Raw genomic sequence first — 116,703 nt, forward strand, 5'->3', positions numbered from 1 at the left:
AGGTACGCAGAGATTTTCTACCGAAAACCAGTTGAAATTCAATTCATTAGAAACATTCCTCTCGATCATTATCTACAGATCTGATATTTCAGTCTAACTCTTAAGAAAGTATTAGAATCAATTCTGTCGAATCAATTTCTCTGTGATTCCGTTCAAGTGAATCCGTTCAATTACTCATGCATTCCAATATTGCATCAAATGTAACTTTTAATGTAGGCCTATTGAAGGCTCGTAATGATGCCAAGTCTATTATTATCATCTCTGTATTATCAATATTGGTATTGATATGATATTCTATCGTGACAATTATTGTATATAACATACTTTATTGATATAGAATCAAACACAAGATCTTATAAATTACATGATGCAGAATAGGCCTAGAAATGATATTTGAGAAACATTTCGAGTAATTATTCTCGTGATCAATCATAGTTCTAAACAACAATAGAGATTTTTACAGTACTGAAGTTTCTTTTATGAATACATATCAGGTGGGAAATATTAATGCTGATTATTGACTGCGATTATGAGAATACTCAAGAATGCTCAATACAAGTTAGTGAATTTTTCGAAATCGCGTATAGTGGAAATCACCAGCATGTAAAAGTAATGATATTATAGTGGAAATCAGCACCAGCATGTAAGAACAGGGAAGAAGTTACATTATTTGAAGTTGCAGATGCTGATTCAGTAACATTGAGAACTTCATGGACAAGTCAAGGAAAGGCAGGATGCCAAGTAAACAAAAGTTTTGCTCAATCGGAGGTCTGTAAAACAAGATAAGGCCGAAATACTGTTTGCACGGTTGTTTTTTGTGAGGGACTCTGGAGAGTAGTACTGGTAAATATTATGGCGCTTCCACAGCCAAATCTACTCGACTCGTATAAAATATTCAGCCAGCTATCCCACCAGAGCCTACCTTCCATTTCTGTGTGGACTGTGGACTACAATATTTAGACCTATATACAGTAGTTCGATCAAAACATGAGAGTAGAGAAAATACCTACTTATTTGAGTGAATCAATTCCTTAAGCATATTCGCCAAGATCAATGTCAACTGTCAAATAGGTACCTATCAGTTAAATAACGTTCTTGTTAGTTCTTAAATACGGTATTAAAATGATATAACGGTGCAAAATGGACAATGAATAGCGTTCCTCGATAAACTTCAATTCATGAATGGATCATGTTATCATCAGACAAAGATGAATGAGTAATAAAAGCCATTGCAAGTACGGTACATCAGGCCGCACACATACATCGATTTTTGTTTGTACGATATTTTTATAAATTCTATTAGATTAAAACGGAACTTGGCAAACATAATCTGCTTGTAAATAGAAAGAGAAATAAAAATCTCAGTACCCTTTTACTTTCCTTGCCGTATTACCATAGGTAAGGAAAGTATTGCTATCCGAAAAAAATTAAGGTACCCCAATTTCTAAATTTCTATACGTTTCAAGGTCCCCTGAGTCAAAAAAGTGGTTTTTGGGTATTGGTCTGTGTGTGTGTGTGTGTGTGTGTGTGTGTGTGTGTGTGGGTGGGTGGGTGGGTGTATGAGTGTATGTGCGTCTGTGTACACGATATCTCATCTCCCAATTAACGGAATGACTTGAAATTTGGAACTTAAGGTCCTTACTATATAAGTATACGAATCGAACAATTTCGATTTGATGCAATTCAAAATGGCGGCTAAAATGGCGAAAATGTTGTCAAAAACAGGGTTTTTTGCGATTTTCTCGAAAACGGCTCCAACGATTTTGATCAAATTTATACCTAAAATAGTAATTGATAAGCTCTATTAACTGTCACAAGTCCCATATCTGTAAAAATTCCGAGGAATTTTAAGGCGGTTTTCGGTAAAAAAAATAAGGCGGAACTCCGCCCTATCTATGCAAAGTTTGATTTTAGATTCCCAATTATCAGGCTTCAGATACAATTTAAACAAAAAATTCCAAATGGAAAAGATTGAGCATGAAAATCTCTACAATTAATGTTAAGTAACATTCTCACCTAAAATTTAAAATAAGCTCGAAATTCGAGAAAATGTGATTATTTCAATATTGCATACTGTTGGCAACTGTTGATTCTATTAAATAATTCACTATGAAGAGATAGCAGACCTCGTCTCCTCGTCACTGTCTCCAGTGTTATAGTCTGTCACCAGCTGGCTTAGATCTTTGAATAGTAGACTTGAGATGCGCGGGAACACTAGCGTCAGGTGATAAATTTTCATAACGGCAAGGAAAGTTGTGTGAGTGCGCCACACCAGATTTTTTGAATTACAGAAAAGAGATAAATTTAAAATAATCTGCTCGAAATCATCTGTTTAATCTAATAGAATTTTTTAAGGACGGCAAAATACCGTACGAACAAAAATCTAGGTCTTTGTGCGGGGCTTTACGAATTTTGGATGAAATAAATTGAATGACATGAATTTATTATATGATTCTCTATTGTTCTTTCTCACATCCAATATTGAAGCTCCACTGTTTCTAATTTGATTGAAAGTGCTTGCTGTCTTGAGCTGGAAAAGTAAGTCAAGAAGAGAAAAATTATAATATTTTCAAATGATGAATTATAAGAAGAAGAGATCAACACGCCTACATTGAACGATCTTTCACTTTTTGAGAGAGTAGAGATAAATTCATATTTTTGAATCTTCATTGTTCATTCTTGTAGATTTTGCCGAATTTTCATGTCATTATTTGGTTGGATGAACAAATACAATCGCACACATCTGCTGGGGAACGTATCGGGTAAATTTGAGGGCCGTTTCCGTATGGGATGGCTTGTTTTCAATTCCGGAATAGACGCTCAACGCGTAGCGAGACTACATCGAAACTAATCGGATTCCGAGCAAAACTTTGGCTGCAATGTGTTTGCTGAAATCTCTATCTTCTCGTTTCGTAAACGCGTATTTCACTAACCTAATCACCAACTCTTATCCAACTTCGTTCCGGAAAAAGTAGCACTCTTTTGTGAGAGAATTTCAATGATGCTCACTTTTCAACTGCTGGAATTTGAGATATCCAAATGTAATCGCCTGTCAAGTCTACCATATCAAAGCTCTTTATAGCTTTCCCATGAGGGGCTCTTAAAAATGTAGATAAATTTGAAGAGTATTACCAAGTAACCTAGAATACATTGTTTTCTAGGTACATTGAGTATTACTATTCGTGGAAGATTTTGGAATTTCGATAAATATGTAAACTGAATCAAGCTCTGTAGTTATTTCTACACACTACTTGAAAATGGCATAAATGTCCGAAACATGTTGTGATAAAATATTTTTAAAAAGGGTACTGAGATTTTTATTTTTATTTATATTTATTTCTACAGTTATTTCCCTTGGCAGTCGTGACGAAATCAAGATGGATTCAGATAATGCTTCTTGAAATTGTCAAATATCACAATCTTCAACTTTAACCACACATGTTACCAGTCAACCCTTAGACCTTGCGTGTTATATAAATAGGTACCTCATCTATTGATTGTTACATTTCTCCTGGAATTGTGTAGGAGAATTCTAACAACTGCATTTTTACAAAAGAAAATATAATCATCAAATATCTTCCTCATCCAATAATGTCGGTTCATATTATTATCCACCATTCAAAGAAAACTTCAAAGCAGTACCGTATTGTCATAACAGTGTGCCACAGAAGATAAAACCAATACGGATTAGAGGTGAAAATAGAATTTAGTCTACCGTTTTTACGAGACGCTACCTTTTTGATGAAGGTTTCAATAATAAATTGTATTCGGGGGAAACATGTTTATTTTATCAAGCAATCAACCTAAGTTCAAATATTATTCTAGTAAAGAAACTCCAATATAATAAAAAATATTATTCTACAAGTTGTTATATTGTTGTTATTAATTTGAATAAAGTAGCCCATATAGGTGAAGTGCTTTTATGAAACTCCAATATATATATATTTGAATGATCATTTTATTGGTTCAGAATTTAATATTCATACTTGTATGAACTTCTTACGGTATGCAGAGAAAATGATTTCCCCGTCAGTCTGCCTAGCCAACATTGCATCACTCGAGTAAGTTACTTCAATTAATAGAAACCGATAAGGCTGAATATACTGACTATCACTTCCCCTCCACCTTGATCAAAATCGTGGAAACCTCAAAATCCTGCTAAAAGTTTGCTTACAAGAGAGCTTTGAGAGCCTGATCGCCTGATATAATCTGCATGAAAATGTAGCCCTAATCATCATTTTTATGTTGGAGATGATGATTTTTTTGCAGTTTTGATTACAGACAAAATTACTTTCTCCAATCGACTCAAATGTGGATTTTAGAAACCACAAAATCCTGCCATAAGCTTGCTCACAAGAGAGCTTTGAGAGCCTGATCGCCCGATTTCATCTTCATGAAAATGCATCCTTAATCATAACTTTTATCTTGGATATGATGAACAATTATTTCGTTTTTCTATGGAAAATTAATTACAGACAAAATTACTCTCTTCAAAACACTCAAATTACTCTGTTTTCAACAACCTATACACCAAATTTTTTTTCAACAAATATAGGAAAATCAGATCAGTTTTCGTGGTAAAGGAAACAATATTGAAGTTGCATAATACTCTCAAAACTGTATTTATTCATTGATAAATTTATAAGATTTGTTAAACAAAGTGAATACACGTACTTTTAGAATAGTTTACGACTGCATCACAATGTTGTAGGTTTACTAGTATCATGCTCAGAGCTCTTGTCTAGATCAATGACTAATCACTGTGTATCTAGGCTAACGACTACTCTACTACGCTACGTGAAGAAGAATCTTTATTGTTTTATTAAACTTTCACTAGTACTGACCTTTCGATGAGCAACGTTTTAAAGGTTAAGCTGATCTATTATTGAAGTGAAGGAATGTCAGCACTCGACAGCCGACAAATCACAACTTGCCAAGTGTTGTTCTATTTTGTTCACTGGTGGAAAATTCGGAGTAGACTCGGGAACGCGCACACGAAAGGAGCAAGTTTCGACTGGCGAACATGTGACTAAAGCACCCCGACACCCGACAACGGCCCGTTTCTTGCCAGTAAACTTCGGGATTTCCCACTGTTGATAAAAGTCGGCGCGCGGGAAAAGGGGGAAGCTTTCCCCCGCTGTTCATCCCCAATCGCCACCACCACCGGCTGATTTTCAACCCCCGCAGAAGCCAGCGAATCTGGCGGCCAAGACGGGAACATCAAAGATATCGCCGCGAAAAGCAGAGCCACTTATCACAGCACGCTTCAATAACAAACTTTCTCCAGCCACGGCCTTCCCATCACCACCCTTTGCCACTCTTATCTCTCACCTCACATCTCCGCTCCAACACTTTCTGTGCTCTTCTGCACTCTGCTCCATCGCATTCATTCAATCAATAAACACATTTAAATTCATCTTATCAATTTTATTTATGAGTTGTATGTTTTACTATGAATGATTTCTACTGCAGTATTACATCAGTGATTCAAAGTAAATTACGAAAGTCAAATAGTTTCAATCATGGTAACAATTATTATCTATAATATAATAAAGGAAAGAATTATTGACTTATACACCCACAAGATAGGAAATTCACAAATGACACATCAAAACGTCTGAACTACTGGACTGATTAGCTTGAAATTATGCATACCGGTATTGATTCTTAATTTAACGAGGATGGTTATAGGCCCATTTTAAATTCTTCAAGATCTCAGTAGGTAAAAATTCCAGTTTGTCAAGTTTTCAACTAGACCCTTGCGGAGCACGGGTTACCTGCTAGTTTGCAATAAAAGAGAATATTGGGGTATTGGATTTCTTATCAAAGTAGGTAATCCGAATTAGAATATTTTTATATCTACTAAAGCAATATTAAAGCACAATCAAGCCCCCTGTGGGTTGGGGGAGCTTTGAGTCGATCATCGTACTCAAGAATGTTTTGAAAACCAGAATTCACCCACAGTATCCATGCTTGTCGTAGGAGGCGACTAAAATGCACCTCAAGACAACTCCAGAAGTTGCCTTCCCTTCAATCCCACGGGATCTGCCCCATCAGGGCAGTTTCGGAGGGAAAAAAGAAAAACCTAAGAGACCAGAGATGGGCGAAACTCTAGGACAAGAGGCTGAGTCGAGGGTGGCCGGGCGCCCTAGAGGCAGTTTTGGCGTCCTCTCTCTCAGCGGAAGGACCTACAAAAAGGCCAGGAGTGGAACTCATGGAGGTCACGAGTTTGTGGGTGAAGAGGCCAAAACTCACCACTGCTTAAAGAAGGGTGGCCATTCAGGCAAAACTTCTTGGGAGAGGTGAGGCTTTTGACCCTGCGAAGTTTCGGAGGGAAAAAAGAAAAACCCAAGAGATCAGAGTTGGGTGAAAAACCAGGCACAAAAGTGGGTCAAGAGGCTGAGTCAAGGGTGGCCGGGCGCCCTAGAGGCAACTTGGTCGCCCCTTCCTCAGCGGAAGGACCTACAAAGAAGGCCAGGAGTGGAACTCACGTAGGTCACGAGGACCAATCAGTCTGAAGAGACTGCCAAGCATATCACACTGGATTGCGACAAAGATTGCAACTAGGTGATGAATGGAATGCTAGTATAGGGAAAAACTCCTGGTTCTTGTAGAGGACATAGACGTATTGGTTTGCCTAACTAACATTCTACTTGGGAACACAATAACCTTCGGTTGACGTGTGGGGTTCTTGGAACCTTTGGATCCTTGAATCCGTCTCTTCAAAAACAATAAACATTAAAAGCACAATCAATCTTCAAGCCATAATTTCTAAATTCCGGTTGAAACAATTAATTTGTAAGCTATTAAAAAAACAGACCTGTCCTGATAAAAGCTTTGTGATTGAAGTGCAATCATTAATAATTTATTTTTTCTGTCAAAACTTTTGTAAACTCCCCCACTTGGTCGAAATTATACAGGGGTGCTCACAGGGGAGGACAAGACGCAAACTGCATCATTGAAATTATTTTGGGATATTTAGGGGTGGTAGAGACGTCATTGGGCTTGAGGGAATTGGACGCTCCTGCTGTATTATCCAATCAAAAACTCTCATAGTAATAAGTATTACACATTTCAAAAAAGGTATTTCCATTAAGATACTAGATAGGGAGTTCCAGTAGGCCTAAGTGTGAAAGGTGGAAATTTTATCTGAGGTCAGATCTATACATTTTAAAAGTTTTTTAACTATTAATTTTTTTTTGATTTTCTGTATCCTCATTTTTCATATATTATCTTTTATTTAGATTGATTCAGAGAAAAGAGAAATACAAAAAGTAAATATTGATGGTTTGAATATTGCGGTATTACTTGAAAAGCTGCCTAAATTTTCGGTTTTTGAAAGAAGGCTTCTTTGATTATTTCTCGTCAAATTAATCACTATTAAAATAATCAGCTTTTGTGTAACAGGCAGTACGAAGTTATTTCAATTTTTATAGAAGGGAATTTCCAAAATTTCGATTTGGGAATGAATATATTTGTCGATTTTGCTACATATCGATATATCGAAGGAGCTATACATCGAGATTAAAACATCGATTTCAAAACAGTTGACGTTGGTTAAATTTGACAGATGACAGATGCTGGGAGATGTCAACTTGATGTTTTGATCATATTAATTTTTTCAGTCATTGTAGATTTAATTTGATAAGAATGAAATTTTGATTCCACCTTTCTTGTACTACTCAACCTTCCAAGATGATGCAACAATACATGAAAGAGCTTGAACAGGTAAGTATCTTTTGATTACACCAACATAACCTCACTTGTAAAAATAGGTTATGAAAGTATTAACAAAATAATAATATTATTTTTGCATAAATAATATAATAATAGTTTGATTTTCTATCACAAATTATCTGAGCAGGTAGTAGGTAATAATAAATAATAAGATAGTCAACTTGTGCTATTTTTCTTTCAAATTTATATGTGGTGACTTGGTCCAAGATAAGGTTAGAATTTCACGATTACTATTTCAATATATTTGTAGTCCAACACAAGCATAGAAAGTATAAATTTCGAATTTAGATGGCTCAAAATGATAAATGGATTACAAATATTCCATTCAATCACCACTTGTAACGATATAATGAGTTATTTAAGAAAATTTGGAACCATAAAAGAATTTATTATACAAAATTCAACCTCTGTCGCTTACATTCAGTAAGTTATTCAGTACCATTCTAGTTGCTAAATAACTTGGGCCCATCGCCTATGTGATTTGAGTGATAGGCCACAAGTTGAATTGAATGCTCATACAGGTAGGCCTACTGATAAATTAAAAATTTTCAGTACCAATATCCAGTCAGGGCCAGAGCATATTAAGCGTTTTTTAGACGGCGTTTTTAGAGTCGTAAGGGCAGGAAGCTTTCCGATTGGATGACTTGTTTGTCACCTGAAAAAAAACTTATTGTGCTCTGGCTCTTACCGTTACTCTATTGAACACGTTTCAACAAATGAATATATGATTAACAATAACATTTCAACGTATGTGGCATACATTCAGTTTTATTCGAACTTTTAAATACCTTGTAATACAATCTAGAGTACCTCCACTTGTTAGAATGAGGGGCCCATACGTCAATTTACTTATCAAAATAGGTACAGTATTAATTGAAACCACAAATCTCAATCACTCATTCAATATTACATTTCTTTATTAGGAACCTTTTGATCCTGAAGAGTTCGTGGAGCGACTCGCCTGGAGAATCATCGACAGTAGCAGGGAAGAAGGAAACTCTGCCTTTGATCCAGTACTCATGAATGACACTTTTCTACAAGCGATCAAGTAAGTATAACATAGGCTTATATTTTTGTGTTTTGATAAATCTTTTGCTTCAATTTGTAAGATGATATTTGATGTTGTGAGCCATTTTATAAGATACGGATTAAGGATTGAATAAGATATACATAGGAGGAATTCATTTATTCCTAGCTAAAACTTGATTGGAATGTTAAGTTATTCAAATGTAAATGTAAGTGAAAAGTACGCCAGCTCTGAATCACGATCAAGCGCTTCGAAAACACTAACAGGCGATAAAAATTAAGGATTTAATTCCAATTTCATTTAGTTTTTTTGGTTTCATCCTTTCAAATGTATAATAAAACTGACTGTAAATGAAGTAATGACCTTTCATTGAGCAATTAACAGCTACCTCTCATCACTAATCACGATTAATTACTGTGATAGTATTGTCTCTTAAAATTGATTCATCCTCCTGATATCAGCCAGATATCATTTTAAAAATACATACTGTATTTGGATTCATTAAAGGTTCTCCAGATTATGATTTCTTTAGTTGTGACCCACAGTTATACACATATTATTAGACATGAATTGATGCTTGCTCATTGTAGATAATCTCCGCCACACACTTGATATCAATGCGTTTTGATTCTTTCCTAGTATTTGTTGCAATAAGTTTGAACTGAATAGTGTACTCGACGAGTTTTCTCCAATGTTTGGATTGTATTTTTCAGAGATCTACAACTGCTTCAGGAAAGACAGCATAAAAAATGTGAGCGTTTGGAAGCTGTGGTTAGAGAGGAGGAGATAAATCACTGGCAAGATATATCCCTACTCCAGGAAAAAAATAAGGTTTGGTCTCAAAACTTAATCATGCTTGTACTGATTACTTCAAACTGCTACAACAACCTAATGGCAGCTATATCGTAGCAGCTACAATATTTCCATCTTTGCTGCAAAAATGATTACTTCTTTCTATCAAATCATAATTGAATTATTCAATGATGCACAAAACACAAGTCTTTAAAATGATTAAATGATTATATATTAATTTCTTTCCTCTACATGGAAGTTTTCGGTCATGTTTTGCTTTTAGTTCTATCTAATAACTTCTCCTTATTTCAGTCGGCCGTTCAAATGTTTCAAGAGTTGGATGAGAGAATTAACTATGTTGCCACGAAAGTCATTCATCTGGGCGACCAATTGGAAAGTGTCAACACACCTAGATCGAGGGCGGTTGAAGCTCAGAAACTGATGAATCATTTCACTGAATTTCTCAATCCGGGGCCCCTGCTCGATGATGCCTTTTCAGACAAAAGTCAGGTATGTATCTCAAACTTCTCTGTGTAGATTAGGACCAATAAAGTTTTAGGGTGTGATCACATTGTATGCATATATGTGCAAATGCACCTCTGATCATGCATGAACAACAATCTAGAAAGAGCCATACAATGACGTTTTGACGTGCATGCAAGCTGCTCACCCTAAACGCAATCAGTACGTGCAAGCGTTCAGTGTGAGTGTTCCTATTGCTCTTTGCATAGTATTTCTCTCATCTGCGCGCTTGGTCATGTATAACTATGCGTGCACTCGCACATATACGCATTCAATGTGATTACACCCTAAGATACCTTTACCTGCACGCTACCTTTGTTCAGTTAAAATACTGCAACTATTTAAAAATGAATCATGTGTATTTAATTCGTGAGTATAATATATACTTTTTAATAGCATGTATTGATTATGTAAGAGCTGTTCAAGCTATAGTTTGGACTTGAATGATAATTTGATGTTGATGTCGATAGTATAACAAAAATTGCAGTTTTGAATTGACGTGAAAAATTTGAAATTCTCGTGACAATGCTCAAATAAGTTCACTCATACTAGTAATGATGCAATTGATGGCAGACTATCAAACACATTTTGGTATAGAGATGGCAAACTGAAGTTGCGCCCAATGATGATAGATGGCCTTAACTGTGTATTCTAGCCCCTTTGTGTGCTCTAATAATATAATGTTTAAATATAAACAAATTTTTTTGTTGACAAAACATTCATTTGCAGACAAAACAGTACTTTTCAACTTCTATTGCCTGTTTCAGATTGATGAAGCTGCTGATGTCATTCAGAAGTTGTATCTGATTTCTCAGGAACTACCATCTGGAAAGTAAGGATTATTCCTTGATATTTTGTTCTAATGAATAGGATACATTGATATTTTCCATTGTGAATATAGTTTAACTTATAAATGGATATAACTTATAATAAATGTACTTCTGTACTGCTGGTGATCTAATGAATTCTCATAACTCATATAACTTGATGTAAGCTTAATGTGACTATTCAAGTAGAAGTGGTCGTAGCCACTGGGGATGTCAAAAGTGATGTCTCTTAATTTTTGGTAAAAGGGGCATTTCATAGTGTTCACGATTTTTTTGATAATGAAACCATCTTACAATAAAATAAAACAACTTACAAATTATACTCATATTATAAATGATTGATGTGGTGGCCTTCTGTATAGCATAAATGTTTTATGTTTTGTTTGATACAATCAACTATTTGTACAACAATATGTAAATGAAGAATTTGATTTCATTTGATTTAATAGCCGAGAGGATTTATCGCTGACTATTCATCTTACCTAGATGTCCTGAATTCGATCTCAGATCTTCTGTCCAGCTTATTTGTTATTTTACTCGATGTACAGTGTCGGCTGTCTAAAAACTGTTTTCAACCCCGAGCCTTGAGATTATGGAAGTGTGTCCTGAATATCTGTGACACCAGACGTGAGCCAGCCAAGTCATACGATATTAATTTATTGTATAACTTGAAGCCGGGTAATCGGGATACCCACTCCAGGACTCCAGAGTGAATTGTGGTCAATAAAGTACTTCGCCCTTTAATGAGCTTTTCTCATTTTGACCATATCATTTCATAAAAGCTCAAAGATTGTGGGTTTTTGTTTCCTTCTAAAACATGTTCTTCTTTTTACAAATGAATAAAATTTCAATTATCAAGTAGAATAGAATGACTTTTTTATTTGATGACGTGGTGAAGTTTTGACAGCAATGCCCACTTAACTACGGAAGAATATCATTATCAAATTAAACTTCTAAGTTGCATCCTACTACAAGTTGAACAGCATCCTCAAATTCAGAATTAGATTCTGGAGTTATTTATAACTGATCATTGGACAAAAATCATTAAGTGTGAACATAACCTATTTTTGGACAATTTCTATTTAAATTTGGGAAAGGAACAGTTTTGGGCTTTAAGCCTGTTGTTCCTTTCCCAATCATTCATAGTTGAGAATTATATTGTATGTATCAATGCATAAATAAATAATATTTTCATCACTTTTTTCAGATTTGATGAACCAAAGAAAAAGATAGCTGCCAAGTATGATGAAATAGAACGTGCTTTGATAGAAGAATTTGTGGAAGCTCACAAATTTCAAAATATTTCTAGAATGAAAGAAATAGCGAATATTCTATCAAATTTTAAAAATTACTCTCATTGTGTCAACGCATTCATCGAGGAGAGCCAGGTAGGCTGAAGTGACTTTCATCACAATTTGTTACTACTTTAAAGCCAAGGTTCCAAATCTTTGCAATAGTCCATTTTTTAAATTCAATGTTTGGTATCCGTTGAAATATTCAAATGAATTAATTTGAAAATAAGTGTTAGTATTTTATTCAGTAGCTATATTGTTATTGGCTATATCGTTGATTAATCCATATAACAAATTCTTTGCTTGTTGATATGTATTTATAGTTTGATTATTTTCTTTTAAATATTCTCTTTTGTGATGAATAAAGAACGAATCATTCAAGAAATTGACTATTCGTGCTTCAATTGAACAATGAGCAGTAAAATTAAATATTTGGTAACAGTGAAAAAGATTAATGGAGGGAATGACTGAGGGAAGGAATGCGCGAGGAAGGCCAAGACTGGAGTACATAGAACAAACTGAAGAAGGATCTGAGATGTGTCAACTACAGAGACCTCAAAAAGATGGCGGATGAAAGAGAGGCATGGAGAGTTGCCGCCAACCAGCCCAACGGCTGTTAACCAAAGAGAAACAATGATATCTTATTGAGTGTTGATTCATTTTCATAGCCATTTTGATCTTCTCAAAAGACCTACAGGTACTGTTCAAGAGCCTTGGCAATATAATTATTATTGATGATAAATATGTAATTCACAAAATGTTATTCGTCATTTTACTTGTCAAGTTCGTAAATTGTGTAGCTAGAAGCGGCCTTAGATATTGTGTATTATAAGCAATTATTGGTTTTGACAGGGAGCTTTTACTGGGAAAGATGTCTTCAATGAAGTGATTCCACTCTGCGAGAAGAATTTCCAATTGATCAAAGAAGTTTTCAGCTCTCCTGAACCTGTAATGGAAAAATACGTATTAAATATGTATCAGTTGAAATTGCAGGTAAGTCGAAAAATTGCATTATTCTCATTGTTTACTCATACTTATTATTCAGAGAGTAAATGCAGTAAGTTAATTGCAGAAAAGTTGATAATGGAGATAGTATTGCAAATACATGATTTAGAGTGAATGCGCCAGTTACCGATCAGTTGAGACTTTTTAAAAATTTCAATAGATTATTGGTTGACTAGATAATCTTCTAATCATTTTTTATTCGATCCTTGTAAGTTATATATGAATAGGATACATTGTTGTGCTTGGAATAATGTTTAAAGTTTATTAATTTTTTTTATTCACTAATTCACCAATTATCATACCGACCATCATTGCACAAATTACAGACCAACAGAAAAATTGCAGGAGACTGTCGTGGGTATGCAAAAATTGTTTTAGAAGCTTCAAAATGCATGGTAAAAATATAGCATGTACAAATTCAAATTCAAATCCAAATCTCTCTAAATCTCAGTTTATTTTTGTCGGTAACAAGTTCGTGGTTGGTAGTTGGTGCACCCTATAATGAATTATTTGGAAAATAATTTCAAATTAATTAATCATAACAAATCAATTTTCCAGAAATACATCGTGAGCCAGCTTGCGGATAAACCAGACACTGAAAAATATTTAAAGAATCTCATGGACTTATACACTAGGTAAGAAAAATATCACCATGACTTGAATTACAAAAAAGTTTATTTCTTGAGTCAATATCAACTATTATTTCTCTCCATTTTTTTTTCTCCGATTGATGTGTTATTTGATCTGATTGACCTTGTTTGAATACTTTGTATTTAATTTAACAATATAGTATTGTTGATGTTTGTGTTAACTCATAAGCTATTCCATCTCAGGAAACATACCTTCATTTTCAAATGATTTTTTTAGCTTCTTGAAAGACTTGTATTTTGTTTGAATATGACTGGATAGAACAGAATTGGGCACAAATATCTTGTCTTTCTCGTTAGGGCTACTCTTGAATAGAAATCCAAGTACTTCACAATTAGTAAACAATTTAAAAAAAGGTTAGTTAGATTTCTATTTTTATTTCCAGAAATATCTTGTTTAAAGGATGAAGAATGAAGAAAAAAAGACTGGTAGCCCATCACCAATGATCCCATGACTGTTCCTCAACCAATGATAAAAATAAAGTTTTATTGTAATAAGTTTTAAGGTGCGCAAAGACCTTCTAGAATCCACTTCAGGTTGGACTCACTATTTTGCATACGACTGTCCAGTGATCAGTTACATCAGATTTATTAAAATCCTACGTCAAGTGATCAGTTGCTTCAGATTGTAAGGCTCCCCCGTCGATAGCTTTGTAGATTGGATGCTTAATACAAATGTGGTCTATGCATAAATGAGAATAGTCGGTAAGGTAGGTACGTGCATTCTGTAAATCCGCTTACATACATAATGTCCACCTGCCCTCACAAATTGTATCCTCTATTATCATGGGATTCAACACATCTATTGAAATTACTGTAATACAAAAATTATTTGTGAACAATCAATCATGCAACAAATACTAAATTAGACTTCAATTTCAACATATTTATTATTTTGTGTATTACAAATATGAGAGTTCATATGTGAAATAATGACACTGATGAATAATTCTACGTTTTATTAATTCAATTTTTCAGGACTGTACAGTTATCAAAAGACTTGATGCGTTTCGATTTGGGAACTGATGAATCGTTCCTATCGAGGATGACACAGAATATTTTCCAAAAATACTTTGATGCATACATCAGGTAACCCAACCACAACTTTCCATGTTTCTCCTTCTTGTCCGTTTCTATTTTTCAATATTAAGTTTAAACTTAATTCCATTCACATAAAGCAAAGATTGTAAACAATTTGAACTTGACTACGATAGGCTACCACCTACTAGTATATTTGTGTTTCATAATTTGTACGCGTAATTAACATCTTGCTACTTCCAGGTACTTATGTATTGAAATTCCTTTACCCAATGTAAAACTGTGCAGTTTTCATAGAAAGTTACCCACTCACTACTCATGGATCATGGGGCATGCTATGTAATAAATTATAATTACTTTTATATGTGTGGTGTCTGTATAGATTTTTCCTGCATCACAGGATTTCCATGAAGTACATTTTATTCTATGAAAAGGAAATAAATCATCATTCAATTTTAATTAAACAATATAATAATTGTCGATAGATCCTAACGAATGGAAACATTTTAAATTTAGAAAATCTTCATTTTCAGTACCAATATGTGAACCGTTATCAGGATTACTTTATGATCTTAATTTCCTGATATGTAAATCAATAGATATGAATTGAATTGAAAAAATCTTTTGTCACAGAATACTAAGGAATATAGCCTAAATACTAATTACAAACAAATGTCATACACATAAAATATTATAAAAATTCCTGTAACGAGTACAGGGATAATCTTACCAAATATTCCTTCAACTCAATACCAAACCTTTTAACATCTTCTAAAATTTTCAAATCGTTTGGCAATTTTGAAAAAAATGACCTTCCCCTAAAAACGGTTTCTTCTCGAATAGGTCTAATCTATACCTTTCAACAATTCTGCCATAACGGGTAAAGTAGCTGTGAGTCTGGTTTCTTATTTCTGTATTAGTCTTCCTAAAAAACATGATGTCACTGCCCATACACTGTCATAATCCCAAGCTGCGAGAAAAACAATCGTACTGAATCACATCTTTCAAGCTTAAGGATTATTCTGATAGCTCTCTTTCGCTGCTTGTGTATCTTGCCCAAATTTTTTTTGGTTGTAATGCCATAGATACAAAGTCCATACTGTACGCCAAATGTGCATGAATTACAGCATGGTATACCGATTTCAATGTCTGGACACTACAAACATTGGACATCTGCCTTAGAGCATAAACACCTGTGGAAATATTTTTCATAACATGGCAAACATGACTATCCCATGTGAGATTACAGTCCACTAATAATCCCAAGAACTTTGTACTTTCTTTTGTTGCTATAATTTCATTATTCAATGCTACCCTAGGATATAGATTTTGGTTCCTACTCTGCTTTGTCATAAATGGGATAACTATTGATTTACTTGAGTTCAAAATAAGATTATAGCAATTCAGATAATTATTAATAGAGGCTATTCCAATAGCAGATGAGATTTCTACATCCTGAACCGATCTACCAGAGAATATTATATTTGCATCATCGGCATATAGACAGACAGACGCTCTATCTTGGACCACCCTAGGCATACCTGTAACAAATATAATATATGTTTAACTGAAAATAAATCATATGTTTCATGTATCAGGATAGTGTGAATGACTTGTATTGGAAAGATATTTCTTACATTATGTTCTCGTTTATTTTTCAGTGTAGAAACAAAATGCCTCAGAGAAAAATGCGCCAGTGCCTTGCAAAAGTTTTACGACTCCAAGAGTCATCAGAAGAAGATAATACAGACTGGAGGGTAGGTCATTTTATATTTGGTGATATTGATACTGTGATACGATGAAGTTTATTTAATCATGCACTTCTTAACAGACTATGACATATTGTTTTCTCGATGGGTTATTGATTCGGGAGAGGGACAGCTTTGGGCTTTGCCTGTTGTCCTCTCCCAATAATTGTATATTATTTGTGCTTGTACTTGAATGAAATTTAAAATAAAAAGTATTACGTACGCATACCACTCTACGTACAAACAGATTGTGTAACTTTGATCTTATTTTCTAACTTGATCATTTATTACAATGGTTCACCCACTTCAACTCATTAAAACCATCTCTATGGCTTACATGTTAATTTGACAAACTGTTTGCCCTCTCCATTTCAGATTCCAAGACTTGAGAAGAGATATACAAGCCGTGATTGGTACTAGAGCCAATATAAACATTGCTCAAATCGAAGATTATGGTGGAGAAACGTTTATTTCAGAAGAGGTGGCCATAAACCTGCTGCAGGACACCAAGTTGGCTCTCAGTCGCTGCCTTGTGGTCAGTCCAATATAAAAGACAATAAATTATCTATTTTTTAGCATTATTTTCACATGAGTTACACACTTTTGCGTGGGTGATGGATGGGAGGTATAATGATCAGAGATAAATTTGAGACGAATATAATAATGGTTCTTAGTTTGAGACTTTGAAAGTAGGTAATTCATACATTTCAAGACAATTATCTAGTGATAAAACTTCAACTCAATCTATAAACTTATTTTTTTCTGAAGATGATGCTAACATGAGCACTAGGCTTGTGTATGGGTAATGAGGCGGATGATAATGATAAATGAATGGACGTACAGTTTTAGGTGGGTTCCGAACCACCGGTAAGCGATTTTACAACTCATGAATCAGAGGAGTTGGCTCAAGCGGTCACCCTTCCAATGGGCGTAGCAGGCGTATGATTCTTAATTTAAGTGTATATAGGGAGTAGTGACATTGGGTAATACGGCCAGGCAAAACGTCCGAAAGGTTCACTCTGCCATTAAAATCCATTAGAATAATTTATAAATATAACAGTACTTTCGTGTTTTGTAAGATCTGAATACTTTTCAAGGCACCAGGAGTTTCATCTCCAGAGTATAGAAAAACTTGGTACTGAATTTGTAACTTTTTATAAGGTTGATAGGATAGATAGATAGAAAAGTGGGTTGAAAGTTGGGTAGAGAGGCGATAGGTCGGTCAGTTGAGAGGGGTTCTATAGTGTCAAATAACATACCACTATAGTATCTATAGTGTTGTGTAATGGTCTGATTTTGGAGAATATTACACTATTTCGTTGGTTTACGGTTTATGTCTGCAATTACTACTAATCCTATACTATTAAACGAACAATTTCTGTTTATATGTTCAGATGTTTGGATGTTTGTATGTTTGTATTTCACCGGATCTCGAAAACGGCTCTAACGATTCTCACGAAATTCAGAACATAGTAGGTTTATAATATAAAAACTCGATTGCACTAGGTCTCATCCCTGGGAAAACTCGCTGAAGGACATTAAAAGGATAATTATTATTCATCCTTGGAAAAACATCTGATAATAATTATTTCGTCGTCTGTTGATGATGTAAGTGAATGAGCGAGTTCATGTGTGTGGGACTGTGTCAAAATTATGACTCAGCTGTTGAACTTTTGTAATCATTCAATCAGGTACCGTTGTGCCGGTTGTGCCGATACTTAGTGCCGGTTGCAAAAAAGCCGGATTATTTTCAATCCTGATTAAATCCAGTAGATCCATCTTTTGAAATGGTCTTCCCTGATTTGGTTTACGTGAAATTAATCAGGATTAAAATTTAACCTGCTTTTGTGCAAACGGGTCTTTGCGAGGAAATTTTTGCATTCCTCTGGGAATTAATCTCAATCCACTGTGATTAGGTAGAACATTTCTGTATGAACTATGAATGTTATTATAATTTCTTCTTTCGTAATAAATTGTTTATACTTTTTTACTCCAGAGCGAAGCTCGGTCCCCGATATTGTATATCCTTATTATTACACCTTACCAAATCGCACCTCTAGAACAGAAGGTGCTCAACTGAAAAATGTCAAGTTCCAGTTGAAAATATTGTTCATTGATGACGATGATGATTAAAACTGTGATTGTGGGTTTGTTGATGAAGTAGTTATATTGAGATTCACGTTATAAATTTAGTGGAAATGATAGGAACGCATTGTTACTACTTTTCCGTTTCCACCGCCTTCTATAGTTTATAGCTGTGTTTAAAGAATAGAGCTATCTGCTTTGTCTAATGACAGACAAGGATAGCAAACCAATGTTAATCAGGTGCTGACTCTATAACATGAATCTTACAACAGATCTCTATTAAACTTCTGACAGTTACAAATTCAGTTCACTTGAAACTAGACTCTTCAGTGTGCTCTTTCTGTTCCAAAAGTGTGAAATATAAATCATTATTTACAGAAAATTAGTTGTTACAAAGTATCAGTTCTTTTAATTACAATACAGTCATATACTGGAAACATTACAGAACAAAAAATCTGGTGTGGCACACTCACACAACTTTCCTTGCTCATTGAACTATAAGCCTCATTCTTAAAGGAGAATGATTTAGGGGAATAACATAATGATGATTTGCGGCAACATATTTGAAACTACGATCAGACTTCTGTATATGTGCATAATTATTGTTTTCAGAGTACTTTTTCCTTTGTGTAAATTGTGAAATTCGATATTTTTTAAAAGTCGTCAAAGCAGCTGTTCTACAGATGAAATATCTCGACTATGTGTTCTTTTTATGAACTGCTCTACCTACCTACCTACCTCATGTACGAGAAGGAGGCTACAAAGTCCATTTCTCAAGGATGGGGTGGACCCCACATTAGTTTTCCAGAAATGAGACTCATTCCAGTTAATAGAGCAGATAAATGACTATACAGGGTATGAATTTGAAAATAATCGGTCGAGTCATTTTTTGAGAAAATCGTGAAGAACATGGTTTTTTAGTGAATATCCGCCATTTTTCTCAATAATATTACGGAGCTCCTGAAATTTTCCCAGAAATGAGACTCATGTCAGTTGATAGGGCTCATAAATAGCCATCCATGGTATAAATTTGAAGAAAATCGTTAGAGACGTTTTCGAGAAAACCGTGAAAAACATGGTTTTTTAGTGATTATCCGCCATTTTTTCCGCCACCTTGAATTGAATTTTATTGAATTTCTTATTGTCGGATCCTCATGGTATAAGGACCTTAAGTTTAAAATTTCAAGTCAATCGGTCAATTAGGAATGGAGTTATCGTGTTCACAGACATACACACATACACACACACATACACACACACAGATCAACACCCAGAAATCATGTTTTTGGACTCAGGGGTGCTTGAAACGTATGGAAAACTTGAAATTAGGGTACCTTAATTTTTTTTGGAAAGTAATACTTTCCTTACCTATGGTAATAGGGCAAGGAAAGTAATAAAGTACAGCATGATGGAAACATAATCATTCAATCATTGGGCCATATGAATAAAATCAGAGCATATGCTCATGTTCATGGAGCATAAGGTTTTGCTCATGACCATTAGGTGCATAAGAATTTACTCATTTTTATATGAATAAGCTTTACCTTATACTCCTGAACTCTGGAGCAAATGCTCACGTATTTTAAAGATTTTTCATCAGCTGATTCGCCTTTGTGGTCTTACTTTGTTTTTATAGCCTCACGTAAGCGCTAAATATGCAAGTAGGAGACACCGCTTGTGTTTGCGTCGTCTGCTTTGTTTTCTATTTATGAATTGAGTTTTAGGTTAGTTGAGTTTGGAATTTTGAAATAATAATATTTGAAAAATAATTTCATCTATAATAATTTTATAATATCAATAGCCTTCTTATAATCGTTTACACTCTCATCTTCATAAATGCTTATTTCTTATTTGTGATGGCTATCTTTATATCAGATAGCTAGCTATCTTTTGTAGGAATGATGGTGATATCATGGTTGAATCTAAAAAGTTTTATAGTTTTCAACTATTGGTTGTGATCGTATCTGGTATAGTTTTCTCTTCCTCATACGAATTAGTTGAGCCATTTTACTATGAGCAAAAGGTGAATAGCTGCTCCAGACTAAACTCACCATTTTGAAGCATTTGCTTCAAAAGTTGAGCAAATGCTCAAACTATTTTTTTGATGAGCATGAGCAAAAGGTTTTGCTCAAGTTTATTCATAGAAAATGAAGCATATGCTCCATATTTTATAAGTATAAGCAAATGCTCAACTTTATTCATATGGCCCATTGTTTCTTTTATTCAATCTATTTGGAAGTTTATGTTGCTATTAATGTTTCAGCTTTCTCAGCAAAGCGAGTTGGCCAATAACGCAGTGCTAATCATGGAGGTTCTTCAACAGCAATTGGTAGTGGAGCATCTCGACTATGCGATAGAGCTGGGTTTGCAAGCAGTGCCGATTCCGGAGTCCAAAGCTCAACAGCCGTTCATTTACTTTTTTGACGTAGTGAGACAAACAAATGCCATTGTGCATCTCATCGAAAAGCTCTACAATGACAGCCTTCTCCCTCTAGTTGTGTATGTATTTTTAATATCAGCTATATGTCTTTTTTAATGTCTTTGATTTTTTTTTAATATATGTGATAAACATAACACTTACTATAGTGAGGTCCACGTTATAATGACAGTATTTGATCAACTTTGGTTTTGCTATCCTTGTCTATCATTCGACAAAGCCGGTGGTACTATCCTTTTCTAGGTCCACAACGATGCCAATTATGTTTTTGACTGTGTAGAAATATAATTAATTAATACAGAGAATCGGCATCACTATTCGTCTATCTTTATCTTTATCCACTGCCATTATAACGTGGACCTCACTATACTCACTTACTCCCAGGGCCATCTATATCTAAGTTGATATTTGGCCGCACCAACAAACTGTCTCCACGTAGTTCGCTCCTCAGCATCTTTTCTGTCGCTCCAAGTCTCTCCATGTCAGTCATAAACATAACCCTACTTTGGACAATTTAATAAACTTATTTCAGGGGAAGAGAAGAGATTTCGGGCTTGTGCCTCTTTTTTCATTTTAATATTTTCATGTTCCAACCTAATAAATGAATGAATAAATATGAAAAGCTTTCATGACAATACATAAATCTCCAAAAAATGTATATACAATGATAGTGAATAGCCTACCTTTATCTCAAAATAATTTTACAGGTAAAACCATTACATCATACTTTCATTCAATGAAAACAATATAAAAACTTTTAGCCCCCTTATATTGTAAACTTTAAAATATTTCATCGACTATTTTCGACCATCGGTCATGAAATAGTTAAAATGAAATATGGTCGAAACTAGTCGTTAAAATATTTTAAAGTTTTTAATAGAAGGGTACTAAAAGTTTTTATATTGTTCTTATTTGACTCAAGTAGCCCATATAAGCGAATTGATTTCATTCAATGCTTCAAAGTTTAATTACAGTACAATTAAATGTGTTGACGAAACATCAAACTACAATACCAAGCTGTACGATATTTTGTTCTGTTCACGTTCATCGTCAATTTTAGTGTTTACATTTTTGAACCTATCTGTATATTTCTTCGTATTGTTATAAATATAATGTCTAGTGAGTAGGAAATACATTCCTAGGTAAACCAAATGCCATTAATTTTCACTTCACATGAAATTTAATACTAATTTGATTTTAACTAATCGATCGGCTTGTAAAAGTTGGGAAAAAATATCATATTCAAGTTTGAAGCCTGATATTAGAGGATAAGTGTAGCTAGATGATTTTCATTTAAAATATTCCTGTTCAAGGAATAATTCAATGTAGTCATATGTGAGCAGATCGATGTGAAAAGATAAGAGAACATAAATGTACGCATTGTTTTTAGTGGGGAGAAGTCAATTCTCCATTTGGCTTCAACGTGACAGCGAAATTGATCGCGGCTATAAATAATTTTCCAATACTGGATCATTAGCGTCACGGCAATATGCAATAAATATGTTGGAAATTATTTAGATAAACAAAATATTCAGTTGTTCACAAATATCTATTGTTCCCTAATGCATCTGCGTCGTATTTATTTATTGCTACTATGTTAATTTAGGAAGAAAGCTTAACGTTTGTATGGGAAGTGTCAAGTGTCAAATATGAAGTTTAACAATATTTATTGCTTTTGTTTAAGGTCCACGCCAAAGCATGATGAATGTCTGATGAGGAAACGACATCTTTTAGAACAAATTGAGATGAACTTAGATACTGGACTTGATAGGTAAGCAATATATACTATTGAGGCTACCTAATTAATTCATCATTATTTTAGATATTTCCTAGATAAGTGTTCTGCTTTGTCTGAAAACGTTGTTTCAAAAGGTGAAAGTAGAATAAATTTAACTGTCAAAATACATTGTATATTTGTGAAGTGCGTATTTACTACTGATGATTCAACTTTTCTGCCGTTCCTAGTCAATTGCATAGCATATTATATCACTCAGGCTCATCAGTGTGACATACCACGAAACACTAGATTGAGCACTCTCAAGACAAAATTTCAAGAACCTAGTTGAACTTCTGTACCAAGTCCATGGATTTTGGGGCATATATTTGAACATTTTTCAAATTTATTCTTAGTGCGCGTCTAGAGGGCCAAATGAAAGTGCCTGCCAAATTTGAACGTTATTGGTCCAGTAAGTTTTGATTTCTGTTGATTGGTGAGTGACGAATCAGTGTCATCTCGTTTTATATGTATAGATTGATTATTACTGATTGAACTCTATTGTGTTTTAAATGCTTAACTCAGTAATAATCTCTAACATTCTTCCTTTTCCGTTTCAGATCTATAAACGCCATAGTAGGTTGGGTAAAGATATTCTTACAAGCTGAGCAGAAGAAATCAGACTTCAAACCCGAAACTGACATGGACACTCTTGCCTCTTCTGTAAGTAATCCACAAGCGGATCGGATAATATCAACATAATTATTTCCACAGATGGAAATTACTGAGATATTGCAATTATTCAAATGCTAATGAATTAATAATTATTATTAAACGAAAATCCAAATTAAATGCTGTAATCTACCCCGAAGACTTCTGCTACTGCAAATATTAACAACAGGGTATAGATATAGCTGTTTACCCTGTTGTCAATATTTGCAGTAGCAGAAGTCTTCGGGGTGAATTACAGAATTTAATTTGGATTTTCGTTTAGTAATAATTAATAATTATTTCCATTTAAAAGCACATATATTACCCCCTCTCCTACCCTTTTACATTTTAAACTTTACCTTTTAGGTTATGTCACTATTGGTTACTGATCCATGTCAAGTAATCTAACCTGCAAATGCAGAAATCTTGAAAACAATTTGCGTGTTCAAACAATTTTCGTGATACAAATTATAACAATGCATTGTCATCATTACTACTGTTAATGAACGATGGTTTTAGTAATCAATTCTAATAGACGAGTACCGGTACTGTTGTATTGTGTTGACTGGCCTATATGTCAGATTGTAATGTACTGTCCACCGCTCGTAAATTAAATACAATATAAAATCGTAATTTAAATACAAACAGACGGACAAGGACAAAGACTTTGGCCCCCAGTTAGTCAAAAGTGAGAACTCGCTGACGCTCTGGAAGGAATGCAGTCGATCTAGTTTTAGGCGTGACATATGGCACTGGAGAGCCAGGTAGCGAGTACATAAACGCTGTGGTCTATTTGCCTTCGCCAAATGTAATCAAGCAATTTCCATCCCACCAAATTTATAATTTAACCAGCGATCTATAAGTAAAATTACATCCTAACGTTTTTAGTCATTACATAAAATAATAGAGTTTAAGATGAATAACTAACTTAATGAAAAAATAACACAACATTTCGACGTTTACTCCGGTCAGCTGCGGAAACAAAACTGAAAGCTGAATGGTGAATAGCTTTATTAGTGAGCACGGTTTGTAATCACACTGCCGAGTCGTCAACAACATGGTGCAACTCGTTCATTTCCCCCCTACGCCTCAGACCTCAGAAGCCAAGTTACGAGCGGTGGACAGTACTGTTGAGGCTAATAAAGATATTCTATTCTATATTTTAGCTAGTGTATCTGGCTGTTCATACAGTCTTTAAAAACCATATCCAACTAGCCTTATAAAAATCATATCCTCTATATAGTTATATTTATGGTTCTTGAAGAAGATATTTTTACATTATTCTCTAAAATGTAGATTTTTCAACAGTTGTGGGAAATGCGCATTCTTGCTCAACTTGGTTGGGAATGATGGTTTCGACCTTTAGGCAATACTAAGATCTGTTCATTTTCAAAGTGAGAAAGCCAAGAGTGGTACCAAAGGTCAAGCCCGACATATCTTTCCACTGTAAAAAATTTAGGAAAATATATATTACCCAACAACAAACACAGCAGGCAATTTGGAAGAGTATTGAATCATTCCATAAATTACCTATTCCTCCTAACTTTCCTTACTTGTCTACATCTACATTGTTTTATCTTCTGAATTCTCAACTAGATATTCTTGTGAAAAAATTCAGTTACCTAAAAGTCAACTACTTTGAAGTTGAGAATAAACTACATGGTTTTTTTTTGTGTAATTGAGAAGTTGATATTGTGGTAATTATTATTCATATTGAATGAAAAAAACTAAGAAATTGTCAAAAAACCACTGATTTATTGATAATTAGAAAGACCGGTTTCGGTTATTACACCATTGTCAATCTCTGATAAACTAAAACTGAAACTGTTTTAGTTTCTAAACTTGAACTGTTTCAGTTTCAACTAAAACTGAAACTGTTTTAGTTTATCAGAGATTGACAATGGTGTAATAACCGAAACCGGTCTTTCTAATTATCAATAAATCAGTGGTTTTTTGACAATTTCTTAGTATTTTTCATTCAATACATGGTTTCTATTTTTGTTCTATCAATAGCTCCTGATGTTACAGTTCTATTAGAGTATTCATTGTAATTGTTACTCAACTAGAATTTAAAAGAAAACTCCCCACTCAGGGGGAAAAGCTTTACATCTCCGTTCTTTTAAAACATATTTTTCTTAGTTTTTTATCATAGTACAATAAATAACTCATGTAAGTTTCTCCAACTAAGTAATGTACCGTAGAATTATTTTTAAATGTCAGTTTCAACAAAATGATTAAACGTTCTTAAAGACTGTAAATCTATATTTAAATCTGGCATTACTTTTTCAGGCTTGCTCATCAGTGGTTCAGTATATGAGCTCGGTCATAAAACGAATCAGAGAGTGCCTTGATGGTAAAAATGTGGAATTTGTAATGATGGATCTTGGAACACGATTCCATAGGGTTATATTTGATCATCTGCAACAATTCCAGTATAATTCTTCTGGTAAGTGATTCAACTACTGTAATGCAGCATCGTATGAATAAAATGTTAGATAAGCAATTTTTTTTTTATCGCATCTAGATGACGTCAAATCTAAAGTTGACTATATGAGTAATTTGTAAATTACAAAATTTGCATTTCAGATCTGACCAACATCTTGGTGAATCAAATTCAAGTGCAAGTTGTGAGACATTGTGTAATAGCCTTTAAATCATCCATCATTCTCATAATATTGTTTAAAAAGGAATCAAATCTAGTTGAAAATCTAACAACTGTAATGTAATATTTTGTTAATGAAGATTCCTATTTTAGTGAAAGATATATGATGAAATAAACTTAAGAATAGATGGTTCAGTACGCGTCCCATAGTTTTGCCTCCGTGACTTTGAAACTGCATATTGGCAAGATATGGTTCGCGGGGTATATTATATATAATATCCACGGCTTTGCAAAAACATCAGGCTTCAGAGACCCTAGATCCCTAGATGGAGAAAGCTCCCTACAGAGCTTCCTTGAACGAAGCTCCCTACACACAGAGATTCTTCATAAATGAGAGAGTTGCAACGTATCACCAACAATGGAAAGACCATTTTGAACGAATATCAGCTGATAGGCTAAAAGGATATAACGCCAAAAAGTTCCTTGTGCATCTTTTCGAATGCAACACGTCGCTTTTGAGAAGATACAAAAGAGCATCTGTTGCTTATGGAAAGATACATTTTCATAAATGTTCGATGTTTTCGAACGGGTAGTATTGTAGTCTATAGTGAGGTCCACGTTATAATGGCAGTGTACAATTAACAATACTGTTGCTGTCCTTTCCTATCATACAACAAAACAGATAGCGCTATCTCTCTCTAGCTTTGCAATGTTGTCAGTTTGCCAGAATATTTTATTTTTACTTTTGTCAGTGACTGTACAAAAGTAGACTAACAATTCTCAGCCGCCATTTTTTTTTCTTCATTCTATCAAAATACTTTGGTACAAAAGTCGTATAATTGATTTAAAATGTATTTTTGAAGCAATGAAATAATTTTTAGACATTAACTTACCGTATGAAAAACACAAATTAAAATACCTGAAATGACATTTTAAAAGTTGATAACTAATCATCCAAGATTTTATCCATGCTTCAGTTAGCCTACATGTATAGGTTAGACCTATTCGTACTGGTATACATAATATTAAAAGGTTATTTCAGAATTATTTCCATTAAAATTAGTTATTTTAAAAAGGATTTCTATAATTTTTTTAAGAAATTGGAATAGAATGCCTACCAAATAACTTAATTTCTGTTGTTTTGAAATTCAGATTGGTGTATCACAGCTTTTTAAATTAGCCGCCATTTCAGGTTTGTATAAAAATAAGAATCTGATCTCATTTATCAATTTTGAATCAAATTATGAAAAAATATATTTTCTTGATTAATTCGACATAAAATTGATCATTTTATCAAGGAAATGATCATTATTATTAGATCAAATTTAATGGGATGAATTGAGTAACAGCTGTGTACACTCAGAGGCAAAATGGAGAGACTTGGCAACGTTTCGTTTTTCTCCTATCTTTCTTCACTGCCATTATAACGTGGACCTCACTATAGTGGCCCTCCGCAGATAGGCAAAGCTACTACAGGACCCGGACTGTATCTACTATGGCTACGACAGATTTCAGATAGGCCTACTACTTATTGTACTTGAAACATTATATTACTTTATGTACTTGAAACGGATATTTTAAATCTAATTTGAAATTTGTTTGTTGTGTTTTAGGTGCTATGTGTGTGATTTGCGATGTGAACGAGTACCGCAAATGTGTGAAAGAGCTTCACTGTCCGTTGGTCAACACACTGTTCGACACACTCCATTCCCTCTGCAATCTTCTGCTTGTCAAACCTGAGAATTTGAAACAAGTCTGCAATGGGGAACAACTGGTGAGTGACTATTGGGTTTTCAGCAATAATTATAATGATAATTTTTTTGAAAACAAATTTAAATTGTCAACCACTTTTTATTATTATAAAATTTGTGTTTTCATTATGGAAAAGTACTACAACACAACTGTAAAGATAATTTTTCTACATTTTATATCCTAGAAAAGTTAGCTCACACTTTACTGTGCAGCTGAGTCGTGATTGATAATTGAAAGTGAACTCATTCTCTTCATTTTATTTTAGACAACTTTTCCGTGATACAGAATATATGTTTATACATATATATTTTTTTATCGGTTGCTCCTCTGCATGGAAGAATAATTCAAAATAGACGCAACTGGTGCAGTCTTTTGGATAGAATGCCACCTGGAAGAATGCCCCTTGAAGTTCAAAACTATAGACCTACAGGAAAAAGAGATGTAGGGAGGCCAAGAAAGAGATGGGTACCTACCGGAACAGGTTAATCAATAAACCTAATCCCTGAAGTGTAGATGATGATTTATATTTTTTATATATCCGTCATAATCAATAAGTATATGTTTTCTGGCATGAACTAGAAAACATAGCTCATACTATTGACTGTGTAGCTGAGTTGTGTTCGAGAATTTAACGTATTGACTGTGTAGCTGAGTTGTGTTCGAGAATTTAACGTGTGCTGATGCAAGAACTAATTCCTTTCATTTTATTCTGGGTAATTCACTCGTGTTACGACTCAATTTATTAAATATGCGTCTCTTATCCATTGTGATTCGTTCAATTTGTTTCACTTTGTGACATTTAATATAGTGTTATATTAGAACAGGCGTATTGGCGTTGAAATTTACTATAAGTTAAGCTACGTTTATACTATGTAGCTGGAGAGCTATATAGCTCTGCTATAAAGTAGAGCTATATACAATTTGAAGCTACATATAGCTCTGCTATAAGTAGATTTAACGCTAATTTTATGTAGCATAGCTATATGTAGCTCTGCTATAATTAACTTTGATGCCATTACTTGTAGCAGAGTTACATATAGTTAGGACTAAACCAGTATTCACTGCACAGTTCCCAGCCAGATGCCGAAGAAGAAGGTAGTTCTTGAAGCAGCCGCAGCTACTGTGATATTTTCAGCACAGAGAAGAGAATGAAGATATTGGATAAGACCCTCACTTTAGGCTAGGAAACTATACAGCGGTAGTGACCTTTTGAAAGACCTTGATAGAGACGAATTGACTCATGAAATTCGTTCGCGATGCGCAGTAGCCTACTAGCACTCTGACAACAAATAAGTACAGCATAATCTGGTGTAAACCCAGCAGGCACTGAACATCTGCAAACAACAGTAAACAGCTGCGGCAGCAGGCACGACCCTAGGGACTTTGCCGCCCTGGGCGAGATCGGCAACCGCCGCCCCCCCTCTCAAGTATCCCATCTAATATTGTTAATCCCCGGTTCCACCCCTTCCTTGAGCGATCGTCTACCTATTGTGTCTCCGCTATGATGCGATAGCGCCATTCGCACCACAGAGTCTCAGTAAACTCTAAATAATTATGATATTGTATCATAATATTGTATGATATTATCATGATATTGTAGTTATTTTAGAATAGTATCTTTCCAATTATTGTAATTCATGTGTGACATTTGCTGTACATTGTGACGGAGGTAATGCTTCTGAAGACCTCAGAAGCGGTTACATTAAAACTTATTCTATTCTATTCTATGTACAAGGAGTCCCAAGTGTAAATTGCACATTTTAAAATTATTTTTGTTCCATAAACTGTTTTATGTTTCACTGTTTTATGGAGATATATTTTTTTATAAGCCGACTTCAAAATTTACCCGAAGATTATCAGCTGTTTAAGTCATAATTTATTGACATTTGAACAAATATTTGACAAATATAATATTATATTGGGGAACAGTAACACAAAATATCTGATTAAACTATTTTTATGTCCGAAACATGTACACAATGAGAAAACAGGCTGTGCAAAAGCTAAAAATAAACTTCATACTGGTGATATTTTTCAAAGTTTTTCGATTTGTATATTATCAAGCTATCAAAAAGTTTTCTGAGGAAAACATTTTTATCCCAATCATTACTTTTTGAGACATGAGCGCCTAGAGTTTACATTTTTGGCACAGAACATTTCAAATTCGGTACGAGATAAATCCTTGAAATTCAAAGGATGAATTCTTCATGGTATTGTTGATTGAATAAAACAAAACGTTACTGAAAATATCAATTTTTGAGAAAGTTGTTCAATTTACTAAAAATGGACAAAAATACCGTTTTTTATTTATTTTTGGTAAATTGAATAACTTTCTCAGAAAATGATATTTTCAGAAAATTTTTCAAAATTTTCTTGTTTTATTCAATCAACAATACCATGAAGAGTTGATCCTTTAAATCTCATGGATTTTTCTCTTACCGAGTTTGAAATGTTCTGTCCCGAAAATTTAAACTTAAGGCGCTCATATCTCAAAAAGGAATGATCGGAAAAAATGTTTTCCTAAGAAAACTTTTTCATTTTGATAGCTTGATAATATACAAATCGAAAAACTTTGAAAAAATCACCAGTAGAAAGTTTATTTTTAGCATTTGCATAGCCTTAAGGATTAAGATTCGGCTTAAGGCTTCGATTTGTATATCATCAAGCTATCAAAATGAAAAAGTTTTCTCAGGAAAACATTTTTTTCCGATCATTACTTTTTGAGATTTATGAGCGCCCAAAGTTTAAATTTTTGGGACAGACCATTTCAAATTCGGTAAGAGGTAAATCCATGAGATTCAGAGGATAAATTCTTCAGCGTATTGTTGATTGAATAAAACAAAAAGTTTTTCAACAATTTTTATTTCAAGAATTTTTTTGTTTTATTCAATCAACAATTTATACCCTGAAGGATCTATCCTCTGAATCTCATGGATTTACCTCTTATCGAATTTGAAATGTTCTGTCCCAAAAATTTAAACTTTGGGCGCTCATATCTCAAAAAGATCGAAAAAAATTTTTTAATGATCGAAAAAAGTTTTCCTGAGAAAATTTTTTCATTTTGATAGCTTGATGATATAAAAATCGAAAACTTTGAAAAATTTCACCAATAGAATGTTTATTTTTAGCCTTTGCACAGACGTAGACTGCAAGAGAGTATAACTTGGCTTACTTAACTTTCCAAGTAATTAAAACTACAATTTCTACAACACTGTTTAATTGGGTAGAACTCGTCTGACCTTTGCATGGGAAAATTCCTTCACCAATTCTTCAAGATCTAGGAGCTGAGCTATTTTATGTTCGCTAAACCATTCAGACCGCTGAGGAACCCATGTTCCTGGGACATTGTTGATCTTAGAAAAGTCTTCATTAGCTCGAGTTCGGAAAAGCTTCTTCTTCTTATATAATTTTACTATTCACATTATTATGAATTTATCATTTATTTGTATTTTTAAATTTTCCGTTCATAATTCCACATTCACATTCCGTGCTACATGTAGCTCTGCTATATAGCTCTGCTACATAGTGTAAACCAGCTTTAGATATTATTAAAATTAGAAGTTTAGGTACTTATTTGTATACTATTCTCTCATAAAATACAAGCAATAATACAATAAACATAATACTGTATAAATAGAATAGAATTACATTTTTGACGAGGCGAAGTTTGGACAGTAATGTCCTCTCTACCACTTACCCACGATAGGGGTGGAAGATGGATTAAGTATAAGGCCAATCTGAAGTATTTCCAATGTAATATATCATTTTACAATTCACTATTAACTATTAATATGAATAGCATATTTTGATGAGGATTTTTGGGAGGGAATTAATTATTTCACCATGATTAAATGATGTGTGGATGAAACACGTCTATGAAGATAACACGAATTAACATTTTCTCGCACATGTCTTACAGCATTCAATATTTTTATAGCATCTTCTCAGATATTGTTGAAAAGTATTGGTAACAACAGAGTATCTCATTTCTAGGATAACGTAAACAACATCTTTCACCACTGATCGTCAGATGAGAGATATAATTAGAATTCCTCATACTATAGAATTGCTGCACCTGTAATTAATTTTACATAAATTTTTATTGTTGCTTTGATTTTCAGTTTGGCTTGGAGAGGTCCATTCTTCTGAACTTCATCCAGTTAAGAAGCGACTATAAAACGCAAAAGCTTGCCAATACCTTGAAAGGCCTTGCAGCTTGAGAGATTCCAAGCGTAATATATATTTGATCATTCATTGTATATATTTCATTTTAACTTATTTCTGTTGAATATTATATGTAATATATTATTAAATATTAACAAGAAGTACTTGTTAACTTCTTCTTTCGCTGTGCCTTATCTCACATTCAAATGGGGTCAGCATTCCTTTCTCTTAGTCTGCTTCTCCGCAAAGCCCTATCCAATGCTTCCTCTCTCCTCCAACCACTCTCCCGCAAGTCAGCCGCTATTCTATCTCCCCACCTCATCCTAGGTCTACTTCGTCCTCTCACACCATCCAAAACCAAATCCTGCACTCTTCGTCCAACATAATCCTCCTCCCGTCGCTGTACATGCCCAAACCACCTCATCCTTGTCTCCTGCATTTTCTTTCCCAGTGGTCCAACTTTTACAGTGCCTCTGATCAATTCATTTAACTAGTTATTCTATATTTAAATAAACGTGCGCGACTCGTTTCGAAATTTATGAAACTTGTTTGGATGTCATCAGATTGATTGTTTCAAACCTAATGGAACTTTGTATGTCATCATATTGAAACACAATAGTTTTGGAATGGAATTTATTCAATAATATTTAATCACAGACAATGATAAAATACCGTTATGAAATGACTTCATAAAATGAATCAAGCCTCTAAGGAAGGAAAGACGTTCGAATGACCAGAAGTTTCAGTGCAGTGGCTGGTCATTACTCTAGAACCTCGTTAGTTGAATGTAGAATCAGTAATTATTATCGGATACTTCATTTGGATGGAGGCACAGTGCCTTTGATTGTGGTTCTGTGTAGAACTCGAAGTCCAACTTCAGATCTTGGAATCTGCGTGTCTGGAGTTGCTTCGTGAGCGACAGCCAAGTTGTCAGATATGATGAAATCCCCTGGTTCCCACTAGAAAACAGAATAACCTTCTTGCAATACTATGTTATTGAACTTATCTTAGTTATAATTCATATCTTACTGATTGTTCATAACTGATCTCACTTCACACAATGACAGAAATTAATAAATCTATATAAATAAAAAATCCAGCCGCAAATTTTGACATTCAATAACTTTTTTATGTGTGCACCGAATTTGATGATTTTTTTTAGTTGTGTTTGTTATGTTCAGGAGCAGGTTTATGGCTATCAAATTCATGATCCGACTTCAGGATTCTTTCCTAAGGTCCTTAAAAGTTTACATGTAATCCTTATGGGAGAAGATTTGTGAGCTGGCCACACACAGAAATAAAAATCAGCTGTTATAATCATTGCGTCATCCAACACCCGTCGGTAGATCTGTTTTTCTATTTTCTTACTATCAGTATATAGAAGAATACCTATATTTTCATCTAAATACCGTGCTTACTACTGATTCACAAAATTTTAATTCTAATAATAATGCCGCTGTATGAACGACGTCCAAGCTTGCGGCGTAGAACTCGAAATGCTGTAAACTTAGAATAGCACGGGAAAATCAGCACAAGATATACCATTCAATTTTCCAGCAAGCTGCATTCAACTATATCTAAAAATACAAACTGCTACACAGCTAACCAACACATAGGGAGTCCATATTGAGATATAAATGTAAATACTGATTGTTGGATAATTTTCATAAGTCATTAAGCTACAGCTAATCACACCTGAGGAGACGCGGCTTGGTGATACAAAGTGTTGATCTTATGGAGATTGCCTCATCACACCGTTCCACTCCATGCCCGATTCAGTGTATGTGAGTTCTTCCATTCAAACCAATAAGCAAGAAGCACCTGGATGCAAAATTCCGTATTGCGCCTCCTCAGGTGTGCATCCAGCTAAAGTTTGTCATGAGATGCATATTTGGCAGTACGAAGTTCGCCGAGCCAGCTAGTAAGTTATAAATGTTATAGTTTTTAAAAAGTAAAATATAGTCAACATTAGTAAAGCTGAATTATAAATTAGGTTCAGGAACACTGACTTTAGTGAGGTAAGGCACTTTTTGACTTCTCCCTCCCTCTCAATAGACATTCAAGAGAGGCTTAATGCATTGAGCGAGCCACTACCTCCGTAAACAATGCCATAGTGCATTCGTGTGACGTCAGCACAGGTAGGGCTCCTACACCAATATAACACTAGCTGATATAGATCAGCTGAAATCAACGATTTTTATTGGTGTAGGAGCACTACCTGTGCTGACGTCACACGAATGCACTACGGCTTTGTTTACGGAGGTAGTTATTGAGCCACCTTCCACAACGCTCTAACCAAAGAAACTAAAATCAAAGAGGCCGAGTTCAGACATTTTCATTTTTTTTTATTAATTATTCTACTTTAATCAGCCACGGGCGACTACAGTGTTGATTCTTTACTGAGACTAAAGTCAGCCATAAATCAGCCCAAAAATTGAGTTAAAATTCAATTTTGGATAAGTTTTTGCAACTAAATTCTGCAAAACATTCTGCAAAAAACATTCTGCAAAACGATGGACCGTCCAAGTTAATTCAACATTCAGTTTAATTCAATTTTATATCATCATAGTCAACAGAGATACCCGATACTCTGTATTATGTTAATAAATTATCCAGTTCAGAAGAGAAAACTCAATTGTTGATTGATTAGAATTGCTCAATATTATCTTCCACATACCCCCCCCCCCCTCCTTATAATTCTATGAAGTCGGCGCTACTGATTATATTACAGTATTCAAATAATTGGATCCTGTTTCTAATACTGTAATTGGAAATGTGAATTTTGAAAACGTTCAATAGTATTCACTTGTATGATTGAACTATTAATTTCCAGTTACAGAACACATTTAAAAACTGATCAAAACGATGGATACATTAATTTTGAATGAACTCACTTGATGAATGTATTGGATCTTTCCATCATCCTTCACAAATTCATGATGAATTTCTTTGCTTATTTCTTTAAACTCTGAAGCCGTTGCTTCTCGTTCATTGGGTGAGCCGAAATCGAAAACGTAATTATGAGTCATTCCTAAATGAAAGCAAAGCACCTGAAAATCAATACAAAATTAGATTCACTATTATTCAAACTAGACAACGTTTGATTCACTAGCATCTTTTTAATTTACAAGTGGCTCTTTTCCTCAATAATATAAATTTTACTTGCAGTTCAAGTTCTTCTTAGAATTCCAGAATTGTGAGAATTTCACTTGATGAACCAATGTAGTCGGTCTGTCTAGGAATGAACTAAGTTTTTTTGTTGCTGATGAATGACAGCTTTCCGGGTTAATAAAGAATTTACATTTACCAGTGTCTGAATAGTACAAATTGACAGTGTCATGAAATGTGAAATGATTATTATTAACAAGAACGCATGCGCAACTCTGTAGGTGTTGGCTGGCGTATTACTGTACGAGTATTTTCAGTGTTGCCAATAAGGGTCATAACTTTTAGTTTCAAAACGTTTCATTCATGATTTTCGCCAGTTTTCCATCAATTAAAGTTCGTATAATTTGTCTCCCACTACAATATAGTACTATATTGAGTCATCATCTCTCTCTCTCTCTCTCTCTCTATATATATATATATATATATATATATATATATATATATATATATATATATATATAAAAGCGAAATGGCACTCACTCGCAGAACTAAACTAAAAATCTACCGGACCAAAAACGTTCAAATTTGGTAGGTATGTTCAGTTGACCCTTTAGAGGCGCACTAAGAAATCTTTTGGCAATATGGCAATATTTTAACTCTAAGAGTGGTTTTTAAGGGTTTAAAGTTCGTCTTTCAGCATGTATATTCTTCTTATTCTCTTAATTATAATTGAAAAAAGGCCATACCATATGTTAATATAGAACTATAATCTAGAGAGAGTACCTCTTCGAAACAGTTGTTAACAGGTAACTAAATTAATAATTTTGTCAGGTTGGCATTAAATTGAGTTGACTTTGATAGGTTGGCACCAAGTTGAAGATTGAAATGCACTTATCGCGGAAAAATTGATTGGGCACTGCTACTTCAATCGGAGCTATTCCTGGGAATATTATATTACCAGCCGTCAGGCTCGCTTCGCTCGCCATATCCGTTTAGTCTGCACCCCCGACTGGATCGTCCTAACATATGATAGAAATGATCAAATGAAAAATGCAGGCGAGCGAAGCGAGCCTGTTGATCTCATTCTTGGAGGATCCAGTCGGGGGTCCAGGGAGCGGAGCCCCCTGGCTAGACGGTTATGGCGAGCGAAGCGAGCCTGACGGCTAGTTAAGTATAATAGTAATCTATTATAGTCATATTTTTATCACCTACTCGAGCTGAGCTCACACAGCATGTGATACGTCTCCTCATTTATGTGTCCACAATTCGGCAATAACTATTTTAAAGATGCGACCATATTAAAATAATGGTGTAGCGCATGAAAGTGTATGTTCTTCGATGTGCTATTTATCTAGGGTATATTTTAGTACGGTATATACGAGGGTGAATCAAATGAAAACCTTAAAAGTGTTCTAAAGTTCTGAGAAGTTGTAGGATTGATCCGGTCACACAATGACCACCAGGTGCATCAGTGACCTTGCTACACACATCTAGCGGTGACTTCAGTTATAATATGGCCGCCCCAGTATCAATATGCACCAAATTAGATCAGCGATCAGTCATTTGTTTCTTGAGCAGTGAAGGTGTCAAACCAATGGAAATTCATCACAGGATGACAGTACAGTATGATGATTCATGTTAGTCCAGAAACAAACATTACTACCAACCAGAAACAAAAAAAGGAATGGCACCATAGCTCATCGCCAAAATCAAAAAAATTCCGAACTCAGCGATCAGAAGGAAAACTCTTGCTGACTCCCTTCTGCGATGTGAACGGAATAATTTTGGAGCATTAAATTGACAGGGGAATGACAGTAAACATTAACTCTTATTCAAATCTCTTAAAAAATCAACTTCAGGCCAGCAATCAGGAGTAAACGGCGAGGACTTCTCACTTCAGGTGTGCTGTTACAGCATGACAACGCCCGACCACAAACAGCTCGTCTCTCGGTTCAAACTATCCAGAATATAAAATTTGAATGCCTCATTCACACACCTTATTCTCCAAACCTCGCCCCCAACGACTTTCATGTGTTTGGAAAGCTTAAAGATGCAATGGAAGGCAAGCATTTCCAGAGTGATGAAGAAGTGAAAACCGAGTGGCTACAGGCACAACCAAAATAATTCTTCAAACGTAGTATTCATGCGCTTCCAAAGCGGTCGAACACTTGCATAACACTTCAAGGAGACTATGTAAAAAAATGATAAATGTAAGTTTCACTTAGTTACGAAAATAAATAATATATAACACTTTCAAGGTTTTCATTTGATTCACCTTCGTATAATATAATTTGTATCCTTATCACTAACCTTCTTTCCACTCCTCGGATGCGTGTAGATCAAAGGATGAACAGGACCTGAGCGTCTGTCACTCATCATCCAAAGTCTGTCCCATTTATTGAATGTTTCTTTTGGTAGACTCTCCACTATTTCGGTAAGTGGCGCAAATGCAGTGGCCCCTCTCTTTGGAACACTGACCATGTGATACAAGGAGTATGAGAAGGGCGCTGGTTGAAATGAACCATCGATATGCCAGCCGGTTCTCCCTACACCTTAAATAGATGAAACAATTCTTCATTATTTCGTACCTCAAATATATGTTGTACCAAGTGTTAATAAATTATTGGACCTATTAGTAGGTTGAAAGTTAATGAAAATCAACTATAGTGAGGTCCACATTATAAAGGCAGTGTTAGATTAGCAACGGTATTGCTATCCTTGTCTATCATTCAACAAAGCGGATAGCGCTAACTCTTTCTCTCTTTACTCTGTTGCCAGTTCGTCTTTTAACAATGTAGAATTGATAATTAATTAACAAAATATTTCATCTTAATTATGAAAAATTTACAATGAAATTATTGAAAAATATAATTTCTTGCTTAATAAAATACTAGTAGTTCTGTGAACAGTAGACCTCGCGCTAAGTAAGTTACATTGACCTGTTATGTTTTCTCAAAAATTAATAAATAATTCATCAATTTAAAATGTCTAGAAAATATCCTAAATAAACATAGAGCTTTCTGTCCTATCGTACCGTGACGTGTCGTCCCGGAATGTGAGTGTGAGCGCTGTTATCAGGTCTGGCTGCAACTGTCTACAACGTTGATGGAAAGATACATTTTCAAGATGTTCGATGTTTTTGAACGGGTAGTATTATAGTCCACTAAACAGCTTATTTATGATGAATAATATAGTCTGATTTTTACTCCGATATTGGCGTATGAAGGAGGCTCCTTTTACCTTTTATATTATCCTTGAAATGCAAAATTTCCGAAAGCCTTGTATATACGCGCAATTTAAAAAGGAACATACCTGTCAAATTTCATGAAAATCTATACCGCATTTCGCCGTAAATGCGGAACATATAAACATTCAAACTTTTAAACATTAATAGAAATGCCAAACCGTCGACTTGAATCTTAGACCTCACTTCGCTCGGTCAATAATTGTTTATTTTAAACGACAATGAACAGTTGATATTACATCAATAAGCCTGTATCAGCTACTGTCTCTAGATGGCATTGATAATATAGAGGATCGGCAACGTTTTTTTCCTACCTTTCTTTCTCCACTGCCATTATAACGTGGACCTCACTAAAGCAGCAGAAACGTACGTACCTATTTCAAACAATTCTAGTACGATCTAGAATTTGAGATAAACTTTATTGGACCCAGTGTTGAATCTAAGATGGGGGGATAAGTGTCAGTTAGGCAATCATTTACTCGATTAAGGCCATCCAGAACGTTTCATGAGAAACACGTTCTCTGTTCCTATAAATGGTTCATACAGTATAGACGTTTTATAGTTTTAAGAAGTAGGGTACCGTGAGCTTATTGAAACGTTTTAAAAATGTAATAACCATTTTGCTTTTGAATTCACAGAACACATATCGATTTTTCTTGGATGGTAGTTAGTCAAGTCATTTAGACACTGTCATTTGAACCTGCAGGGTTCAAGAAGAAAAGCCGTAAATTGTAGATTCTGATCTTACATTTATATTCAACATGAAAAAAGGTACTAGGAAATATTAATGCAGGGGTGATCACAACCCCCCCCCCTCAACACAAAAATTCATTTCTCCTATACAAAAAAATTTAACAATTTTAGTAATTTTGATCACTTGTGACCTTTAATTTTTTGGGACCACCCAAAATCTGATTTGAGCTCTCCCCCCCCAAAGAATTTCAAAGACGCAGTCTACGTCCGAACACCCCTTCTGTGGGCATCTGCTGGATGGTAGCTATTGCTCATTTCTACAATGGAACCTACAGAGTTCAACAAGAATAGCTGTATATAGTAGATTCTGATCTTACATTGATATTCAACATAAAGAATAGGTAAGCTGAAATACTAATGCAGGGGTGACCACAAACCTCACCCCCCACCACTCAAAAATCCATTTCCACCTATACAAAAAAATAACAATCTTAGTAATTTTGATCAGTTCTGACCTTTAATTTACTTGTTACTTGTTCAGTCTTCGCCACAATCGGTGACCGGGGGGGAATTGTCAATATTTCCTCATGCTTGAGGAGGTCAATGAATGTTGTGAATTTTTAGGACCCCTCTCCACAAAATTTGATTTGAGCTCTCAAACCCCCCCCCCCCAAGAATTTCAAGGACGCAGTCTGCGTCTAAACACCCCCCTGTAGGCATCTGCTTCATGCTTACCTGGTACTATTAAATCAAAATCAAATTTATTTTCCATTTTCAAGGCAAAAATACAATTGAATAATACTATTATGCAATATTGTATACAAAATAATACACTTAATACAACACAGGGAAAAACCTGCTAATGCATAAGCCTGAGCGCAGGTAAGTTGCAAATAAACTTATCTAGAGCATCTTAATAATAGGAATATTTTATAATTTGTAATTATGATAAAACTCAATGAAGATAATGGAAAGGAATCCTCATAGAAGAGAAATATTGAGATGGAATGACCAAAAAAAGAGAAAAAATAAAAAGGAATGAAATGAAAAAAAACGACGCGACGACAATCATTGATGAAATGATTATTGATTGACAATGGAGAATATGATAATATAATTTACTGAGGGTAACGTGCCATGCATAACGGAAAACGTGAAGGAAGGTATTAATACCAATACTGTTTGATACAATTAATATTATTAAAATGTTAGTAAAATTCAGATATTAAGCATTATTGTTTCTGCTTCTTGAGTACCGGTAGGTAAAATGAGAAGATGATGCTGATGAAACATACCTGTACAACCCTCAGTTTTATCATTCGAAACTCTGAAGACATCAGGGTGTGGTGATTTGGGATGTTTATAGAAAGTTGACTCAAGTTCGCCAAACCACTCACTAATTTCAACATGTCTGTTACCACTCACAATTCCTTGGTCTTTAAAAATCAGAATTCTGTGAGCAGTTACATCTTCTTTTATTTGTTTGATAACTGAAAAAAGAGTTTAGAAACAAAATTGTAAGCAGACATACATCAGAGCATTTATAGTTTATATAGTAATGGCGTAGTCAGTTTAGTTTTCGGATACGAATTATGAAATAGCTAATTTTTTGATAATGATGACGATCTATTTCATAGAGCTCAGTCTTAGAATAAGGTAGCTTTAGAATAGACGTTGCTGATGACTGTATGGTCCGTTAGCAAAAGAATAAAATCTATTTATCTATCTATCTAGAAGATTCTGCAAATGAAATGACGTGATTACTGCCAGTAATGAAACATAACATTTGACTTTCATGGATAGTGAAATAACAGATTTTTTAGGGTGAGATCACATTGGATGCGTATATGTGCAAGTGCACGCTTGGTTATGTATGACCAAGCGGGCAGATGGGAAACAAACTATGGAAAGAGCAATAGGATTTCTCACATTAAACGCATGCTCGTACACTACTCGTTTCGTTCAGTGTGAGCAGCTGAAAGCACGACACAACGTGTTTCAATGGCTCTTTCCAGGATTTGTTTTCAAAATCCTTTTTATATACCATTAGGGTATGATCACATTGAATGCGTTTATGTACAAATGCACGTCAGATCATGCATGAGCCGTAAAAGAAAATCTGGAAAGAGCCATTGTAACACGTTGTGACTTCAAGAATCAAGAATTTTACTGGCCATAAAGCAACATTACAAAAATGTAAGCAATAGGCTTCGTCAATAATAAGTAAAATATCACAAGTTAGACTATAAAACGAACAAATTTACAAATACACATTGAAATATTGTAGTAAAATATCACGAGTTGGACTATAAAAAACGAACAAATTTACACATATACATTGAAATATTCCAGGTACTCATTAACAGAATAGAAAGCTTCAGACTTGAGCCATTTATCAACAGCAATACAAAACGTTTTCAATGGTAACTGCTTAACATTATCTGGTAGTAAATTAAAACATGCGAATTTGTAGGTACTTATGACTTTTCATAGTTTTAGTCAATCTAACTGTAGGTCTAGTTATATCATCCCTTTGTTTAGTGTAATGTGAATGTACAAAAATATTTTTATTAAAATTAGACAGATTTTTCTTCACGGAGATTAAATTATAATATATACGGTATACAGACAAAGCAAGGTCATAATTTTGTGTTCAACAAAAATTCCTCTACAAGATTCATTGTATTTCATACCAAATGTGCTCTATAAATCAATAGTAATCAGATGTAACTCTATTTGCTTTCTTTTGCCATATAAATGCTTTTTTGAAGAAGAAGATGAGTTGCCCCACAGCTTTACTCCATAAATCAAGTGTGAATGGAAAAGACCAAAGTATATTAATTACATCAAGGTTTACACAATATTTTAGTCTTTGTAAGAGAAATGTTACTCTAGAAAGCTTTTTACATAAATTCACTAGGTGATACTCCCAGCTGAGTTACGTCAGCGTAACGTCACGTTGTGACTTGTCAGAAGCTGCTTAAACTTAACGCAACCAGTACGTGCATGCGTTCAGTGTGAGTTCCTATTGCTCTTTCCATGGTTTAATACTCATCTATCTTGCACATATTATAGACCTACGTTTGCAACAAAAATAATTAAATGCCATATAATTGAATAATTAAAGTTGGTTTTAAACCAAAAGAAAACATGTGTTGAAATTCCATAATCTATATAAATAAAAATCGAGCCTCAAATTATGACATTCAATAACTTTTTTATTTGTGCACCGAATTTGATGATTTTTTTTAGTTGTGTTCGTTATGTTCAGGACCAGGTTTATGGAATTTATCATCAGACTTCAGGATTCTTTCCTACCGTCCTTCAAAGTTCACATGTAATCCTTATGGGAGAAGATTTTTGTGAGCTGGCCACACACAGAAATAAAAATCAGCTGTTATAATCATTGCGTCATACAGCAGCCGTCGGTAGATGGTAGACAAGAGTGGATGCTGCTCCATAACCGCCCATGTATTTTATTCTAAACGCCCCAACTAAAAATAAAATGACTGTTCTGTGTGTAACCATCCAGCAGTGCAGCCTCAGGTTAAAGACTTACATACTCTAAAGCATTGCTTTGTTTCGAATAATTGTGCTTTCTTCGGTGTTCAGAATTAATTGATTTTTATTAATTGAATAATTTATTTCGCAGTTGGAAAATTATCTATATAAATAAAATGCCGCAACACGCCTCCTCAGGTGTGCATCTAAAGTTTGTCTTGAGATGAATTAAACTATTTGGCGGTACGAAGTTCGCCGGGCCAGCTAGTGCTAAGATAAAAATCTTGTGGCGCAAAGACAATCAACATCTTTAATTACATAAAGATTTTAAATACTTGGGAGCAGATACTGGTGAACTACGTATATAACCTTGTTCTTCACCAATGCCAGCAGAGCCGGATGGATTGTGTCATGAATTTAAGAAATATATTTACGGTGCGCACAAAACTAAAAAATCAAGATGGCAGCCTGACTAGACCAAGCCCAGTAAGTCATCCTCAAAAAATTCCAACCGAGTAGAAAGGGTAGTTATCAAGCCAGGTCTTAAGTTGGGGCCTGAACCCAAGCTAGGTTAATCCATTCACTCCATTTGGCAGCCTGTTATAGACTCGCAGGGCCAAGGCAGGGAATGCATCACGTGTCTTTGAGAGCCGGCGGAAAGGCACATTCAATAGACATCTGTGTCTTGTATTGTGGTCATGGAAGTCACTTCTTGTACTAAACTTCCCAAGATTTTCATGCTCAAACACAGCACACATAGTGACTACACACGGTCACTATTCCAGTGGATGTGAAGAGAGGTCTACAATGTTCCAAGTACCCACTAAGAGTCACCACTCGAATTTCCCTCTTCTGCAGCAGGAAGACATCATGACAAGCCGAAGCATGCCCCCAGAGCAGAAAACCATAGCTGAGAATGCTATGGAAAAGCCACAAGGTGGGGTCTGCTCACCATCTGTGTGATTTTTTGCAGCAGGTAGGTGACCCTAACCAGTCTCTTACTGATGCCCTGAATGTGATGCTACCAGGTAAGTCTTGGATCGATGTCAATATAATTGAGGATCGAATCCAAGCAAGGAAACGCTCCCCTCAACGACGTGACAATATGTGATGAGCTTGAGATAACCATTCCATTGCCAGCCCATATTCCAACGGCTTGCCATTCATACTGTGCATGGACTGTACATATTAGCATCACTACTTCATGTCAAAAAACACCTGTTCGAGTTTTCAAGAAGAGAGGAAGTGCACACTCATGTCATTTAAGGGAGGATCAATTTGAACGTGCTACGCCGATGTTTGTCTAGGGTCAAGGATTATTTTCCAGTTGCTGGCCTTCAGGATGTTCAACTGCCTACCACACTCAGTGAGAGGGCCATCATCTACTGTATTCAGGAACATCCTATCAAGGTGGTTTATTGGGAGGAGCTTTTACTGTTTAGTTGATATTTTGATGATTACTTTGCTGGTCTGTAACGCCTCATCAGAGTCAATTCAGTTTTTAAATATTGACACGATCTAACCGGGGAACCCTGGTCTTTGATCATGATATTGGATATTTGAGAAAGCATGTTACTTCATGAAGGAGGTGGATGTCTGACATCCAGATGTAATAGATAAAGATAAAGGCTTTTATTTGAATTACTTCAATCAAGAAAGTACCTGATTATAGTTTCAATGAAATATAATTTTATAAACTTTACTAAAAACATTTTACCTTCAGGCCGATTTTCAGTTGATAGATCAATTCCTCTAACTATTTTGCCTAGTTTATTGGGAAACAATTTATAATATAATGACATTGTAGAAAAACAACTTATAAAATTCAAATTCTTCATAAAAATTAAATTAACCTATATAAAGACAGACTTCTCATAATATTTTTATCTTTATCTTAATGTCAAAATTAAACTGACAGGTAACAGCTGTTACCACCTGTCACGACCACGTCGCTCCCTCAAGTAAATTATATCTGAGTGCGCATGTGCTATCACACATCAGCGCTCCAGGAGATTGATTAGTCAACTACAATGAAAAAATTCCTCATTATTCTAAATGTTTAACAATAATTGTTAATTATTCTGACATTATTGCTATTTTCATATAAAAATTATTTGGCTCTACAGTCGTGGGTAAACTTTGGCCTCCTCAACATGGCTCACGGGGATCATCCACTACGCCATTCAGCCATCTCCTTCTTGGTCCTCGTCTTTTCCTAGTTCCAATCACCATTTCATCCATTATTCATAATGGGAATCACTCCTCCCCCATTCTCATCACATGTTCCAACCATTTTATTCTTCTTCCCTTTATGAAGTGAACAATATTTTCTCTTCTGATTGCTTTGTCAATCTCATTATCATGCCTAGCTCTCCAGTTTCCTCAATCGCCTATTGGTCCCCATATCCTACGCTTCTGAACATCTTCTTTCTAAATGACCTCTACGGTCTCTCATCTTTGTTCAAAATTGATCCATAGGTCACAACCGGTTTCACCAATGTTTAGTACATCTTTTTATTCGTTCTTCTAAATATCAATCTGCTTTTGATTTTTTTTCTGGTTAGCAAAATATACACTATTGTCCATCATAATTATTATCCTGCTACATATTTCACAATGTTCTGTTACCGGCTGTCAACATCACATCAAGGTATTCAAAATCACTAATGCCTTCCACTTAGCAATTATTCTGTAATTTTATGCATTTAATTCTTAGCAAGCACAAAATGATTATTTTGTGATCATGATGAGGGTTATTCAGTTTATAGATAAAGATTATAGTAAGGTGGAGAGAATAGGTTTATCAATTCTTCCCCTTCGAGAATTATCAAGAGTTAGCTGATTATATCAGAATTTTGTCATTGTAGTTAACAAAACACCCACCTGTAGCGCTAAAAATATCAACACATGCGCATCATTTAAAAATATTCTCCGGGGAGAGAGTCATCTTTAATCAGCTGTTATCTATTTACTTTTTTAAATTTTATTGTAGGTAGACGGTAGACCTTTTAGGTTAGTCGTCTCAGAGCTCAGAGGGGATTTGAAGGGTTTTTTAAAGATAATTACTATGATCTACTATTTTTTTTTATCAATTATTTATTATGTGACATGAAAAAAAATGCATTAGCAGAAACATTTAAAATAAAATAAGGACTAGCTTCTATTGATAATTATTATTGTGATGGATTTAATCGATTTAGAACATGATATGGAATTTGATTTCATTTCTAGCAAACTAGATTGTGATATAATTCCATTTTTAAATGATTCGGATAAATTGCAATATTCACATGTGTATGAAAATTTTTTGTTAACTAATAGACCATTTGTCTTGTCACTTGACAAAAATGAATGGCCATGCTTGAGTGAATGGGTTATTGATGAAAAGCCGCATTTTGATTATCTTGTTGATACGTTTGGTAAGTCTTTAGATTTATAGGAATTCTATAGCTTTCCCAAGTGATGACAGTATGATTTTTGAAGGAACGAGGCGGGGCCGCGCTACCTATACACTGGGTTATTGTTCCAAAAAGGAACAATAGGGCTATTGATCCTCCAATTCGCGACTATCACACTCTATTGTCCTCTGAATACGCTTCATTACCCTCATTAAAGGCCGGAGTGGCCCCGTCTGCTTTCTTGAAGGCAGTTTTAGCTGGTAGGGACTCATCTATTACTTTCCATCTTACCTGTTACTTGTATTCTCACTTTATCATTGAATCTAGATCAGTGTTCAAGTACTTGTTATTCAATCCTATTATATTAAGCGATTTGTATCCATTCAATCAACTAAGAACTATTCATGTTCTATGTTGCCTTAAAAGTTTGAAATTGGACCGGATGTCCAAAAATACATTTCTTGACAATGGATTTTCCCAATCAACTTTCTTACCGTCAACTTCCCCCTTCCTCGGGGATGTCATTCCAGTAACAATCACTTGCAGTTTGCAGCTCGTCCAAGCAAGTTGACAGATCTTATAACTACTGTCTCAATCAGTGTCTTACAGTTTACCCGTCCTACATGGAGTATACTCGAAGTCTCACTGAGTTTCGAGAACACATATCAAAGACTGGTATGAAACGTTTTTTAATACCACCAATTTGTACTTTGATATGTGTGTGTTTGTGTACTGTAATGTCTATGTAATGTATTTAGTCTCATCATGTACACTGAATATAATAGGATGTAAGGATAAGTATAAAAGGGCGTAAAATAAAAAATTTATAGTTTCACTAAATTTGTACTTATAATTGATAGTAATGTGTGTGTTTATCCAATCAATTTTCATCCTACCACTGGTTTACAGCTGAAAATGCCTTTAAGTAATCAGACTGGGCCACCAATTTATTCCTCGGAGTGGAATCCTTAACAATAGACCACGAAAATGTCATAACAATAGGCGACCACTGAAGGGACACGAGAACTTCTACCTGTTCATCAATTGCTTTCGGCGGTCCCGTCTCCTTTCTTTTACCCGCTTTCTCTTCCCAATTCACCAAAATGTATTTTAACTTTTTTTTAAGAAATAAAATTGATCAATCATTTTACTTGAGTATAATTCATTTTTTATTATTGATTAGGCTATCCATTGAATAAGCCTAAGCTTTCCCCCAAATTAACTAGCCTTACTCTAAGATGCATGTTGAATAATAATTTATTACAATATAATAATAAAATGGTCCTGTCTATGGCGTTTAAATAGCCTATGCTACCGCATGAGAAGTTAAAGAATGATTAACTATCATAAGCCATGTCAACAAGTAACAGATCTTTTAGTTTCTAGTCAAAAACAATAACAAGCAAAAATACACCAAAGCATTCAAAGAAACATATAAAAAGCAGCAATCAGTAGAAGTAGCAAGTCAGGCAAGAAGTATCTACTCAGAGTTTGTGGATCACAATAAAAACACCCTCAAAGAATAGAAGGGATTCTCCTGAAGCCTCCCTCAGTCTCCTCTTCAAAACTATCTCCAGCAGACTCCTGGTTAAAACTGGCAGCTTGTCCACAATTCTAGTTGGCTGGTAGATGAGGCTGCTCTGGGTCTGGCCTGTTTGCATGGGCATAACCCCTGGTAGGCATAGTATGGGCATTGCGGAAGGATCTTATAGCTGAACTGAAAATATTGAACACAGTGAGACTAGTTTCACTCACAGAGAGAGGCCTACAATGTGCCAAAAGTCTGACCCACAAAAAATCCGAATAGCCTTTTTTCCTTCACTTTAGAGGCTTCATCCCGTAAGGTGATACCATATGCCATAACACTTCGTAAAAGGCAAAGTATCACATGTGTAGATGAGCCTTGGGATACATATTCTCAGGTTCCTGAGCAAGAAGAACACCCTGTTCATGAGGCATTGCGATACTTCAATAGGCTGCCTACAGGAGTAAAACAGTTGTATTTAAGAGCGTTTGAAAGAGTTGTATCCAAGCACTTGAAAAGCAAGGCGTACTACAGTGTTAGTGAATATATTAGTGATGATTTGTCGGAAATGCTGTCTTGCTAATCATGCCTTATGTATGTTTTTGTTTTTTGTATTGTATTTTATGTTTTTGACGCCATCGATCTCATATTATGGGTAAAGGATGCAGATTTAGGTATAAAGGCATGATTAACCTGCTGCAGACCACCTGTATGTGTTTGACCCAGGACAGCTTAGGATCCATAGTGAAGCCAAAAGAACGCAGTGAAGGAGATTTACTGAAAGGAAGATCAGAGAGCACGAGAGCACATCATTCACATCCATACACAATTTTCTGGATCTCCTCACTATTGAGAAGAAAAAGGATTGCCTAAATCCAGTCCTCAACAGTCCTATCAGAAGCGCATATCATTCTTCCCAGGTCAGCCATTCTGCTGCTGATAGATATCATCGAAATAGCACACCACTGTCCTGTCTCTGAAAAGGCCAACATCATTAATCATAAAGGCCTACAGATCCCTGTAGGCCAGTACAGATTCCTGAGACAACCAACAGCTCACTGACCTTACCCAAAACCACACACCATTTGCCAGCATCATTAAGGTTTCAACATAGTTCACGTCCCTCCAGGTTTCAACATAACAGCCAAGTTATATTCACTTTCTTAGTTAGGATTAGTTGTACTTATGTAAAAATTGGAAAATTGAAGTATCCGATTAAAGTATAACTTTATTTTGTTTCACACAACATTTTTCGACTTATAATGTCATTTTCAAGTGAGTGAATTTCACTTGAAGAATTTCACTCACTTGAAAATGGCAAAAAATCTTATGGCAAAAAAAGGCTCTTAGAGCTATCCTAGGACTAACACAGCAAGATTTATGCAGGCCACATTTCCCTAATTTGGGTATACTAACCCTTCCATCTCTCTTCATTTATTCCAATTTAATTCAGAAAAATTTTCCATTCATGAAGATTACCATGCATATAATACCAGGAACAGTAGGAACATTGTAGCACCACAAATAAGACTCACTAAAACTATGAGAAGCCATACTTTCCAACAGTGCATATTGTACAATAAACTGCCTCAAACAACCAGGAATCTGCCTCCAAACAAATTTAAGAAAATTGTATACAGTTATCTGAAAAATAATAACTTTTACTCACTTGAGGAATACCTGAATACCTGAATTGAATGTATTTTATGTAATGTAGATAATTATGCTTTATCTGTTCAATTTGTATCGATTTTCTGTTCAATTGTGTGTAGACTACTTTTTAAAAGTATGTATTATGACTTGCCTAATGCTATAATTGTAGCCTGATGGTTAATAAAACGAATCTTGAATCTTGATATTATGAGTCAACAAACATGTTGTGAGAAATAAAATGAAGTTGAAAACACGGTTGATTTTTAAGGCCCGCCGCAAAGTGGACCCACGCTAATCCAAGAAAAGCAACCCACGCCGTGGAATGTTTTGTAAACCATCACTAGACTTCTCCAGACATCTGTGTAATGATAATAATACATGCAATGAATAATCCACTTGTCAGCTGATTGATTATGAATAATTCTATAGCAATGGTTGACAAAACATCCCACGGCGTGGGTTGCTTTTCGTGGATTAGCGTGGGTCTACTTTGCGGCGGGCCTAATGCCCATTTATGTATGAAAAACTCACCTCTTATTATGAGCTGGATGATGATAGTGAATATTATCTTATCTAAATACCAATACCGTAACTTGGTTGGACAATAAATTGAAATTTTAAATTCAGACTCAAACTCCAAGGCAAGGCTCATAAATTGCGGTTTAGTAAGGAAATAGGGATGCAATAAGAATTATAGGGATGACAAGAACAGATTCATCATTTAGTGAAACTAAAATTGAAAACTCATCAAGTTTTTTTTCTGTTGAGGATGATTGAGCTCTAGGCTTTTACGAGGGTATTGAGACAGATGATAATGAGAGATAAGTGGACCTGCAGCTGTAGGTGGGTTCCAAACCACAGGAAGCAATTTTCAAACTCATGAGTGGTATTTATAGGTGTTCGACTCTTAACTCACTCTTAACTTACTCTTAAGGGTAAGTGGTTACCCTTACAATGGGAGTAGCAAGCGCATGGAACTAAACTTATCTTATTGATAGCTTATGAGCGCGACCACAAAACGTATAGCTTCCCCCAAGTGATAACGGTGTATGCTTTCTCCCCTTCTCCCCAAAATGGACAGCGAGTAATTGGTGAACGACATGGCATTTTTGATATTGATAGTATAAAATTATATTATTAGAATAAATAAATAAATTTATGTGAAATAACAAAATTTTCCAGGCTCCTTTGAAGTTCCAGTGGCAAATTGTGGTTCCAAGTATTACAATTCTCAGGAAAAGGAGAACATGTCAATGAAGAGCTACATAGTTTATTGGAAGGACTATATTGCAAATGGATATCCAGAAAAATCCAAGATTTTGTATCTGAAGGTAAGAATTTAGACTGTATTTAAAATAGTTAACGTTTTTATAACATTGATTCAAGTATCTGTAATGTACGCTTTGATTTTTTTCTATACTGAATTCTAAAAGAATGATTATTGTAAAGTATTCTGCTTTTCACATTCCAGCTTGATTATCTCTTTCTAGATTAGTTCAATTTTCTAAAAATTGATTTTAAAATTCTCTTTCCAAGTTGCTCTTTCAAAATGCAAATGCAATTTGGATACAGCAGCTAATGGACCTCATTATGATTCTCTATAGGATCAATGTTGGACTTTATACACTTTTGAATACTTTAATCACTGTAATAGCTTCAACTCTTGATATAAACAATACAAAAATCTAAAAACAAAATTTTATAGTCTATATTGATTCAATTCATAATCGAGCCCATTTGTCTCCAACTTTTAATTTTTGACATAAAAATGAAAACACTTCTGGGAAGTCGTCTATTTTGAGTTCGATTTTTCGAAATTTTCATCAACTTCTCAATTTATCCAACACTATGGGATGGATTTAAATTCTCGGCTTGGATCTTCAAAGAAAGTTTTAGAGCCCGAATCGCAAATAATGGACATTTATTCATTTATCCATTTCTGGAATTTAATGGGGAAATTCAAAAATATTCGTGTAGCAATCATTCAGTTTCAATCTTTTTCCCCAGGACTGGCATTTCAATAAGGCTGATCCTTCACAATGCATTTATAAGGTGCCAAATGTCTTCTGTTCAGACTGGTTAAATGAATATTTCACTCTTAACCCGGCACTGAATGATGATTACCAATTTGTTTATATGGGTCCAAAAAACAGTTGGTAAGTAGTCAGTTTTACTCTTGTAGATTTACTGATCAACATTTTTTAATACAGTTATATAATATGTCATCCAGGTCTAAGAAGGATAACGACCCGAATTTGCTAGTGAATCAATTACTGGTTTCTCATTCATATTTATTTTTAGGTACTTTGACTTGTTTTGGAGTGTATTTGTTAAATTACCTGACAACTTCTGTGACTATCCTACTTTCATCGGAATTTTTTTATAGAAGAAATGAGCTAGTTTGAAATTTGTTAACACAGTGCTCAGTTCATTATATAAAAAATCAAATCTATCACTACATGAGGAGATCATATTTATATTTACCGGTTTCTCACGATTTATCAATTCCAATATTATATTTACATTCAGTTCTAAATGTTGCTTAACAAGTAAAATTCAATTATGATTTATTTTTGCATTACCATTGCAACTGCAATACCAATGTTGAGGTTGTAGCTTTGAAATTATTTCGGTCGCATTAGCCGATTATGCCAAACCATAGAATAAAACAATCTTGCTTATGCAAGTCTATAAGTTTTCTCTGACCAAACGTAATTTCGACTATATGTTTTCAGGACTCCTTTTCATGCAGACGTGTTCACTTCATTCAGTTGGTCTGCAAATGTATGCGGACGCAAGAAATGGATATTGTTTCCACCAGGGGAAGAAAATTGTTTCAAAGACAAATTTGGAAATGTAGTTTATGACATTCAGTGTCCTGATTTAACAGATCCCAATTTATATCCTAATTACAAGAATCTGAAAAAGAGCTTTGAAGTGATTCAGAATCCAGGAGAAGCCATTTTTGTACCTTCCGGCTGGTACCACCAAGTTTGGAATCTGGTAATTTAAATTTCTCTTTCCGTTTCTCTATTACTCTATTTAATATTATTATGTTTTGTCTCATTCTTTTGAAATATCCTAGTTTAGTTTACAGTCACTGTAAACTTTTGTTTTTAGCGGATGAATTTGATTTTAAAAGATGAATAAAGCCATATCCTTCTTGATTACCTTGAGGTGTGAGGAGGTGTTACTCAATAATAATTATTTTCAAAAGCTAATTTGTCTTTCATAGAGGAGAGATGGAAGGAAGTCGTCAATTTTTGCCCAAAGTTTGCGTACTCTAAACCCCCTATGAACCCGGTGGACCGTTTATGAGCGATTTTAAAAATATTCTTGGTCAATCACGCTTTGATGAGTCTAATATAGACCAAATATAGTACATATCTGATTTAACGAGTTCTGGCTGGTTCCTGACATGTGTTCCATGCTCTCATGTCATTTGATTCCATGTAAGATAGGACCAAAGTATGAACCAAAGTATAGGACCAAATTCCATGTAGAACCAAAGCATGCTTCGATGAGAAAGTTCTTAGAATCGTTTATAAATACGGCACTTGATGTATAAACACAATATTTAGATAGCAAACAATATGATTCACAATATTTTATTGAGTTTGTACAGTTCAACTCTCAGTTTCGTGTCATTCTAAAATTATCTAATCGGTTGGATAAGCGATTAGATAAGAGGAGAGGACCAGAGGACGGGTCCAGTTGGACCTGTGTAGGTTCAACTCTAGTAGGACCACTTCAATAGTTTCTGCTAAATATCATTTATAAGCTTCAAAATAGTTTCTGCACAATAAGAAAGTTATAGATATTATCATATCTTATCATCCAACTGAATTACAATCCTAGATCTTAAGTTGGCATCAATATTTTATAAGTGTAGACTTCATAGGTGGTTTGAGAAGAAACCTTTCTACTCTATTGCTGAGTTCTTGAATGAAACTGAGTTTGACCTGACTGTAGGCTGTGATTCTTAATTTGAACTATGATATGGATGTTTCTGAATGTATGTTTCTTGTTTGCTGTGTTTTGTTTTCTGTCGATATTTGTCTGTTTACAATATTATTTTAGCTGTTGACTTTGTTTTGTAACACTCAACTGTTGATCTTGACTAGAGATTTGATTAAAATGTTATGTTTCTAAAACTGTAAGACTGAAAGACTGAACTGAAATTAAGTTAACAATAACTAAAGACTGAAACTGTAAATAATTAATCGATTGATATTGTTTCTATGCCTAACAATATGTATTTTTTTCTTTTTATTGACAATACTCTATGTTTGTACCAAATTCTTGAGTTAATAAATTTATTTATTTATTAAATGAATTGAATAATGCCACTAGCCAGAAACAAGCCACTAGCAAGATGTACTAAATTGTATGCAACACTCCTTCTAAATTAATTAAGATGTGAATTCAAAGTAACTTAAAGAATTGTGTTATTGCTTACAGGAGGACACCATCTCCATTAATCACAACTGGGTGAACGCTTGTAATGCGACCACTGTGTGGCGGGCACTTCAGACTAATCTAATCAATGTACAAAACGAAATTTCAGACTGCAAGGATATGGATGGCTGGCATGAGCATTGCCAAATCATACTCAGAGCTAACTTTGGTATGAATTATGCGGACTTTTTCAATTTTCTCAAATTTATACTGGATAGACGGACTGAAGCGATCAGACAAGATGAGAATTTAGTTTTCAATTCATATGTATTTGGCAAAAATCATCTACTGCATGATATTCGAATAGTGAGGAACATTCTAAATGACATGATATCAGACCCTGATGTTAAAATTCTAAATGATTGTGAAACAATGTGTATTGATGAAATTATTAAATTAGTTAATAGTATTAACAGCTTATTAGTTAGCAACAATAATATTTTAGATTTTAAGCTCAAAAGTACCTCAAGCTGAATTGAAATAGTAAAATGATTTTAAAACAATATCCAGCGCTTTATTACCTAGTAGTGAAAAAGACTTTATACTATTCTTTTTCAATTTGTAAAACTTGAAGTACATAGCCGACATATACCTGGAATGTTCAGCTAAGCACAATGTACCTAAAATACATTGGTTAAGCCCATTCGTATTCTATCACTGTGTTAATACATGTTCAAATCCTATAAATTCATTATTCATGTGCAAATCGGCCTCAGTAATGAAAGAAAAAAGAAATAAAATGATGGTTATCGATATTATTTCATTCAACGTGAAATCATATAGAATAATATTGGAATTTGAGACAAAGATGATCTTCAAAAACAAGGTTTTGAATGGGAATAGACTTGAGATGTTTAACAGGTAAGTCGTGCCTGTGATTAACGTGTGTGTCGTGCTCACGCCGAAACTGTAATTTACAGAACATGTGAAGGAACGTGTATCAGTACGGTAGCCAAGTTTGCAGTAGGTAATGGTGTTTGGAGAAATTTTTTAGTGAATAATGATTTTAATAGATGCAGAGTGGAAGGTTTATAAAGCGTAATGAGGGTGGTGGAGCACTCTCTTAGTATGGGGACTCAAGTTTTTTTTTTGACGTAGGTATTGGAATCATTACACCTAAATTTTTCTTGAAAAATATGTTATCATATTGCCACATCTACACTCAACTATTTATTTTAACACTCAACATATCCATAGGGAAGAATATGCCTCTTCCTATATAATGCATGTTTTCTTGATGGAGCGGGTCCATCAAGTTCGTATATTTTACTCATACGAGGACTCATCCTGTTGACGAGCTGAAAAAAATCAGCGCGTTTATTAATCTCGTATAGGTTTCCTCATAAGAGACAATACATCCTGTTGAAAAATTTGAAAAGATTCAGTGCATTTATATATACACTGCATGTTTATCATGAGATTACAACCCTCGTATAGTGTTGTGGTTATACTGTCCCCTATTTTTGAAAAAGGCGGGTAGTGAAGTATTCCAAGATGGCTACTTAGGCGTTATGAGGAAATTTATAAATTATGATTTATTTTTATAGTGTATTGTAGTGTCATTAAAAATATCTTCATATTCATTAAACTTCTAATATTTGATTAATAACAGCTATAATATGAGAAAATTTATACTATAGTAATCTCTTTGTAATCCACTCGTGTCTGTCTTGCGAAATTTGTACGCGTGCGTAGAACAAATGAGTAACATGTCAAGTATTTGAAAATCCAAATAAAATCAGCTCATTAGTTGTGTTTTGTTGATTCTGATTACAATGATTCCGATTCATACTGGCATGATAATCGTATAAAATCTTTCAATTATTTTCAAGTTTGTGGAATTCGACAAGAAATATTTTGTTACAGTTGCCAAAATTGCTCACCCAAAGCACTGAAACTCTAGCACCTGCGCACAAATTCCGCGAAGCAGACGTTTGTTACCGCCTACTATATAATTAATCCAACAATTCCACGAAAACGTGAACAAGCAAGCAAGAAAGCTTCCACTTCCAAGCCAAGCCTACAAGTTTTCTTCTTTATTTGTGAAGCAAAGAGGAACATACAAAAAAACTATTCGTTCCTGTTCTTTGTGTGTAACTGGTTGAATTGTGCTAGTATTACTAGAATTCTAAACCATCTTCCATTTAAAAGGTATGTTTTTATTAATTTTAGTTACATTGCTACAAATTTAATGTTCAGTCCTATATCGTTACTGTTTGTCGAATTGCATTCTCAAACGTGCGCCATTATGCTTGTATCAGAGAAACAATGCATAGGTTTTGGTGTTTATTATTACTCAATATTGAGTGTGAAAACCTTTTTTGCTATTGTATTTCAAAAATATGGACAATTTTATGAAAAAAATTAATTTTCATTTCAATTAAGTCAAGAATACAAATACGATAATGTAGGCCTATTTATGATAAACAGGATTTGATGCATGGCTACTTTATATTTACTAGTATGTACTTGTGAGAACGTTTTGTTGATTTTGAACTTTGATTTTCATCAATGTTTCAGTAATACCCTAAGGCAATTCTCAGTTTTTGAAAAATGATGGGTATAGTATTTATAATAGTTTTTACATTTTCATATCTTCATGACTGATACGGTAGCTGTAAGCCTATTCAAAACATTATGCCTAATTACTACCCATCAATACCGCATTATTACCGTAAACGATTGTCGAATTAAAGTTAAGTTTAATTAATGCCAAAACTTCAACAAGAGTAATCGCGTGTAGCTCATTATTTGTGCTCCACTTTTTTATCACTAGGCTATTTTAATTTTGAATAGTAATTTAATGTTGTTAGTTTCATTTATAGTTGGGATAAAACAATATATACATTAATTAATCTTCATCCGCTCGCGCCTTATAGAGTTACAATTCTGCTCGCATGGCGGCAATTTGGCCGCCCTTGATATTTTTTAGGATTCTTAAAGTTTATAAGATATTTCCAATGTTACTGATTACAAGAACTAAAGTGCGAGATAAATTACTTTTAACACGGCTCTTTCTCGAAGACGGAGAGGTCCGATGCTCTATCCTCCTCCTCCACTAATCACTCCCACTACCTAGCAGCATTCTCCTTCTTTTGTGTTTGAGTGAGAGAGCTTTGTAAAGCGACGCGGCAACACTCCCCTCCATCTATTGCTGGCAATGTTCCAATTAGTGTACTGGTCAGCAGGTATATTGGTTTGTGTATGTCACAGAGATGTTTTCATCACAAGAACATAAAGCAAAATGACACGGCGCATCCAATTGTGCGCAGGATATCCGTCTGTGTCTACGCTACAAACTGTGGAGGGAGAAATGGGTTTCTCCTTTTCATGTTAAAAGTAATTTATCTCGCACTTTAGGCTAGCCTAATATAAGTTATTACAGGGATATAATTTGATTCTAATAAATCATTTTCTGTAATAAATTTACTTAGCATTCGTGAAGTTTTCTATCTTTTTTATTATAAATCACTCAAAAAAATCTGTTCATCCATGATATCATTCCAGATACATGTTGACAAGCTATAATTAAGAGAATGATAATTGAAAACCGTTTTTAAGCAATAGAAAAAATCAAATCTTCTGTCATGTAATTTAAAAAAATTAAATAAAGAACAATAAAAAGTTTTTCATTGTAAATTATATGTCCAATTGATTTCGAAATTAATGTATTTATGAGAAAAAATATAAAATGTTTATAGTTCTCATACATAGAGAGATTTCAAGTATATCTTCTGATCCATTCACACTATCATTGTCTGCTTCAGATGTGTCACTTCTACTTTCGTACAGAACTCTGTCAATTTCAAAGTTACTAAGTGCTATTTTTCAATTCAAAATAATCCTTAGGACATACTACACTAAATATAAGTCAAATCACACACTAAACAATAGTGTACATCTTATAAAAAATTAAAAACTTAAAAATACAACATTCAAAAATAACACTACTGGTGTTATTCGTAAAATATCTCCAACAATGCTCATAAATATAGATGAGAAACTGTTAACTAGCTACTGTGACTAGTGCAATAACTTTGAAAACCGGTTGTGATAGATGGCACGACTGCTGGACGCAGTCGGGGCAATATTCATTCTTGTAGAACAAAAATATTCATTTGGTGCAGAAAAAATACGAATAGATACCATTCCAGGGTTAAAATGCATTATTTTATTTGATTTTAGATGGCTGACAACGATGATCTTTTGGACTACGAAGATGAAGAGCAGCCAGAGAATACCGTAGTTGATGGATCAGGAGACGCAGCACCTAAAAAGGAAGTGAAGGGAAACTATGTATCAATTCACAGTTCCGGTTTCAGAGATTTCCTTCTGAAACCTGAAATTTTGAGAGCAATCCTTGACTGTGGTTTTGAACATCCATCTGAAGGTTTGTTCATTTTTAAATAGAATTTCATAGTTGAACAGCAATAGCTCATTTCAAAATATCAAGCAATATTTGAAAATATTCTTGTTTTTGACGGAAATTTTTAGTTATAGCGTTGTGGCAGTAGTGTGGAGCTTTTTTGGTAATCTTATATTTCATGAAACTTCTAACTTCTACACTGTATGAATCAATCAAATCTAATTTTGACTTTTCCATTTCTGAAAGTTAATGGTTCTATTACAATCATCCACTTTTTCCATTTCCTTGTGAAGTATCAATCGAACACCTCAATTAATTAATCAATTGATAGGAGTATATGGATTTCTCAGTAACTTGGAACATCAAGGATATATTCTTTAATTAAGGCTGCATCTCTTAATCTTGAGGTTGTGCAAAGGCTAAAAATAAACTTTCCACTCGTGATATTTTTCTAAGTTTTTCGATTTGTATATCATCAAGCTATCAAAATGAAAACGTTTTCTCAGGAAAACATTTTTTTTCCGATCATTACTTTTTGATAAATCAGCGACTGAATTTTGAATTTTGTGGGACAGAACATTTCAAATTCAGTACGATAAAAATCCATGAGATTTAGAGGATGGATTCTTCATGGTATTGTTGATCTAGTAAAACAAAAATTTTCTGAAAATATGAATTTTTGGAAAAGTTATACAATTTACCAAAAATAACTCAACTAAAAGTTATTTTTGGTTATTTTTAGTAAATTGAATAACTATCTTGTAAATTGATATTTTCAGAAAATTTTTGTTTTACTAGATCAACAATACCATGAAGAATCTATCCTCTAAATCTCATGTATTTATCTCTTTCCGAATTTGAAATGTTCTGACCTTAAAATTTAAACTTTAAGCGCTCATATCTCAAAAAGTAATGATCAGAAAAAAATGTTTTCCTGAGAAAACTTTTTCATTTTGATAGCTTTATAATAGCTATACAAATCAAAAAAACTTTGAAAAATATCACGAGTAAAAAGTTTATTTTTAGCCTTTGCACAGCCTTTACTGCGAATCCTCACAAGTAAATTTCTTTTAATGGCTGGCAATGATTCTGTACATGCGAATATCTATACTTTATTAAATTTCTATGAATTTAATACTTTCACGTTACTATTTATTTTATTATTATCTGTGATTTTTACCTTCCAGTGCAACATGAATGTATTCCTCAAGCTGTACTTGGAATGGACATATTGTGTCAAGCGAAATCCGGTATGGGAAAAACTGCTGTATTTGTGTTGGCGACATTACAGCAAATTGAACCAACTGACAACCAAGTCAGTGTATTGGTCATGTGTCATACCAGAGAGCTTGCATTCCAAATCAGCAAAGAGTATGAACGATTTTCGAAATGTATGCCAAACATCAAGGTAAGCTTTATGTATGAAATTTTCATTTTTAGTACTGTTGAGTTACTAGGTACCTAGCTAGGCCATGACTGCACAGTTCGCCATTGATGAAGGACTCGACTCGGCGATAACTGCCTCGTATGTCTTTGAGCTTAACTTGAATGACGGCAAAATGCATTTGTTTATTTGTGGATACAATTATTACAAATCATATAAATATTTACGCACAGATATAAACCTAATAAGCTAAGCTCACCTTATGTGAGTCTGTCCATTCCTGAGTTAGGAGCCCAGCCCATGTAGGAGGTGTTAGACATTGTCATGTGTCCCCGGCAAAGCCACACTCTCACTACTGGATGGAAACCCACTAAGCTGCCTATTGCTCCTCAAGAATAAGACTGGCATCCTCATAAACTAACTAACGCTTCCCCTCTGCAACGGTAAAAGTGCCTAGTCTGTATTCGTCCTAATACTACTGAAAATTAGTGTTGCTATTTCTCTATCCAGAAGGTATCTTCTATATATAGAATTTTATAAACATGTTCTGCTTCAATCTATAGTGCCAACTCCCATGTTTTCTCATTTGTGTTATATCACATAAATTATGATAGAGGCATTCCTTCCTTTGGTTCATTTTTCATTGAAATCTGATATAGTTTTGTTGGCTTGACTTTATTAAGATCCTCTCCAAAACAGAAGTAGGAATAGGGCCTACTTGAGAATTTTTTATGAAAATTCTGTTACATTTATATTGATACGCACAATATGCCAAAGGTTTTAAACGTTCGAGTTATTTATTTCTTGAATAGTTATAGTTATTTTTAACTCATTCTCAATGGTACTTGAATACAAAAATACTGGATTAGTGAATAGGTACTCATCTGTGTACTGTAACTGCAGATTTTGTTGAAAAATGGAATGCATCAGGTTTAGTTTTTTTATTCTTGTTTTCTTAAACATTTCATATACCAGAATATTAGATCATAAAAATGTCTCTAGTGAATAAAAATAATTGTGTTTGTATTTAGGTTGGAGTTTTCTTCGGCGGACTGCCGATTCAGAGGGATGAGGAGACGTTGAAATTGAACTGTCCTCACATCGTGGTTGGAACACCCGGACGAATTTTGGCGTTGGTACGCAACAAGAAGCTGGACCTCAAGCATCTCAAGCACTTTGTCCTTGACGAATGTGACAAAATGTTGGAACTGTTAGGTTAGTGCTTCATCATTCTAAAATTGAGAGATTATTCATCATCCTATTGATAATTCAAGGTTAATATACAATATTATGCAACATAATAAAAAAATATGTTTCCATCCAGGGTCTACACTTTTACAACTGTCTTGGTCAAGGAATTGAGAGGCATTTTAAAGGTGCATTTTCGTTTGTGCGTAAAATTCCGCAGTCGACGACGGCAAGCATTGTTTACATTCATATTGTACAAATCTTAAGTGCGCTAAAACAGCTGATCAAATAATTTTTTTCATTATTTTTGTGTTAAGTTAATTATTCAAGAATTAAATCATTTTTAATAGTATAAACATATTGACATATGGTAAGTATAAAAAAATATAAACTCAACCTCCCACATTAAAACATAATTGAGCATAATCTTTAGGTTATTTAGACAGATTGAAATCTATCCAATCTGAGATTCTCAACCTGTCGTGGTCGACGACGGCATTTACGCACAAACGAAAACCCAGCTTTAGATTACAATGTGAAAACCATTCATTTTAAACTTCTGTTCTAAACCGAGAGTTAACCGGTTAACTAGAATTGCTATCGAAATTGAATCTTTAGGCTCAATTCACATTGAAGAGACGTGGCGCTGACTTTTTGTCACTTCCACGCCACTCCTATATAAACATGATCCAATGCAAACTGAAGTGACGTTTCGCCATGCCATTTTTATTTATTTAATCATTCAGAATTACACAACTTACAGAAAAGTACCACAGGCTTATAAGCCCATAAAACGGTTCCATTTATAATTTATACAACAGTCCATACGTAGCTAGGTTATGTTTCACTTAACATTCTTCAATTACACACTCAATTTACAGTTCAAAACACAAGAATAATTTTGTTTGCATTTAACCATATGTTTATAATATAGTTATGGTAGTTGGAAAATTCAGTGCCACCCTACCGCCACGTCAGCGCCACGCTACTTCAGTGTGAATTGGGCCTTGAAGTTTTACGGAAATGTTTTTGAAGCTATACAAAGTAGCCTAAAGTAATGTTTATTGGAAAAGTTCTAATCATATTTTTCCAATAAGAAGCTGATCTCTTACTCAGCTTTCTTAGTGAACATAGAGCTCACTCGGTCATTCTAGGCCGCCAATATATTTTTCAAAGTATGCCCATTTAATCTCATATTTGTCTCATCCAGACATATTCTAGAAAAATAACCCATTATTTAATTATTAATTTGTTGATTCAATATGCACAATTAAAATAATTGGGGGACCAACACTGTTTCTCCCCCGAATTTTGATTAATTTAGTCCAGAAAGAAGGTTATGTTGAATTATGATTAATCATATCTAATATCGGGGCACCGAGATTCGCTCGTTATTTTTATTCATTGATAAACAGAACACAATTCTCTAAAATGATCGTGTTTTTATTTCACAGCTGGATATATGTCATCTTATGAATTTTGGGGATGCGATATTTATGTTTTTTTCATATACTCGCTCACTCACTTTTTTACTATCCACAACTGTTTCAGCCAAGGTTGAATTATCCTTTTAATGTCCTCCAGCGAGTTCTCCCAGGGATGAGGAGACCTAGTGCAATCGAATTTTGATATCATAAACCTACTATATTCCAAATTTCGTGAAAATCGTTAGAGTCGTTTTCAAGATCCGTTGAACATAAATAACCAGACAACCAGATATAACGTATAAACAGATATACAGAAATCGCTCGCTTCATATAATAGGATTTATTGGACCATTTTAATAAAAAAAAATTTAATCAAAAAAATATAAACATATAAATACAGAAATCGCTCGCTTCATATAATAGGATTTATTGGACAATTTTAATCAAAATTGGGGAAAGAAACATTTTTGGGTTTATCTTGTTGATTCTCTTCCAATCATTAATGTGATATCGTGATTGTGGAATGTAATAAATAAATATAACTTTATGTTCCATATTTTCTAAAATGTATGAATTCAGGGCTACTTTCTTGTATTTATAAAATAGAATTATAGTACCCTTTGAAATTAATAAAACGTTACAATTTATATTCTTGTTTTATTATTTTATCAATTTCAAAAGGTACATCAATTAATTCTATTTTATAAAAAACTTGATGTATTCAACTAAATTATTCTACCAAAATTTCATAGAATAAGACATTTTTCTTAGTCATAATCTGTTTCGAAGTTTACTATTTATGCTGTTTTTTCGTCTCCACAGATATGCGAAGAGATGTGCAGGAAATATTCCGAAACACGCCGCACAGCAAACAAGTCATGATGTTCAGTGCAACTCTCAGCAAAGAAATTCGTCCAGTCTGCAAGAAATTCATGCAAGATGTAATTCTATTTGTTTATTTCGGCTGTTACATTGGGTTATTCTTGAAAATCTGCGTTATTGTTCAGCATCTGATTCGTATTTCTTCATCGGTTGGCTTATTCCATCACTATTATAGCTCTGTCTTCCTCCGATATACGTTTATCCTCGACAAAAACCGCCATTCCCCACCAATTTCCAAGTCTATTCCCTCTTCACACTGTGTCTTACATTTTCGACCTGCGTCATAGATTGTTCATTATCGTCTGAAAACAAATGTCAGTAGTTGTGCCGCTTCCTTTACAAATGTTTTCCGGAAGAGCTTCAAATTATTTCGGCAATATTGTGTCAAAAAGCGTCTGATATACTCTACAAATAAAACTCGTTACTTGAACGACATGCTACGAAAAAATATTCAACATCAGTCTTGAAGATTGTCGATCCGATCGTACTTGGTTTGTCGTAAATGTGTTGAGTGTCGTCAACACTGTTTGGAGACGTAAATGTTTGGTGATCACTGTGGCACTGGGGTGCAGAATGTGAATGCGGAGTCCGCACAGCAGACCGCACCAAACTTCCATGTGGACTTCATGCAGCAGTGGACTGGCATCCCTGCCAGTGAAGCCTCAAACGTGAAGTATGAGTCTCTGCAACGGGTATGACTGAGCCGTAACGGTGACTATTCATCTCAATTTTTTTCAATTTTATCGCTTCTCATTAGTATTAAAGGCTTTCATATAACTTGATACATGAAAGAAGTTTTAGAAAAAAATCAACCCCCGTAACTAAATGCTGACATATCAATGAAGTATTTCTAAATGTAGTCAAGAAGGCACCAGCTATAAGATGATATCGTAAAAACCAAAATTTGAATCTCAATTGACCTCAGGCTCTGATATCTTTTGTTGAATTTGGTAAATTCTAAAATTTAGATCTTATTTGACCTTAAACATAGTTATCCATAATTAAAATTGGCTTAGTTTTTTTATAAAACAATATTAAAAACATAATAGGGTAGAGTGTGCGAAAGAACCATTTTAATACTAACCTCGCCCTCATATACAACTCATGAAGGCAGACTTCCCATTGTGTATCTTTCGCACAATTTTTTTACCAACTAGTAATTTTCTCACTATTACAACGTACACAGTTTTTTATTGTTTTTGCATATATAATTCTGTTGAGAAGTGGTACCGTGGACATGGGTGTCCAAACTTTGCCACTTTGTAACCTAAAAAGCTATTTCTCAGATTGTTATATTAATGTTATCATCTATTGATTATAATGATTATTCATTTATTTGATAGAGCAAACAATACAATAGTCGAAAAAGAAATAACAGACTATTGCCTAAAACTTCCTAATTTTTTCTCAAATCGTTCAATATGTAGGTTATAGTAACTTCTTACACCAATTCTTATAAAATCACAAGAAACAGTGGATGGTATTGAGCAGGGAATAAAATAACCAGTTTGAATCTATAGAAGAATTCAAATTCAGATGCAATTTTTGGTGAATTTTTTTGTGAACTGTATTTTCTTGTCCTTGTGTCTAATGAATTTGATGCCATTTCAATTCAATATGATGCAGCTAAATCTTGAATAAATTTACATGATAGGAAGGTTAGTTTCAAATTATTCAAGATACATGAATATTGATTGATCCATGACGTGGTATGTGTTAGAATTAAACACTGCAATAGTGTGAGAATTAAATAATTGTCGAGATGACTTTTTCAATCGAGTAATATGAGAGAACATTGAGTTACTCAACTTTGAAGCTTTCATGTCACTTGGAAATATCTGTGGTTTTTTGACAATTTCTTAGTCTTTTTCATTTAATATGAATAATTACCATAATATCAACTTCTCAACTACACACAAAAAAAATGATATCTAAAATTGCGAAAACATTTTTTAGTTATTCAAACTCACTCAAATCTAAGCTGATATACGCTTAAAATTTAATTGCAAGTATTGTAAAGAGCAATGTAGCCCAACTATGAGCCACTGGTGTTCAGGGGATAATTGCTGAATCCCATTTGATTGATTATTCCAATTAGCTGTATGATAATGTTGTATGGAGATGGCATCCGTGTTTTTGTTTTGTGATTGTTTGCTAAGAGTTGTTTTCCCTCAGCCGATGGAAGTGTACGTTGATGACGAGGCCAAGCTGACGCTTCACGGCCTGCAGCAGCACTATGTCAAACTCAAAGAAAACGAAAAGAACAAAAAGTTATTTGAATTACTTGACATACTTGAATTCAACCAGGTGAGTCATTTCATTTCCAATATTTTCTTCATCTCTGTGTCTACTGAAGCTATCGTTGACGTTGGAGTAGTGTTCATCATTCTCGTCACACTGATATTATTCCGTGTTTCATTCATAATATTTTGATTGATTAATTTCAGAAAAATATTAAATAAGTACTACTTGATTTTTGTAACATGAACTAAAGTTTGCTCGAATTTTCTCAAAAGTTCAGAAATACATACTTATCACAAAAATTTCGACATTGAATGATTACCTGGAGAAAGGTGGAAGAATCATTGTTTTATTTGTATATGCGATTGAGCGTCGTACTAATGAGTGACCTTACTGTCAATCAGGAAATTCTGGAATAGTCTTCTGAACAAATAATTGTGTAGAGTTTTCTGCAATACACACATTTTGTATAATAGGACTTACATGAGATTGGCTGAGAATTGCTATCTTATTGTTAGTAGTAATCATTTCTTGGAACAATTTCTCATTAACAATTCCGAATACAGGAAAGAAGTTTCTTATTTATATGATTAAAATTGATTTCTCGTTTGGAAATTAGTCAATTGAAGCTTTCTTAAAATTCTTGTGAAAATCAATTGGATTTAGTGATTATGATTTAGATTTGTTGGATTTAGAAATTCTTGTTGAAATCGGTTGAAGTTGGTGAAATATTGAAGTCAATATGCATTATTTATAAAATTAATTTTTAATGTATTATGTAACGAATTTGCAGGTTGTTATATTTGTGAAGTCAGTGCAGCGCTGCATGGCCCTATCGCAACTCCTAACAGAGCAGAACTTCCCTGCAGTGGCCATTCACCGTGGCATGACACAAGAAGAACGATTGAAGAAATATCAAGAGTTCAAAGAGTTCCTAAAGGTAACAAGTGCTATTATAATTGACTGTTCATTTCGGGGTTGTCCCTCAATTTAGTTTGTAATTAATAGTAATTAATATAGGGTACTCTTTCTAATTACCAACGCCAGAAAATGGTTACACTTTAGTAATAAAATATGTGCTAACCACTTCAAATTCAAATTTATTTAACATTATACACGATTATGATTTACAATATACATCTTATTTTGGAATCCCCCTATCAAACTAACAATATATAACTCATTTTGTAATCCCCCCACTAAACTATTCATCTGTGTGTAGGGGGGAGTTCTACGCTCAATCTTGAAAGTAAAAAATAGAGAATATAATTATTTATAATATAATTTGGATCTATTTTTAAAATTAATATTACTGAACAAGATAATAATAGTGATAATGTATTCAGCTGTCCCTCGATAATCCGACAGTTAAGGGACCGAGATAGAGTAGGATTACCGAAAATGTCGGATTACCCAAAATGCTTTATTCTTAATGTGTTTGAACTCGATGAAGTTGAAAAACAAGGAAGAAACAGTAAAGTTACATGTAATTTCTTAATTTCAGGATACAAAATGTTAGTACAAGTAAGTTTTTAAAAGAATTACGGAAAGAAATTTAAGTAAAATATACAATATTTTATATCTGGAGCGGAGCGGAGATGCATGTTGCTGCCGGACCCTGCGTCAAACTACCGAGTACTTCGGATTAAAAAGTTTCGGATTATCGAGGGACAGCTGTAGTTCAATCGATGGATAAACTTACTAATTACATCCAAACATTGATTAATCACTTGCAGTGAGAAACATTATTAGGGAGTATATTTATTTCATTGACCATTTTTTATTTACTGATTTAGGTCCTTCTGTCCTTATTATATATTAACTTGGCCACCATGTTATATTGCAATGCATTGCATTTTCAGTTTATCAGACTCTATTGATTTTGACTGGAAATTACCGAACCTATTCCAATTTATGATTGGCTTGATGTAATGCTTAAGTATGATTACGTTTTATACTTGACAAAACTAATCAGAGATGCCTGTTGACTGTCGATTATTTTGGTATTGATAGCTGTGAATAATATTATCATTTTTATTTACAGCGAATTTTGGTAGCAACGAATCTGTTTGGCAGAGGAATGGATATTGAGAGAGTCAACATTGTATTCAACTATGACATGCCTGAGGATTCAGACACTTACCTGCAGTGGCCATTCACCGTGGCATGACACAAGAAGAACGATTGAAGAAATATCAAGAGTTCAAAGAGTTCCTAAAGGTAACGAGTGCTATTATAATTGACTGTTCATTTCGGGGTTGTCCCTCAATTTAGTTTGTAATTAATAGTAATTAATATAGGGTACTCTTTCTAATTACCAACGCCAGAAAATGGTTACGCTTTAGTAATAAAATATGTGCTAACCACTTCAAATTCAAATTTATTTAACATTATACACGATTATGATTTACAATATACATCTTATTTTGGAATCCCCCTATCAAACTAACAATATATAACTCATTTTGTAATCCCCCCACTAAACTATTCATCTGTGTGTAGGGGGAGTTCTACGCTCAATCTTGAAAGTAAAAAATAGAGAATATAATTATTTATAATATAATTTGGATCTATTTTTAAAATTAATATTACTGAACAAGATAATAATAGTGATAATGTATTCAGCTGTCCCTCGATAATCCGACAGTTAAGGGACCGAGATAGAGTAGGATTACCGAAAATGTCGGATTACCCAAAATGCTTTATTCTTAATGTGTTTGAACTCGATGAAGTTGAAAAACAAGGAAGAAACAGTAAAGTTACATGTAATTTATTAATTTCAGGATACAAAATGTTAGTACAAGTAAGTTTTTAAAAGAATTACGGAAAGAAATTTAAGTAAAATATACAATATTTTATATCTGGAGCGGAGCGGAGATGCATGTTGCTGCCGGACCCTGCGTCAAACTACCGAGTACTTCGGATTAAAAAGTTTCGGATTATCGAGGGACAGCTGTAGTTCAATCGATGGATAAACTTACTAATTACATCCAAACATTGATTAATCACTTGCAGTGAGAAACATTATTAAGGAGTTTTTATTTCATTTGACCATTTTTTATTTACTGATTTAGGTCCTTCTGTCCTTATTATATTAACTTGGCCACCATGTTATATTGCAATGCATTGCATTTTCAGTTTATCAGACTCTATTGATTTTGACTGGAAATTACCGAACCTATTCCAATTTATGATTGGCTTGATGTAATGCTTAAGTATGATTACGTTTTATACTTGACAAAACTAATCAGAGATGCCTGTTGACTGTCGATTATTTTTTGGTATTGATAGCTGTGAATAATATTATCATTTTTATTTACAGCGAATTTTGGTAGCAACGAATCTGTTTGGCAGAGGAATGGATATTGAGAGAGTCAACATTGTATTCAACTATGACATGCCTGAGGATTCAGACACTTACCTGCATCGTGTAGCCAGGGCAGGACGATTCGGAACAAAGGTATCCATCCACATGTATTTACACTTAATTTTGAGTTTGTATTCCATAGCAAACATTTGTAGAATAATAATAAATCAACTGCGACCGATAAATTATTGTCTCAATCGTCAACTGAAATCTATTCGCCTATTAAGCCTGGTTTTCATTAGTAGAGTTAGTGGTAGAGTTCCCTGGGCAAGTACTAACTATCTTGAGAATTCTCTCAATAAAAACGTTCATGGTAGAATAGAGTGGGACAGCACAGTGTGATAGTACTCTACCACTTGCCTTCCCCCACCGCCGCTTCTCGCTCTAATCTACCACTACTATGCTAATGAACAGTGTCGAGTTGGTAGAGTAGAGTCGTGCTGTAGGCTATCAAGTTTAAGAAGTATTGTTATTTATTAAAAAGTATTAATTTATCACTAGTAGTTCTGTGAACAGTAGACCTCGCGCAGTTATAAACCACAATCTCTTCTAATACTGTCCATCAGAGTAAATTCCGTCGTGTCGGCGAGATATCGGTGTATAAACGACTAATGGCAGTTTGGGTTGTTGTATAGACAATGCTAATAATTTGATGTAAACAGCTATATGCTACTATCATCAAAATCTTACCGAGTTGAAAGAAGAGAAAAGTCGGGAGAAAATACTATGCTGTTTCAAGTTATCAATTGCATGCCTCAATGCATGCACGCAATAAATACACACAACAGCTGTGTTTTCAGTAAGTTACATTGAGATATTGAATTGCATGCGTCATTGCATGCAAATTTATAATCCACTCGACAGCTGATTTATGATTAATAATGATTATTATTGTCTATTCTATAGACTGATTTTCACTCTAATATTGGCGTATGAAGGAGGCTTCTTTTCCTTTTATATTATCCTTGAAATGCAAAATTTCCAAAAAAAAACCTTGTTTAAACGTCGACGTGCAATTTAAAAAGGAACCTGTCAAATTTCATGAAAATCTATTACCGCGTTTCGCCGTAAATGCGCAACATATAAAAATAAAGAGAAATGCAAAACCGTCGACTTGAATCTTAGACCTCACTTTACTCGGTCAAAAAAGTGTAAATTTATTATAAAGTATTGACATTTTGAGGTTAGTTCTGCTCACTAGACAGCACACTTATACTTTTCTCAATTGAATTGAAAACAGTTACTCGACCAAGTAAGTAGAGTGGAGTTAGTAGTATTCCAGTTACTCGACCACCAACTCTACTAGTGAAAACAAGGCTTCAACGTTATTAAGACACTGGCAAACTCAATCAATTCAAATTATAATTCTTGGAACATTTTTTCTTATCATTGACTTATATGGAAGATTCTGAATTACGTTTTAGAATCAGTTTTGATCTAAATTTATCGAGAATTAACGCTTTGTTTAGCATGAGTACCGAAGAGAATATTTTTTAAAATCCTTTACTTGTAGTGCACTGGATATACATATAATAATACTCTTGAATACTTTCAGGGATTAGCCATCACCTTTGTGAGCGATGAGAATGATGCGAAAATCCTGAACGATGTCCAAGATAGATTCGATGTCAACATTACTGAACTACCTGACGAAATCGACCTCTCTTCATACAGTAAGTATTAGATTAAATTATATTGTCCCAAGTGAAGTCTGTTGATTGCAATTGGGAATATTCTTAAAAAAACTTATATGTGAAATTGTGGAGAGAATGAAAAAAGGCGAACCTTGAGCTGATACTCTCCAGAATTTAGATAGGCTGAAATAGAATATTGTGAAATGTCCGAAATTAGGACTTACCTTTCACTATTAAATCATATATTAGGGTCTTCACTTTCGCAGTTTTTCAACGCAGTATTTTCCATTACTTCATATTTCTAGTTAACTACTGTACAAAAGAATGCAACTTTGAAGTATTCTTCTTACTAAGAACATGAAAAATTAAAACTAGAATCAGTTTAGTTTCTGTATATGAGTCAACACAGATAATACTGTCAATTTAACTGAAAATACAATAATTTTGTTATCAGTTTTGTATATGAATACAATTTCCGTTGGACCATTTTATAGCTGAAGTTCTATCTTCTTATTTTGAGATGTAGATAAGCTTACTATTTATACACCACATTCTATATAATTTACCCAAGTGTCAGTTGCAGTTTGCACGTAAATCGCTTATTTCTGTAATTGCAGATTCGTGTCCTCTCATTCAATTCGGATATTAACAGATTCAAATTAGTTGATAACAGATTAGATGTGATATCTGTTGATAACATATCTGATATGATAAGGTCTTCTTTCATTAGGGCTACTTTTGAATATAAATAAAAATATAAATCCAAGTACCATTTTCGTGACTGAATAATTTTAAAAAGGGTATTCATATTTATATTCTTATTTTTACTGATATGATATCTGTTGATAGCAGACTAGATTTTATGAAATAAAACTAGTTGTAATTATTTTAAATTTTTTATTAGTAAGATAACCATTGAAGTCAGTATTGTATGTGACAAATTTCTATTTCAGTTGAAGGACGATAGGTGCTTCCTCACCGTACAATGTTCTTAACCAGCAGTCGAGCTATTTCTAAGGTAAGTGTACTAAAAAGTTTGTTACTCTCAACATTTATAGATTGTAAGAAAATGTAAGCAGAAACTTCGTTCTTTAACAGGAAATACTTACTGATGCAAATGAATGTCAGAGATGTTTCAAGTGAATTTCTCCAGTTGCATGAAATGGAAAAAATCTGAGAAGAAAGAAATCAGCGAATTCTTTGTCAATCAATAAATTGGAAATGATTTTACGTAGCCTAAAGGTGCGTACAGATATACACGCCGCGATTATGAGCAATTCACTTTTAATCAGCTTATTATATCTGTATTTTTACAGAAACGGTAAGATACAGGTATAAAAAGCTTGGCATCAGCTGATTAAAAGTGAATTGCTCATGTTCGCGGCACGTATATCTTAACGCACCCTAAGAGATTATTTAGATTTAATAATCTTGTACACTTTCTTACTCCATGGCGCTACAGCCCATCCAGGGCCTTGGCCTCCTCTAGAATGCCTCTCCACTCCTCTCTGTTGGGAACCTTACGTCTCCAGCCAGCGCTTTCGTGGACATCCTTCCAGAATCTAAGAATCTTGTAGGCTATGTAATTATAAATCACTTCACCGAAAATTCAAAATTAGGAATTTCCTACTAAACTATTGTATGTGAATTCGTTATTAACCTCATGAATTAATTCAATACTTTTAAATCACTGTTCTTAGTTTTGTTCAAAGTATTTTTTGAATTCTACTGAAATTATTATTGATTTTAGTGCGAAAGTTGAAAATTTCCTGTTACGTTGGTTTATTTCCAGCTGATTCCTTATTCTTTATTGATTCATAAAATAAGTACATCAAAAATGATAGGGAGAGAAAAAATAAGGTAACCTTGTGCTATTCCTCTCCCAAATTTAGATAAGGTTACACTAGTCCGAAATAGGTTGTCTTGTTTATTCTTTTTTATTATTAACTGTTGCATATAAACTTAGCTATCATTCAATTCACTGCACTTTGACAAAAATCTAATTCAATCAATTACTGTATTAATTTTACGTATGAAGCCTGTAATTTACTTGTAACTTATATGGGATAAATGTCATATCATGGACGATTTTCAACGTGATAGTTGTACTTTCATATGAGTCTTGAAACAGTTGTACCTTGGGAGGACGACTTTAAACTGGACTCCCGGCACAGTGAAAATATAATTACCATGATTGCTGATTGGACCGTTCACACTTAGCACGACCGAGCTAGTATGAATAGTCCCATTAGAACACATGGGAATAATAGTCTCACTGTAACTCTAGTTACATACAAATCGACTGGACCGGCACAGTGAAAATATAATTACCATGATTGCTGATTGGGCCGTTCACACACAGCACAACCGAGCGAGTATGAATAGTCCCATTAGAACACATGGGAATAATATTCTCACTGTAACTATAGTTACATACAAATCGATTTTTGGACGTCCGATTTTTTGTCGCCCTTATAAATTCTATTAGATTGAACATAACTTGGCAAACACATAGTGAGCCCCTTCTGGGAACATGGAATGTGGTAGATTGTCCGATTCACAATTTACCAGGTGAAAGTTCCGCGTCCCATGGGAAGAATTTTGACAGATTCTGTACCAGAAACTAAAGAACTTTTAGTTCCAGTTCCAAATTCCTGCCCCACAATCAAAGCCTGGTAAATTGTGACAGTTCAAACTTTCAGAGCTCTCATTGGTAAATTGAATTGTAGACTGCTTGCTTCTCTGCTCATGCGCTAATAGCTTGTTTACCATTGCATAGCCATAGAATACATAACCAACAAAATGATGTTTGCTAACCATTCGTTAAATGAATTTTTATCTGTAGAAAATTTGAGACTAATGGAATGAAAGAAATGCACACTTTTCTAGACGGTTAGTTTGTAAAACAGCCTTTATTCATTTAACGCAGCTAGTAAACGACACATTTTGGTGTGAATCAACTTCATAAGTGTGCGCCAAAAGCTTGAGCCAACGATTTTGAAATGGCGTTTCATGGGAACATTTTGCACTAGTCAAATGATTGAGCCTTTTATTACCACTGGAATTAGAACAATTTACCACTTTTTTGTGTTCCCAGACCGTGCCAATGTGTATCTGGTAGATTTTGGAAGGACGGCAAAAAATAAATGTGTGTGTAACAGGCTTAAAGGTCACTCAGTGAAACTGATATGTGGGAATCCACAGCTCCTACATGTTATATTCATAAATTTATACTTTTATAATATTTGGAAAAACTACAAATTTCATGATTCTGCTAATTTTTAATTTGTTTCCTTTTTGTTGCAGGAACTCCGTAATAATACAGGAGATGTTAGATTAATTTTACTTTTATTCTGCCTGATCTTAATTTAAATTAGTTGACTCACCTATTGATGTGTGTTGTATTTTTCACTATAGCATGATTTGAATAAGATAAAAATACATTTCCACTTTGTGTTATTGAATCGATGTAAATCAATATTTTAATTACTTTTTTGTACAAGTGATATGATTTGTTTGTTCTATGAACAAATTGCATTTTCGAATAATATCATCGTATGTCATTCTAATTTGTATGTTTTATTATCCTGATACCCAACATTCATATTAATAACATCATGTATCAAGATTAATAGAAGAATTTGACGAACTTGCGTTCATATAGCTTATTTAACGAGTAATCTTAATGTCCGTAGTTTCAACTCTGGCTGTTCGCAATATCCATAATATACGGCTAGCTGTGCCATTACGTTGAGCGATTTTTCACAATCTTTCGCTCATTGTCTCAAATTTCGGCGCAAACTGCAAGAAAATGGGTGCAATTACATTTTATATGCTACTTACAACAAAGCTCTAGTGAACTTGAGCGCTATAAGAATAATTATATAAAAGTAACAAAAACCCCCTTATTCTTGGTAATTTAAGGAAATTTGACTTACGCTTGTGGGTGCCGAAACCAAATCCGAAATCAGAATCTTTCTATCTTTACATACACGGTGACCCACGAAGAGGTTTGCACTTTTAATTTTATATTACGTGCCTATTCCTGTACCGAAATCTTTGAAATTTCACACAGTTTAAAAAATGGGTTCCAAAAATAATCTGGGAAAATTTCAGCTCCCCTAACCTTCAGTAGAAAAAAAATGGTGGCAGTAGCTTTTCCAGAAAGCGAATTGGTAAAATTTTCAATATGCCGCCATTTGGTTCCTACGAGAATTAGGAAGCTGAAATTTTCCCAGAATATTTTTAGAACCTACTTTGTAAACTGTGTAAAATTTGAAAACTTTCGGTGCATTAATGGGCACGTAATATAAAATTGAACGTGCAAACCTCTTCGTGGGACACCGTGTATAAGAATTGTTGCGTTCAGCCGCTCAATTGAGCAGAGCTCTTGCAGTATGCAACAAGTCAAATTATTGTCGTATATAGTAGTAATCTATTCCCAAACAACTTCACAGTAGGTATGTGTAGGGTACTCGATCTAAATTGAGTCAGAATTACGGGACTTGTAGAAATGGAAACTCGGCGGTTTCTCCGCAACAAATACGCCAACCAATGTGCCGCAAAACAAGTGTTTCTGCGGTTTCGTATACATCGCTAGATTACTCTCTTTTCAAATTATAACTTTAAAAATTCGACTGAATCATTGTCAATATTGTAGAACCGTTCCATAATTGAATAAAAACACAAATATGTTGTCAAATTCTACACTGTTTTATTTAGTACACGACCAAGGTTTCGTGACCACACCGGTCACATTTTTAAGTTGACAGTCAATATGTACTAATTCGATCTCTAATGATGTTGCTGCGTTTAATTTGTTAATTGGGATTCTCGTTTAATAATAATTAAATTTGTAGCAATTTGAGGCTTTAGGCGCATAGTTTTTGATATTATTTTATGAAAAAACAGTAAATGCCACCTTTAAAGCAACCCCATCCCCTCTTGTACAATGCGTAGGGGTGAGGAGTTTGGTTTGATTACCCTCTTACTATCCGAAATAAAGCTGAAAATCGTCTTCCAGACAACCTTTTGTTGATGACTAGAAATTGTTGAAGACTATAGAAATTTAAATTTTTCAGTTTATTCTGAACAATTTCGTCCCGTTTTTATGTTGATGGCAGGATAATGAATAGCGAAAATAAACTATTTTTCATGCGTGCACTGATAATTGGACTCATTTTGCTTGTTTTCATCCATCTTTCCAAATATCTGACTAGTCTACTGCGTTTTAATTGATGTGATTTATGGATTTAAATTGTAAAACGCTAGAATAGAGCGTTGTTGTGTTTTTGCGTTGAGGTGTATGAAAATAGAGTGAGGAAGTTGGCTGAATCTATTTCTCACCTGGTTTGCTAAAAATATAATAGGGCTATTCGAGTCCTCCCAGCACTCACTGCATGGCTTCCTAGTTGTCCATTGCCAACTGGATATTTATTTTTACTATTACTAATGGCTTAATTATTAAATGAGCCATGTCAATGTGATCCACACCTCTCACTATTCTATTTTTAATCTCTAACAGGTCTTTACATCGGGTTTGATCTTTTTCAAATATCGAGATCGAGATGTATGTTGTTCATTTTACGCTGCTCTCTTATTTAAATATCTCGTAACAGGCACAAATAACCATTCTTCTCTAGGCTCAAAAATGCACACTTCTTGGTCATTTTAAAAATAATACATCACTGTGGATAATATCATAGAGAAACAATAGCGTGAGTAGATATCCCATGGTATAGGACGTTTATGTCGCAACTTTTACTGTTATCTCAAGCCGATAGTACACGTAGTTCTTTCCCGTGAAGCTGTGCGACGCTCGTAGTCTCTCATACTGTGCTGTTAATACCCTCTCACCCCAACAAAACAGTAAAAATCGACAGTAATCGGCTTGAGATAACAGTAAAAGTTGCAACATAAACGCCCTATACCATGGGATATCTACTTACGCTATTGTTTCTCTATGATAATATTCTATTTTATTATTGCTTATGGAGAGTATTCTCTTCTTGGAAAATAAAGGGTACAAGAGAAATACACATCTATAATAGTTATTATGAACAATTCTATAAGTATTCAGAAATATTCTCCTTGAATTAGCGAACTGCTTATTGGAGTAGCTGAAGAAGGCATTTTCTAATGCTGATCCCATACAAAAGTCTCATTGATTAGAGAATGAATAGTAAGCCTCTACTGCTATACTATTACATATTTCCAATGATTAGGCTCGGTTACACAAAAGCCGGCTAAATTTTGATCGTGATCACGAGAACCAATCAGAGAAGACTTTTTCGAAAAGGAGGCTTCTCTGATTGGTTCTCGTGAAATTAATCAGGATTAAAATTTGAGCGGCTTTTGTACAACTGACACTTGGGATTTGTTTCTTTAAAATCCTCTGTAATACAGGAAAAAACTCCCTCCACCTTCACTGTACAAAAATACTTGTATGCATAACTCGTGAAGCAGTTTAACAAGTTGATAAAGCTAGTTGACTTCTAAATTATCATGGAACTGGCCACAGTAGTCTACAATTATATTATTATTGTTCTTTGACAGTAATTTTAATTATCCATTTGTTCCATTTGCTTTGTAAAAAATATATTGTTGGTACGGTATGATTGGAAAAAAGTAGAACTACAAAACGAATCAATTTATTGTTACGGTATTCAATAATAATTCAATAAATACAAAGAAATAATCATAATTTATCCTAAAGCGAAGATACAAAGCGTTTGCACGTTCCTTATAAATAAATGCTATTCTTTTCACATACTAGACACATCCACGCTTCAATATTTATTTGGGGTTTGTTTATCAGAGTGTTTGTAACATCACGGTATGCTCTTTCGTATAGCTGATATTTCATTTTTTAACATTTCATTACCATATTTTTACTATAAATGAAAACGTCAAAAGTAGATCTTGAGAAAACAATTATACAAACAAAATTTAATGAAGGTTCTTATCCTGTGCTTCATGTTTATAAATTTGATTATGATAATAATTTATATTAGGTATTTTGTTAGGCTATAATGCTGTAATGAAGTAACAATTAATGGAATGCACAAAATGTACAATAGTTTGTGACTGAAAAGTTTTCGAATTATTGCTCAATTGAAACAATCAATAGAAACATTTCATCTGAAATATGAAATGAATTGATAGAACCCAAGGGCTTTTTTCATTTGACTTGCACAAGATATGCTACAATTTACCAGTTATTTCAAAATAATTGTTATATTATTGCCAGAACAATCTACCTAGGGGACCAGCTTGTATAAAACTCTTTCTCAGAACACATAGAACTCGACTAATTTTTATTCTATTAGAGTATTACTTGAGTTCACCCTCATGTATGACTGATTTTATTGAATTACAATACAATATTTTGTGTCAGTCTATACAAGAATGTTTTATGATGTATTTTAATTACTTTTATAAAGTGAACCATCAATTTAACGATTTTGAGTTATTTCGCGGTTTCAAACAATCATAATTGATTACCTTCACTTACATTTATACAGTACAAATTCATTAGATTTAGATATTAACGGTACATTTTAGAAAATAGGGGTATCTTGTAGAAATATAACACTCATCACTGTTTATGTTTCTGTCAAATTAGTGTGTGATGAAACAAGATTTTGTTGATGTCAAAAAATGGATTAATTATAATGAAAAGATGAGGTTCAACATCCAACCGAGGGCTCATCGTCCAGTGGTGCTGGCGATATGCTCTCCTTCAGTATCCTTCTGATCTCCTCTATTGGCTTGATAAGCGCTATTAAAACATTATCATCTCGCCTCTGAAAAAAAACAAATTGTTTGGTTTAGTTAGATATTTGGTAGAGAACGGCAAAAATAAAATCGGATGTAACTTAATACTACATATTTGAAACTTCAAAATAATACAATATTTCAAGACTTCGGAAAAATAAATCCCTGCCGGTACTATTTTAGAGAATACGTAGAATGAAATTCGATTGCATTCAAAAAGTAGGCATACATTGAATATTTTTATCATTTTTTTTTATTCATGTTAACAAATATTGTAGCAAACATAATATAAATTAAAGTAGGTATATAAAATTTTTCAAAGTTAATAATATCTTGGTATAGTTTATTATAAACTAACAGGTAACCTGTGCTTCGCAAGGATTTAATTAAAATCTTGACCTACTGGAATCTTGAAGAATTTTAAAAACCATCCTCGGTAAATTAAGAAGCAATATGCAGAATTTCAAGTTAATCAGTCCAGTGGTTCAGACGTGATGATGTGTTGTCATCCATGGATTTCCTATCCCCTACGTGTATAAGCCAATCGTTTCCTTCTATATTATAGATAATATAATATAAAGTTTTGACTTTTAGACTAGGTACGCTCAATACATTTCCGACCATATTAATTGATGTAAAAACCTTTTTATAATTAATTGGTGTCTTTTTTTAATTTTAAATTTGATCTTGCTCTGATCCCCTGGATTTTATCTATATTAGTATACGTTTGAGCTTGATTTCAGCTAGAAGAAATATTATTCTGGGCGTGTTTTTCTGTATAAAAATAATTATTTCTCACGCATGTTGCTTTTGGCATAGGCTTCTCATCAGAGACTTTGAGACGGTCAGTTGTTTTTCTCTTGATTATCATTCTATTTTGGAAGGCTAACCAGTAATCTCTATAGCATTCCCTTATAACATTCTTACTCAATGTACTCGTAGGTACCCAGAATTCTAAAATACAATGTATTCTAGGTACATTGTTCTCAGTCTTCATGGAGTTTACCAACAATTGAACTCCAAAAACATATAGGATCCCATTCATGTATTAATTTACTGCATGTTTTTTGTTTATTATATGTTTCATGACTACTCTGTAATATTTATTGATTATTGACGATGCTTATAACCTGATTTATTTTTCCATGGCAATAAAATGTTATTCATTTATTTACTCTAATCTTAACTGAGAATGAATTTCAAGACTTGCAAAATCGTCAGAATAATTTCAAATAAGTTCTGAAGATTATCAAACAAAATAAGTGATCAACTCACCTGGAAAAGCATCTCCCCTTCAAAGTACACTAGACCACGTTTCTTAGCTGCTAGGAGTAACCCAACCACTTTGTTTGAAATTTTTGTGTACATCTGCAAAAAAGTATAATTATTTCAATAATGATTTTTCCCCAATTTATCACAGTTTCATTGCTTTATCAAATAATATAACTAATAAAGCTTGAAGTTCAAGAAGAGTGTACATGAATTAATACAAAGTACAGTAATAGAATAATAGATTGTTCCCAGTTTTCTCTATTTTTTAGAAAATCAAACGTTTCTCATCAATACCCGTGTGTATATAAGGAATTTATAAAAAATTATTCCTAAACGAAAATTGCAATTAAATGCTGTAAATCATCCCGTAGACTTCTGCTACCGTACTGCGAATATTGACAACAGGATTTAATTGGGATTTTCGTTTAATAACAATTTTACATTAATGAACAAATAATGCAACTTCCAATTTATTTTCCATATGTGAAAGTGTTTCCCTTTGTTTTGATAAAAGACAACATTGATGAACTATCACTTGCCAAAACTCAGTACTTTATTGCCGTTACGGTACACTATGAACATCTCTTAAGAGTTTACAATATAGCATATCAAATGAAAGTAATTACTGTATAATAATGAATATTCAGTTTATTTCCACTTTTTTCATTAAAAGTAATGTCTTTCGAAAACATTTTGAACAGCGCGTGAGAATAATTATTATAGCAATAATAGAATAGAACTACCTCTGTAGGTACTTTATTGGCATAAGTTGCCAAGTTGAATGAAAAAGCTGATGAAAGAATGCAAGAGCATGGTTAATGGGGAAACATCCAGTTTTTACTGGCTCAGACATGTATCTTATATTGTAATTGATTACGAAAATTTTCGCCCTCATTAAAAAGCATCCTCATTGTTGAAGATTTCTTCTGCTGTTTCCATTTTTAAAGCTATTGTCAAGCTGTAAAAAATGATTGCTTTTTTCGTGCTATTATTTTTATTTATCTTGTATCATTGGTACATGATGGGCACATCATTGCTTGCAATTGATAACATCGATAAATATAAGCCTTAACATATAACGGTCTTAAATTTAAATTATATAGATATCTGACGTTACTGTTTTATTTTATTAAACATTTTCAATCAATCATTTATTCATAGACAATAGATACAATGCAGGTAAAAACAACAGGCATCCGCCCAAAACTGCTTTAAACCTTAATTTGGAATACACAGTCTAGAGGTTATGTAAATGATAACTTAATTCACATACTATTTTGAGTCCAAAAAATGTATGTAGGTACTACAATAATTTTGAATTTAACAGATTAATTAATTTAAAAATTCAAATCCAAACAAAAATTTTCCTTTACAATCACGAAAAATTTCACTTAAATCATCAAAAATTATACCCATGTTAAAATTCTAAACGACAAAACATCTCAAGAAATGTCTTATAATTTGACTTATAACCATATAGTGCCAACTTTCAAATATACATAGTCACGGTCTCACAACTTTGATCCCTGGACCGATTTACTACTCCCACAGTAAGATGCTACTACTATAAGCATATAACAATAGCATTTGATCAACGAGCTTTGAGTTGTAATTATCTAATATTAGGAATACAACGCAGTCAGGCATGCGCAGTTGGCTTATTTCAACTTCTGCACGGCTCCCACTGAACAACTAGGAATCTCCTTATTATACCCACATAATTATGTGGAGGACTAGTCGTTCATACTATTCAAGCAAGTCTCAGGATTTTTTATTCATATCGTCTAAGGCCCATTATAGTTAGGGCCTATTTATATATTATCGGGTATATACATTGAAGTGAATAATAGGAATTTGCTTTTCAGACCTACTTATGCAATATTTTGTAAAAATTGACGAAAGTTGACGAAACTGAAGACGTTTTGAATAGCCTATGCCATGTTTCTCACTGTTTGCGCAACATGTTTTGCCAGTTGAAAGCTTTTGTTTTTGCTGATACACCTCCACCCACCAGCGACCTAGTAAGTCACCCACAAGGCTTCAGCTAACAAGAAATATGTCACCAAAATAGATCAAGGAGTCAAGAGTTGACTTTTGCGGGCAGATAGCAGGAGCCACTGCTCTGATCTGACGGTCATGTCCGTTCTGATGAGTCAGGTGCGCGTGTTGTGAAAAGCAAGAGAGAGAGAATGATAGAGAGGGAGAACGCAGCCGAATTAGGAAGCGATCGCACGCATTCCGGGTGCACTATTAATAATTTTATAGTAACCGACAACAGCCAGATTGCCCCTGCTCTATTTCGGTGCGTGAGTCTTTTCCGTCTGACCTCGGAAATTCCTTGCACTTGAAGTAAACATATCGTCAACTTGTTCTGCTTGACAGGCACACGTCATGTCAAGCCTGATGATGAAATCAATGTTCCACAAAAATCCGATTCTTATGAAGTTTCTTTGTCCTAGTTGGCAATCAATAATTCTGACATTTTCTGCATGATAATAATTCTACATTATTATTCTGGCATAAGGTAAATACAGAAACTGAGGATGTAAGTAATGTGTACAGTATCCTAGAATTTCTATGAATACCTTATAGGTTCAATAAAGTGAATAATTTGATTATTTATACAACTCTACTTTTATAAGAATGTGGATAACAATTTCAAAAATTCTCATCTTGTTATAAATTCTACCTACTTAGCATACCGTAATAATTTTGAAATTGTAAGTCTCCTATTTTCCCTTCCATTGAAATGGGCTTGACAATAATTATTCCAATTTTTTTATTTACTCTCATGGCTTTTATCGGCAGAGAGATCCTTTCGGATGTTCTGCCTTGTCGTATTACCCAATGTCATTTCCTATCAACACTCAAGTTTATGGGTAAGTCTTGGGTTCTCCATTTTTCTCACTAAAAATTTGCACTTTCACTTCCTGAGTTCCTATTTTACAAATTTTAAAATCAAGAAAACTATTTTCAAACACAAAATCACATTTAAAAAGCGAAAAATATACAAATTTTGATGATAATATTGAATTGAAAATTTCACATTATTCCAATGTAACAAATTGAGACACTCTAATAAAGTATATTTTGAAAATATACTGATGAAGTTTAAGTACTTATTTTTATCTTTGGCTTGAGGGTTGGAGGCCCTTGGAGGGTATGGAATCTTAGCCATAATTATTATATTATTGATGGTTACTGACTATAGCCCAGTGATCTTGTAATGGTTGAAATGGTTTCATGCAAGGTATAATTAGGAATCGTATTCCAATCACCTTTCCTGTACCATATTCTAGAAAAAAGATCATAAATCTATCCAGTAAATCCTTGTACCTAGTAAATGCTTCCAGATTGCTTTCAAATAGTAGTACAATACAATTTTATAGGAGGAGCCTAACTTTCTGCTCAATTTCACAAAATTGAGTACCGGTACGGTATTTCTATTCCAGTACCTATTATCAGAGTAACTTTCTGGTCTTTGGTTAAATATTCTAAAAAAATAATTTATATATATACACAACATTATTATGTTAAATTATTATTGCTGAGCCTAATATATTATTTTGAATAATATCTGAAGATCAAAATAATAATTCTGGAAAATTAACTTTCTATCAATATGAATGATGATCTAAACTGACCTCGGGTGCCTCAGTAATTTTGTCATATCGATGAAGTTTTTATTTCTGTGTTCATTTGTTGTTTTGAAAACAGTCAAAGAAAACTAGTCACTTCCTTTATTGCAAAAATGAAGAAATGTGTTGAGAAACTTTACGAAAAGCAGACGGCAAAAAGAAGTGGTATTTTGATCGGGCGCCAGAAATACAGTGCCAAAAGACTCATTGGGCTGGTCGGTGACAAAGGACTCAACTAAAGGCAGCATCCGATGTAATAGAGATTGCGATGAGGTGGAGAGAGGGGGGAACATTCCGATGCAATGACGAGAGATACGATCAAAAGCATTGGTGAAGAAAGGTGGAACAATTTGTTTGAGAGTAATTTGAAAAGTACACGAGTGGGTTGTGATAGAAAAAAGTCGACCGTCTGAAGTATCAGATGCATGTTGCTTTAGCAGTATCAGCTTCTTTCACAGACTTTACAAAGTGAATGATGATTCCCTACCATAATAAATTAGTTCACCCCACTGCTATTAGCTATTATATTATTCAGATTAAGTGACTTTTAATAAACAGAAAAGAGACAGAATACATACATTTTCGTGTATGCTTTCTCCATGTTGTATGCTTATTTCTCCATGATTCAGAAACAGTGACGAATTCTACTAAATAGAGACAGAATACTTACATTTCGGTGTATGCATTTCTCTATGCTTCAAAATCAGTGACGAATTTTATCGAAAAGAGACAGAATGAATACATACATTTTCGTGGAGTAATCCGTGGTCTAGTGGATAGAGTGCTTGCGTAGCAGCATAGAGATCCCGTGTTCAAACCCTCTCATTCTAAGTTTTTTAACCAGATCACTCCCGTGTTTTCGGATGGGCACGTTAAACTGTTGGTCCCGACTGAAGTATGACAGTCGTAAGGCCCATTGACGGCTTAAATTATATATTCAGGCGGTGGAACCTTCCCGCAAGGGACTCCCCACCAACAAAAGCCATACGAATTTACTTTTTTACTTTTACGTGTAAGCTTTTTCTATGCGCATCCTTCTATCCCGTTATTCTTCGATTCTTCCTTGATGTACCGGTAGTCAATTAATGTGAATTTCGTAGGTCAAGTAAAACACTTGTGCAGCTAATTTTTTAATAAATTTCTTAGCAGAAAATTTAATTCAATTTTATCTGTGATATTAGACCTCTTTGCCTGCGAGGAGTGTATTGTTCACTTCTTGTCTGTGGAGAACACGAATATAATTTCGATCATCATTCCTTTTTTGTTCTAATTTCTCTCTCATCCACTCTCAGTTTTCAGTTTCAGAATTTTGTGAGTAAATATTCACAGTTTATCCTAGCTAGCTGATAATATTCACCATGGATTTTACATGATGAGAGTACGGAGGATGTTCTGTAAAATTCAAAATACAACTCTCAAATTATTTTGAAAGCAAAAATTCCTATGACGCTTATCTATATAATAAGGTAGAGTAGGGTTGTGTTGTTTGTGTGTTCGTTTGTTCTCATCAAAACATGTCAACTTGTGGATTGCATACCACAAAAATCTGGTGTGGCGCACTCACACTACTTTCCTTGCCGTTATGAAAATTAAACACCTGACCCTATGCAAATGTTCATAAGAGTCTACTATTCAAAGATCTGAGCCAGCTCGTGACAGGACAATAACGCTGGAGATACGCGATGTGTGCTATCTATTCATAGTGAATAATTTAATAGAATCAACCGTTGCCAACAGTTTGCAATTGAATAATCACATTTTCCCGAATTTCGAGCTTATTTTCAATTTGAGGTGAAAATGTTACTGAACAATAATTGTAGAGATTTTCATGCTAAATCTTTTCTACTCGATTTTTTTTGTTTAGTGAAGTATTAATTTATGTGAGAGAGGAGTGAGTTGTCTAGTAGCATCCAATATACATAATCTTTAATTTAACTATTCATAGCTATGAAAAATATGACTATGAATACAATAAAAAAAATATTTAAAAAAGAATAGACCAGTGTAACAGATAAAATAAAACAAATCAGGTAAACTAAAAACGAAGTGGAAGGCACGATGAGATCGACGAACAAAATAAGGTCGTAAAAAAGATACAATAATTGTTGAAAACCTGCTTTTTTTGACCAAGGATCTAGAACACACATCCAACAAGCGTACTCATTTACCCATTAGTCACTCACCCTCAATGTTTAGGTAATGTACAATTATTAATTATTATTAGCTAAAAAAGGGACAATCATCGGAAAGAGTAAGGTGATACTAATAAAATACCTTCCTACTCCTCTGGGTTTAGGGAAGTCACCCAATCGTAGACTAACTTTTTAGTGACTTATTCTCAAATTTTCAGGATTTTTCAAATAGACGGGCAGTTTTTGAAAAAGGAAATGCATTTTATAATGTGACGAAGTGGAGGAGAAAGTTCTAGTAAGTCTGGGGTTGACGATACCGATATTTACAGCTGTTCTTGTGTTATAATTGTGAATGATATTAGAAAATATAGCTACTTTGTGTTTGAATATATACAAGGTTAGGGTTCTTATGTATAATTGTTGTACATTTAATACCTTAAATTCTTCAAAGAGATAATCTGATGGATGTATATGAATAACACATAGATATTTGAATGTATATATGAATATACAGATATTTGAGTTTGATCGATTCGCTGATAGCGGATAATCCGGAGAATTAGTACTAACTTGATATCCATCTCACCTTGTAACATGCTCAACCTGGAACGTTCGACCGTGAACTTGGTCTACTGCGCTGGTGACTACTGCAATTGCCAATTGCTCTCAATTATAGACCTATTGCACTTGCTGAGGCAATGATGCCAGATGACGGATCAGTGTTCTGACCATATCGCGGAAACTAGATGCTTTCCTCACTGGAATCAATCAGTGCTTAGCTAACCCAATCCCAGTTATGGACACCCAAGGTAGATGGGTGAAAATCTAATAGATAGATAGATGAACACACATTACAGGTTTCATGTGACCATAGCATGATGCAGCGGCAGAGCGGCAGTGATGGATCGACAATTACTTAACTGAAGTGCACGTTTTAATGATATTACTTGATTAACATGTGTCGGAGGTAGTCCCTCATACTGAGCCGTTCTTACACACTCACCCCAACAAAACAGTTATAATAGACAGTAGTTGACAGCAATCGGCTTCAGTTAACAAAAAATCGACTAAAAATTTTATTGAACGTGCTTTGGCGAGTTCTCACTTTTGACTCACCTAAAACCAAAGTCGATGTCCATCTGTATGTGTGCTCTACAATAACTTGGAAGGAATTGATCAATCCGCTTCAAATGTTGAACACGTATTCTAACTTTTTTACAGTTCTAGCTCGTTGAACAACGAAATTGACTCACTCCTTCGTCCTTTTTCAGAATATAACATATAACATTGGAAGTGCATAAGAAAAAACTGTTATGATTTATCATTGACCGAGCGAAGTGAGGTCTAAGATTCAAATCGACGGTTTGGCATTTCTCTTGATGTTTAAATATTCATATGTTGCGCATTTACGGCGAAGCGCGGTTATAGATTTTCATGAAATTTGACAGGTATGTTCATTTTTTAATTGCGCGTCGACGTATATACAAGGTTTTTGGAAATTTTGCATTTCAAAGATAATATAAAAGGAAAAAGGAGCCTCCTTCATATGCCAATATTGGAGTAAAAATCAGACTATAGAATTATTCATCATAAATCAGCTGACAAGTGATTACACAGATGTGTGGAGAAGCCAGTCTATTGCTGTATTAGTTTGAATCAGATACTTGTGGATGAGAATACTGCGTGAGGTCTACTTCCCACAGAACTACTAGTTTAGGCAGCTGAAGAATACATTGCATGCAATTACTATAGGTTTTCCATTCATTCATTCATTCATAACTTCAGCTGAAGCTATTTGAAAAATATCACACAGACAGACTTCATGCGCTGACACATAATTTCAGCCGGTTTATATACAACAAAATTTACAACTGACTGATACGGGTTGAGCTTTCAAAGTGCGGCTTTTGCCATTCATTTTCTCTTGGAACTCTGTAACGGAATCATGTATCACTCATGAACACCTTCTCATTTGAAAAATTAGTTCGGATTCATATGAGGAACAAAAATGTTGAAGCGACAGAGTAATTTCACATTTCGTATAGGATCTGCAATGAAACATACGGGCAAATAATTTTTGTTGGAGAAATATTTAGCTGTTTCCATGATTTTCATCAACTCTGTATAATAGAAAGTGCGGGTTTCAAAGATTAAAATACAACAGTTCTTGAGCGAGTTCTCCAACCCAGGGATAAACTAGTAATAGACAGTAGTCGACAGTTATCAGCTTCAGTTAACAAAAAATCGTCTTGTAATTCTGTTATGCTATCTTTTCTCTATTATGATACTAATGCCATGAGACAGTGTGCACCGCGCCTTGTTGCACCAAAGAAAAGTAAAAAAAGAAAACTTTTTGACTACTCTTATGCAAGATATAAGGATAATGACATATCTCTCTTGATACTCATGAATGAACTGTCCGTGTTATTTGCAATAAATTCATTTTCAATGAATTTAATCAGAAAAACTTGCATTCAGCTGCCAATCTGGATCAAGCAAACTTTTTCAATTTTCTAAAACTTTATTGTTGTAGCAAGTTGCTTTTTCCCCAACCGTAATAGTCTTCTTCTATTATCGAAAGTTATTTCGATATGTTATGAATAACATTCCTCAAGAAATAAGTCAGCCGGGCGCATGTAGTTTCTCAAAATATAAATCAATTATTACAAATTGGATAAAAACGCTGAATGAAGATCAATGTGGACGGCTACTTCAATCTATTTATCAATAGGATATTGGTTACTTCTAATGTTTGGATATTCTCTTTGTCCCAATCAATATATCTTTTTGTCTAGCGGTTCACCTTGTGATGACCAACGTGGTGTGTGTGTGTCTGTGGTGTGTGTGTGTGTGTGTGTGTGGTGTGTGTGTGTGTGTGTGTGTGTGTGCGATAATGAAATTGAAAAAACTTATTTCTCTTAAGTTCAATCAGGAAAAAAATGTATACTTCAATCACACAGTACTGGACTCATTGACCCACGAACAGGCCAAAAAGGTCTATGTGGGCTCTTATATTTCATTAAATAGAGTGAATCCACTTGGGATAGGTGCAATAAAATAAGTTATACCATAATAAAATATGCTAAAACAAAACATTGTATTTGTAAACTGATAAAAGTAACGTATTTTCTGTAAAGTAATTACTAAGCTGAAAATAACGGAAATGGTTGAAGTACGCGATTGAGGGAAATGAGCTCTCAATCACAAACAGCGATTATTGATTTACTCGGGTACACTAGATTAATCAAGTCTGTCTTCTTTAGAAACTCCAACAAGAACTTTACTCAGATTTACAAAAAATTCTCCAGGATAGGATGCAGGTCAGAATTTCAACTAAAAGTTGATTTTTCGATTTCTCTAGCATATTAGTATCTTCGAAAGTTTTTCGATAAGTGATCCCATCTACCTCTACCGCTACAGTATTGGAAAAGGATCATTATCCTAGAAAGGATCATAATTAAAACTACGACTACCCTCTGCCGGTTCTGAATGACATCATGGAGTTTCATCCCATCATGATGTCATAAACTAATTATGATTTCCTTCCAGGAAGAGCTGCTTTGTAACGTGAACCAATATTAACAATGTGTGATATCCTGAAAGAGGTTCCTAAAGTGAGGCTCAAATTATAATGACAGTGGAGGAAGATAGAAAATACTGTCATTATAACGTGGATCTCACTGTAGGGAGACTCTTCTGTGAATAATCATGACTTCAGATGAGTTTTGTTGAATAAGATGAGAAGTAATTTGAGATTGGAGCTGTGCATCTATCTTATCAATTCTAGAGCCATGCAGTTATTCATGAGCTGGATTTGATTGTGCTGCTCTCCCAACTTCAAAGTTATTGATTTTGAGCCTCTCTTATGAAATACAGAACTGCTGAGTGCTGAGCCTCCCGCGGCTGCAGAATGCTACAAAAGCTCAAATGCCGCCGATATTCTGTCGGCTGTTTAATTGAGAGCAAATAGATAGATAGATAGATAATATTGTCTTCATTTATCACACTTCAAATTATTACAAGTATTGTGGGCGAAACTAAGGCATTAAGATCCCACATAAATATAGCTTAATAATTGGGGATCCCCTGGGTTCGAAAAGTCGATCAAAGAACTGTAATTTTCAAATGCAAATTCTAATTGTACAGAGCTGATGAAAATCGTGGAAACAGTTTGATATTTCTCTTACAAGAATAATTTGACAGTGGGGTTTCATTGTGGTTCCTTTTTGAAATGAAAAGCTACTCTTGAAATATTACTCTGTCGTTTCAACATCTTTGACCCACACATGAATCCAAATTCATTTTTTAAAATGAGAAGGTGGTCATGTGATACATGATTTCGTTACAGAGTTCCAAGAGAAAAAAATCTGGTGTGGTACACTCACACAACTTTCCTTGCTCATATTCGAAACTACGATCAGACTTTTGTATATGTGTATATATAATTGTTTTCAGAGTACTTTTTCCTTTGTGTAAATTGTGAAATTCAATGATTTTTTTTGTCGTCCTTTTTTTAAAGTCGTCAAAAGAGCTGTTCTACAGATGAAATATCTCGACTATGTGTTCTTTTTATGAACTGCTCTACCTACCTACCTCATGCACGAGAAGGAGGTTACAAAGTCCATTTCTCAAGGATGGGGTGGACCCCCCATTAGTTTCCCAGAAAGGAGACTCATGCCAGTTAATAGAGCTGATAAATAACTATACAGAGTATGAATTTGAAAAAAATCGGTCAAGTTATTTTGAAAAAATCGTGAAAAACATGGTTTTTTAGTAATTATCCGCCATTTTTCTCAAGAATATTACGGAGCTCCTGCAATTTTCCAAGGAAAAAACTCATGTCATTTGATAGGACTTATGAATAGCTACCCATGGCTTGATTTGAAGAAAATCGTTAGAGCCGTTTTCGAGAAAACCGTGAAAAACCTGGTTTTTGGTCATTATCCGCCATTTTTCTCAAGAATATTACGGAGCTCATAGAATTTTCCCAGAAATGAGACTCATGCCAGTTGATAGTGCTTATAAATATCTATCCATGGTATGAATTTGGAGTAAATCGTTAGAGCAGTTTTCGAGAAAACGGTGAAAAACATGGATTTTTAGTCATTATCCGCCATTTTTCTCAAGAATATTACGGAGCTCCTGAAATTTTCCCAGAAATGAAACTTATGCCAGTTGATGGGGCTTAAAAATAGCTATCCATGGTATAAATTTGAAGAAAATCGTTGGAGCCGTTTTCGAGAAAACCGTGAAAAACATGGTTTTTTAGTCATTTTCCGCCATTTTTCTCAAGAATATTACGGAGCTCCAGAAATTTTCCCAGAAATGAGACTTATGCTAGTTAATAGGGCTTATAAATAGCTATCCATGATATAAATTTGAAGAAAATCGTTAGAGCCATTTTCGAGAAAAACGTGAAAAACATAGTTTTTTAGTAATTATCCGCCATTTTTTCCGCCATCTTGAATTTAATTTTATTGAATTTCTTATTGTCGGGTCCTCATGGTATAGGGACCTCAAGTTTAAAATTTCAAGTCGATCGGTTAATTAGGAATGGAGTTATCGTGTTCACAGACATACACACACACACACATACACACATACACACACACAGACCAATACCCAAAAATCATGTTTTTGGACTCAGGGGACCTTGAAACGTATAGAAAACTTGAAATTGGGGTACCTAAATTTTTTTTGGAAAGCAATACTTTCCTTACCTATGGTAGTAGGGCAAGGAAAGTAAAAACGGGAATGATTTTTTTAGATCTCCAAATTTTTAACATAGATTCTAAAAATATCAATGTCGTGCACCTGGAAGCCCAAATTTCAATTTTCCTTCTAGATTTTTCAGAATTAATGTTCAAATTCATCAATGCTACTGTACATGAAGTTCCATAGCCCAAAAAGTGTTTTTTTATGAGGAGGTTATGATGCTGTTACAAGACTAACATTTTCGAACAGCAGTGTAGTGCAGTGTAGTTCGAATCCCGATGCTTCCCAATTTTTTTGTTCTTAATTTTTTCCCTCGAAACGTATTATTATCAATTATTTTTTGAAGGAATTTGTTTTCATTACAATTGAACTTGGATTTTATCAAATAATTATTTTTAATGTAAAATTTTGCCACCAGTACAAATGAAATGGACATAGTCTCCATGCTGTAGGCCTATCATTGGCCTTTGTTTGTAGCATTCGTGATGTAGGAAAATTATGTTTGACACATCATCACGTCTGAACTACTGGACTGATTGATTTGAAATTTTGCATAAAGATTCTTCATCAACCGAGGATGGTTATAGGCCTATTTTCAAATTTCAAATTTCTTATTACGTCAAGTTTTCATTTTGCAGTTTCAAAATAGACCCTTGCGAAGCACGGGTTACCCACTAGTATTAAATATAAGGTCTAAAAATTTCATAAGATGCGAATTTCTTTTTCAATTGATGTATTGCCTAGAAGATTTTTGAACCGTAAATTTGACACACTTGTCGTAATTTCAATTCCATAATATTCAAATGTTATGTGTGGATTCTGAGATATGACACAAACTGATATGATTCATATGCAGCACGGAATAATTCTTCTCTTGGAATATTTCCATGTGAAATGAGTTCATATCTGATCCTTTCTCAGTTCACAAGATATTTCTAGACTTAACACTTCTGAACTTTAAAGTCGGTCCAAGAGCTTCAAATAAAATTCGTTCTCAATTTGATAGTTTCTAATTAAATGTGACGTCATAGCAAGAGTTCAATGCTCTGAGAAAAATTTTTGGAGATGCTAAAATCTTTGCATTCTCAACATAAAATAGATTTCGCTCAGTCTATAACTCTTAAATTAAGATGTAGATAAACTACATAAAATATGGGAATGAGGATGGAAGAGAACTCTCTTTTGCTATCCTTCTTCATCAATTAACACTACATCCATGGATTTTGTCTTCTATTGAAGTCTTTTCCTCATTCCAAATTCCAAAGTCTTTTCCTCATTTCCATGGTACGGTACTGTAATTTAGTTAAACTAATATATTATTCATATCACTTGAAGTGTTCTCTTTGGGATTTTTAAATTCTTATTGGGCATAATCAGTATTCGCTATTCAATCTTGACTTCCAATTCAGTGTCGGAATCTTAGCTGTACTGGACTATTCTTGGTACAATCCAATGGAGAACATAAATTTTTTTCAGGTTGTCCATTGTTCGCCTTTTAACAACATATCTATAATAGTTTAGTGTCATGTTTTCCAAATATTGAAGAATGAATTGGGGTAAAACTTGGTAGCTGTGAGGTGGATCATTCACCGGTTCTCTTCACCGATAGAAGGGATTCGTGAGACAAGGAATTTGAATTTGAGGAATTTGAATAGGTACTTCATTCATTCTTATTGAAGCTAATTAATCAATCTCCGACGCCGAGAGAGAGAAAATAAGGGATGCGTTGGACAGAGGAATATAAATACTTATTTCACTCTTATAGCTAATTAATCAATCTCCGAAGCTACAGTGCCTAACTTACCGAACACGAATAAAAATTTTTAGCTAAACTGCTATAGGCCTAATGAGATTGAAAAAAAACCACTATTCTACCATCTTCAATCCTCTCACAAATCCCTTCCAAGAACACTCGGCAATTAACATGACTATTTCCTGCAGATTCCACTTCATCGGACAATCATAAGTGTGAGACCATAATTTATATTAGGCGTTTTTTTCAGACGCCAACCCAATCAGCCAATTGGAGAGCTTCCTGCTCTTCCGACTCTAAAAATGCCTGACATGGTCTCTCCCTAATGGTTCTTTGACTATTACAGCTCTCGAGTCTGGAACAGTCATCCGACTAAGTTTATATATATTTTTTTGTCATAGTCATTCAATCTCAGCTGTTTTCCATGCATGAAATCAAGCCGGTAAACAGCTGTTTGCAGAACAAATGAACATATGATTCTCATTACAGCATACTCTACTGTAATGAAACCATATATGTTTTCTTTACAGTCGAGTATGTTTCCTAGTTCGTAAATAGGAACAGCAAAACTGCTACAAAAAACCACTACCACCGTAAACAAATCCATAGTGCATTCTGGTGACGTCAGCACAGGTAGGGCTCCTACACCAATAAAATCACTAGCTGATATGGATCAACTGAAATCAACGAATTCTTATTGGTGTAGGAGCCCTACCTGTGCTGACGTCACCAGAATGCACTACGGCTTTGTTTACGGAGGTAGTGAAAAAACCCTGGCGCTCCAGGTGGAAGTTTTGTCAGCTTCCACAAAACTTCTGATTTGGAATTTGTAAACTAGGTTATGTTTATAGAATGCATGTAGTAACTTCTGCACAAGCAGGTAATGTTTTCTATTTTTCAATTATCCTTCTTTAGATTATGACAGAAAATAGGGTATGTTACTTGGACGTGAATATCTTTTGCAGTGCTCGAATGAAATTCTAGTCTCGGCTAATGCCTCGACTAGAAACATCATTCTCGCATGCAAAAGGCCCCTTCCCGTCCTTGTGACGTAAGATACTATTATCGACTCCAAAAATTCAAGTTGCGGAACATTTTAATTGCTTTTTACTTATCTTTTATGTTTTATTTCATATTATTATTTTTTTGTTTTTTCTATCCACTTCCTTTTGGAGGGATTGGTGCGTTGATTGCATATCTCTGTCAATCAGTTCTGGTACCAACGGTTCAAAGCACGGCCGGACAAGATGTTTTTATCACGTGTTTCGGATGGAAACGTTAAGTCGTCGTTCCCGGCTGCCTAAAAGCAGTCGCAAATATGGTTGAACTGACCTGGAAGAGTTCTCCAAAGGTGACAATGATGGTGCCGTCATCAGGAATGTCATCTTCGTCGTCCTCGTCATTCGGGTCTCGGTGCTTCTCTCTCTGGCGCTTGTTGTATTCGCCCAGCTCCTGGATGATTTCGCACAGTTCGAGCACCTCTTTGCAGATGTGCGACTGCGCACGATGTCCGCGCACCTCTGTCAACGACCCCGCCACTGGTCTGAAATCACAACAAAAGCGTAAATCTAGTGAAACTTGTCACATTATTACCTAGACCATTATTGTATAAACGGGAGAAGAGTTTAATGCATTACTAGGGAATATTGACACATTGTTACCTTGATTCGGACTATTAATTTGTATATAAAATAGAAAAGTAGGTAACAGTTTGATGCATTGCCAGTGACACTTGACACATTATTACCTCGATTCGGACTATTATAATAGTATGGTATATAATTGTTGAATGAAAAAGACTAAGAAATTGTCAAAAAACCACTGATTTATTGATAATTAGAAAGACCGGTTTCGGTTATTACACCACTGTCAATCTCTGATAAACTGTTTAAAAATTTCAACAATTTTAAGGTGATTTCTTACCTATATGAAGACTTTCAAAGAATAATTTTAAACTTGAAACAAGAACTTGTATTATTAAGATCACCAACAGATCTCAATTGCATCGAGTCTACAGAAGCAACAAACGTTAATGTAAAAATAACGAAGCTTCAATGGAGAATTCCCTATATTACTTTAGAAGATCATGTGAGGTTGAAATTTTAGCAGTTTCAGAATCACTCTTGATTCATCATTTGCCACCAGTTTATCAGAGATCGACAATGGTGTAATAACCGAAACCGGTCTTTCTAATTATCAATAAATCAGTGGTTTTTTGACAACTTCTTAGTCTTTTTCATTCAATATGAATAATTACCACAATATCAACTTCTCAACTACACAAAAAGTATATTATTGTATATAAACTAGATAAGTAACAGTTTAATACATCGATTGTGGAACTTATCACATTATCAACTTTCCGGCAGTCGCGCTGTTGTAAAAAGTACAACAGTGTCAGCTTTTTTGCTGCACAAAACTATTGAATGGGATGGTATCAGTGAATGAGTCACCTATGCATTCCAAAATTTTCCCCCCATCACGCCACTTAGTTGCAGTATCAACCGAGCAATGATTCAGTCTTTAGGTGTCATTTAGTCGCTATAGTGTATAAGTCGCTCTGTGTATGATATAGGGAAAGACTGTATACGGGGACTGTAAACGCACCAATAACACAGAATTGATGGCTTTGCTTGATGTACCTTATTGGGCTATGAAATGGTAATCATCCAAATGTTCATAGGCGTAAAATAATCCAAGAAGATGGAAAAAGTAATTATACAATATTAATTAATATATTTTGACAGTAAACAGAGTACATAACACTTGGACAATTGGATGTTGTACAAGATACAACACGCGACTGCTCGTGTGATTGAGTAGGGCGCGACTACCGGAAGGTTAACTTGATTCGCACTATTTGCATAAACTAGAAAAGTACCGTAACAGTTTATTTACTTATTTATTTATTTAATCATTCAGAATTACACTACTTACAGAAAAGTACCACAGTTTGATGCATTGCTAGCGAAACTTGTCACATTATTACCTAGATTTGGACTATTTTGTAATTATGTAAATTTATGAATTTATATGTATAAGACTATAATTATTGTCAATGCTTACTGTTGTTTAGCCTGTGACAAATAATCAAATAAATCGAATTGAATTGTATTGTATAAACTGGAAAAGTAACAGTTCGATGCATTGCTAGTATACTCATACTTTTTTATTCGTAGGTTGAAGAGTGGATTGGAAGTATTCTTTATGAATCACGCAGTTTCAGAATCACTCTTGACATTTGCCTTTCAATATTCTAAACATCCTCCAAGCCTCAGAGACAAGAGCAGCGTTCTATTAATAGGAAACAGAGGCGCAGGTTGAAGATATTCTACGAGTTTGACATGGCTAACAACATGTGCCACGTTCCTCGTGTTGATGTCCAGAATCAGACTCTGTGAGTTGAATAGAAGGCCACTTGTTTGAAGGCGATGGTTATGCAACCATCGTAACACCTCACAGCCTTCCATTGTAGACATTCATGTAGGCTAGCTAGTAGGTCTATAGGGAGGTCCACGTTATAACAATGAGTAAAATATCTCTAATTAATTCATTAATTTAAGCCATTAATTCAAAATGTATAGCTTCCATGTTTATTTTAAACATGTATAGAAATGTATTGTATTTTAAAATTGTATAGAAATTGTAGATGTGAAAGACTAACGTTGTCTTGGACTTTGTCATCACCTAAATTTGGAAGAAAAATAGCACAATGACTACCTTATTATTTTATCTAGGTACCAATATTATCAGTGTTATTTGTATCGTAGATAAATAATGATAATAATGGCAGCGGAGAAATATAGGATAAACAACAGCGTTGCCGATTCTCTGCCTTACCACTGCTTTGGCCTTCTATAGAGGATAGCTGATATTGGTATATCTGATTAATTATGGTTATTAAACGAAAATCCAAATTAAATGCTGTAATTCACCCCGAAGACTTCGGCTACTGCAAATATTGACAACAGGGTAAACAGCTAGATGAAAATTCGATGAGCGCGACTATTCAAAAAATTACTTGTCAGCCCGGGAATCGAACCCAGTACCTCCTAATTGCCGGACAGGAATGCTTAGGTACCCTTACACCAAACTGACAGTATTTACATCTGTATATCGATTGATATTATCTGTTCATTCTTGTTTAAAATAGTAGATTATATTTTATTTGTCGAGTTTTTATTATAGTTTATTTTTCATATATTTTTCAATGATTAAATGATTAATTTTCATAACTGAGATTAAATATTTTGTCAATTAATTATATTTCTACATTGTTAGAAACGATCTGGCAACTTTGCTGAGCTAGAAAAGGATAGCGCTATCTGCTTCGTCGAATGATAGACAAGGATATCAATACCAATGCTTATCAAATACTGTCATTATAACGTGGATTATAGTAGACCTTTGAAAATCAATAGCATAATTCGAGAAGGCCTACTTATAACAAATTATTACCGTATATGCAATAAATCTTGAACTAGGTTGGTAGGGAACCAATTCGTGCTACGGTAAGAATTAAAGTACAGTACTATAAATAATCATACTGATTGGCTGCTATGCAGCAAAAGTTAAATTCTATCAGCTAATTTTAGTCTTCTTAATTTTGCTGACAGGATGAGCCTTAGACTTGTGCGTGGGTAATGAGGCGGATGAAGATGATGAGAGATGAGTGGACCTACAGTTTTAGGTGGAATCGGAACCAGGAAGCGATTTTTTAACTCATGAATCATATTCAGAGGAGTTGGCTCAAGTGGTAACCCTTCCAACGTGTGAAGCAGGCGCATGATTGATCCCAATTATTGTATCCCATGGTATTCAATCAGCAATACCATGAAGAATTAATGTCATCTATCTCTTACCGAATTTGAAATGACCTGTCCCAAAAATTTAAATTTTATACGATCATATCTCAAAAAGTAATGATCGGAGATTTTTTTTTTTTGTTGCGATAATTCAATCATTTTGATATCTTGATTATAGTATACAAATCGAAAGACTTAAAAAAATGTCACCAGTAGAAACTTTTTTTTATCCTTTGCACAGCCTTTACTTATCAGTGCGAACACCGAGTCAATTAATGATCGCTTCTAAACCGCTTACAGTTCTTGTGCTGTATTTATTGATGCCATAAACACTATGAGAGGATTTTTAAAGTGAAAACTGTCATTAGATTTGACTAACAAAATCGATATCTTGATTATTCCGATCTATTCAATTATTTGACTGAAATAATTTCATCAATTCACTCTATAAAGCCTATTTGCTACAATGTATAATATTATTCATGAATCATGATGTAGAATGAATATCTCATTCTATATCGTTATTATACCGTAACCTATCATCGTTCATTTTCAAAGATAAACAAATAATACTCCTTCGTTTCGAGATCATCTATTTATAAAATTGCAATAGATTTCCCAGTCGCTTCACTAATTATTTAAATTTAGATGTTCAATGTCAATAGAAATTGCATATATTTTGACCTTGCAAACGTAAAGCTTGGTGATATTTCTATTTCAATATTTTGATTTTATGATTCGGTTCAGTTTAACAAGGATATATTTTGGTCCCAGAATTACTTATGTAGAATAACTGGGAAAATAGTGTAACAAAAATAATCAAGGTAATGTTTTGTTATTGTGTATAAGTAGTATAGCTTACATGCTACATAACAATTAATTTCTAATACATACTGGCACGCAAATATTATAGAGACGAGAATAGATGCACAAACGGTTTGTTATTCTTGAAATTTACACAATAAAACTAATATTATTTTAATAATTATTGAAGTGAAGGTTACAATGTCGATGCGGAGCTATTAATCTTGGAATAGTGTTATTAATCTGGCAACAATTTGTGGTGGTAGGGGGCGTGGGAAGGAATTGTTGTCGGCAGTAGGGAGTATAAAGCCATTAATAAGCGTTTTAGCTCACCTGGACGTTATTTTAAAAGTAATTTGGACTGAGTAACACGCACGATGTTAAATCGCAGAGCTAGTCGAATCTCAGAGACGGTTACATCAGAATGATGGCAGATGGCCACCAAATGCAAGATAGTTGTTGGGGAGTTGATCGTAAATAAGCTCACTGCATGTAGCTTGGATCCATCGCTATCTCTGACGTTATTTGTTGTTGTTGTTTCCAACTATATTCGTCATCGATTCATTCAAGAAACGATTTTCTCCACATCAAATGAAAAAAAAACATCAGCTGCTAGCTATTTTTATGTAAAATTACTTTTTTATTGGCTAATCAATTATTGTTTATTCACATTCTAAAAATATCGTTGATAATGTACAGTCGTTGAGTTCTTTCGAGTTTTGGATGCAAAGGTTCTTTCATTAATGCAAAGGTGGTTATAAATTCCATTTCTAATAGTTCATACTCCACAGATAGCTTGTATGGGAAGTTGAGAGCATAAGTTACCGTATGAATTTCACAAAGAATCTGCTGATTTTCAATTTGATGTCCTTATATCTTCAAATTATGCTACCCAATTGGTAGTCATGCTACGCCATTTTCAATAATTATTGAACTATGACAGTATAATCAGTATGATCGTATTCTATCACTACCTCCGTAAAAAAGAGGTAGTGATTCTATACGAGTATGCAGTATAATCTTCTGCATCTCAGATTATTGAGTGAAATTATATGTTTATCAGACTTTTCAGTTTTTGTAGAGCCACATAATTATCTTACGAGCCACAACAAAGGCACATGATAAGAGCCAAAAACAAAACTCTTTTAGGTAGTTTTCCCATTACAAGTGAAAGCTTACTGAGCCGCTTTTGTCACCTATCTGCCAATATTGTCATTAGAAAACGATCAATCGTCCTCAGCCATAGTAGCCTTTGTAGTTACTGCCGTTCATGATTTTTAATCCAAAAGAAGTCACAAGATTTAATTCTCAATTCAAATTAAAAAAAAAACGTCGAAAACTAATCCCAGTTTGAAAATCACCATACGCTCTATGGTCAGCTTTCCTTTCGTCTATATCTATAATATAATAAAGGAATGAATTGGCTTATACACGTACGGTATATAGGAAATTCACGAATGACGCATCATCACGTCTGAACTACTGGACTGATTAACTAGAAATTTTGCATAGAGATTCTCATTTTACCGAGGATGGTTATAGGTCATTTTAAATTTTTCCGTCATGATACTGTTTTATATAATTGTATTAGAATAATATTGTAAAACATGTCAGTGTTGTAAATGAATTAAATATGCGTATGCATTCATTTCAGTAGGTAAAGTTTTCAGTTTATCAAGAATTGCACCCTTGCGGATCACGGGTTACCTCCTAGTTTATAATAATTGAACCACAATTATGGGTTCCCTCCAGAACAAATAAACCTGAATAGCTTACATAACGGATCTCTTCATATTAATTACAAAGCCTACACATCTGACTTTCATTTTCAGCATCAGTGATAAAGTCTTTCCACCACTTTCCTTTCGGTTTTTGTTTGTTTTATCAATTCTCACTAGCACCTCGTTTCAACAAAATGTTTGTGAGGCTTAATTTCTCTTCAAAATAGATCTTTAATGAAATTGAAACTTCAATTTACGGGATTGGTTATAACAGTTTCCTATTGACAAGATTCTTCATTGGGTGCCAACTTTTCAAGTGAGAGAAAGAAATTCGACTCTAGAAATGTTGGCACAGTCGCCACGGAACGTCGAAAATATGGCTAAAGACCACTGATCGTTAATGACCTTGGCTCTTCCTATTCTCTCACGACGAGTCCATTCATTCAAAAATCATTCTAAACTGAAATCCACGTATGACTGAGTCTCAATTGAATAGTTAGTCAGCCCTTCTACAATTATTGGCCTTTCAATCACCGACGATTGATTAGCTTCTGTTGTCAATGGGAGCAGGATTTTCTTTAATATTAGAAGTTGTACGGTTCATAGAGATTCTATTTGAGCTGCTTCCAATATCTGATTCACACTCTTGATTCATTCTAACACTACATTTTCTCTGAACCTTACGATTTAACATAATTCAGTACCGTATTTCATAGTTCCAAATAATGTTCTTCAATGTTTCTTTCCATTAGAATACAAACTGCTTGTTAATAATCACTTGAGAAAACTCAAATTAAGTAGAAGCTAATAGCTTTTATTTTTTAAATTAGACTGCTGTCGTAGTTTAAGTTTTCAAAAGTGATAATTAAAAATAATGGTTGAAAATAGTGTAAATAATCTGGTAAATGTATGTTTCTAAAACAGTGAAGCTTACTATTATAAACTGGAAGAGTTGTTGTACATAAATAAATTAATAATGAATGAGGTAATACTGTCTGATATACGTCTTTTATACTACACAAAATAATATATATGATAATATGTAGACTTCATCAAGTAAGGAATGATGTTAGTAATAACATTTCAAGTAGGGGAATTGATCCAAAATAAGACTGAATTGGAGTAGGTTTATTGACATCTTAATAAGACAAATTTTTGTATCAGTAAACTGTTAACAGACAATCTCAATGGTTGCTACGATTGACAGTAGACACAGTAACTTACAGTACCAATAACATTTTGTCATTGGACGATGTTTATTTGTACTTCTTAAGGTGCGTAGGCCTACAGACTTCCGCTCTGCTCCGCAATCGAACGTCACTCGAGCAGATCGATTGATGATCGACCGGGGAGCGAGAGTGGAACGCGAGAAGAGCTAACATCTCCCGTAACGTTCATGATCGGAGCGAGTGCGGGGCGTACGTGGAGCGTTTGCGGAACGTACGTGGAGCGAGTTCGGAACGTGCGCGGTGCGTGTTGGAGGCGCGTATATTTGTACGCACCTTTATATTTAGTGAAACAAGACAAACAATAAGACAAAATAAGCCTGGAAGTCTGGTTGAAAAATTTACTTCATAAAATATTACCTAATATATATTTTCAAATTCAGTAGAATTTCGAAAGTTACACTGGGACTGGGAATGGAATACTTAGAACTTCAATATGCTATTAAATGAAAAAGACTAAGAAATTGTCAAAAACCACAGATTTATTGATACTTAGAAAGACCGGTTTCGGTTATTACACCATTGTCAATCTCTGATAAACCGAGTGGTTTTTGTTACAGTGGTTTTTGACAATTTCTTAGTATTTTTCATTTAATATGAATAATTACCACAGTATCAACTACTCAACTACACAAAAAAACTTCAATATGCATTTATTAATTGAATAAGTTACAAGAAAGAAGTTTCAGAATTCAACAACACTTTCAAGCAACTACCGTCATGCATTAGTATATGTCGGGTCGAAAAAAATGGTATATTTTAATAGTTTTAATGGTGTTCTGCTTTGACAGTTTGGTAAAAAACATACAGAGTACAGAAACCCCCTCATTTCATGAAGGGTTTGTACAAAGCCTTTTCATCTAATGTGGTTCATGTGTTCATTATCACTTTCCACTAGCCTATTCAAGTATTCTTCTTTCCAAAGGAAAGGGCAGGTCTTACTTGGAATGGTCCTGATGAAACATATTTCTTTGCACAATGAGAAAATATTCTGATGGATGAAAATGCCTGAAAAATTTTACCGGTTTTAGGAGATTTTTACGGGTTTTATTAATGATGTTTGTAACTGGATTGGAACTCACAAACAAGCACTGAAATTACATATATAGCAAGGACGAAATGTTTGTTATTCAGACGTTCAGTGGAGCGAATAAATCTTCCGATGTTTTGGCATTGGCGTGAGTGAATCCTTCAGCTTCGGTTCGTTAAAAAGATTTTACTCCACACTTCTAATTTGGGAGTGAAGAGTAACAACTAGTGGGCGAAATGGATTGAGCGCATTCCTAGACGCAGATGGCACCGGAAAATATTTGTACACATTCTTGAAATAAGTGAGCAATGGAGAACGCAGTCATGAGCAGAGAATCTCAAGTGTTTTTCAGCATTTCTGAAATGCTTAACGTCTTAGAATAGAATCAAATCTATCTCAAGTACTTGATTGGATGGCTTATGCGTATCGATTCAAGGAGCTGATCTGAGCAAAAGAAAAACGTTCTTTGTACGGTATTGCTTTGGCGTGAATTTATGCATCATATACGGTATCTTATATGGTAGAGTAATAATCTTGGAGATTTCACAGAGCTTTGGTGCATATTTTTTTAAAGAATTTTTTTAATCGTTTGGGTTGACTTCCCCATAATCAAAAAGGATTATATTGTTACAAAAGCTACTAATTTGATCTGGATAGAAAATAGGATTCAAGAGATTACATTATATTAATTTTCAGTAAGGTATTTTTTTTCAATTCAAAAATAATTTATTCCGCACAACATAATATTATTACAAAACATTGTACCATCTGACAACACAAAAAAATACTAATGAAAATTATATGTTTTGCTTCAGATGACAAAAACATAAAGCGAAATAAATATGAGTACACCTAGGCATAAGCCCTATTGGAGTGCACTTCTCTTAAAATAAAATAATTTAAAGACTAGAGTAGTAGGACCACTACTACGCTCTACACAAGAAATAAACTTTATCTATGTGAAAATTAATAATTATAAATTTACCAGTGTTACGGTCTTCATAATGCGTATAATACAGGTCTTCATAATCTATTATAACAATTGTAATGTTATTGAATGAATTTCCATTGATTTTCATGGAAAAAATTAAGTTAAATGAAAAAATAATATAGTAAAATAAATAAAATTATTCAAAAATATTCTCAGTGGACAGCGAATTAAATTATGAAAACAGAAAGACAGGAAAAAAACCACTGACTTAAGAATAAGATTATACTGCCTAATATTTATACTAATGTACAATCCTCAAAAAAGATTCACAGTCATTCAATGTGAACAGATAGAACTTCAAACTTTTAAGAAATATATTGAATGGGACTGATGTATTAAATGTTCTTGAAATTAAATTGAACATTCTAGGTATAGTATTAATGCTTGTTGTCTTAATAAGGTATACATCATTATAGGGTGGATGGGTTTAAAACTGATACCTACTCAGCCGGCTTATTGAGGCGTGCATGTGATACAAATTGGAAAGAGAAACCTTAATATACGAAGATTCATCTTCAAGTGCATAAGCATACGAGGAACAAAGTGAGAGAGATCGATTCTTTTTGTATTTATCTCTCGATCAAATCGGATCACGTAATTTCTAGAATCGAGTGAATTGATAATCTTATAATTGATAATAAGCATGATTTGCTTTAAATAATTTGCCAGCTAGGATAGCCGAGACGTCTCGACGATACACCACCCTTCAGTATGCTGGCGCTACCTGGTCGTGGGTTCGAATCCCGCCGGTATAGGCATGGACGTTTGATCATCAAATCACCCTCGTACTCTCCATAACGCACGCACAAGCAAAAAGTTCATGGGGGGCATCAACCGAAAAAAAATTAAAAGGCAACATAATTGACCGAGCGAAGTGAGGTCTAAGATTCAAGTCGACGGTTTGGCATTCTCTTGATGTTTAAATGTTTATATGTTGCGCATTTACGGCGAAACGCGGTAATAGATTTTCATGACATTTGACAGGTATGTTCCTTTTTAAATTGCGCGTCGACGTATATACAAGGTTTTTTTTAAAATTTTGCATTTCAAGGATAATATAAAAGGAAAAAGGAGCATCCTTCATACGCCAATATTACAGTAAAAATCAGACTACCGTATATAATTATTCATCATAAATCAGCTGTCTAGTGGACTATAATACTACCCGTTCAAAAACATCGAACATCTTGAAAATGTATCTTTCCATCAACGTTGTAGACAGTTGCAGCCAGACCTGATAACAGCGCTCACACTCACATACGGTACGATAGGACAGAAAACTCTATGTTTATTTAGGATTTTTTTTAGACATTTTAAATTAATGAATTATTTATTAATTTTTGAGAAAACATAACAACAGGTCAATGTAATTTACTGAGCGCGAGGTCTACTGTTCACAGAACTACTAGTATGAAAGAGTAAGCATAATTCATTAGTCAAGTTTGGATAGAGAAGAATTACATACTGTCATCTGCAAATTGCCCGATAAAATAAGGATATAATATCATTAATTTTAAAATTAGAAATCATAAGAATGAAAATTACATCAATCTTCATGATATCATGCGTCTCTTATGTAAGGTGTCATTGTGGGATTGAATAGTTTGAGAATACTCGTCGTATTGTGACTATTCCATAAATGGTAAATATACTATAGACAAGCATAACAAGCGTGATGATTGAAATACAATGAATTATAGATTCATTCCAAATCTACTCTTGTGACTGTATTATAATTATGTGGAATGTGGTAGCAAATAATGGAAAAAATATTTGAGTGGGTGGTATAAGCTTATTCCTTTTTTTAAGATTCGTAATGTACCGCACCACATAATTTAAATAATCAAATAATCCTACGGATGGAATCATCATCTGACTCCTTTTTAGAATATTAATCCTTCCCAAAGAAACGAAATCCTATTAATTAAGTAGATTCTCGGCTGTTTGTGTGAACTCATGCAAATTATAAATGTAACAAAAGTTATTACTGAAAGCTCAGAATTGTTCTGGCAGCAGCCTCTTTAATCTTCAGAAGGTGATGATGCCCAATTTATTTGAACAATTCCGAGCATCTGGCAAACTGACAACAGTCTGCTTTCAACTGTACCTTCAAACAATATTTAATATCATCTGAGCTGAGCTGATGTAAACCCCTATACTCTCAAAAATAATTGGGTATCATTGTATCAAAAAAATAATAAATTATAACATACAACGGAGGAGCTACGAATAATTTGCTATGATCCTCATTAGAGCAGGCAAATCCAGCCCTGAGCGCTCTCTTGACAGCATCTATTCCCTCATAGCCGTAGCATACCAGTTCGATCCTTCGATGTCAGCTCGAATTTCCACAGACTGTGAAGTCAGTTTCCTCTTAATATTGTTCATCAGTACTCCTTCCAATCAACAATCAGCCTAAATTGATTAATCCAGAGCAGCCTGCTTGAAAAATTCATAGGTAGTTGCTTTCCTCGAAGAGCCTCGCTGTTTTCTGGTAGGTCTACGAATAAATAATCTTCTAGGTGCTCATTGCTCCAACTTGAGTAGTTCAGCGACATGTCTCAGTTATGATTTTTAATATGAACATAATAAAATAATTGTTGAAGATTTTATAGGAGTACACACATTCACAAAAGTGAATACCGTAATTATACTATGATTCAACAACATTGAGATATCGTACCGTATAGTCATAATTTATTCATAGTTTAATGGATCTAGCAAGCTATATTTTGCAGTGCAACATGTAACAATTGATAATGTGTTACGATTGTAACATAAAATTTGTCTCATAATCTTTTCCTCCAACATGAAAGTTTAACAATATTTAGAACAAGGAGAGACACCGCATTAGACGATAATTATTGGAGTACAATTCCATTGAAAAACATGAGCGAACAGTATAAACTATCCTTCCAATTTACCTATTTCCATTTCCTATCATTTACTTATTCCATTTAGAGATATTGATCTATCTACTTCAGGAGATGATTGTGTACAGTAGTTTTGGCTACTGTAGCCGGTATAGTCTAGTGGCCGCGCGCAGCTTCCGGTCATTAGTTCATTTCCGATTTCGCCCTTTAACATTCCTCAACTCATTAACCTCGCAAAAGACGTAGATTTTTTCGAGCATCATCAGCGTAAATCTATGAAATTGTAGTATCTCGACCTATATTCAAGTTCTACTGTTCTTTCTGCATTCTTACTCGTAAATCTTTCTAATCTCTATTACATTTTTCTATCCCAATGAAAATTGAAAGTGGCTTCTCATTCGTTAGTAGAAATAGAACGTAGCAGTAAGAATGGATTTAATTATTATTAATTAATAATAGTCCCGGAGAATGGATGAGGTCTGTTTGATTGACATTTGTCGGTATAGTTGGTAGACATCAATTAAAACCTTTCATTTTTGTTCAATAATAAGTTTTGAACATGCATCTTTGTTCATCGTCGAATCATCTTCTAATATACGGAAATCTTTTTTAACCGAAAAATTTCATGCTACCTCCATTTATGAAATGTATGTTGAAGTTATACTGTTTACTTTTCAAGTTATGGACCCGGTTCACAAAAGTCTGTTACATTTTACGGTGATTAAATGACGGTTGAATGCCACGAGAACCAATCAGAGAAGCGGAATACGTTTCTTGTAATAAACACTAATATTATCAGCTATAATTCATTGGAAATGTGATAGTTTTGGGCATGAGTCTATGTTGTGCCTTTCCTGGAATCAAGTAATTTTAAACAATGTAGTGAATAAAATTGTATTTTATTTATTATCTGGCTTATTAACAAGCCTTCAGGCTTCATTATAGAAACCTTAAGCTGCGTTCACACCAAAATGTTAATAACTTAATCCTTATAGATTTTATTAGATTGAAAGGAACTTGACAAACACATATGTTCATCATGTGTATGATAAGTTATGTTCAATCTAATAAAATCTATAAGGATTGACTTATTAACATTTTGTTAATAACTACTTTGGTGTAAACGCAGCTTTACAAATTCAAATTTGATCATTCTGTTCCGGATTATTCTTGTAGTGAAAAAACCTTTGGCATTAACACAAATTGGGACGTAACATGAGAATTTGGACTATACTTTTCAAAATTGTGTCAGTAATAGTAAGGACTATGCCTGTTTTCCTTCCACTAATTTTTCCTTGTCATCAAATGAAATAATACAAAATAAATCAATTTATCAGTCTTTTGAGCAACCGGGCCTAATTAGTCAAGTTACTATGATTATTATCAACGCTAACTAAAATGTATTCTATGTGAGGTATTGAAATAAAATTTTAAGTGGTTATACTCACTTGCCATACTCGTCCTTGGCAAAGGGCCTGGGAGAGGGCGACCTGCTGAACTGGCCACTGAAAGGGTTGAGCTGCTGGCTCTCGAGGTGGCGGTTGATCTGGCTGTTGAACTTGCTCACCTTGTCGGCGAGGCGCTCTCCTAGCAGCGACATGGCGCGAAGGCGGTCTGTGACTGAACGGCCAACGGAGCAACTGAGCAACTGATGCGTTCGCACCAACAGAGCAACAACGACTACTGAGCGACCGACGACTGACGACTGATGCGTTCAAAACCCAACAGCTGCGCGACGCGGCGACGTTTTCTCTTGACCGTGGCCGTCGCTCGTCCCTGGACGGACGCCAACCGGCAACCGCGACGTCTCCATTACTTCCCCTTCGTTCTTTGTCTCCTCGCATTTTTTCCCCCTCTACACGCAAACACTAACGAGTGCCAACTTCAATTAAAAAAAAAAGAACACCAACTTTCTCCACCGCACTAATTTTGTCAGCTTCACAGAGTAGGCCTACAGTGGGTATACTCACAGTATGCCTGATGAAATTCATCAGTTGATTTTTATTTTGCAGTTCCGCTGTACTTTACACATGAAAATAAATTGGAAGTTGCATTTGTTCAAATGCTAATTAATGAATAATTATTTTTAAACGAAAATCTCAATTAAATGCTGTAAATAATAGTATCTAATAGACTCTAATATTATCTATGATTCAAAATTTGCTAGTTTATCTCAATATTGAAAAGCGTAAATTGTATTTCGAAAAGTGAGAGTAACATAACAAACATTTTGAATCACTTTTTGCTATTAGTAAAAACGACTAGCAGTCAGATATTTTACAATAAATGAATTAATCACTCACTTTGACAACGAGATCTTTCGGCAGGTTCGCCATCTTCTTGGTTGTCAAACCATTATTATTATTTAATAATAAGCAGTTCGTGATGGAATACAACATTGAAGCAACATTTCGATTTGGACAGCATAGTAAAAATTGGAAATGGGACAGTTTTGGGCATGAGCCTGTTGTACCTTTCCTCAAGTTAAGTATTTGTACACAATGTTATAAATAAATAGATCACCCCGAAGACTTCTGCTACTTCAAATATTGACAACAGGGTAAACAGCTAGATGGAAATTCGATGAGCACTACTATACAAAAATTATTTTGCAGTCCGGGAATCGAACCCAGTAACTCCCAATTGCTGGTCAGGAATGCCCACCATTACACCAAACTGACAATCTCTGGATAGCAGCAGAGTGGAGCTCATCCTATACCTCTTTCCATCATAGTGGTGCACTATGTGCATCACCTATTATGACATGATTGTTGCACACAAAATCTGATGAGTCTGAAGGCCCTAGTTGCACAGGAAAATTGAATGTCTTCAATTTTTGTTTGACTCAACTTTTTACATAACAATTACCATATTGAGCATAATTAATTATGAATTTCAAATTTTTTCATCACAAATTTCCTGTAAATGGGTGATGCATTTTTTGAATCACTATGCAACTACACCCATATTGTTACTTGGAAAAGTAGCAATATGGGTGTAGTTGTAAAAGTGATCTTATCAATCAAAATATTAGGTTTGTGTTTGTAATTGAAAAATGCAATAATTCGAAATATTCATGAGATTTATGAGTTATAATTTCCAAATAAACATAGATAGCAAGGGAATTAAAATAATTTATACAAGTTTTCATAGCCTAGAAACAAAATAATCAATTCAGAACCAAATATTACAATTCTAAGCACTTAAAATAGGCTACAGTTATTTGATTCACTGTCGAACCTATTTTCTGTGATATTTTTGAAAACAACCTTGTGTTTTATTCAAGCAGAGTGATGCATTACAAACAGTACACATCCAGGATGTCTGCTTTGGTTTTTTCTTTGTGCTGCACAATGCACATCTCCTTCTTGTTGTTCTCTGTGGCTGATGATTGGATCCAGATTGTCTTATTGCTATTGGCACATTTGGCTTGAATCTCTTCACATTTTTGTCTGCTGACACAGGCCTTGATGTGGAAGCTCCCTCAACATGTGATTCACTTGTTAGCCCAAAAACAACATTTCGTCTGAAATCTTTCATTGTGTGCCGGTCTATGGGCAAACATTTGTGTAGAATGAAGGAATTGACAACAGCCGCATCAATAAAGAGAAAAAAATCCTTGCGGTTCTCCCTATCAATTTCGTAAGTTGTCTTCATCTGATCAAACTTGTCAACAAAATTCATATTTTTATTGTAATCCACAATTGCTGCTGGGCATGAGAATCCTACTCTTTCTCCAGTTCTTGATCTCCTCATCACTTGTTCAACTTCCATAGGATTGTGGAAGTTAGATAACAAATGAACAGCATTATTGTCCTTCCATTTCATCGCAATAATTGTTCCACTAGCATACCACTCATGTTCACCACGTGTCATTCTCTTATCATCCTTAAAATGTGGTAAATTGATCCTGTTCTTATTAACTGTCCCACATGCATTGGTGTTAGCACTTTTCAAATCTTCCATCAAGTTATAGGATGTAAAATAATTATCAAAATAGACTGTGTGGTTGTAGCATGTATACTCTTCCATAAGCCTTTTTACTACATTCTCTCCTAAATTCTTCTGCACAGTCTGTCCGATTTTTCCTGTGTATATTTCAAATTTTAAAGCATATCCTGACTTGTCACACAACATCCAAACTTTGTAGCCCCTTTTAATAGGTTTTTTGGGCATGTATTGTTCCAAAAAAGACCGCCCCTTGAATTTTATCATGGATTCATCTACAGCCATGTCAGGATTCGGCTTCAATGAGTCAGAGAAGTTTTTTGATATGGAATTGAGAAAAGGTCTGACTTTATATAGTTTATCAAAATTTGGATCATTTCTCCTAGGTTGTAGACTATTATAATTCAAATGAAGATTTCCAAGAAGCCAGCTGAATCTGTTCAATGGCATCAATTTTGAGATGAATGGAACATTGAGGTCAACTTCTGAAGACCAATAATCTCTATAGCTGGGCAATCTTTTGATTCCCATCAAGATATTAATCCCAAGAAATGTTTCCATCTCTTTTCTATCTGTTGGAATATACCTTTTCCCAGATTGCTGCGCATAGAGATTGGTTTGGAAGACTAAACTATCAATAATTTCATCATCAATGAGCGCTTTGAATAGGTCATATGGGGAGGGACTGACTAAGTTAGTGATTCTTCCAGTAGGTCCTGATTCCTGATTAAAAACGCTATCACTTATTGTTGATGTGTCAAAGTTTGTGCTCCATTGAGGGGGAATTCTATTTCTTACAGAAGGTGTTGATGCTGTTGATGTAGTTGATGAAGGGTTGTATAGTAGAAGGTTATGAAAGTGAAGGTTGTACTGTACCAGATAAAGATGATGCTGCAATGTTGTCTGGCAGATGTTGAACAGTGGCAGGTGAAGTTGGCTGTTCATCATCATCAATGATGGTATCAGGTAGAGTTATGTCGAATATGGGAACATTGTCGTCAGTATTTGAATTTTCCAGTTGAAAATCTTCATCATTGTCATGATCTGTATCAATATTTGAGTCCACATCTGAAGGAATCTCGTCATACAACAAAATATTCAGCAGCTCTTCATCACTGAGTCTCTTGTCCATTTTTACCTATAACAGGAAAATAAAAAGCTTTGTAAATATCTTCAGCAGGTGCTAGATACATGAACTAGAAGCAAAATTAACATGGATTTAATTTTAAACTAACTTTTAAATTAAAATAAGATAAATACTATATTATAATATTATACAAATATAATAATATATAATACTATATTTTTCTATAATTAATTGTATAAGAGTATAAAAACGAAAGGCTATTCAAAATTGTCCACTTCACTCATTTGTTTTGACTATAGCAATAATTGTAGGTTATGGTGTCCCCCTTGTTGCACACTGATGCATTTTTTGACATCACACAAAATGCCTATAATATTGTTGAATGAACAGTTATCACAAGTATTGTAATTCTATTTCACTCAAAACAATCAATATTTTCAATAAAAATCATTCACAAATATAAATAATCTCACTTACCGAAATTATTCCATCACTCACTGACAGGTTTCATAAGTCCAGTTGCTAATCGGCTCGGCAAAATAGTACACAACAATTCCAAAAATGAGGTTATGATGAAACTAGCTCTTTATACCAACTGGTGGCGACTCTAGGAACTATTCCTGATCGGTGTTTCAATAATTGAACCACTATGTAGTATGAGGAATAGTATTTTATGGGGAGATGCATAATGTGAATCACTATGCAACCTATGCAGACAAATAGGTGATGCATGAAGTGCACCACTATGCAAGTAGATGTTATACAATTCACAATTTTTTGAGCCGCAAAGTGATCCTATACAAAGCGGCCAGCCAGTCTACAGAAGGAAATAAATTAGAAGTTGCATTTGTTCAAATGCTAATTGATGAATAATTATTTTTAAACGAAAATCCCAATTAAATGCTGTATCACCCCGAAGCCAATGCAAATATTGACAACAAGTTAAAAAGCTAGATGAAAACTCGATGAGCGCTACTATACAAAAATTATTTGCTGTACTTTATTTCAAGTGCGAATCATTTTAAACTATCAGCATAGATTTTGATAATTTGATTGTATGGGGGAAGAACACATTGATATTGGCGATATCATCCAGTGTCGTTTTCTTTTTATCACAGTATATTGGTTGAATGGAAAAAGTTGGTGTTACATATATTTTGAGGAATGTTGACAGATGAAAATGAATATCACTATAGTCGACTTACAGTGGAAACAGCAATTATATAGAATGAGATTCACTTCAGGGTAACCGTTCACTGGAAACATATTCAACCGATCCGTTCATATTGTACATCAATTGCATCATATTGATATTCATCCGTATTCAACTTGAACTTATTTGAATCTTTGTCTATTGACACATTCAAAAAGAACACACACTGGTTATTATCAGTCCTCGGTCTGGAAGAATCAGAGGAACTTATAAACTCATCCTACAGATAGTTTTTTTTTCATAATCTTTTTATGAGTTTAGTGTCTTGCATCAGACTTAAGGTAAATTTTGCTCATCCTCATTCAATTCATAATTATTATTTATTAGAATTTCAATTAAGGTATCATTCCTATAATAGCTCTACAGTTTTTTTTCTAATTGAAATCCAACATCGTCGGGGTTTGTGCTTTGTTTCTCGTTTCGAGTTTTCCCGGTCCTCCTCTCAATATCTTAGGATACGTCAACATCCTTTTCCAATATAAATTAATGAATTTATATGTAAATTAATATAAAATTTCATTCTCGTCAGGCTGACTGATGGGAGCTCATCCTTGCTCACAGACCTTGGTCCAGGTCCATGCAAGGATTAATTCCTTTAAGTACGGCCTGTCAGCTTGCACTATTCGAAGAATAATAAACATTAATAGTAGAATAGAAAGTTTCTATGTTATTATGCTTTGTAAGTAACATTATTGTATTGTAAACATTTTTCTGATAGTGTGGGTGACAGAATTTATTTATATTTGTTGTATTGTTTTTTGGATGAGGAATAAAAGAATTTGATTTGATTTGATTCGTTCGGCCTTTGGATCGGTCGAATCTGCCGGCCGTCAACTCGGCCGAATACAGTCGTCCATTGGAACCGTTTTCGTCAGTCCAGTTCAGTAGTTATGTTACTTGAAAGTACCTACCAATTATCAATTATTTATTTATTTCCCACAATATCAATATATTATAACACTATTATTTCTACTTTCTAATTCCACATCAGTAGAATTTTCTACATTTTTCCACTCAAATTCAGTTTTTTCTCAGTTGTTAGAAACAAAATGAATTGATAACTCATAATTTCCCTTATATATTAAAATAACTGTTTAAATTCACATATTATGTTTTATTCATATCATCATACAAAGATAATTATTAAATATTTATTTATTAACTAAATATAAACGAAAGTAGAAGTATTTTATCTCAAAAACTTAAAATGATATTGTTTGATGACTTTGGAGGGTTATTTAAGGATGAACGCTATGACACAATTATAGAGTATGATGATGTGTTGAATTTTCAGCCGTCATTGAAATAGAACAATGCTTGTAAAACATCTTTATGACACAGAACAAATTGAAAAAACAAAAACAAACAATACTGTGGGACAATTTTAGGTTAGGAACCCTAGATGTTGTCTCAGCTCGACTAGTTAGTTCGGCCGGATAGAGCCGGAAAATCCCATTCAATGCGGATCGAAAAACTGATCGGCCGTGCACGGCCGTATGAACCTGTTGCAATGGACGAGCATCTATTGATTCTATTCCTTTCTTTGTAGGGGGATCGTTCGGTAGTTTTCGGCCGATGCTAGTTCGGACGAAAACGGTTCGACCTTAAACTATCAGCACTGTAGTTTGATAAGAAACGGTAGTGTTATGTATATTATGGAAAATGCCGATAGGTGAAAGTGAATCATGTAAATCTCGTACAAACATAGATAAAAATTCATTATAAACTTTCAGCATTGGTTGCATGGGAGCGTTGCTGGTGTTGTATATATTATGAGAAATGCTAACAGTTTGAAGTGAATAGTCTCACTGTAGTCAACTAACAGTAGAAACTGTAGTGAAGTCCACGCAGTGTTTGATTAGCAACGGTATTGCTATCCTTGTCTATCATTCAACAAAGCGGATAGCACAATCATACACTCTTTCTCTCTCTCTCTCTCCCCGGTCGTGTGTTGATGGGAAGGATATTATTTTATATCATTTTCAAAGAATCAACAATTGTTTGTTGAAACACCGCCGATTTATGAAGTTACATTAAAATTTTATATTACCGTATCGTTTTTCTAATTGCATTTAATCTTTATTCTCGTTGATTAATTTTTATACTTTGTAAAATAATTAGCATTACCGTCACTTAATGTAAGTTAGAATATAAGCCAGTAAATATTGTAACATACATAAATAAAGAAATCTAATCTAATCTCTGAGCTCTGTTGCCACATCGTCTTTTAACAACGTAGAATTAATAGGTAATTAACAAAATATTTCATCATAATTATGAAAATTATTTAAAAATATAATATCTTACTTAATAGAATATAATTGATTATTTTAAACAAAAATTAGCAGTTAATATTACATCAATAAACCTGTATCAGCTACCGTCTATATAGAAGCCATTGACAAGACAGAGGGTTGGCAACGTTGTTCTCGTATCTTTCTCCACTGTCATTATAACGTGGACCTCACTATACAAATAAAGCAAGTATGCATCTCTCGTGGGGAGTAGCACCCAGGTAGTATTCATGCATGCAATGAGGCAGCTGGCAATGACAGAAGTTGTTGAGCTAAATGACGCTTGAAATTAAATCTGTGATGATTGCAGGTACCGGATATTCAACATTGTTAAGTTGACTTGGAATATATGTCTCGCAAAAATAACTGGGGTGACCCTGCAGTGTTCTGCAAGCTAGAACGAACAATAAATTTATTGCTTTAGAAGAATGTTGATTCCCCTTAGTTTTCTCGTAACCCACCTTTGTCAAAAAGTTGTTATAACTCGTGGATTAATTCATCTAAAGATCTAAAGCGAAGAAATCTTATTCTATGTCATCTAATTCGAGAAGAAATGTGTATCTTGAGTACTTGTTGAAATTCAAAGTCAAGCTGAAAATTTTGATTGTTTCACTAAGACATTGAAGAAACAAAAAGGTGGTTTTGATAAGGACCAAGTGTAAAATTTCATTTTTAGAAGGGCATTCCTGTTTGATAAGGCTCAGAACAGGGGTATTTTTATGCAAGAAATATATCTGTTTGTGGTTTTAGCTCAGAAATGTCCAATACCTGCCACCCAAAACCACACAGTTATCTTCAAGTGTGTTAGCTTACCTACTGAAATGTCTTTCGCCACATGTAGCTGGTATTAATTTAATTGACTAGCTGTCAAGTTATTAACTAGATAGAAGGTGATACAACCTTTATACAAAATGACCCAAAATAGAGGAAACAGAAAAAAATAATCATAAAAAGTAGAGGACAAAAATGATTTTATTTGATATAATTGAAACTCCAAAACAGACCATTCAAGAAACATTAATTACATGTGTCATTTTTTTGAAAAACACTTTTTTTGATGACTTCCTCCAACACGAATAAATTCTTGAAAACTGTGCTGCGAATTCCTCATTGATCGCTTTTCCTTATTGCGATGTTTTTGTGTGGAGCTATCTCAAATCAAAAGTGTTTACAAAGACCAATAACTGCGGTTGGATTAGAACAGAGAACTCTGGATGAAATCTCAGTTGAATGTTGCAGCGATCAATGAGGAATCTACAACTCAGATTTCAATGATTCAGGAGGAAGTTAAAGGAAGGCAAAAAATGAATGTTTCTCAAATAGCAAGTTTTGAAGTTATAATTATTTTTTTCCTTCTCACTTTTGTTGCATGATTTTAAAATTCCCGTCATTTTGGATCATCCGTTGGTTTTTGTTGCAAATCATCTGAAGAGAATCTGCAAAACGATCAGATTAAGTGACTCTAATATTATTTATTATTATTCTCTCTTGGTAAGATGTAGGAATATTTGCTTTAGACTTTGGAAGGAGAGGAGTTGTTTTCTATCATTCCACAAAATATTTTTGTATTTAAGTGTGGAAAATAGAGGAATGTACACTGTTCTCTAACTACTTAAGAAAATTCAATTTTGAGATGATTCTATTGGAAAGTAAATTTATCATCAGTTTCAGTTGAAAATAACATCATTATTAATGAATTGTGTAAACAAGTTACTTTTGATTTATACTCTGTTGGTTTAATACTTTAATAAAAAATAGTTTTGATTTATAAATTTGTATTGTATACGGAATCTCTTTGTATTTTATAAACATGAATTATGAGTATAATTCGAAAATTGAAAAAAAAAAAACTACTGTAGTAATTCTACCGGTAAGACCCCGTGTTTTAGATAAAAGTTTTCAATATCTATCATATCCTCATAATTTGTCACTATATAGTTTGAGTTGTCTGTATTCCAGTTTTATCCAGTCTCTAGAACACCAGTATTTTAGACAATAGAGGTAAAAAACTGCAAAAAATTTTAGATGCACGACAAAAAACTTTCCGTACGAAAAAGTATTATAAAAATAGTTTATCTTGCAAGTTATCTCATGATAATCACAATCACAATTCTCCAAATTAGCGATTGATTCATGGTTCAACCTTTCCTCTCGAGAAATGACACTTTTGTACTTATTCAATCTTTATTTGTTTTCTTTGGTTTTACCCACAGGTTGGTCACAGCACACATAATGAGGAATTTAAAAAGAGTTAAT

At 34.2% G+C, this 116,703-nt stretch overlaps 5 protein-coding genes across 7 annotated transcripts; 3 read left to right on the top strand and 2 right to left on the bottom strand.

Annotated features, from left to right (window-relative positions):
• The first annotated feature begins 7,540 nt into the window (after positions 1-7,540).
• On the top strand, positions 7,541-32,264 carry LOC111056801 (exocyst complex component 5). Its single transcript, XM_022344241.2, has 17 exons — positions 7,541-7,728; positions 8,661-8,785; positions 9,478-9,595; positions 9,869-10,066; positions 10,846-10,910; positions 12,113-12,293; positions 13,050-13,190; positions 13,761-13,837; positions 14,828-14,938; positions 16,549-16,644; positions 17,011-17,170; positions 20,984-21,219; positions 22,842-22,928; positions 23,492-23,594; positions 25,872-26,028; positions 27,798-27,958; positions 32,058-32,264. The coding sequence occupies exons 1-17, from the start codon at positions 7,696-7,698 to the stop codon at positions 32,154-32,156; spliced, it is 2,148 nt and encodes a 715-aa protein (XP_022199933.2). The 5' UTR covers positions 7,541-7,695; the 3' UTR covers positions 32,157-32,264.
• Positions 32,265-32,718: 454 nt separating this feature from the next.
• Positions 32,719-44,559, bottom strand: LOC111062587 (putative dioxygenase Mb0100). The gene is made up of 5 exons (XM_022350314.2): positions 44,364-44,559; positions 40,441-40,635; positions 37,519-37,760; positions 34,995-35,150; positions 32,719-33,059 (listed from the first exon to the last, which is right to left on the bottom strand). The coding sequence occupies exons 1-5, from the start codon at positions 44,482-44,484 to the stop codon at positions 32,916-32,918; spliced, it is 858 nt and encodes a 285-aa protein (XP_022206006.2). The 5' UTR covers positions 44,485-44,559; the 3' UTR covers positions 32,719-32,915.
• Positions 44,560-45,618: 1,059 nt separating this feature from the next.
• Positions 45,619-54,365, top strand: LOC111062485 (2-oxoglutarate and iron-dependent oxygenase JMJD4). Of its 2 annotated transcripts, none has more exons than XM_022350207.2 (5): positions 45,619-46,065; positions 50,405-50,553; positions 51,230-51,378; positions 51,958-52,225; positions 53,684-54,356. In XM_022350207.2, exons 1-5 carry the CDS (start codon positions 45,828-45,830, stop codon positions 54,152-54,154), a joined length of 1,275 nt encoding a protein of 424 aa, XP_022205899.2. In that variant the 5' UTR covers positions 45,619-45,827; the 3' UTR covers positions 54,155-54,356. The 2 variants fall into 2 exon arrangements, with proteins under 2 accessions (XP_022205899.2, XP_039280858.1); XM_039424924.1 differs by lacking the exon at positions 45,619-46,065 and adding an exon at positions 46,255-46,719 and having other exon boundaries at positions 53,684-54,365.
• Positions 54,366-55,642: 1,277 nt separating this feature from the next.
• On the top strand, positions 55,643-73,738 carry LOC111056716 (ATP-dependent RNA helicase WM6). 2 transcript variants are annotated; one of them, XM_039424922.1, is made up of 12 exons: positions 55,654-55,831; positions 57,866-58,070; positions 59,234-59,454; positions 60,462-60,645; positions 62,868-62,986; positions 65,103-65,234; positions 65,962-66,108; positions 67,213-67,388; positions 68,491-68,628; positions 70,091-70,208; positions 71,123-71,187; positions 73,476-73,738. In XM_039424922.1, exons 2-8 carry the CDS (start codon positions 57,866-57,868, stop codon positions 67,336-67,338), a joined length of 1,134 nt encoding a protein of 377 aa, XP_039280856.1. In that variant the 5' UTR covers positions 55,654-55,831; the 3' UTR covers positions 67,339-67,388; positions 68,491-68,628; positions 70,091-70,208; positions 71,123-71,187; positions 73,476-73,738. The 2 variants fall into 2 exon arrangements, with proteins under 2 accessions (XP_022199829.2, XP_039280856.1); XM_022344137.2 differs by lacking the exon at positions 67,213-67,388 and having other exon boundaries at positions 55,643-55,831.
• A 3,065-nt stretch (positions 73,739-76,803) lies between these two features.
• On the bottom strand, positions 76,804-107,721 carry LOC111056623 (actin-binding Rho-activating protein). Its single transcript, XM_022344041.2, has 4 exons — positions 107,354-107,721; positions 93,788-93,998; positions 79,221-79,313; positions 76,804-77,974 (listed from the first exon to the last, which is right to left on the bottom strand). The coding sequence occupies exons 1-4, from the start codon at positions 107,503-107,505 to the stop codon at positions 77,858-77,860; spliced, it is 573 nt and encodes a 190-aa protein (XP_022199733.2). The 5' UTR covers positions 107,506-107,721; the 3' UTR covers positions 76,804-77,857.
• Between the last annotated feature and the right edge of the window lie 8,982 nt (positions 107,722-116,703).

The sequence above is a fragment of the Nilaparvata lugens genome, chromosome 3, assembly GCF_014356525.2.
Source record: "Nilaparvata lugens isolate BPH chromosome 3, ASM1435652v1, whole genome shotgun sequence".
NCBI classification, from domain to species: Eukaryota; Metazoa; Arthropoda; class Insecta; order Hemiptera; family Delphacidae; genus Nilaparvata; species Nilaparvata lugens.

Coding starts and splice junctions, on each gene's coding strand:
- LOC111056623 (XM_022344041.2), bottom strand. CDS start 107,505: ATGTCGCTGCTAGGAGAGCGCCTCGCCGACAAGGTGAGCAAGTTCAAC. Junction 93,999..107,353: donor GCCAAGGACGAGTATGGCAA/GTGAGTATAACC, acceptor TTGTGATTTCAG/ACCAGTGGCGGGGTCGTTGA. Junction 77,975..79,220: donor AAGGGGAGATGCTTTTCCAG/GTGAGTTGATCA, acceptor GTTTTTTTTCAG/AGGCGAGATGATAATGTTTT.
- LOC111056716 (XM_022344137.2), top strand. CDS start 57,866: ATGGCTGACAACGATGATCTTTTGGACTACGAAGATGAAGAGCAGCCA. Junction 60,646..62,867: donor CAAAATGTTGGAACTGTTAG/GTTAGTGCTTCA, acceptor TCGTCTCCACAG/ATATGCGAAGAGATGTGCAG. Junction 65,235..65,961: donor ACATACTTGAATTCAACCAG/GTGAGTCATTTC, acceptor ACGAATTTGCAG/GTTGTTATATTTGTGAAGTC.
- LOC111062485 (XM_022350207.2), top strand. CDS start 45,828: ATGGATTTAATCGATTTAGAACATGATATGGAATTTGATTTCATTTCT. Junction 50,554..51,229: donor CCAAGATTTTGTATCTGAAG/GTAAGAATTTAG, acceptor CTTTTTCCCCAG/GACTGGCATTTCAATAAGGC. Junction 51,379..51,957: donor ATGGGTCCAAAAAACAGTTG/GTAAGTAGTCAG, acceptor ATATGTTTTCAG/GACTCCTTTTCATGCAGACG.
- LOC111056801 (XM_022344241.2), top strand. CDS start 7,696: ATGATGCAACAATACATGAAAGAGCTTGAACAG. Junction 21,220..22,841: donor AGCCTTCTCCCTCTAGTTGT/GTATGTATTTTT, acceptor CTTTTGTTTAAG/GTCCACGCCAAAGCATGATG. Junction 23,595..25,871: donor TGGACACTCTTGCCTCTTCT/GTAAGTAATCCA, acceptor TTACTTTTTCAG/GCTTGCTCATCAGTGGTTCA.
- LOC111062587 (XM_022350314.2), bottom strand. CDS start 44,484: ATGAAGAATTTGAATTTTATAAGTTGTTTTTCTACAATGTCATTATAT. Junction 40,636..44,363: donor AACTGAAAATCGGCCTGAAG/GTAAAATGTTTT, acceptor CTCTTTTTTCAG/TTATCAAACAAATAAAAGAA. Junction 35,151..37,518: donor ATCCGAGGAGTGGAAAGAAG/GTTAGTGATAAG, acceptor ATTGATTTTCAG/GTGCTTTGCTTTCATTTAGG.